The sequence below is a fragment of the Amblyomma maculatum genome, chromosome 11, assembly GCF_055883805.1.
Source record: "Amblyomma maculatum isolate TAMU_Amacu chromosome 11, ASM5588380v1, whole genome shotgun sequence".
Taxonomy (NCBI): domain Eukaryota; kingdom Metazoa; phylum Arthropoda; class Arachnida; order Ixodida; family Ixodidae; genus Amblyomma; species Amblyomma maculatum.
Window position 1 is genome coordinate 96,999,349 of NC_139354.1, and position 144,179 is coordinate 97,143,527.

Genomic DNA, 144,179 nt, shown 5'->3' on the forward strand with positions numbered 1-144,179 from the left:
GCGCTCATGCGTAGTGCAGAACCTGATTTCAAGGGACCACGCCGACGGCGACGTTATGAAAAGCAGGAATGGGCGTCAAAGAGCTGCTTTCTATATAAGAATCGAGTGTGCACTGCTGAATCTACATTGGAAAAATGCTAAAGCCTGAGTTTTGCTGCTGCACAGGGTGTATCGCGCGCCTTTTATAGAGCCTTTGCTAGCAAGGCCGTAGCTTGTGTCGCTAAGAATAAATTTTCTTACCTTGCCGCGCCTTTCTTGTATTGCTGTATATAGTTATAATTGGCGCGCAGTAAATGTAAGGTGCAGTATTTTCACATTTTTATCTCGCAAGTGCGAGTTCGGAAGACATACCATCGCTTCTGTGACGTGGCGCTCATTGGCGTGCGTTCAAGTGTGAAGTTGCAGATGGCATAAACGCTAGGCATGAACAACACGCTCATGCAATCATGCGCATAAATCTCTAGCACGCAACATTGTGAACATTAGCTGAGAAAGGCTTTAGTCTAAAAATATGTAAACAGGACCTGGAATTGGTTAGGTGTAGGTATCGTTTTTTTTCCGATTTATCCACCCAAAAGTACAGGGCACTTTATGTTCCTAAAAACTAACCTAAAACATTTACCTTCTACTGCGAGAAGTACCCTAGAAATTGAAAGAAAGCGTAGCAGGAGGCGATAGGAGGTTAGGTGGACGGTTGAGCTTACGACGTTCGCAGGGGTCAAGTGGATGCAGCTAGCGGCAGGATGTTAAGTGGGCGGATGAGTTCAAGACGTTCGCAGGGGTCAGGTGGATGCAGCTAGCACAGAACCGGGTTAATTAGAGAAGTATGTTAAAGGCCTTCGCCCTGCAGTGGGTATAGTCAGGCTGATAACGATGATCCCAAATGCTGGAGGCACTGTTTCCATTGAGAGAAAATGAAGAGGCGTTCGTGCTCTGTGCGATGTGAGTAGGCGTTAAACGTGCTCAGGGAATAATACTCTGGCCCCGTGTTTCGAGTTAGAGTCGTTATCGAAGTGTCGCTATCTCACTTGACCCCGAGTCATCCGATTTGTAGGCAAACCTGAATCAGGTGTTGCCACTACGGACCCGGAAGAGGAGAAATCACATGTTAATGCATTTCCACCAATCAGGTGACTCGAGGTCGGGGGACAACGGTACTTTTGATAACGACTCAAACTTGAAACACGAGCCCAGGAGTTCTTCACTACGTATACCCTTTTTATTCACACTCCGATCTTCCTCTCTTCCTTTGCTGCTCAGCTGAGGTGTGCACAAAAAAAGTTTGATACGCACCTTTCCTTTCATTTAAACCAACTATCATAAGAAAAAATATTAGGAAAACCACGAATTGAAAACGCATTGTCGATTAGCTGTGTGAAAAACTCAGCTTTCACATTTTCTCTAGGTTTAAGCCATGTCTGAACAGAATTTTTTAGGCCAGTTACATGGGAACGGAGTAGTACCCTCTTCACGTTTTGTCGGATACTAAGACCTCAGTCAAGATGACACCTATCAAGGCACAATCGGAGGCAAAGACTAACTCTAATGCTGAAAATAAAACCATCTCTCAAATAACCAGCAAGAAAGTTTGACCATCACTCAAGAGCTGTAATAGTAACCAATATTCGTGAATACCATATTGCAGAGTATAATTAGGTGCAACGAATGTTTCGAAGTTTGCTGTCATTATAAAAATATACCTAAATGTGGCGCAAACAACTATGTCTAAAATTTAGTTTTCTTCGTCAAATTGCGCTATTATATGAGTCATTATCGAGTTTTCATTGGGACTAAGTTGCTAGGTTGAAATTAGTGTACAATATCTTTGAAAATTTTTTCACAATTATTCAGAGATGGCCTTTTTATAAGAGCTTTAGTAAAGACAACGTTTTCCCGAGTAAGGGGATTACAAAAGGAGCTGCTACAGACTTTTGCAAAGAGGGCCTCCTAGTTATCGCCATATTGCTCTGATGGCTGCTGTTTGAGCCTAGTGTCAGCATGGTGGAAGCGGCAGTTGAACCTGTTTGCAACAGTCCAGAAAGCAGGCGTTTTGCCATCCTCCTCGCTCGATGCAAATGTCTATAGCTCTCTCAATTTAACTCTCAGCGTAATAAAAAGCCGAGTTCAGTCAGTGAGTTAGTGGGTGAGTGAGAGGTGTAAAACTTTACTGGTTTGGTTTATTTTGTGGAATTCAACGTCCCAAAGCGACTCAGGCTATCAGAGATGCCGTAGTGAAGGACTCCGAAAATTTTGACCACCGGGGGTTTTTTAGCGTGGACTGACATCGCACAGCACACGGGAACCTTGGTTTTCGCCCCAATCGAAAAGCGGACGCCGAGGCCGGGATTCGATCCCGCACCCTTAGGCCTAGTAGTCGAGCGCCATAACCGCTGCACCACCCCGGCGGGGCTGCATAAATGTTTATAATTAGCTTGGATAAGGCCCTAAATACAGGACCCCAGGGGCCGTTGCTCTCTTGCGAGTATCAGGTCATCAAGCGTCGAGCAGCAGACGACAGCCTCCCAGTGCTCCAGTTTCGGTATTTTGTTTATTGCGCGACTTTAAGTTTTCTGACAAGGCTATGCAACACGGTAAAGAGTAGGGTATTTATTACTGTAATGTTATGGGTAACAGTTTGGGCTAAGTCTGCAAGTGGAACCATGCAAACCTACTGCTCTCTATTATGTATTAGGGGAGAGGGAGTAGGCTCTTCTGAGCGCTCTTTATTGTTCAAGGACAGCTCCATATCATGTAGTGACTGGGTGAAGATCGCTGTCATCTCTGCCTCCCACTTGTATCCTCGGGCATCAGCAAGTTGGTTGCTTTGTACAATCCCGTTGCCATGGTGATCACCTGATGACGCATTTCGAGAAAGTGATCTTTCTGGCACTTCGTATGCGGAAGTCCACAGTGGATATGTGTGCGCTCCAGTGCACGTTTCTTGCGAGTCCGTAATTATTTGTGCAGCGGTCTCCTTACACTGTGTCGTGACGCGATTAGCGGTTGCCGCTTCCTCAGCCTCGAGAATGTTGCTTTTGATCAAGCCGCATTTCAATTACTTGAGCTGGCGCTCCGTGCTATTCTTTGTATGAGGGCGCATCGACGAAAATAATGTTTTTAAGTCAAAATCTTTTTAACTTGAGCTTTTCGAGCCGTCAGCATCATGGAGATTTTCACCTTGAACAAACTGATTTATTTATAGCAAGAGAAAGGCGCGGTAACTGTCTCACTTATTTTCTGTGGATACCTCAACCGCGTTGTAAGGGAAGGGAGGAATGTGAGAGATAAAGTGGAAGGGGGAGGAAAGGGAGCCATAGTGGAGGGCTACAGAGTAATTTCGCCCACCTGGAAATCTTTAACGTGCGCTGACATCGCATAGCACACGGACACCTCTTCGTTTCGCCTCCATCGAAGCGCAGCCACCGAGGTCGGGTTCGAACCCGGGTACTCCGGCACAGTAGTCAGGTGTCTTACCATTGCACCACCCCGGCGGGTCCCAACTCCACTGATTGATAGATTGACGTATAGGAAGGGAAAGGCGCAGTATTTGTCTCACTTATTTTCTGTGGATATCTCAACCGCGCCGTAAGGGATGGATTGAAAGTGGGAGTGAAAGTGGAAAGAGAGAAAGAGGAGCCGTAGTGGAGGATGTCGGAGTACATTTGACAGCCAGGGGATCTTTACCATGCGCTGCCATCGCAAAGCACACGGACGCCTCTTCGTTTCGCCTCCATCAAAACGCAGCCGTCGAGGTCAGGTTCGTACCTGGGTACTCCGGCACAGTAGTCTGTCGTCTTACCACTGCACCACCCCGACGGAAGAGCAGGACTGATTGATTTATAGAAAGGGAAAGGCGCGGTAACTGTCTCGCTTGTTTTCTGTGGACACCTCAACCGCGCCATAACTGAAGGGAGGAAGGTGGGAGTGAAAGTGGAAAGAGAGAAAGTGGAGCCGTAGTGGAGGGCTATGGAGTAATTTCGACCACCTGGGTATCTTTAACGTGCACTGACATCGCACAGCACACGGACGCCTCTTCGTTTCGCCTCCATGAAAACGTAGCCGCCTCAGTCGGGATCGAACTTGGGTACTCCGGTGCACTAGTCAGACGTCTTATCACTGCACAACACCGGCGAGGCATTAAAGATCCACATTTGGTCGAAATGTGGTTGAAAATATTCCGCTGACCCCCAGTATGGCTCCCATTTCTTTCGACTTTCACTGACACCTACCTCTCTTTCCTTACCGCAAGGGTCAGGTGTGCATAAAAACAAGTGTGACAGATACTGCGCTTTTTCCTTCCTGCGGACCAATTACTATTATCAATTTCAAGCATTCGGGTTTGGTCCTGACCACCGGCGGCTGCATTTCGGCAGAGGCAAACGAACGGGCTTCCGTGTGCAGTGCGATACAAGTGCACAATAAAGATTTCCAGCTGGTCGAAATTATTCCGCAGTCCTGAACATTGACACCGGCACATTCGTTCTCCCTTTTCCCTTTCACTCTCATCTGTATACCATGCATTACTGTACTCTGCGATTATCCACAGAATAAGTATCGCAGATATTGTCCCTTTTCTTTCGATTGAACACAATGTAATAAAATTTCCAAAAGATTGAAAACGCTTGTTTCACAGGCCACTGGTAAGATGCTCACATGTCTCGATCTATTATTCCTATAATCAAGCCATGCTTATAACCCCACAATTTCTTCCTGCGAAACTTCTTTTGTGCGCTTCTGATCTTAACTATGTTCTGGCTTCGTGTACATTTGGATACATGTTTTTGGAATCGTGTTCACCTGAATGATTGCCCTTATCTACTTTGGTATGCTTCACAAGCAGCTGGTGGTGGTGGTAAAATATTTTAATGAAAATATTATGGAGGTTGTAGCGGTGGTTGGAGTCCTCAGTCCGGAACGCCATTGGCTTAGGCAGCTGTCAGCGCTCTTTCGGTTGAGTTCGTTTCGACACCTTGCGTCCGAGCTGGTCAGAGCTGCCTCCCACCCCTCCTGCGTTGGTTGGTTATTAAGCTGCTGGGTTCTCTGCACGCACATTGAATCTTGAGTATGCTTAGTGTTCCTGCCCGTTTGGGCATACATGCATCTTATTTTCTGCGAGAGAACGGGGGCCGTAACGTGGTCTTTCGCCGTGTTTTTTGCGCCTTATTTTAAGACATTTGTCCATCGAGGTTTTGACCGCCACCTAGAGAGCACATTTGTCGGCTTTCTAAGGGTTACCCCACCTTCTTGCTCGAGCGGCCTTTGCTAGGTGGCAGTGTACACAATCATACTCACGACGAGAACCTGTACTAGCCTACATTTGTCATCCTTTATCATAGCTCGCATTCTGTTGGACATACTTGAGGAAATTACAGTGACCTGTGAGGTGCCATTAGCTAGCTGCCTAATTGTTTAATCTGTACAACAGTCACTTTTTATCCCCCTGTCAAGGATCTTGCCTTATGATAGCTCGGGCATCGCCTACTCCTAAGTAGACGTCTATACAATTGTTCATGTATCCTGTGCTTGGTACCCTGAGTACCTCGAATTTATCCGGCAGAGCATTCAAGTGCTCAGTGTCGACCGTATGCTTTGGTAGTATCAGCCACTCACTCACACAGTCTCGTTTTTTTACATAAAGATCCCCTCGTCCACATTGTGAAGTTGTCAGCATAGATGGCATTTCTGGCTCGTTCAATTTCAAGTTTAATTGCCAAGCCGACCATGACAATGTTATATCATAGGGAATATCACTGAACCTTACGCATTATGTTGTGTTTTATGGCTCATAATCAACTCAGGTTCTCAGGCGCTAAGCACAAGGTGTATTAGTTCTCTTGGTAGAGGATTAATGTTAGGATATCATAGCTTGCTTCGGAACAATGCTTCTATGAAACTAAAATTACAGGGCATACCACTGAAAGTCGTGGTCTTCTGATTTGATTAGAATGGTAAGATATCAAAGCTTGTTTAGTCACAGTGTTTTTACTAAAAAAACTAAAATAACAGGTCATATTATTTAACCTTATGGTCTTCCCTTTTTAGGGATATATAATATATCACTCCTGGTGCCTCATATTCCAATGATGCTAGTTAAGGGGGTCAGAAAGGCTTTTGCGTAGTTGCATTCTCTGCCCACGATTTAGGTTGCAGAGCCCCTCTAGCACAGCCCTATGACTAACATTGGCGAATTTTGCTTTAAGGAAATAGGGTAGCCAAAATTACCAAATAAAAACGTTTCTGTTTTTGTGTAATTTATATCCCCTATTCCATCTTTTTGGATGTCCAGCCTTTCAATCACGCCGACGGAAAATATTTAAACCAAAATCGATATATTTCCAAAACTAGACAGCAACCAGCTACCTGCTTTGACGCCTGCTTGAAATTTGTGCCTCTCCAAATGTGAAAAAAAATTTTCAGTGCCTGCTTTGTTCAAGTTTAACGAGATGATTGTCACTCACCTTACAACAGTGAAAAGCTACCTAGCATATTTTTCTTTATCCACACTTGCATTATGACGTAGCCTGATTACTCGGAACTCCCAAAACTCACAAATATGATGTTAGCGAAATGGGCCACAGATTTGCAAGCCTGGAGCTTTTCTGGCTTTTTGAAAAATTTTTCCGCCTGAGTCCAGTCGGTTGGTATGTACCTGCTTGATGTGTTTCTTGGTGCATTCAGTGAATTTTCGATCGATTTCTTGTTCATATTATTAACCAAGGCTTTAGTGATGCTATCTATTGGTGGCGTGGGGTTCTATGTGGTGGATATAACAGCGTGCCTATGTTCATCAAATCAATCGATATTGTCGACCATAAATCCTGACTGCTCATTGGAGGGTCAAATTACAAAGTTAAAACTCAGCTACTTTGGTCATCTGATCAGAAGAGAGGAGTTGCCGGAGAAAGATTTGATGTTGGGAAAGGTTGAGGGTCGCCGGAGAGGGGGTAGGCAGCGAACGCGATGGTTAGATGGCATCCTCGATGCGCTGCAGATGAAGTTATGTGATGTTAGGAAGATTCACCAAGCCGGACCGGAAAGCGTGGCGTGACATGGTCCATAAGGTCGCGAAGAGTCGGACACGACTGAACGACTGAATTGAACTGAACTGATGTTCATCTATGGTAAGAGTTTCGTCCAGAGCGAGATTTGCTTTGCACGTGTATGGCGAGCAGTAGCTGACGTTCATTTTGTGGCCGATATATCGCTGTTTGATATCGTAGTTCCTTGTCTGGTCTTTAGAATTGGTGACTCATTATTTGTACGCAATTATTTTGATATTCTTGAAAATTTCGGACTTGGCATTGTTTTCAACTATGAGATCGCTTAGCAAGGCACAATTAATGTCACGTCTAGGTCCCCTGTAGCTTGTTGAATTACTGGTCCTAGTCCCGCTTTGTGCGCTCTGTCGAACTTTTAGCTTTGTTTGCATGCTTGTCAGTGCGGCACTCCTGACTCTCAGTTCATGTTCTGCTCCAGTTGTTGAATAAATCTCTAACTATGCGCTACAACTTGGATGACTAACTACTCACGCAGTTATGGAATACATTACCACAGGCTGGGAAAACGGCACTCTCCCCTTGTCTTAGTGCCATGCCGAAGTTTCACTTATTCCTAAACCAACCACTCACAATGTCCAGCTCCACGCCAACTCTCTCACATCGTGTATCTGTAAACGTTTCGGCAATGTACTGGAGAGACGCACTGAACACCTAGCTGACAGCAATCTCTCTCCCCATAAAATGACAGCCTTCATCTCCACTTGCAAATGCAAGATCTCGTGCTGCAGGTGACCACCGATGTCTTTGAACCGGTAATTCCAGGCCACATAAAGCTGCTCTGTGTCTGAATTTATTGAGACTTGAATTAGTTCATTAACGCACGTTCATCACAACACCCGCCTGTATTTTATATGCGTATGTATTTTGGCGTTGCTTATCAATCGCATTTCTGAGTTCTACTAGCCGAAACGAATCATTTCTGTACTTCCTTAGAGGGTCGGTACTTCTAATGTCTCAGTGGTCCCCCTTTTCCTTTCGAATATGAACATAATCTGACTCACTAATAACCACCCCAAATTGCAACACTTCTGCACACTCTCTATTCAACCGTCATCACTCTGTGGACCACGCATGGCAGTCATAGCAACATACCGGACATTTCAAAACACCGCCGTATTAAAACGAGGTCCAGAGTACTCTACTACAGTGTCTTTCATACCTGACTTGATTTTACACACCAAACCCTCCTAAGCAAATAGGAACACACTAAAGGAATAGGGCTCTAGTGCTCCGCAGCGAATTCCGAACTCCTCATCCTCTGTACTAACAATCACACCCTTTCCACCACCCCATAATGGTTGCTGTGGAAGATCGTCCCATTCTCGAGGTGGACACTCTACGTGCCATGCAACTTCAAATAAAAAATGTTGGCAGGAACAGCTTCATCAAAAAGAAACCCAATCAGGTAACCGGTAAAAACTAGCACCTAATGAGCAGTTTCGGGCCACCAGAGATGCATAAAGGAGGGCAATTTCTATTGTCTCGTCTATGGATTGTAGCAGGAATAGATTGTGATTTCTTAAACCACAAAACTGTTAGAAAGAGTGAGCCAGGATAGCTAGAACTCCGGTGTGTAAGCGCTGAGACGCACGCATTTGCAGTCTCATTGCTTCGTAGAGCCTGGCTGCTAGAAGTCTAGATGTTTGTCCAGGTGAGGTGGATCAGAAAGGATCGGCATTGGAGTTGATGCTCCAGCTGGTGACACTAAAATTCAGATTAGGCGGGAAATGCACAAGGGCTTGTACATAAAACCTTTGCCCAAGAACATGCATCCAATACATCACGAGGACCGCAGGAAGGCAAGAGCCAAAGCTTTACATGTTAAGTACGGGAAGTACAACGGGGCAGTCTATGTAGATGTCGCCGAGTATAGGGACAAGGACGCATTTGCAATTGCGGTGGTGGACGGGCGGGGACGCTTGATCGCCTCCGGATCAGTCAAAACCCGCTCCCCAGAAACTGCAGAGGAAGCGGCGATAGCACTAGCTATTACTAGTAGTAATGCTGACTTGATCTTCAGCGATTCCAAAACAGCCATCCGAAATTTGGCGAGGGGCAGAATATCTGTCACAGCGGCGCGATTGCTGAATCGGGCCACGGGGCGAGGGACTACGGAGGCGGAAATTGTCTGGGTACCAGGACACTCTGGGAATCCTGGGAACGAGACGGCTCACATGAATGCTCGAGGTTTCGTCAGCCGAGTAGGTGAGCCGGACGTTCCGGGAAGGTCCACGAGAGATGGGCTGGTATCCTTTCATGACATTACTAATCATTTCAAACTTGAGCGGAGGATTTACCCACCCCCGGACAAGCAATTGGTGAAGGCGCAGGAATGCGTCTGGCGACGATTACAGACTAGATGTTTCTTCAACCCATACGTGTTGAGCAAAATCTACCCGGACATTCAGCCGGAGTGCAAATGGTGTCAGGAATTGGCAACCTATGACCACATATTATGGAGCTGTAGCATAGCACCGCCACCGGCGGATATTATGCGTGATCCTTCCCTCGAGCAGTGGGAGGCCGTGTTGGCCAGCTCAGACCCGGTCGTCCAGACCAAGGCCGTGGAGTGGGCCACCCAGGTCGCCGTCAGCCATGGGTTGATGGCCATCTAACACGGAACCATCCATACATGCTCTCTGACGAAAATAAAGTTTTTCCATCCATCCATCCATCGGCATGACGCGAGTGTATCCAAATCAGCAAGGTATGGTCGCGCCACGCTCGCCGCTTGCCCATGTGACAAGCCAAAACTCATCGGGCCAAGCTCGGCCGGCCAATCGGGTGCGAGGTCGGGGATGCACAATTGCCTTAGAACGGATCATCAACGGCAATTGACCTCAGACCAACGAGTGTACCTACCTAAACAGCCTAAAGCCGCAGTCGGGTGATGACTGGGCCATGGTTTACCCATGCGTGTCCTAACCACGGCCGCAGTCTTGCCGAGTCGGTGGTACTCACTGCAATGGGGTTTACCCAAAACAGTACATAGAGGGGGCCGGGCTTTGTCAAGGCGCACTTAAGCGGCTTTTACTCGTCACCTCCAAAAAGATTTTTGATTGATTGATTGATTGAAATATCTGCAGTTCGACTGTGCAAGGAAATTGCTGGTGCATGTTGTATTTTTAGATAGGCAGCTTTTCCTCGAAGTGGGCTCTGACTATGAAATATTGATAATATGTAATGGCGAAGCTCTTCAGATAGGTTAAAAGGAAGGAATAGTATTTAGCCTAAAAAGTCTACATACCGAAAAGGAAGATTAAACAGCACTTTATAAGCTAAATACTATATATACCAAAAAGGAAGATTGAACAGCACTTTTAACTCCACCGGGATGGTGCAGTGGTAAAACGCCCGACAATTGTCCGGCGTTCCCGGATTCGAACCCGACCACGGCGGCTGCGTTTCGATGGAGGCGGAACGAAGTGGCGTCCGTGTGCAGTGCGATGTCAGCGCACGTTGAAGATCCCCAGGCGGTCGAAATTATTCCGTAGCCCTCCACTACGGCTCCCCTCCCTCTCCTTCCACTTTCACTCCCACCCTCATCCCTTCCCTTACGGCGTTGTTCAGGTGTCCACATAGCAAGTGTGACAGATACTGCGCCTTTCCCTTCCTGTGAATCAATTACTATCATTATTAACAGCACTTTTATTGGCTACTGTTCTGAATTACTCGAAATAGGCCAAGCATTCTAATAATATTGAACACCTTTCTCACAAATAAAGGGTAAAGCCTTATTTAGTTACAAAAATGTATCCACAAAATGTGGAAGCGAAACATCGAAGCAAAATATGGAAGCAGGATGTAACGAATGATATAAGATTGGTAGCTGTGAGAGTGTATGTGAGAAGTGATATATAAATTTCATGTCATGCCTAGTATTGCCATGTGGGTCGTTATAGTCTCGTCATGAGTCAGTCACTTGTCATGGCCAGTTAGGACGTATATTCAAACTGCAAGACCATGTGCAACATTGCTGTATAAGGCAAAGTAATGACCATGGCTAGTGTCTATTCAATCCTCTCCAAAGTGCCTAGTCACGATGCAAAAAAATACTGAGACAAGACAGCGAAATGTGCAGAGTCGTGTCCCTCGAGGATGTAATAAAGAGCAGCCAACGACATTATTTCCGATTTCTCCACGGCAGGTCTGTTCAATGCACTGAAGGGTTTTTAGGTTTTGAGCCTTCACAGCATTTTTATTTGGGCTTTGAGCTTCAAGGCTGAGTTCAAGACCTCATTGTTCCTTGTTCGTACCTGCCCTTCTATTCCTTCGCTGTAACTAGCCATCGCTTGACTGCTGTCGTCAGGATATTTATAGAAATGACTTCACTCATGAACACGCTCTCTCTCATCAAGCAATGCTAAAAAATATAGCAAGAAAAATAATATTTCAGTTTATATTCCTTGAAAGATGTCAAAGACTGTTACTCCGACCATTATCATAAAAATTATCAGGATGATCTGTGCTAAGGTTCGGCGTTGTGACCATTGGATATCTGAAGTTGAATGAAACATGGAGTGTACCACAAGTACCCACCTATTAGATGTCGCAGCTAATTTAATCGAAGCGCTCAAAAATAAAATTTTACAGTCAGGAGCAGAAAGCCAGCTATATATTTCGTGTAACCGCATTGAGGGCCAAAAAAAAATTTTTGTTCGCAATATTCAATGCACCTTATTTTCTTGGAGTAATTAAGTGCTCTTCTACGAACCCCTAACTTCGCTATTTATGGCAAAGAATCATCGAGTGCATTTTCTCCGTGTAAAGTACAAACCCCAGAAAAAATAAAACTGTCGTGGCCAGTAAATTCAATTCCGGTCTCAGCTCAACGGTTAAGTGCCGCGGTAAACCTATAAGGGCGAATGGTTTGTTAGCAAGCAACAGCAAAACCACCCAATGTGACTAAGTTTGCTTGTTTTGATAGAACTGACAAATAAAGCGCCCTCCACTTATATATTTTCAAGTATTTATCCTCGTTGAAAAGAGCCGCGCACTCCGTATAACTTGCGTATACACGCCTTAATTGGTTTGCAGGAACAACGACCACCGACATGTCAGCCGAGCTCTTCAAGGGGGACACACATTACAGTTTCAGGTTGTTTCATTCGATGAAGGTGTGTTTAAGAGCAGCCCAGTGGCTACACGCGACTAGAATGGTAATAAATATTTATCTATATTCCACGCGCTTTATTTTTTGCCGAGAAAAAACTTACTTTCCTCAGCATAAATTAGAGGTTGTTTCTGAAGGTGGTATCCGAATCTAGAAATTCCATTTATTGTGGTGTTGATCTATATTTCGCGCACTTCCTTTGTTGCCGAGAAAAAAAACTTGCATGTTAGGTTTCCTCAGCATAAAATATAGAAGTTGTTTCTGAAGGTGGTATCCGAATCTGGAAATTCCATTTATTGTCCAAGCCCCGCCGTGGTGGTGCAGTAGTAAGACGCCCGGCTACTGTGCCGGACTACCCGGGTTCGATCCCAGCCACGGCGGCTGCGTTTCGATGGAGGCAAAATGAAGAGGCGTCCGTGTGCTGTGCGATGCCAACGCATGATAAAGATCTCCAGGTGGTCAAAAATTATTCCGTAACCCTCCACTACGGCTCCTCGTTTTCTCTTTCCACTTTCACTCCCATCTTCCTCCCTTCCTTTCCCTTACGGTGCGGTTTAGTTCACAGAAACAAGTGTGACAGATACGGTGCCTTTCCATAGCTTTGAACCGACTAATAATATTATCATTATTCGTTCTTTAAAGTGAATAGTTAGTACTTGGATCAATTACTACTAACAAAACAAAATATTGCCGGTGCCAGGAAAAGTGCCTGTCAACAGTATGCGACTGGCTAGCAGATTACATTTTAGCCTTGGGTATATTTGGCAAGAAAAGTAAAACTCGTATAAAGTTACAGCTGCAAAAAGAGATAATATATATGGGAAAATTTTTATTGCAAACAGACGTCCCTTATGAATACTATGAGTGTCGCGGCCCTACGGCTTTTCCTTTAAAATCAGCTTTATATAAGTAACAGAGCATATATTCCTGAATGGAATAAGCACTGAACTAAAGATTACAGATTAACAGCTATAGCTACACATATTGAAAGTCGACTTTTTACATGAAATTTCCCATTGACGTGGATCTCAGCCCGCCTCTCCTTGAGAAACTTCACAAGAATGCTGAATTGGGCGAGTTAGTGCATTAAATGTAATCTCATTCAGAAGACGGATGAGATCTGTTAAAGCATCTACATATCCTTTTTTTTTCATTTTTGCACAACTCATTATATATCGAAAATGAAGTTTAGGTCTTATGCACCCCTGTTTTTATTGATGTTACAGATCGAATGAATTTTGGGCCCAATACACCACTGTTTTTTATCTCTTCATGAAACATCACAACCAGCACATTACACCATCTTGAGTACACCGTTCACCTTATGTTTGGTGCTCTTTGGCCTGAGACTCCCTTGCGCCATTAAAATCCATCATCATCATCATCAACTATAGCTACGCAAAAACGAGAAGGCTGGCAACATCTAAGCTGCTTTGTTATCGAACTTTCGTATTTACAGCGTGGCACGCAATATGGAATACCAAACATATTCTCTCGAAATCGTCTCCAGTTTGCTTCGCTTCGCGCGTAATCGTACAATCGCATCTGTCACACTTTTATGCCTCATCGCCGACTATATTATTTTTTTTTTGACGGTATACATTAGCCGGTTTAGGTTATGATGAGGTGCTCACTATCGATGTTTTGTCAATATTCCGAGAAACTGTAGCTCTGTTGCGCACTGACCATTCCTGCTGCTTTGATATTTGTAATATTAAAGACAAAATAGACCTCAGCTGAACGTCAATTTGGATGACTTTCACTTGCGACCTATAATCGCGCCCCGATTAGATGCATGCTTAGCGGGCCGCGCGTGAAAATTCCTAAGCACCGGCAATGTCATTTGCACTCAAGAAGAGATGTTTTGACATGTGAAGGGGTACACCATCTCTAAGGGTGATAAGGATTGCACATGTGATTAATCTCGCACAAAAAAATGAGTGACGAGATAAGTGCAAAATACCAATTTTGTCATCTATACGGAAGCGCCACCAATGGAACACTTACAAAGGCCTCATAGCACAGACGAAAAAGCGCACGCCCATGAGCGTGACAGGCTTCTTTTATGAGCAGATGAAGTCAGCCGGCTTGCCCGTTATAGTTCAGTGCAGGCGCGCCAAAATGGCGCTGAGCTCTGGCGGCCGCCGCGCCACATGCGATGCTTGGCTCCCCTAGTGGAATGCACAGGAATAATTTCAATCAAAAGCAGATCTTTAATCGTGCATTGACATCGCGTAATACACGTAAGTCTTATTTTCGCCTTCGCCGAAACGCAGGTAGTTGTGGTGCTGGTGGAAAACACAATTATTGTACATTTTGGAGGTTTATTTGATGCGGAGCCTTAAGGGCCTCGACCTTACAGTACTGGATGGAGACTCTAGTCAGAAACCCCACTGGCGGTTGCAGCCGAGCAGGGCGCCTCCCAGTCCTCCCTGGAAGGGTTATTGACAAGGGGAAGGGATGGGTTTCGTTCGCAGGTCCATACAATGTGGTAGGTGTCTGACACCTCCCCACAGTAGTGGCACTGGCCAGTGAATTGTGAGTCAAAATGTTGAAGTACTGCCGGGCACAGCACCGCGCTGGTGAAGAGGCGCAGGGGCAGCCTCTCGTTCGCTTTTCCTAATCCTTTGCAGGGGTTAGGGTATTTGCGATGCGAGTTTATAAAACATTACAATATCTTTCAATGTGTAGGCCCGATTGGAACCGATGTACGCCTCCGATTCGAGTCCTTAGGAAACTGCCCGGAGAGAAAGCCAGCGGGCGGCAGTGTCAGCTGCCTCGTTACCCGCAAGACCCTGGTGGCTAGGAGCCCAGACGAAATATCGGCACACGGGGTCCGTGTCTCGACAGCAATTTTGAATTATTCTATAGGCTAAGGGGGTGGTCCACCCTTGCTCGACGCTCCGACAAGCCCCTCGTGAGTCGGTGATACGAAATGTATTTAGAAGTGTGGTCCGTGGCGGCGAGTGCAATGGCTACCTCTTCAGCGTGGGTTATAGATTTTGCCTTGAATGTAAAGCGATAGTCTGTGTTCCCGTTGTGGATGACTGCGCCCGTATGCCAGCCCTCCGGATCACGGTCCGGGGCATCCACGCAGAACACACCTGATTTGTTGCCATAAGTGCAATGGCCACCTCTTCAGCGTGGGTTATAGATTTTGCCTTGAATGTAAAGCGATAGACTGTGTTCCCGTTGTGGATGACTGCGGCCGTATGCCAGCCCTCCGGATCACGGTCCGAGGCATCCACGCAGAGCACACCTGATTTGTTGCCATAATTTCGGGCCAAGGCTTCAGCCCCCGTCAGGCGCCGCCCATTTTGGTTTTCTCGTGTACTCTGAGGGCGGATCTCCAGAGTTCTTGGATGCGGAGCCTCACCTCTGTGAACGCAGAGCCCCGGCCTCTTAACAACTGAACTACAGCAGCATAGAATGACCAACCCTGCCCCAACGCTAAAATTAGACAAGTAAAAGGCACTCTTATAGGAGCTCTCACATATCATCCTACGGTGAAGCTTTAAATGTCTCCAACTGTTTTCGTTCCGTACCTCTGTGCATGGTCCTACATTTCAATTAAACTCTATTAACCTTGAGGTTTCTGAGCCAGAGGTAAGAACTGCTTTTGTACTTGACATTGGCTCAACGACGGTAAGACACTTGTCTGGCTATAGCTTCAATAGAAAGTTTTACGTTAATTCTGAGCCGACATAAGATGCGCCATCGGCCGTGCTCGATTTTTGCCTTAGTGTAGCAGATGTTCTAGAAAACAAAAAGTGGTTCTTTAGCGTTTGACCACGGTGACGTGAGTCTAAGCTCAAGGACACTTTCTGTGGCTATGCCGCCAAAGCTACACAGCCAGCATGCAGAATCCTATTGCGTAACAACATATTCCCGGTGGAAATTTCGCGGATAGTACTGCACTATTAGTACTGCACTATTACACAATTAATCACAGTAATATTACATTTATCCTAGATTTGAACTTACTAGTGCGCAGTTGGTATAGAGTATTTAAGATTACTACAATACGCCGTGTGCATGCTGGCCTCCACGTTCTGCATCGAATGCTGGCTGTGGCTACCGGGATTGCATCCCTCATCCGTGAGCTCAGTTGCTGGACGCCTTAACTACTCAGCCGCTGTAGCGGGGCAGAATTGTCCACCTGAGGGGCGCTTACATTATGAGATGTGTTGGTTTCTGTCAGATTAATCTGAAATGCTAATTTTTACCCACTACTTACTAATTTTCTTAATACTAAATGGGAACTGCATAAATTGGGGCACGAAGGCAATCAGTATAAAGAGCTTAAGAACCAGCGCAACCGATACAGACGGGGCACTTGTATGAACGCAGGCCTCATGATCTGAAAAGCAATTTGTTTACCTATTATCAGTGCATATAATGCAACATAATTTAATTATAAGCTAATTTGAGGCACGCTGCGAAGGATACATAGCAAAAATTTAACTTTTTGCCCTTTTGCACTCTGCAGCGACTCAAGAATATTTAGGGTGGCACTCAACGAAAAGCGTATCTGGGCGGCTGATATAAGTGTAAGAAATCAACGAGTGAATGTCTGACAGTAAGGCGCATGTAACGTTAACACACAACCACACGCCTAATCCGACCGCTCTGGTTAGAGCGCTCTACAACTGTGCCCAAGGACACGACATCGAATCCTGGCATGCGGCGGCCGCGTTTCGACGGGGCGAAGACCAATGGGCGCGTTTGCTGCGCGAAATCAGCGCACTTCAAGACCCCAGGTGGCTGAAATCTGCGGACCTTTTCACTGAGCCATAACTTATAGACTGAGAGGTTCAAATTTGTGCTTACGTGATTAAACAGCTCATAATGGCGTCTTCTGCCGCTCAGCTTCACTTCTGTGCGAGCATAAGTGCTGCATTTCTCCCTGTACAGCTGTGATGAGTCAAAACCATCAGAAATGAGAAATGGCGTTTCATCACTTCGGGTATCGATGTTGTCTCAATCCTTCCACTGCGGTAGAGGCGCAGGGAGGACAATATCCTTATGCTAAACCTGGAAAGCGCATAAAAAACAACGGACAACAGCAAGAGACAGACACACGAGCGCTTACTTCCAAGTGATTTTTATTTTCATGCGAGAAGCAGAATATATGTACACTTCAGATCACATGCGCATGCGAAGAAAAACTGAAACAAGAAAAATTATCTGGCTGCACATATAAAAGATTAAAGATATGCAATCTCTTTCTCAGACAGCAAAATCGACGCACCACTTACACAATCATCGCCAGTTCGTCCTATCTCACTTGCTTCAACAATTTCACGCGTTGTTTTACACTTGCTGTTATACAGAACTTCACATTGATGAAAGAGAAGACGACAATTCTTCTTGCTTTTGCACTTGAGGCAATGAATGCTCATATGCCCACCTTTTCTGTTTTTGACAGCGTAATTATGTTCACCTAATCTCTCATTTAGGCATCTACCAGTTTGGCCTATGTAATATTTACCGCAAGTCAATGGCACCTTGTACACAACCCCTTCTGTGCATTTTACAAATGGTTTTTGGTGCTTGATCATGCATCCGGACTTCAGCCTGTTTTTTGACGTGCTCAGCTTACTTAGCGCACTCAGCTTACTTGGGGAAGAGAACAAAACATTTACATTCACTCGGTTACCGATATTTCTTAGGTTGTGTGACAACCTGTGCTTATAGGGGTCGACTGCAAACGTTCTTTTATTTTTTGCCTTATCCGGCTCTTGCTTTGAGTTAGCTTTCCCTTTGATTGTTTTAACAAGTCCTTCTACAACAGACACCAGCATGTGCAATGGGTAACCAGCATTTTGCAACTTTCTCGACTGTAAAAAGATGCTTTCTTCAACAGAATGTGGGCATGACTTTTTTAAACAGTTTATGAAACCTAAACGAGCTATGTTACGTTTAATGAGTTTTAATGCACGGAGCTGAAAGGTAAAGACAATTTTCCATCTCTGGGATGATAAATCCAGCAAGTATGATCTTCAAAAAATGTTACCATCATGTCAAGGAAGCGTATGCTATTGTTATCAAGGAGGTCATGTGTGACAACAAGTGGAGATAAACAGTTCGAAAAACAATCTAAAACACTTCCAACGGCCTCATCGAGGGTGATTACAGTTGTGTCTAACAAAATTAAAAAGTCGTCAACATAACGAAATACATTTAGCACCCCTACGTCTTTCAGGCGAGCAAAGAGCCTTCTGTCACATTGAGATAAAAACACGTCACTCAAAATGGGAGCCACACTGGACCCTATACAAATTTCTTGCTTCTGTAAAAACAGGTCGTCGCCCCACCTAACAAATGTAGAATTGAGATATGTTCCTAAATGTTCTAGAAAAGCACCGACACTCACACCCACTGAATTCTGAAAATCAATTACACCAGAGTTCTCGATACATCTTTCAACACACTGCAGCAAACCATTTTGGGGCAAAGAGTAGTAGAGGTCTTTTATATCTATAGAGAAAGCACTGAGACTTCTTTCACTTTGATTAAGAAAAGTAGTCACACAATCGGAATTTTTTATTAAGAAGGGGTCGTCAACAACTAGCTGTTTTAGGCTCTTTTGCAGGAAGTCTGAGACTGATTTTTGCCACGTTCCCGCTTCTGAAACGATTATTCTTAAAGGACAATCCAATTTATGGGTCTTAGCAGAAAAAAACATGTCAAGATTTAGACCTCTGAAATCTTCGACGGACTGAGCTAAACGGGTAAGATTATGTGAAGTACACAACTTTTTTGCCTTCAGCCTAATTTTTGAAAGCTTGATGCCTTGCTGCTTGTGAAATACATTCTCAATCGCCTTGTCAACTTTTTCATCAAAAAGGCATCTTGGCATCACAGCAAAACCGCCTTCGTTATCAGATGGAAGAACACATAAGTTGTCTTCCTTGAGGACTTTCAATACGTTTGAAAGGGATACCATTGGCCTTGTCTTCAAACACTTCTTTAAAACGTCGATGCCCTGCGACACACAGCTCCCTTGCTCACTTGTTGGGGCATGCTTCGAAACCGTACGGACCATGGCCAACAGTTCTGGTTTAGATTTCTTTTGTTCCAGGGCGAACTTGAGTCCCAACTGAAGGTGGGACCCAAGTTTGTTAGGTGGGGCGACGACCTGTTTTTACAGAAGCAAGGAATTTGTATAGGGTCCAGTGTGGCTCCCATTTTAAGTGACGTGTTTTTATCTCAATGTGACAGAAGGCTTTTTGCTCGTCTGAAAGACGTAGGGGTGGTAAATGTATTTCCTTATGTTGACGACTTTTTAATTTTGTTAGACACAACTGTAATCACCCTCGATGAGGCCGTTGGAAGTGTTTTAGATTGTTTTTCGAACTGTTTATCTCCACTTGTTGTCACACATGAGCTCCTTGATAACAGTAGCATACGCTTCCTTGACATCATGGTAACATTTTTTGAAGATCATACTTGCTGGATTTATCATCCCAGAGATGGAAAATTGCCTTTACCTTTCAGCTCCGCGCATTCTAAACTCATTAAACGTAACATAGCTCGTTTAGGTTTCATAAACTGTTTAAAAAAGTCATGCCCACATTCTGTTGAAGAAAGCATCTTTTTACAGTCGAGAAAGTTGCAAAATGCTGGTTACCCATTGCACATGCTGGTGTCTGTTGCAGAAGGACTTGTTAAAACAATCAAAGGGAAAGCTAACTCAAAGCAAGAGCCGGATAAGGCAAAAAATAAAAGAACGTTTGCAGTCATCCCCTATAAGCACAGGTTGTCACACAACCTAAGAAAAATTGGTAACCGAGTGAATGTAAATGTTTTGTTCTCTGCCCCAAGTAAGCTGAGTGCGCTAAGTAAGCTGAGCACGTCAAAAAACAGGCTGAAGTCAGGATGCATGATCAAGCACCAAAAACCATTTGTAAAATGCACAGAAGGGATTGTGTACAAGGTGCCATTGACTTGCGGTAAATATTACATAGGCCAAACTGGTAGATGCCTAAATGAGAGTTTAGGTGAACATAATTACGCTGTCGAAAACAGAAAAGGTGGGCATTTGAGCATTCATTGCCTCAAGTGCAAAAGCAAGAAGAATTGTCGTCCTCTCTTTCATCAATGTGAAGTTCTGTATAACAGCAAGTGTAAAACAACGCGTGAAATTGTTGAAGCAAGTGAGATAGGACGAACTGGCGATGATTGTGTAAGTGGTGCGTCGATTTTGCTGTCTGAGAAAGAGATTGCATATCTTTAATCTTTTATATGTGCAGCCAGATAATTTTTCTTGTTTCAGTTTTTCTTCGCATGCGCATGTGATCTGAAGTGTACATATATTCTGCTTCTCGCATGAAAATAAAAATCACTTGGAAGTAAGCGCTCGTGTGTCTGTCTCTTGCTGTTGTCCGTTGTTTTTTATGCGCTTTCCAGGTTTAACATGTCTAACCAACTCGCCCAAACGCTGCCAATATTGATCATTATGCTGCAATATAAGCTAACAATATACAACAAAAGGGTGTACAAATTTCCCCAGCCCTATCCAGATCCGTACCTCATAGTCGGATTCACTTTGCAACATTGTAATCTAGGCACAAAAATAAATTAACAAACGCCCAAAGGAAGAAGTATTTGAGAAAATGTGCATGGGTTCTGCTAAGGAACACATTGAGCTTCATCAACAATGAGTAGCGTTTCTGTTATCTTTTATGCGACGTACGTGCAGTTGTTTCCGATCAGCGTCAGTGTCATGAAATGAGAATAACACAGTTTCGATTTGCTCTTTTGATTGATACAGTAAGAAGCCAGTGTTTCTCGCAATTTTTCTGACGCTGCAGAGTATTGCTTATGTACAGCCTATTGTTGTTGTTGTGTGTTGTGTGTTGTGTTTTATGGCGCATAAGCATCTAAGGCTATCATGCGCCAAACACATACAGCCTATTGTAGCTAACTAGGAGTGCTCATACTCCAGTACGATTTGAGAAATAGCACAGATATTCTGGCACGCCGTGTACAAAGTCTATCGTCACTCGGTTCTGATTCTAAAACCCGTTCAATAAAGGAATTTATATAAGCTTTATAGATGAAAATTCGTGGTTATGAGATATCCCTGTCCATTCTCGGCTTCACAGACACCATAGTCGCGACACTTATTATAAGCTAAAGCATAAACTACATCATAGGAAAACATAGGCAAGCTAAGATCGAGTAACTACACGCAGGTTTTGCTCCTAACCTACCTTAAGGATATTCGCCACTTAAGATTCTACCGTATTGCTGTATCATAGTAGATTCAGAGCGAAGACAGCCAATATATGTTCATAGCAGCGAAGCCCACACAAATAAAATGTGCTCAAGACGTGATGCTGATGCTGAGATCCATAAAATGTTACTCAACGATGAATGAGCTTAACATAGAGCAAGAGACACTCTTAGCGATTCTACGTTGTAGGGGCTGTACGAATGAAATTTTTTTTAATTGTCGCACTTCTTGTTAGCAAAACAAGCTGACAACTGTGGTATTATAGCAATACGAATGCGCACATGGTAGTAGGCTTTCCTGTTTCGTATGAAGCAGATGCGTGCTTGTCGCCTGCCATTGGTAATGTTAGGGTGCTTCCTGCAAAGCCACAAATATTGCTTTAAAGAAACGGAAACGGATAAAACCCGACTGTGCTAACTGTACTGACACTTCGACGAAACACAGCTTTTACTGGGGTAATGCGAGTAGAGAAACAGGGTCAGCATACAGTGCAGTGCAGTCAGAAGCTGTGTGCAGACATGGACTATGGTTGTTACTTAGAGCACTATACTATTGGGAATATGAAACGTAACATTTTTGAACCTCCACCTACAAACACCTCCAGGCAGAGCACAGTGCATACGCAGGGCTTTCGCGACGTCGGAACATGGGTCGTCCACAACCTTGCAATCATCCAGCTCGTGGGACTCAAACCCAGCGATGCTTTTTATGAATAATGGCAGTGTTGAATTAAAGCTTTAATCTTGCTTTTTTCATGCATTTGATGCAGATTATTGATAGTGAATAACGAGAATTAAGACTGCGTGACATTAAATATTGTGCGATACGTTGATAACTTATTGATTCTTCTCTCTGATCCTTTAAATCTCTCTGGCATAGATATTAAGAAGCTTCTCAAGAGTGTAATAAAGGTGTCAACTTCAATTTTTGGCCCCCTATCCATGACTCGGAAAGATGAAGTAACGGGTTAGTTGTAGTTCATGTTGAAACAAAGAGTGTAATCTTGAAACATGGGCAATGCCTCGTAGCCATGTCAAGATTTATTCCTACAATTTGGCTATAAGCATACTTGCTCGGGTTAGCACCTGAGATAAAAAACACTTTCCTTCATTCCAAATCGCCATGACAAAATGTAATCAGAAATTCAATTGCCTCCTCCTGTTAATGCGCTGCTCTCCCGCAGCAGTGCCACGAGTATATTCCTGCAAATTTCATCGGCCAAATCAATAAACTGACTAGCTTTAGGCATGAGCTACAAATGATCAGTACCAGCAAATAATATTTCTAGTTTGGTTTAAAACCAGGGACTTCAAGAGGTCTATGTTCTCCAACGCCAAATCGAGGGCCACGTTTTGCTCTACGTTCACTGTACCTATCTCACAAAAGGTACAAAATGTCGATAATCGTTACGAATTGATAGCAGTGATGACAGCTCCCATAAGCTGTTTTGACGTGAGTGCCGACAGAGTACCCCACCTGCAAGGCAATATTGTCTCATATATAGCCACCATTTATCCGCGCTTGTGTCAGCTGCATCTATTTCCTTTTCGCAAATATCCAACCAAAGTTTCTGCCGAGCCATGGATTCCTTTCGAATCTAGCCTGTCACTTAAGACCACAGGTTATCTTGCATTCTGGATATGTGTGTTACGATATCCATTTATTATAGAATTTTTACAATAACATGAACCTGCGTTAGTTCTCTCACACGTTACACATGCTTTCTATGTCTATCAAGGTGATACTCAACTTATATATAATAGTATCTTCACCTATGCTTTGTTGCCCACTTAGGTGATTACCGGTAAGATAAAGATGTAATATACTCTCATTTTGAGGGTTAATGTTTATTTGCCATTGACGACCTCCGAGTTCTTGCCGTTTGCGCTGCAGCAAACTATGATGCTTCAATTTATTTTGTATTTGGGACCCGGATCTACGCGTATAACCGGCAGTAACTATATATGTTCACCTTTCCCCTTCCAGCTCCTCACTACAAGCTATAAATTGCTTTTTTCCGGCGCTAAGGCTGACTACTTTACCTTCTGCATAATAAATTTGAGGCCTATCGGCCTGTTTTGCTTCTTTCTGTATTTATTCATTCTTTGCAATCATTCACAACAGCTAGTCAATAAAGAGAATTTCTCCTATTAATTTCAAATTATTGAGGAATTAAACTCTATACGCAAACTACCCAATACAACGCTATTATGTCTGAATTGCTGATAGCATGTTTATATCAACTGGTTAAGAGTATTGATAATGTTACGATGCGGCAAGCCGATGATGAAAGATGACAGAACATGATCGATGGCGATAGTGGATGACGCTTAATGAATTGCTAGCGGGCCTAGCGCGAACGCTCCTGCCCGCGCCACTGCCCGCTTCTTTCTCCCTGATGGTCCGCAACAATATGATCAATGGTAGGTCAGTCTTTCCGGAAACCAGCTTGATTTTATTGTTTAATAAAAGTAAGAGAGAGAGAGAGAATAAACTTTATTGATACAAAGTTATTACGTAGGTGGTTCACTAAGAGGCTCCGCAATCGCCGTGGTGGTGCAGAGGATAGGGCGCTCGGCTATTGCGTCCAAGTATGCGGGATCGAATCCCGGCTCCAGCCGCCGCTTTTCGATGGAGGCAAAAAGCAAGGCACCTGTGTGCTGTGCAATGCCAGTGCAATATAAAGAGTTCCAGGTGGTCGAAATTTTCGAAGCTCTCAACTACAGAATTGTCAAAGCGTGATAACTTTGTGGCGTTAAACCCCATAAAAACATAGCTAAAAGTTAAGTGGTCCCTGATTCTATTAGCCGTTACCTTAGCTGGTGCCTAGTACTCAATAAATAGAAGGCTGGCTGGGCACCAAACGAGAAGTCCCTGATGACATTTTTCTTGTTGATTAAGATGATACTAGCTTTCTTCCAATTTTCCAATACAGTCGACGTCAGGAGGCAGTGTGCATAGAGGGCGGCCGCATTTTCCAAGGATATAATCCCCGTCGTTCAACAAATCTGCAGTTTCCTGATCTTTCCCTGTTGATTACCTCCTTTCATAGCTTTGAAAGCATGCTTAGGCTTGTTTTGTACCTGCTAGTCAACCATCCGATTACTCAGCATACAGCTGTATTAATTATCACTCCTACTGATTCGCTTACTTTGTAAATGAGTGTGGAATTTCTCGGCTACTCTAACTATTGTATTCACATTGGTAGTGGCGGTGCCCACTTTTTGTCTCTCAGAGCATACTTCTGATTATTTTCCTAAGTACTACTATTGACTGTCCCTAGCTTGCCGCCGTTCTTTAGAGCCTGCTGGATTCTCTGCTTATGATACAATTTTACATCGGAGAGTTTACACTTGGTAATCATGCTCAACGACTGTAGTAGTTATTCTGTCCGTTGGGTTGGATCATTGCATTCGTTCTGTTTTTTAGTTTTTTACTCTGGTGATTTGCCGTCTTAGTTTGCAAGTGGCATGACAAGAAGACCCACGCACTCCTACCGCACTCTGTAATCACAGTTTTGTGTTGTCGTCCTTCGCTTCTAAACTAAGGCGAACCTTATCGATTGAATATGGATATTTGTTTTGTTGCGATGTCCTTGATTCGTGTACCTTTCTACACTTCACATGCAGCACATGGGGCACTCGTGTTTGAGAGCACCCTTCTGTATCGTCCATGATGACTATAAAATCACCCACCAACCTAAAGACCGTGGCCACACCAAGCTCAGCGCATCTATCCCGCAGCTTTACAGAGGAAGATAGATATCGCTTAAGGTTGGTGCGACACACGAACCTAGACAAATCCCATTTCTTTATATTTGTGGAAGATTTCCTATTAATTATGGATTTACTGATGATTGCTCTTACACACGAGTGTCTCATGTTGTTACCATATACACTGACTGCCTCAACCATTAATGGTCTCTCATAGACGCCCGCTAAATGGCTACATTATATGCTTTGACTAGCGCGTATTTCAGCGCTCAACATCTGTTCTGGGCATGCGAGGGAGTGGGGGACAAGCCAGTTCTACCGATCGCCTCGGCACACTCTAAACTAGTAAAGAGAGCCATAGTAAAGTCTTACTTCACGAACGCCTTTGAGAAATCGTTAGCGTATCGAAAGGAAGATGCTTTTCTGAAGCAAGCGCATCGTCTTCAGAAAGCCGGACACATAGCGCATCTACTAATTGGTGTAGCGGAAAGCATGCTCAGAAATTCAAAGAATTGACCCAGTGCAAATGCATGTCAAAGGTATGTCGTACTTTACCTACACACTATTTCGCGCAACCGGAAAAAGACTGAGAACAGAGCGGTTATTGAAGTTCTCGGTTCGGCGCCTTGTATATTGCTGCATTTGTGCTAGAAGGTTAATTCAGAAACCAACAGAGTGCGCGATTACGTGACGAAACATCCCCGCGACTTGCATGCTGCGAGAAAGAGGTGTACTCTATTACCCTATGATGCGGCAAAATTTACGTCGACGCAACAAGCAGATATCTTAACAACAGGCTATCGGAATACAAAATAAGCTTGAAAGATGTAAACTCGGGGAAGGGGGAGGGGGCTAACTAAAGACTGCAGCCAGTGAAAGGACTGTGTACATGACTTTGAATAAACTGCAGTTATGCGCAAGGGTCGGGACACCACCTCAAGGAATATTGCCGCGAAACCTTCAAAACAGCATTTGTTGTTTTTTGGCGGCCGCCGGCATACAGGCTTATCACTCTGATTCTGGACCGCGTATCGGTTCCGTAATCTTTGTTTGTTAATGCTCGATGTCGCGAGTCACACCTTTATCAGTCTTGTTGTAGCACAAGATGCACCGAGATCTGTCCCGAAGGTTCCGGCCACTCGGGTGTCTTTCCACAATGTTCCAGCCCGTGCTGGTAGCTGTTTGCGACGTTATCTAGATTGTTCTGTGCAGCCTTTAAATTGAGCGTTGCCGAGTGTGACGAGCATTCTTTGTTCGACGATCGACGAGCACGTTTGTTTCTATCGCCGCCGCGGAGTCGCTTAGTTCTTTTGCGGGCGCAAGTCAGCCCAAATAAAGTGTTTCTTTAGTGCAATCATCGACCCTTCATTTGTGTCGTCGGCCTCGTCACCACTACGTGACATCTGGTGGAGGTGCTGCATTTGATCCTTCAAGCGAAGACCCAAGCCGTGTTCCTGTCGCCCTGGAAGACCAGGCTACAGGTCACCGAGCCAGCCGCCGACTTTAAGGCCTACAACCCGAACACGGTCTACTGCCTGACCCCATTCGTTCTCGGAAGGCATCGACGCTGACAATGGCCCAGCCTACAGCACCGGCTGTTTTCGTCCAACCCCGTGAGCCCCCCTGCTTCCATGGACTACCGGATGAAGATGCGGGAGATTGGATGGACCTTTTCGACCGTGTGGCAGATTTCAACGGCTGGAACGACGCCGCGAAACTTAGGCAAGTTTACTTTGTTCTGCAAGGACATGCCCGAGTTTGGTTCGAAAATCATGAAGCAACTATGAATGATTGGGAGACTTTCAAGGAAGCGTTTCTTACTGCCTTTTCAAGCGTCGTCCGAAAGGAAAGAGCCAAGGCCCTCCTTCAGTCAAGACTTCAACTTACTGAGGAGCCTGTCCTGGCATACGTTGAGGAGATGAAGCGCCTCTTTCGCCGCGCCGACCCTAACATGACCGATGGAGAGAGGGTCAAATTTTTAATGCGAGGCGTCAAAGAATCGCTTTTTGCAAGCCTTGTCCGAAATCCGCCAAAAACCGTGGCGGAATTTGAAACGAAGGCGTCTACTATCGAGAAGACATTGGCCACCCGGATGCGCCACTACGAGCGACCGCTTCAGCCGGACTGCTCAAACCACTACCCCAACGCATCCACAAGCGGAGAGAACCTTCTGGACCTCATCCGAGAGATCGTGCGAGAAGAGCTCCGCCGACTGATGCCATCATCGCAACAACCGCAGGTGGCGACGCTCGCGGACGTCATCCGTGAAGAAGTCGAGCAGGCGCTGGGCGTTCCTCAAGCGACGGCTGCGACTGTTCCAGCACACGAGGCAACAGCGATGAACTACGCTGGTGCATTACGTTGCCCTCCGCCCCAACGTGATAACTTTCCGAGCCCTCGCGGCAACCGTCCTGTTCCCGAAAGCCGCCCCTTGGCCCCCGCCCGCCAAGCCTACCAACGACCCCCAAGCCCCAGAAAGTGCGACGCCTGGAGGACAGCAAACAACCGACCGCTCTGCTTCCATTGTGGTGAGGCAGGACACATCCTCCGTCACTGCCCGTACAGGCGGATCAGCCTCCGTGGTTTCGCTGTCGACGCCCCACGACCCCGTCCTGGCGAGCGACCACAGGAAATCAACGACTTCCTGCGCAGCGGAGAGCACTCGTCGCCAAGGCGTCTATCACGATCACCATCGCCGTACAATGCCCGATTTGCGTCGCCGGGCCGCAGTCACGTGCAAGGACGGTCTCCTAGCCCCCGTAGGGGAAACTAAAGGCAGCAACCTTTGGAGGTGAGGTTGCTCAACAGCGAAAAGACGAAGATCCTCCGCCGCCGACGACCACTAACGACGACGCAACCATTTCATCGCCGCTCCACACGACGATATCGACGACAACACGACCAGAGTGCAAGCAGACACCACCGCCCAGCGAAGTAACAACGGTATGCCCCGGCCATGACCTGAAGAAACGACGGAGCCGAGATCGGACACTAATGCCCACGTGCAATGCGAGGGCGCGAATAAGTGACCTTGAAGTTGATATCGACGGTCGCAGAATCACTGCCCTTGTAGACACCGGAGCTGACTATTCAGTCATCAGTGGACCGTTAGGCTCCCATCTCAGGAAAGTTACAACCGCTTGGGATGGCCCGCTGATTCGCACCGCAGGTGGCAACCTGATTACTCAATCGGGACGGTGTACTGCAAGAATAACTGTAAATGGGCGTACTTACCCCACCAGTTTCGTGGTCTTGCAGCAGTGCTCCCGCGACGTGATTTTAGGCATGGACTTCCTAAATGAAAATAGGGCTATCATCGACCTCCGATCCAAGGTCATCAAGCTCTTTGCAGACAAAGCCATACCTGCTACGACGACTTCGACGCAACACGTCGCTCTAAACGTCCTCGACGGAGAATTGACCGTGCCGCCCCGATCAAGCGTGGCCGTCAGTGTAGGTAGCACAGACATCGAAACCGCTGAAGGCATCGTCGAAGGAAATATCCAATTGCTCTTGGAACGAGGTATCGGCATCGCAAGAGGCATTGCGAAATTCCGGAGAGGACAAGCCCAGGTGCTGGTAACAAACTTCACCGAAGAATACCGGCATCTCAACAAGGGCACGACCATCGCTTTTCTCGACGAATTAGCAAACCTCAAAGACGTATTCGCCCTCCACGCCCAACCACTGGAAGACGCACTGGACCAATTCCGTCAGCCCACATTTGACATCAACCCAGTATTGACCCACAGCAGGAAAAACCAGATTCGCAGTCTTCTTCGAAACTACAGGGAGTGCTTCTCGTCATCATCAAAGGTACGACAAACACCACTGGCCAAGCACCGCATTATAACGGACGAACACGACCGACCTCTGCGCCAAAGCCCTTATCGTGTATCGCCTCGAGAACGGCAGGCCATTCGCAATCAAGTTCAGGAAATGCTGCGTGATGACGTAATCCAGCCATCGAACAGCCCCTGGGCGGCACCAGTCGTTTTGGTCAAGAAGAAAGACAGCACACTTCGCTTCTGCGTTGATTACCGCCGCTTGAATAGCATAACGAAGAAGGATGTCTACCCGCTTCCCCGCATCGACGACACTCTCGACCGGCTCTGCAATGCAAGGTACTTCTCATCGATGGACCTGAAGAGCGGATATTGGCAAATTGAGGTCGACGAAAGAGATCGCGAGAAGACCGCATTCATCACATTGGACGGCCTTTATGAGTTCAAGATGATGCCATTTGGCCTCTGCTCCGCACCAGCCATGTTTCAACGAGTAATGGGCACAGTCATGGCAGGTTTGAAGTGCAAATTTGTTTGGCATATTTGGACGACGTTGTTGTCTTCTCGTCAAACTTTGAAGACCACCTCAAACGACTACAGACAGTGTTGGAAGCCATCAAGTCATCGGGACTAACACTAAAAGCAGAGAAGTGTCACTTCGCCTACGAAGAACTCCGGTTCCTAGGTCACATAGTTAGCAAGGACGGTATTCGCCCAGACCCGGCGAAAACAGCTGCAATCGCACAATTCCCACCGCCTGCCGACAAGAAAGCTGTGCGCCGATTTCTTAGGCTGTGCGCTTATTATCGACGATTTGTCAGAAACTTTTCGCGGATCGCCGAACTGTTGACGCAGCTTACAAAGGCTGACGTAACTTTTAAATGGGAAGCGCCGCAAGGAGAAGCCATCGACAAACTCAAGCGCCGCCTGCAATGCCCTCCTGTACTTAGCCACTTTGATGAAAACGCCGAGACCGAAATTCACACCGACGCGAGCAGTGTGGGCCTAGGAGCCGTTCTCGTCCAGAAGAGTGCCGGACAGGAGAAAGTAATCGCCCACGCTAGCAGGTCACTCACAAAAGCCGAAGCCAATTACTCGACGACCGAGAAGGAGTGCCGTGCAATCATCTGGGCCACTTCTAAGTTTCGTCCATACCTATACGGCCGACCATTCAAGGTGGTAAGCGACCATCACGCGCTCTGCTGGCTGGCTAATTTGAAAGATCCCTCCGGCCGCTATGCCAGATGGAGCCTACGACTTCAAGAATTTGACATGACTGTAGTCTATAAGTCGGGCCGAAAGCATTCCGACGCAGACTGCTTATCCCGCGCTCCCGTCGATGCTCCCCCGAAGGACGATGACGACGACGCCTTTTAGGGACCGGTAAGCGCCAGCAGTTTCGCAGAACAACAGCGATCAGACCCTGAGCTGAAAGCGCTAGCCGATTACTTGGAAGGAAAGCCCGCTTCCCCTCCTGGTGTGTTCAGGCGACATTTATCATCCTTCACGTTAAGCAATGGCCTCCTCGTAAAGAACTTCGCACCCAACAATACCGCGCAGCTTCTCGTAGTGCCCAAAACCTCCGGCCAGAGATTCTGCAGGCGTTATACGATGAGCCCACAGCAAGCCACCTGGGATTTGCGCGCACGTTGCATCGAATCCAGGAGAAGTACTACTGGCCGCGACTGCCTGCCGAAGTTGCCCACTACGTGAAGACGTGTCGTGAGTGCCAACGACGCAAGACGCCGCCGATCAGACCAGCAGGACTACTAAACCCGATTCCGCCCCCAATCATGCCATTTCAACAAATTGGGATAGATTTCCTTGGCCCCTTTCCATCTTCGTCTCTGGGTAACAAGTGGATCATCGTGGCCACTGACTACCTAACCCGTTACGCCGAAGCAAAAGCACTGCCCAATGGTACCGCGGCAGAAGTCGCCAAATTTTTTGTCGAACAAATTCTCTTGCGACACGGCGCCCCACAAGTGCTCATCACGGACCGGGGAACGGCGTTTACGGCAGAGTTGACGCAAGCCATCCTGGAATACAGTCGCACAAGCCATCGACGAACAACTGCGTACCATCCCCAGACCAATGGCCTTACGGAGCGCCTGAACAAAACGATCGCGGACATGATCGCTATGTACGTCGACGCTGAACACAAGACCTGGGACGCCATCTTGCCGTACGTGATCTTCGCGTATAACACGGCAATCCAGGAGACGACCAGAGCGACCCCGTTCAAGCTTGTGTACGGTAGGGAGCCCACGACGACGCTCGACGCAATGCTACCGCACGTAACCAACGAGGACAACCTCGACGTCGTCGCCTACCTGCAGCGTGCAGAGGAAGCTCGACGACTCGCACGGCTGCGTATTAAAGACCAACAGCGCACCGACAGCCGACGATACAACTTACGACGACGCCACGCGGAGTACAATCCAGGGGACCAAGTGTGGGTTTGGACACCAATTCGCCGTCGTGGACTTAGTGAAAAGTTGTTGCGTCGATACTTTGGGCCGTACAAAATCATTCGCCACGTCGGACCACTGGACTATGAAGGCATTCCCGACGGAACTTCAGCATCACAAAAGCGACGCGCACGCCCAGAAATTGTACATGTACGACTGAAGCCTTATTACGCACGTTAAACAATCTGTGGTGTTTAAACTTCGCAGTGTTTATGTTTAAGTTGCTTTGTTTTGAAACATCGAGGCGATGTTTTTTTAAGGGGGGAGTAATGTCGCGAAACCTTCAAAACAGTATTTGTTGTTTTTTGGCGTCCGCCGGCATACAGGCTTATCACACTGATTCTTGACCGCGTATTGGTTCCGTAATCTTTGTTTGTTAATGCTCAATGTCGCGAGTCACACCTTTATCAGTTTTGTTGTAGCACAAGATGCACCGAGATCTGTCTCGAAGGTTCCGGCCACTCGGGTGTCTTTCCACAATGTTCCAGCCCGTGCTGGTAGCTGTTTGCGACGTTACCTAGATTGTTCTTTGCAGCCTTTAAATTGAGTGTTGCCGAGTGTGACGAGCATTCTTTGTTCGACGATCGACGAGCACGTTTGTTTCTATCGCCGCCACCGAGTTGCTTAGTTCTTTTGCGGGCGCAAGTCAGCCCAAATAAAGTGTTTCCTTAGTGCAATCATCGACCCTTCATTTGTGTCGTCGGCCTCGTCACCACTACGTGACAATATAGCGGAGGCGCGGGTTATATATATGTTGCCCGAGATGTGTAACGGTGCCATCTGTACGCGTAAGTATGAAGTAAATGCTGTTTCTGAGCTCCCGGGAGCAAGATAACAATTGGAAATAATAGGCAGGAGTGACGGTATAATCATGCCACGGTTTCATCAGTTCGTTTTCTTTTCTCTTTCTTGGTCCCCTAGCGCTGGTATGCAACGGTTGTCTATGTATGCAAGTTGAAGGCAATGAAACTTATGATGTTACCGCCCGTGTTTGCGTTCGTCTCATTTGATTTGTTTGTGCTGCTAATGTGCTGCAGTCATCAGATTGACGACTTCCCCTGCTACTTCTACAGCAAATATCACATTCACCCTCTGCTTTCTCTCTTGCCTAATTCTTGGCTCCCGTAGAACTGAAATCGGCCACCAGCACATGCTGTTTCTTTGCGTAATGGATTGCAGATCCCACGTTTTCATGAAACATTTGTACCAACTGGTCAGTGTTACAACACTAATGCTCGAAGACCTGCATACCGTGATTTTGTACCAATTAAAAGCGTTATTTATGATGCTTGCGAGATTTTCAAGAATAATTTAGGCTCCTTTATGACAGCTGGTGCATACTTGTTTGCTGGAGCCACGACATGGTCGCGAAGTGGTTTCGGTGCTCGACAACTGCCGAACGGCGTGCGATTAAATCTTGGCTGCGGTGGCGGCTTTTCGATGGAGGCTAAAACCAAACCGCCCATGTCTCGTGGTAGTCAGTGAACGTTAGAGTCTCCGTGTAGTCGAAATATCTGGAGCCCTCCAATACAGTGTCTCTCATTTCCTGAGTAACGTTAGATGTTAAACCTCATAAACCAAACCAAATCTTATTTATAGGAACCCCAATACTTCGGTTCTGTCTGTTAAACTCCGGTAGCTGGGTACATTAACGCCCGTTAGAACAGTATATGGGTTATCGGACTTTCTAACCTCACTAATTCCTATATTATCGCTGTTATCCCCTCTAATCCACGAAGAGCTTCGCGAGTATAGTCCCAGTAGATGGTTTCAGCATAAAACGCTGCTAGCTACCATTTTCAATGTCGTCATGTACGGAACAAGATATTCTTAGCACCCTCATCAGATTCACAGGTCTGACCGCCACCGTGGTTGCTTGCTCCACAGCCGCTTGTGCTTGAGGGCTTGGAGGCTTGACAGAGGAAGATACTACGACCGCGATGGCTGCAAGTCCTAAGTTAGTGAGAGAGTGCGTTTTGGCAATGGTGACAGGTGATGACACCAGAGAGGTGAGTTACATCTTCTCGACACGCTGATTTTAATTCCACCCGGGATTCGGCACGTTAATCTTCGACGCACGACGGATGTTCTACAAACACACACTCACACGCGCGCGCACACACACACACACACACACACACACACACACACACACACACACACACACACACACACACACACACACACACACACACACACACACACACACACACACACAGACATATATATATATATATATATATATATATATATATATATATATATATATAGTAAGGAAGAAGATGATACAGCACCGACACTAACGACGATGACGACGCCGATCAGCTGGCGCGCGCACTGAGAGCTCGGACTGTCTCGTTCGGACGAGATTTTGCTTCTCTCTACGATCGTCTTGTGTCATCGGTCGCCGTCTCCAGTCCTTCGAATAACCCCCAATAAAGCCCTCTTCATTTGGTGTAACGTGCCGAGGTACGACCCTTAAACGATCACCGTGGAGCTCCGCAGCCGTACGATACCTATGGCGACAAACGAGGTAGGTCAACAGCCAGTGGCAGCCCCTTCGCAGTCCATCTCATGCTCCGGTACCATTCGGCAGCGAGATCCCGCAGTTTTCAGCGGGCAGGGCGACCAGGAAGTTGAAGATTCGTTGGCCTCCTACAAGCGGGTGAGTCGTCATAACAACTGGGATGACCGCATGAAAATCAACAACGCCATCTTCTACCTGAGTGACGTTGCTACCTTCTGGTGTCGAAATCATGAGGTCGACATGCCAACCTGGGCCAACTTTAAGGCAAAGCTCAGGAACGTTTTCGGTTGTCACACAGTTCAGAAACTACGCGCTGAAGAAGCCCTGCGCGTACGCGTTCAGCATGAAGAGGAAAGCTTCACAAGCTACATTGAAGACGTCGTTAATTTATGCATGTGTGTCGACCCGTCTATGGATGAGGCTGCCAAGATAAAATACATAATGTAGGGCATTGCTGCCGATGCATTTCACATGCTGTGGGCAAAGAGCCCAACCACTGTGGCATCAGTATACAACCTTTGCCAAAGTTTCGATGAAATGCTCAAAAAACGCCTCTGCACTCGTCGCTCTTCCGCACCTGCTGCGTCCATAACTGGCCTGGCTGTGAGCAGCGACCTTTTGGCTGACATCAAAGACTTCGTTCGGGATGAGGTCTCCTGACAGCTTGGGCTTTTGTCTGGCCCACGCCTATCATCTACAGCCCAGCTGCTTAACCCTTCTATCCGACACACCATCACGCAGGAGGTTGGTGATGCCATTCCCAGTTTTGGTCAGCCAGCGCCTGTCACACTTCATGCCGACCCTGTTCCACTGCAGCCCACACCTCTTGCTGCACCATTAGGTTACAGCCCCCCTGTTGTCGTGCCGCCTCTACCTGTGCAAGTACAAATGCTTCCAACGTATGCACAAGGTACCGCCCGCCCAGCGCCTCCACAGTCCATTGCGTACGTGTCGAATATGGCGCCACCATCTGTCGCCCTACGGTTCCGATCTACGACGCCTCGCTACAATCCTTGACGCACGAATGACAACCGGCCTATTTGCTATGCTGCGGTATTCCCGGCCGCATCGCCCGCCTGTGCCGTCGCACTCTGCGCTCTGTCCCTGCACGCACTATGGATGACTGCATGTTTGCTTCTCGCCGTAAACTCCTTCTCCCCTTTGCTATCATCGATATTAACCGCGGCGCTGCTGACATTGTTGCTGCGAATGCCTTAAACGCTGTGGTTCCGCTACTTCGTGACGAATGTCTTGGCCCTATTGAAGTTGCTGACCTGATCTCGCCGTTTGATGTTGACGGGTATTTACCACAGAGCGCCCACATAGCCTCCCTAACGACGATTACTGCGTCTTCCGATATACCGAGTTGGGACCTTTTTCAATCATCTGTGGCCAGTGACCTCAACCCGACTTACGTGAGCAACTGTTTGTTCTCCTCAACCAGTTCCGGTCTTCGTTTGACGTGCAGACGACTTCCTTGGGCCGTGCAACCGAGGTTGTTCACCACATCGACACCGGCAGTCGTGCCCTCTTCGCCAGCGCCCTTACCGTGTTTCGCCTACGGAGCGCCGTGTTATTGCTGAGCAGGTCGACGACATGGGTGTAATTCAGCCTTCATCTAGTCCGTGATCGTCTCCAGTGGTACTGGTGGAAAAGAAGGGTGGCTCCATAAGATTTTGTGTTGACTACCGCCGTCTTAACAAAGTTACAGGTAAAGACGTATACCCACTATCCCGCATTGACGACGCCATAGATTTTTTACAAGGAGCCGAGTTTGTTTCGTCCTTGGACCTGCGTTCTGGCTATTGGCACGTCTCTATGGCTGAGTCTGACCGCCCCAAGACAGCCTTTGTTACCCCTGATCGACTATATGAGTTCACTGTGATGCCGATTGGTCTCTGCAACGCTCCTGCTACGTTTGAACAAATGATGGACAACATCTTACGCGGCCTCAAGTGGAACATTTGCCTTTGTTATTTGGATGATATCGTCGTTTTCTCTCCCGAGTTTCCGACGCTTGTCGTGCGCTTGCACCAAATCCTGAGCTGTCTCACTGGCGCCGGTCTTCAACTTAACCTGAAGAAGTGTCGTTTTGGCGCCCGCAAGCTGACAATACTGGGTCATGTTGTGTCCAAAGATGGTGTGCTGCCCGATCCGGACAAACTACGTGCGGTCACTGAATTTCCGAAGCCGACTTCTGTTAAAGAGCTGCGCCGCTTCGTCGGCCTATGCTCATATTTTCGCCATTTGTCCGCAATTTCGCTACCATCATTGCACCGCTTACAAAGTTCCTTAATGGTCCCTCCGACTTGCCTACATGGACCCCACTCTGCGACGATGCTTTCGCTACGCTCCGACGTCTACTAACCTCGCCGCCCATTCTCCGCTATTACGACCCATCCGCTCCTACAGAGGTGCACACTGACGCCAGCGGCATCGGTCTCGGTGCTGTCCTCACTTGACGCAAACCCGGCTTTTCTGAATATGTAGTTGCTTACGCTAGACGAGCGCTAACGAAAGCTGAATCTAACTACACCGTCAAGGAAAACGAGTGTCTTGCAATCGTGTGGGCCTTAAAAAAGTTTCGCCCCTACTTATATGGCCGCCGCTTCAATGTTATCACCGACCACCATACGCTCTGCTGGTTGGCTTCTCTGAAAGACCCTTCAGGACGCCTAGGCCGCTGGGCTCTTCGCCTTCAAGATTTTTACTTTGACGTGATATATCGATCGGGACGCAAACACTCCGACGCTGACGCCTTGTCGCGCTAGCCGCTGCCTTCTCCGGCACCCTCGGACTCGATATCCGAACCCTCCATTGCAGCCCTTACTTCCGACGATCTTCCTTTTGAACAACGCCAGGATCCCTGGATATCTTCACTCCTAGACGTCCTCACCGCGTCCTCAACATCTTCATTCCCGCAAGCCCTTCGTCACCAAGCTTCCCATTTTATGATCCGGGGTGGTCTGCTGTATCGCATAAGCTATCGCCCGGATGGTCGCAAATGGCTCTTGGTCATTCCTCGCCATATATCATCAGTGTATTTTGCGAGCCCTAAAAGGCTCATATTGAAAGTACGATTTCCTTCATCATTGCCACAGTGGCTCATCCTTGAGGCCCGTCTAATGTGTGCAGCGCAAGTTGAGGAAAAAAGAGCACTCACTTTCGTATTTCCTGTTGTCTGCCTGTCGGCTTTGTCCTGCTGTGGTACTTTTCTGAGGTATAAGGTTACTTGGCCTAAGCACTGCGTTCCGCGCAGACTTTACCATATTGCTTTTTTGGGCTCTTAATCTTTTGTCAAGAATTTTCGACCCTTGTGGAACTCATGCTTGGCTAGATGGCCTCTGTGTTCGTGTGCCTACTGGAGTCTTATTGTGCCACCGTGTATATGAATAGCTTACTGTGACCACTACACATATTTGTGAACAGTGACTCCTGCTGGAGGCACGGCTATTGTGCGCGGCGCACGTTCGTTGAGAAAGGGCGATTGGCAGGCTTCCAGTCATTGTATTGGTGTCTGCCTGACTTATGCTTGACTGTCTGGTCTCTGTGTTTGGGCATGTGTGTGTGCGTGTGTGTCTGTGTGTGTGTGTATATATGCATTCAGGAATCTTATCTTATGCCCACGTGTACGGGTTACTGTGACAACTGAACACCTTTCCGAACCTTGAGTCATCCCGTGCCATGTGCTTTTTTGAAGATTTTAACTCAGGCGCACTGTAGCTGCCTCCTGCAGCTGCATGTGCTTTTTTGAATCATTTGTCTGTTTTCTTTTGACGTCTAACTTCGGCGCACTGTAGCTGCCTTCCTGAAAACCCCATAAAACTGATGCTGATCTGATCTGTAAAATGCCACTCTGATGAAGACTGGTCCCCAGTCGAAAGGTCAGTAAAACCTTCTTATGTTTTTAAGCATGTGTCAGTCTACTTTGTATATATATATATATATATATATATATATATATATATATATATATATATATATATATATATATATATACATACATATATATATGAAGGAGAGAAGCCAACAGTCGGCGAGGCCAAGGGAAAGCGTTGGGGATGGTACTTTATGTTTTTATTAATGTTTACTTTGATAATCATAGAAATTAGTAATGTAATCTGTTTAGGGGAAAGATAATTAAACACAAAGTAGAAGAAAAAACAACGTGCCGATAGTGGGAACCGAACCCACGACCTCCGTATATCGCGTCCGGTGCTCTTCCAACTGAGCTACATCGGCCGCTGTCCCCCCTGCTACTTGCTGGGGTATTTATGTTGTCTGTACACGAACCTTGAGAGTGTTAACCAGCGCCACCCTCAACCATAGCGGCGGACGTGGAACGTTCTTTGTTACCGCCAGCGTCACGTAGAACGTGATCAAGAGCGAGGGCGAAAGCTGTGCTAGAACCCTTTTACGCTACCTATGGCTTCAAGACTGCCAGAACCGATACCCCCGTAGGCTACAAGCAGATCAATTAAGGGGAAATGAGGGTGCTCGTTATAATACATGAAGAAAAAGCCAACATTCGGTGAGGCCAAGGGAAGCGTTGGGGATGATACTTCATATATGTATATATATATATATATATATATATATATATATATATATATATATATATATATATATATATATATATATATATATATATATATATATATATATATATATATATTGTACTCACCTATGGGGCTGAAACGTGGAGGCTAACCAAGAGAGTTCTACTTACGTTGAGGACAACCCAGAGGGCTATGGAACGAAAAATGGTAGGGGTAACATTAAGAGATACAAAAGCGTGCAGAGTGGGTCAGAGAAATAACTCAAGTTACCGACATTCTAGTGGAAATTAAGAAGAAGAAATGGACATGGGCAGGACATGTAGTGCGAAGAGAGGATAACCGATGGTCGCTGAGGGTAACAAACTGGATTCCAAGGGAAGGAAAGCGTAGCAGGGGGCGGCAGAAAGTTAGGTGGGCGGATGAGATTAAGAAGGTCGCGAGGGTCAAGTGGATGCCGCTAGCACAGAACCGGGTTAAGTGGAGAAATATGGGAGAGGCCTTCGCCCTGCAGTCGGCATAATCAGGCTGATGATGGTGATGATGATGATGATGATATATTATACCGATTACTGTACTTCGTTCATTACCGAGTTTCATATTATTCGCCGTTATTCCTGAACGTGGTAGCTTATGCGTTTCAGAAATAGGACCATGTAATTGTATGGTGCGTGTTGAAATCCTTTGAACTGATGAGGCATACCCACACATTGTGTCGGTCAAGAATTAGGGTGCAGGGATATTTATAGATGTATATTTTCACCGTGAAAATTAAAACAATTTTATTGAAGACGAAGGAAACAAAAAGATTAAACATCGAAATGAAAAGAAAAAAAACATAATGCACACAGAGGGCAAGCACTTAGAGATTTGTAGGCAGTGATTACAAAATATACATTAGCAAGGGATACGTTTAGACTTCACTGTGAATCTTTGAATGACAGTCAAAACGGACCTGTGAGTTCACCCAAGTATCGTGGATGAAAACAACGATACTATCTGGCCGCCAAACGTTCTCCACTGTTCTAAACATCGCCTTCTCATCATGGTGAAGGGGCGGCAGAACACAATGAAATGGTATATGATTCCATTCCCCGCAGAATGCAAAGACGGGATGAGGTGGCAAACAAGACCTGTGCGTATAGAAATGTAGGGTAGGGATACAACTCAGCCTTATTAGGGAGACCTGATTCTGCTATCATTGACATGGTTATCTTCTCCAACACTACGTGAGATAGAGATGGCCAATATATGTTAAAAGAGATTCAGTTTTCGTGCCTTATAAAGTGCGGCTACGAAACCGCGCATCTCTTATATACGCTGTAGACTTGAGGATAGGTAACATGCGGCAACTGACAGACTGTTCAGGCCAGTTATCAGCAAACTCAATTATTGCGACATTGCTATGACCTGATACTCGAAAATAACAAAAACATTTGGTGGGATCAATGATAGAAAGGTGATTAGAACAGTACCATCTCTATTCGAATCATGCGACAAGCACAAGGAATAAAATCTGTAATGACTGCCAATGCTGAATAAGGTTCGTTTAGTTCGTGCAGAGAATGCACCACTACCAGGAAGACCACCAGAAACATTGGGGTGCTGTCTTGAAGCCCAACAGAAAACCCCCAGTCTAAAAGCAGAATTATAATCCCATGCCTGCCTTTTCATAGCATTGACAGGTGCCAGTTGCTGTTGTTTTGCTAACTGGAAGGCTTTGCAAATAATTTGGTAATAATCAATTTATAAACGTGAGGTGACAAATGTTTTGTGTTATTGGGGAAAACGTCGTGTAGAAAATTTCAGCCGAACACCAACATAATTTTGAAGGAATGATATTAAACAGGAGCACATTTAAACGTTCAAAACAATGTTGCACATGTGTTACGTGCGGGAAATAAACCTATTTCAGCGGTCGCAAATAAGGAGGTAGACGAAGTACAATCCCCAATGCTTTCCTTAGCCTCGCCGACTGTTCGCTTCTTTTCTTCATGTATTATAACGAGCACCCTCATTTCACCTTCATTTATCTGCGTGTAGCTTACGGGGGCCTCAGTTCTGGTAGTCTTGAAGCCATAGATAGCGTAAGAGGGTCCTAGCAAAGCTTTCGCCCTTACTCTTGATCACGTTGTACGTGACGCTGGCGGTAACACAGGACGTTCCAGGTCCACCGCTATTTGAGGGTGGCGCTGGTGAACACTCTCAAGGTTCGTATACAGACAACATTAATACCCAAAAAAGTAGCAGAGTGGACAGCGGCCGATGTAGCTCAATTGGAAGAGCACCGGACGCAATATTCGGAGGTCGTGGGTTCGGTTCCCACCATCGGCACGTTGTTGTTCCTTCTAAATCGTATTTATCGTTCCCCTAATCAGAATATGTGACTAATTTATGTGACTACCGAAGTAAAAATTAAAAAAAGACAAAGTATAATCCCCAATGCTTACCTTGGCCTCGCCGACTGTTGGCTTCTTTTCTTCTTTTACCGTGAATAGCACGTAACACAAGCAATGATCAAAGAAGCTGAGTTACGAAGGCAAGCCCACATAGACGGATAAAATTAAAGGTAAAGCCGCAGATTACATAGTTTCATCTGCACTGACATACGTGCAGACTTGGTGATGACTGGTATTCAAACTGAGTAGGATGTTAAAGAGCACAGGTGAGAGGACGGCCACTTCAAGAGCCCCTCTGATGTTTTGATAGCTGCCGGAAATAAGACCTTTTAATGCACATAAAGTAGTCGGTTTCGGACGAATGGAGACAATTGCGTGAATAAATAATGTGGAAACCGCATTCTGTAGTACTTTCAATAAGATATTTGGCTCTTCACCGTCATAAGCATCGGCTATTTCTAGTGTCACCAAACCAGCATAAATTTGTGGTGCCAGGAAAGAATTCACTCTCAAGGGCGTTCTATGAATTCGATACGTAACACTTTCCGCGGAAACTGATTTGCCAGGCACCAAGAATATTTGCTTGGTTCACAAACTTTGAAGCACGTGGGAACACGTAGGAGTATGACATTTCTACTAATGTACAAGTAGGATGGTATGACACTGTTTTAATATTATTTAAAGTAAAGCCGCTGCTAATATATTCCAATAAAGAGATTATTTTAGCTAGTGTCCATTAAGGATGTATACAAGAATGCTTTTAGAGAAATTTACCAGCTATAATACAGAATTAAAAGGCGCGTCAAATAGGAGACATAAAACTACGCAGGAGACAGGACACAGAAAAGATGCAGACAGGACGAGCATAGACTAACAACTGATTTATTGAACGAAACGTCCTTCCTTCAAGAGCATAACGCATGCGCGACCAAACTTAACGACAAAAACGAACGTAGCCTACCTTATAAACCCACAAAGACAAGTTTTTTCTGATACAGGTGAATTGATGCATCGCTAACACAATTTTCTACACCGTATCTAGCAATTTGCCAGACTTTAAAAATCTCGCTTGCCTTCCTGTTCTTCGCGCAACCTTTGTGTGCTTGAAAAACGGCGTACAAAATACTTTTTTCTTCTTGTCATTGATCTTGCAAGACTGCCAGTGCCTTGCTAAATGCTGCCCACCGTGCTGGCTCAAAGAGTTATTGTGCTCCTGAAGGCGTTTATTAATGTAGCGACCCGTCTGCCCTACATATACGAAACAACAGCAGAATGGGATCTCGTAGATAACTACCATCTTACAGGCTATAAACTTAGGTCTGTGGTTGACTCCGCACCCTACTTTCTTTTGCAGGTTATCACTTGTTAACCGGCATAAAGGAGACAGTTTACATGGGGTGGAAAAGAACAGGTTGACACCAAATTTCCCTCCCACCTTCTTGAAACCGTGCGAGGTCTTGTGCACATAAGGAAGGACTTCAAACTTCCTCCTCTCGCTTTCAGTGAGTTCTTGTTGGTTTCGTTTCAACCGTAGGGTTTTTAGCAAAGATTCTGCGACAGCTTTCAGAAGAGCAGGAGGAAACCCCGCAGAGTAAAGCCGATCTACTTGACAGATAAAACTACATTTAACCATGTGTGGACATGACTTGACAAACGAGGATCCTAAACATGAGGTTGCGATTCCCCTTTTTACGAGCTTTGAGTGGTAAAAATCTTAAGGTAAAAGAGCCTTCCTAGATCTTGGTAAACAGGCCCAGCCTAGATGGCCCTCAGTAAGAAAAAACAATCTTATCTCTAAAATCTGTAAACAAGAGCTTTCCGGGAGCTCAAAAGTAGAATTCAGATTAGTGGCTTCGGATTTGAAGGATGGCAAACCTTCGTTCGCAATAATTTGCAGACTATCGTCAGGGTTGATATTCAAAAGGATTAGAAAATCGTCAACGTATCTGACCCCACGCGAGATTTTTGAAGCCAGGATATGGCGCGGAAAAATGTGTTAGTGAGGCATCAATTCACCTGTATCAGAAGGAACTTGACTTTTTGGGTTGGTAAGACAGGGTACTTTTGTTTTTGGCGTTAAGGTTGGTTGCGCATGCGTTATGCTCTTAAGTAAAGGACGTGGCGTTCAATAAATCAGTTGTTAGTCCTGTCTGCACCTTTCGGTGTCCTGTCTCCTGCGTAGCTTTACGTCTTTAGAATGCCTTACCAACTAGCCTAGCATCACACACTTCTAGAATTTATCATTTTCGTCATTTCATCATCAGCGCCAGGAGCAGCGTCTGGTAACTTCTCCATTATAAGAAAGAGCTCCAAATGTGTACTTTGTGTCATACTTAACTAACCGAATCTTAACGCTACATAGGGGTTGTTTCATCTTTAGTAAAGCGGAAAATATCATCATCTTCAAGTTCCGACAGCAAAACTTTTGAGGTGTGCATTGAACATCGTTGACTTTACGAAGTTATATCTTCCGCTAGGTGGCGTGCTCTCCTGCTTACACGTCAGGCCGCCACGTGAAATGCATGCTTGGAGCCTCAACTGCGTGCGCGGTGGGGGCGTGTTGCGTTGTTTTTTCGTGCAAATGCTACTTTGAGGATTCACGTTGAGCCGACGACAGAGTCACTGTTTTGTGCCCGGCTGCAAGAGCGGGTACAAATCATGCAAGGAAAAGTGTTCGTTGTTCGGTGTGCTGAAAGAACAGGAGGTATTTCAGCAGTGGCAGCGCAATATACCAAGAGCAGACAAGCCGCTTGAGCGAAACGCTGCCGTGTGCGAGCTCCACTTCGACAAACAGTTCGTGTCGCGCCATTTCGAGCATATTATAGACAACAAAACTCTGCGCCTCGAGAGAACGAGGCCGGTCCTTCTGCCTGGCGTCGTTCCGACCATTTTCCCAAATGGGCCTTCGTACCTGTCAAAGCCCGTTCCTAAGAAGAGAAATCCCAAGGAGAGGTTGTGTTTACCGTCTGCGATGCCAGCTGGCATCGCAGACGGTAAACACAACCTCTCCTTGGGCGTTTACCTTCCATTTGTGATGTTTTAGTCTTTAATGGTGCGAGCGAGCTCGATAACAGGGCTCAGTGCGTCCTCAACAAGAGCGGACGCTTGAAGAAGAAATGCGCGATGAAGAAAGAGTGAAATTGTAACCAGTTAAATTTTTCAAAATATAAACTTATACGTTTTTATCAATGGTTCTTGCAAATTGGTTGTATCAATTGCCTTTTTCCATTTAGTTTTTGAACAGATGTTATTCATAATAAAAACAAAAAAAAACTAATTCAAATATGATTTGCAATGAACAGCATGCACTCGGTCAGTTACTTGGGACTATATACTTTCGATCTGAACATTTTTTCTGACATGCCAAATTGCTTCAATATATATTGCAATAGCTGTGTATGAGTGGTATAACCAGACATAATTGTCGAGGGCGTTATACAGCATCGATAAAAAATTGCAAAAAAGGCCGAAAAAAGGAGTTTAAAAACTTTCGGAAGGTGTTTTGACCTCGAAACAGAGCCCTGGCTACGCCCCTGCTCTATATTGACAGGCGTATATACAGAGAAGTATATTGGCCTAACAACTTGCTATGTACTAACTTTATATGAACTGATCTAAATACACAAAAGTATCAGTGTATGAACTTCGTATTTACACATTTCCATAGAGATTAAAAGTACGTACAATATTGATAGAGTAAATAAGGTGTTAATACAAATTCTAAAGACTGTTGACGACCATTTTTGTAAGGGAGGAAGCGACCACGGATGAGCGAGGAGCTGCAGCTGCTTCCAGGTGAGGAGTCGGATGAGTCAGCGATGGTCACATCCGACTGTCGACTTGCTTTCAACCACATGGACATTGCCCCGCCTTCAGAGAGCTGGGGAAAACACGTGTTCAGTGGTGTGCCACTGAAAGTCGCGTTCAGCGTGTGCATACCCGGACCGGACATGAGTGTTCTGTGCGCCGAGAAGCTTGTGTTGTGTACTATAACTGACGACACGGTGACGCATGAAGTGTTTTTGCGCGGAGTGAAACTCGTGCTAGACGAGCCTGGCGACCTGGCTTCCATTCTCCAGGCCGTTCATAGTATGCATGTATGTTCAGGGGCAGGAGTTCTCGAAGAGTTCCCGTTCGCGTGTTCGAACTCTAACTTGGTAGTGTGGAATGGGAGCCTTTACAACAAGAAGTGCACTGGAACTTCGCTTGAGCGGTGTGTAGCGTGCAAGTATCTCCGGAAGATCTTGATAAATCAAAGATGCCGGAGAAAGAAAACAAACTCAACAACTAATGTTGGAAAAAAGGTGAAACTGAAAACTCAACCTGTGCGGCGCTTGAAGGCCAAAGTGAGTGGCTTGGATCAGATAATTTCGCAAATGAAAGCGGAAAATGAGAAGATTGAGGAAGCGGCACTTCTCAGAAAGATCGACAACCTCCCTCCTAAACAGAAAGCTGCCATCCTTCATTGTTTCGAAGCTGCAAGCCGCAAATCACCAAATGGCATGCGCTACAGCTCCGAATGGGTTTTGGAATGCGTCATTATGCGTATCAAGAGCCCAAGGCTGTATGAGCATGTGCGCAGGGAAAAAATTTTTGCACTTCCCAGCCGCACTTGCCTCAGAAATTTTATGAAAAAGTATGAGAGCAGCTTTGGTTTTAATTCCACTGTCCTCTCAGGAATTGCAAAAAAAACTGAAAAAATGGATGAGTTTCAGTGCCATGGAGGTCTGATAATAGACGAGATGAAACTCGCCGAAAACTTTGCAGTGGCACAAGGTACTGGAAAAATTGATGGCTTTCTGGACCTCGGTGCATTCACTGCTGACCACGAAAAGACAATGCCTTGTGACCGTAGCATGGTTATAATGTTCCAGCGCATTACGGGGTCCTGGCACCAGGTATTAGGCGTTTTAGCGTCGAGAGGGAACGTGAAGGCCCACTTGCTTTCCAAGATTATTTTGGAAGCGGTTGTTTTATCAGAAAAAGCAGGTCTTAAAGTTGATTATATCACTTGCGACGGGGCATCCTGGAATCGCTCGATGTGGCACCAGCTTGGTGTACGCGGTACCACTGCAGCTGTAACGCCATCAGTACAACACCCTACTGAAGATGGCAGGCGCCTCTTTTTTCTGTCAGACTTTCCGTATTTGGTTAAATGCATTAGAAACGGGTTCATAAAAGCGGGGTACAAAACACCACAGGGTCACGTTGACGTGCGACCAATCAAAGTTGCCCATCAATTGGACAAGTGTGCAACAACTCGAAAAGCGATGCCCAAGATAACTAATGTACACTTAAACCCAAATAATTTTGAGAAGATGAAGGTGAATTATGCTTTTCACCTTTTCAGCAGCGAATTCCTGCGCGGGCTTTTTTTGTACAGAGAGGAAATTTCAAATTCCTGCACGTACAGCGAACCAACAGAACAGTTCATTACCTTTATGCAGAAACTGATTTCTGTCATGACCTCAAGAGTGCCTTCAGCAGCACTGAGAAAGAACTCAAAAGAAGAAGCAGTTCTGCAAAATGCCCTGGATTACATCAGTAGGTGGGAAGCCAACACAGGGCCCACAAAGGCAGGCTTTTTGTCTTCCAGCCCTGCAGAAGGCCTTAGAGTGACACTGAAAGGCACACTGGAGCTTCTCACATATCTGACTGAATGTGTCGGATATAAGTATTTACTAACTTCGAGTCTCAGCCAAGATCCACTTGAAAACTTATTTGGAATCATTCGGCAATTCTCTGGCTGCAATGATCATCCTACATCGTCTCAGTTCCTAACAGCAGTTAACTGCTTAAGTTTTTATAACCTCGTGAAAGCACTGAACACAGGAAACTGCGCGGGCGATGCTATCACTTCCTTAGTCGGAGTGAATGAAGCTGCCAACCATGCAGACACTCTAATTGATAAGGGAAAACTTGATGAGGCTTCAAGTGTCCTCGACAAGTCCGAACTCGGTGACCATATCTACCCACAGCAGACCAGCGACGCAAGGTTGACATATTACTTGGCTGGATATGTGGCTCGAGAAAGGGTGATGGGTACAAAGTCTCGGGAATCTTTCGAGCAGCTTTTGACATCTGCTGAAGATGCGGATGAGGGTCTCTCCTCATTTACTACTTTTTGCGATCAAGGAGGCCTTCTGTATCCTTCAGTCCAGTTATTCGCATATGTCGAAGCTTTAGAAGATGTGTTTACTATGTGGTTCAGTTGGAACAAGCTTCATCGAGACAGCATGGTGGAAGTTCTTCACATTATGCAGAATGTGCCCCGTGTAGGATGTCAGGCACACCAGCAGGAACTCACAAACAACATAGTGAAGTTCGTTCTTCTTGCTAGGCTTCATTTTTTTACCAAGTTCCTCAATAAAGATCGACCTTCAGCAAGCGAAAGGAGGAAGCACTGAAGCTTAGAAGAACAACTTGAGTGGCAGCAACTCCTGTTGGACCTACCACATGTTCTCACTTGTTTGATGCAAAAATCCAACATTTTAAAACTAGTGTCCAATAAGTTCGGTCTGTTTGACAAATAACCATAGTGTTGGCTGCAATCTGGGATTTTGTTCGATGCGTTAGTGCCCATCATTTGTGGAATAAAAATGTTTTGTACAGCAGAAATTCGTTTTTGCTGATAGAAGAAAAAGAGCTAAAAAACATCTTAGGCAAATAAACATTCAAACAAATTAACCTCACGGACAAATACACAACTGTCAACAGATCGTATTTCTCGCTTTTGCTCTGTACGATGTGAACTTGCCAGCTTTTCCTTCTTGTGGGTCCGGCAAAGTGCTCGGCAAAGTGCATTACCTTTGATAGCGGCCTCGCATCCCCATTTCGGCCAAATTCCACAAACGTCACCGAGCCTGCGATTGTTGCTTATCTTTCTGGAAAGTGAATTGGGGGCTCCTGGAATGGTTAGTGTATCTGCATGCTAAAGAAGTCGCGGAGTTGATTGAAAGAAACGCGAGACCCGAGAGCGATCCGCAACAACGAAATTCACGGCGAATAAAAGGCAGCTTTGCGAAAGTATTCACTCACATTGGCACGACACACATGGTTGGCAAATAAAGATGCTGTGTACATGCGCAAGTCGCAGTAAGAACAAAGAATACAGCGGAACCCAAAGGCACGTCGCTAAACGCGGCCGATTTACTGCGCGGAGAGCAGACGACTTCGCTGCGAGTGGACGTGTAAGCGGGTGTCAGTGCCACCTGGATCTCCCTCTCCGGAGCTTCGCGGAGTGGCTTCACTGGCGGAGGCGCGGTCAGCACACTTCCCTAGTCTAGCCACTGTACTATTGCCGAGAAGCTGAGCAAAAGCGGAAGCTTGCCACAATCGTAGACACAGCAGTTACTGCAGCTGCAGACGATGCGAACGCTCGAGAAAGTTTTTCACTTGAAGTTATAAACTACGGTTTTAGGGGTCACTTTGGTCCTCCATTGTATGCTTCATTTTTTGCAGCCAATAGCAGGAAGTGACTGTTATTTTTGCCTACGTCCCTCATAGCGATCGAAGTAGGCCATGTGGCGCTGTAGTATGCATAAATGCCAATTAGGTACCAGGAACTACTATAGACCTCTGTCCCTCATACGATCTGCTGTATAACAAAAGCGGGCCTTCTCATGCGTTAATTCCGTCCGTACATATTCATTACGCCATTAAGAACTATCAGAAGGCTGGCCGTATAGAGGTAAAATAACAAACACATTTATTTTTAGGTTTTTGATTACTCACCGAAGTATGATAATTTTGTTCACGGAGAGTACAAGCAGAACCTTCATCCATTAGGCACCATCAAGGCGTGCAGTCTGATCCTTGTTTTACCTACCGGAAATGGAGGCGCCTGACATGCTGATGGACCCAGCAATAAAATGGATGTCCACAACAGTAAACCAGACCAGGCTAACGGCAGCATCTGCAGCAACGCTTTAAGAGGACCCCTCCTTCACAGAACAAAATAAAGATTTTGCAACATAATCAGCCTCTTGACACAATTTTAGAGCGTAGCTCTTCGGCGCCCGTTCCTAGGCTTTGCGGCAGCGGCGTTTCCCGTAGTAATAATATTTATAATTACTAGTTCATAGGAAGGGAATGGCGCAGTATCTGAAGATAATGCCCCTGCGCCTCGTAACAAGCTCCACATTCACTCCCACCTTCCTTCCTTCTCTTGCGATCCGGGTGTCCACAAAAACAAGTGTGACAGTTACAGTGCCTTACCATTGATGTGAACCAATAATGAAAGGCACGCTTCAGACCTCAAGTGGACATTCACTCCTACCTTCCTGCTTTCCCTTATGGCGCGATTCAGGTGGTACACCAAAAGAGGTATGACAAATACAGCGCATTTTCATTCTTGTGAATCAATTATGAAAGACATGCTTTAGAGCCAAAGTGGAAGACATGACCACACATGGTACGCACTGCAATGATTTAGGTGTCGACAGAAACAGGTGACAGATTGTTCGCCTTTCCATTCCTGTGAACCAGTTATGGTGGTGGTAACAACTTTTATTGCCACGAAATGAAAGGAATTATTTCGGGCTGGGGCGAGTCTAGGGTGGCCTCCAGTCGGGAGCGACCTCTTGAGCTCGCGTGACGAGGGCCAGTTGCGTAGTTTTCCTTGGGCTGGCCAACAGCTTGTCCCATTCCTCCGCTGAGGGAGCTGGCAAGAGTGTCTTTGGAGGGGGATTGCTGGCGCATTCCCACAGTATATGGTCTTGAGTGGCCTGCGTCCCGTCACCGCAGTGCCGGCATGCAGGGTTGAATTCTCCGTTTGTAATTAACGATAGTCGGTAGGGGCTAAGAATGGCCTTTGTTTGTAGGCGTCTGAGTGTCGTGGCTTGCGCCCGGTCGAGGTCGGGGTGAGGGGCGGGGTACGTGCATCTTAGCTCGCGATAAAAGTTTGTTACCTCCGCGTATGTGCGCGGTGCCTCCACAGGCGCGTCCGTTCCCGATAGATCTCCCGTCTCCCGGTTGGTTAAGCCTCGGGCTAGACGGTCGACCCCTTCGTTTCCGGAGTTACCCGCGTGAGCCGGAACCCATACGAGATTGATGTTGTGATTGAGAGATCGGTTGCGCAGAATTCGCGCCGCGAGTGCGCTTACAGAATTTTTGGGGAAATTTTGAACGGCGCTTTTTGAGTCGCTTAGAATAGTTTTGGTGTGGGGATCCGCGATGGCCAGTGCGATAGCTACTTCCTCTGCCTCGCATATGGAGCTAGCATGAAATGTTATAGCGTTAATGAAGGTTGACTTTGGAGTGGCCATACATGCCACGTATGCTCCGTTTTTGATGTGCTCAGCTGCATCCACGTACACTGCTTGTGGATCGTCCTCGTACTGTTTCTCAAGGGTCTGTGCCCTTGTCTTCCTGCGGGCATCATGTCTACCTGGTAGCATGTTTTTGGCTATTGGTTTAACAACTAGTCTACTAGTTTTGTCAGCTGATAAATGGGATGTTGCGCACACCTCCTCAGTGGGGTGGATGTGGAGCTTGTCGAGAATTACGCGTCCCGCAAGGCTGCGTGACAGGCGGGTCACTTGTGCTGTCTTATGGGCTTCAATTAGTTCAGATAGTGTGTTAAAAATTCCTAACTGCAGTAGTCGATCTGAGTTAGCGTATACTGGTAAGCTAAGGGCCGCTTTGTATGCTGTTCTAATTATGCTATTAAGTGCATGTTCGTCCCTACGACGCAGATGATAGTACGGGCAAGCGTACATGATTCTGCTTATCATAAAGGCTTGGATAATCCTGCACAGGTCGGCTTCTCTCATACCCCTGCGACGTGTGGCAATGCGTCTCACCAGCCCACCTATCTGGTGCGCCGTGACGCGTAGCCGGCGTATAGCTTCTGTGTTCTGCGTATTATTCTGAATCAACATTCCGAGAACTCTGATCGTGGCTACCGAGGGTATCGGATGGTTGTCAATGTGTAACTGGATAGGTTCTCGAGAATCTGGCTTTACCTGTGCAGCTTGTTTGTTCCTTATAACTAATAGTTCTGATTTAGCCGGTGAACAGGTAAGGCCGTTTTCCTGCACATAAGACTGTACCGTGTCGATAGCTCGTTGTAATGAATCTGTAATATCTCCATCGGAGCCAGAATTGGTCCATATGGTGATGTCGTCGGCGTATATGGAATGATGTATGTGTGGGATATCATCTAACAGACGCGGGAGGCCGCTCATAACGATGTTGAAGAGAAAAGGTGAAAGTACGGCGCCTTGCGGTTTTCCTCTCGTCCCTAGTGTAATTTTGTCGCTAACTTTGTCAACGAAATGGAGCGTAGCCGTACGCGCATTCAGAAAGGCAGCGATGTAGTCGTATGTCCGTTTGCCTACGTGTAACTGTGAGAGGTGATTGAGGATGGAAGCGTGTGACACATTGTCGAAGGCATTACTCACATCGAGTCCCAGGATGGTTCGCGTGGCTCTTATGCGATTTGTATCTAGAATGTCTTGTTGAATTTGCCACATAATGTCCTGAGTCGAAAGACCTGCTCGAAACCCAATCATGGACGGGGGAAACGTGCCTTCCGCATCGGTGTGCATAAGGAGCCTGTTTAAGACAACGTGTTCCATTACCTTCCCGAGACATGACGTTAGCGAGATTGGGCGGAGGTTCCCCATCTCGAGTCTTTTGCCCGGTTTAGGTATGAAAATAATTTTAGCGTGCTTCCATTCCTCAGGGACGCTGCCCTCTGTCCAGTACCTGTTGAAGAGGTCCGTAAGAGCCTCTACTGACTGGTCTTCTAAATTGCGCAACATCTTATTGGTGATGCAATCTTCCCCCGGTGCCGAGGTGGTGTTAATTTTGTTAAGAGCAGCCCTAATCTCTGCTACGGTAAAGACGCTATCCATGCGAGGATTATCCAATCCTGAGTACCCATCTGGCGTGGGTATATCCTGGGAGGTGTTAATGTATTTATCTTTTAAAGTGGTCATGAGCTCTTCGTCGGTGCCTTGGAAAGATTGCGAGATCTTATGTACGTTCTTGTGGGAATCTGCCTTAGTTCTCGTAGGGTCCAGTAAATGTCTAAGTAAAAACCACGTGTTCTTGTTGCCCAGTTGCCCATTAAGGCGGTCGCAAGTCTGATGCCACTGTTCTCGGCTACGTTCCCACGAGTAAGCCTCGATTTCCTTTTCAAGCCGGGTTAGCCGAATTTTTAAACGTCGGTTATGCTTATTTTTACGCCATCGAGCATGGATACTTCCTTGTGCTTCAATCATGTGCACTAGCTTAGCGTCCGGACTGGGGCTGCTGTCCTCAAGGGCAACAGTTTTTGAAGTGTTTGCGGCGTCTTGCAACAGACGCTCCGTCCATTGTCTTCAATCTACTATACTTTCCGCTGGCCTTTGCGAGCGGACATATCTAAAGGCGTCCCAGTTCGTGTGCTTCACTTCCTGGCGACGCATTTTGCAATGCGTAGCTCGGAAAGTGGTACATAGTACATAGTGGTCGCTTCCTATGTTTGTATTTAGGTTTTCCCATCTCGCATCGGGGATATTTCTGGCAAAGGTAAGGTCAGGGCACGTATCCCTGGTTACACTGTTACCAATGCGCGTAGGTTTATCAGGGTCGACGAGTAAGGTATGCCCTAGCGCCTGGGCTGTCTCCCATAATTTAGTTCCCTTTCTACTGTTAACTGAGTAGCCCCATTCTGCATGGGGTGCGTTAAAGTCTCCAACAGTCAGCAACATTCCATTATGAGCGGCTACATGCGCCTTACGGAACAGTGTGGCTATTTTCGTGCTGTTGTCTTTAGGTGGACTAGTTATGAAAGGCACGCATCAGAGCTCAATTGGAAGACGTGACCACACACGGTGCACACTGCTAATTCATGAATAATGCGAGCAGCCACACCGAACAGCAGGGTAACATGTGTAGTAACCGAGAATTCACACACTCACAGAGAAAAGTATCATATTTTGATGTATCTGGAGTATATACGCCTAGTTCACAACGGTAAAAGAAAAAACAGCATTTCAAAAAATGTCTCGAATGGCATCGTTTTAGCATTAGGCTCTCTGGCTGCCGTTCCTGGGTTTCCCGTCGTCGTAGTCGCCGCCTTTGTCCCTCGTAACCAGTTGTCTGTAATTGCCAATACATGTCTTGCTCGAAGTATTTGCCTCAATCTATCGAAAAGCTTCGCATTAGGAAGGACCGTTATTGTCGCCGATGTTTTTCATACGATTCCTTATAAATTTGCTAAACAAGCCTGTTGTAAGAGAAACAATCGTGAGAGGTAAATACTGGTAAAATGCCATTTTCACACCACGTTGGGGGCTCAACGCCATCGCTTATACGCCGTGTGAATCTTTTACATTGCTTTTGATGGTCTTCAGGTCTTATTCTATCACGTCTCTTTATCATATTTTATTTAAAATGACCCTTGTTCTAGGGCAAGGACAGTGGCCTGCAGTGTTATGAAGCAAAATTTGAATGGGTAACATACCACAACGTAATTTAACTCGGCTGAGCCGAAAACTAGAAACAACGTTGCTTGCAGCAGCCTCAAAGCATTGATGTTTAACTAACTTAAGCTAATTAACAATCAGCTATAGTTACAGTGCCGTTTTTAGTACATAGTGGTATTTAGCGCACTCTACAGCAGAAGATGGCTGTTAAACCAACTAGTACGAAAGGCAGGCTTTGGGGTTCTAGCGCAATTGAAGTAATGTTTTACAGCTTATATAGCTACCGTTCGAGTCGGAAAGCCTATTATGATGGAGGAAAAGATCAGCTTTACTTTTTTTAATTTTCATCATAGTTACGGTAAACTAAAAAAAGGTTTTGAACTTTCGAAGTAAAGCTAACCAGCGAGTGTAATACATTTCACAACAGAAATATTTTATACTCGAAATTTTTGAGACAATTTCAAAGCACCAAAGCGGGCATTCTGTACTCTAATGCCTTGACGTTAAGCAATGTGTTTGTCGCGCTAAGCGTTTCGTATAAAGCGAGAGCTGAAGGTCGTCGTCTGATTGCTTTATTTGCGCCATGTACTGCAACATTGTGAAGGAAAATGTGAGCTACTTTTTTTTTAACCCACATTGTTTCAGGAGTTGAGGTAAATGATCACCGCTGCTACTCTCGAATGTTTAGCGCTAGCTCCTCCTAATCAACCGTGGTTGGAAGCCGCAGGCAAACTATTCTGAGTCGATCGCCAAGCAAGTATGCTCATATTGTCGCAGGTTGCTGTGGTTGGAAGTCAGTTCAGAAAATTTCCCTTAATAAGGCTCATGTTTCCTTTCTTCTACGCTACGGTCATGTTAACGTGGTAATACTTCTGGTGTGAAATTATCTATAAATGATTGTCCAACAATGACCAATAAAATAGCTCCTGACTGTTGAGAAGGCACTTGGAATATGATCGCTCGTTGTAAAACTGCACTTGGTATACATTAGAGCGCGTATTTAAAAACGAAATACTGTGTTTTGCGGAAGCTAATGAGCAATTTGCACAGCTGTTAGGAGCGCGACCTGAAGGTTAGAATTGAGTAGTTGTAATACAGAAGGTAGAGATTTCAAATGCAAATAGAGTAACCGCATCTGTGATCGACAAGACATATCCTCGGGACATGTGCGCTCCAATATCTTTACGCTGGCACTTTGAATATCAAACGATTCAGCTTTTTCACAATTCATACCTAATCACCATCTGTGACGCTTTGGCTTTTGTATAAACATTTCCCTGCAAAAATATTCCTTCTTTACAACTACGCCGCATACCTAGATGAATAATTTAAGACACGTCATTGTAGTTAACATAAGCTGCTCTTTCAACAGCAGTAATTCTCCTACTGCAATACTTATCATGCAGAAGTTTAGAAGGTACAGAAGTGCATCAGAAATATTGAATTCTTAAATTCAAGTCTGACTTCAAATAAAAAGCTGCAAGGCTTTTGGAGTGAATTACAGCACTCTAAAAGGAGGACCGTTTAGATTTTAAATTATCGGTAAGAGAATGAAATGGGCCAGCACTGGATGCACTTGGTGCTGCTCTGTACAATATTCGTTTTATCGCAGTAAGTAATTTCATTTATTCACGAAGTGTTAATTTGAGTTCCGAAAGACCATCTGCAGACATGACCGCAGCAATTCGAGGCGCATCAAGCAAGACAGAAATTATAAAGATACTGTACTGCCCTATAATCACGCTACGCGGAAGTTTAATTTTGCAATTAAATGCGTCTTCAGGAAGCAATTTGAAGAAATATATAAATGACACTTAACCTAAATTTATGTTTTTTATCATTTTAGGTTGTTTATCATTACGCCCTTCTACTCTTGCCTTCTCGAATTCTTTTCTTATTTCTGTGTGATTTTATGTAGCAATATTATAGATCGCTTTGCATCTGTTTTCAATAACCACTAACAAGTTCTTGAAAGGCGAGGTCTTTTTAACTGCCATACGGAGAAGAACACCGCGAAACGTTAAAAGTAAACCAAATACGTACTGACCTTTTACTCAAATGTAAACTTAACACTAGTTTTCTTTTTCTATGTTTCCGACGCAGAATACCATTGATCAGCTAACTTTTTCCTGTAATTTAAAAAAAATATTATTTCTCGAGCTATTCTTTAGTATCCGTCGTTCAAACGTCCGAGCTTCAGAATGTCACGTAAGAATGTCATGGAATTATTCCACATATTAATATCTTCTAGTTTGGCATTTCTACGGCTTCGCATCTTCGGAGAACAAAGGCATCTGCATCTTGTCTCTGCCTCATTTTTGCTTCATGGAGTAATCAAGGGCACTTCGAGCAATACTTCGAAAGCCGAGGAAATGAGTCATACTGCGCACTGATGGCAGGGTGACGAAGCAAAAACTAGAATAGACAATGTCCGTAAAGTCGCATCAATGTGTACAGGAAGAGGAGGAGGAAAAAGATGATGAGGAGGAAAGGCAGGGAGGTTAACCCGTAAAAGCAACCGGTTTGCTACCCTGCACTGGGGAAAGGGGGTGAGTGGATATAAAAGTTCTTATAGAGAGATGGTTGAAGTCAGTACATTCACTTCACAGACATGCCACATCACATCACGTCACAGTCATATCGCTTAACATAACAGCAAACCCATAGTCTTTCGTTAGGACTGTGCTTTTCACAAAGCGGAGCAGTGCCTGGGAGGCCTTCACCGCAGACGATCGCCGTGGCCAGGGACCTAAAATCTTAATTTCATTCAATGGGCGTCCATCTAAATGCTCCAGCGTAGGGCACAGACACTGTCTTTCCTCACTGTATATGGGGCATTCACAAAGAATGTGGCCTATAGACTCATCGCGCCCACAGTTTCTACATGTAGGGCTGTCTGCCATGCCTTTCATAAAAGAATACGAGTTTGTGAATGCTACACTGTCACGAAATCGGCGCACATATTCATCAAGTCGGCACGGCGCGAGGCCCGCGCGGCGTCGCGTGGAAAGCATGTAGAGAAAAGCCCCCTTCCCCGCGCGGGAGAGCGCGTAGCTTTGTACGCGTTGCCGTCACCCTCTTTCCCATTGCCCGGGGAGGACGGTGGTTCATCGGACTGGAATCAGCCAGAAAATTCCAGCATCTTCTATGGGACCTAGCCAATGACGACGCGCGGCTCGACGGGAGGAGAAGAGGGAGCTATAACCAGCGAAGCTATGTGTGTGTGTGCGCTAGCTTTGACGCATGTTAACAAACAGACGCGGCGCGCCCTATTTAAAACGACCGCGCCGCTTGACGAGTCAGCCAGTCAGTCAGTCAGTTCGTCGGCGCTTTGCGACGTGTTCGCCTGTGCTTCGGCTGGACTCCCGGGGATCACCCGCTGCTGGCAAGCCCACGGACTTTCAAGGGAGCGGCGCTCGTCTCGTATGGCGGCCACATCGTGACTCTTGAGGCGTCGGACTGCAACAGTGCCCGGTGAACAATTTGGTGGTTGTTTATGTAACTCTCTCGTGTTTGATCGGTTGTAAAGCCTGTGTTATTTAATCATTCTGTAGTTGCATGCTTAGCGTTTGTGTTCTGTGAACCTCTCGTCTGTTGTATTTCAAGTGATCTTGTGTGTTCCTTTGTATCGTCTCTTGCTGTGCATAAATTGCGTTTTGTTTGTTACTTCTGACTCCGATCCTTACTCTGGTTTGAACCGGCGACCGCTGGGCACCAAACGACCACCCCCTTCTGTCACTACAAAGTAGTTGAATTCCGGCTGAGCTTGCCACGCAAGTCGAGGGCATCTCCTTTGCGACCGGAACAGCTACCCCCACTCACTCTAAGGATGTCTGGGAGTGTGCGCACCGTTAAGGGCGCATCGTTAATAATACCCCCTAATTATTTACGGGTGACATACACCAACCCACAGGCGGCACAGCAAAGTTTCTTCGCGTCGGGGTAGTCCAGGTAGAAACCGGAGCTTCAGGTCAGGGTCTAGGGATTTTAGGCGGCTGTTCGCAAACCTGCCAAAAGAGAAAGTTAATTAACGCAACGAGGTCGAACTGCATTGCCCAAAGTACTAGGGAAAATTATTGCATGAAAATAATTGTAATGTTACGCGTCGCAACCGATATGGTTGAGGGCACAAAATATTAAATTCCAGGATATCTTAAACATTTCTTGGCATATGTGCAACAATATGATACGTGTAACGTTCGATACATATCAAACATGTATGGCCAGTTCGTAAGAAGGATACCTGGAGTCTGTAAATGATTGACGAAATCTCGGTCTTCTGCGCTATGTTGAGAGTTACCTTGATAGGCAGGGGAAATAATAAGATTACGTTTATATAGCGGAGGGGCTAATCTATTACGAAATACCTGTCGATGTCTTGGTAAAAATTATTTACTTTTATCTGTATCACTTAGAAACTTAGAACAGAATAATAACAATGGTATCTAGCACGCCCTAAAAGCTACCAAGATTTCATTTGTACAAGTATTGAAACACACCGTTTTGCAGATATATTTGAGTTACGAAAAGATTGCGATTTCAAGGAGCAATTCCCGAATTGTGTAACCTAGTGTTTTGGCAACCTTTCTCCAGCAGTGCTCGCATGCCATCTATTACAGGATTCAACAATTATTTGAATATTGGGTGTATTTTCTTGAAGATTAAAATCTGCCACGATAGGCGTCCTAAAGGCAGGTGCTGTAAAAATCTGGTTCAGCATTTGTATGCCGGCAATTTAGAATATCAGCTTCTTTTTCATTTCTGTCTCCGGCACTAAACGGACATTTTACCATAATAATCGTAATTTTATTTCGACACCCGTGGGACTCATGCCCATTGGCAGAACATTTCGCATTCCGTATAAATTCAGTTCAGAGTATCTTATGTTTTATACATGTCGCATACCGCGGACATCAAAAGCTCAGTTCAGACCCGTCTTTTCTTTCATAAATATCTAAAGCAATCGTCATTTGGCCGCAAATTATGTCCGACAATTGTTTACCAAAAATTAAAAGCTTGTTTTCTTGCGCCTCTTTAAAGATAATTGCGAGTAATTAAGTCACTCTTGAACCTTCTGAGTGTTTTTATCATGCGAATGATTTGAATACTTCTATAGCTCAAAAGTAATAAATAATTCTTTTTGTAATAAATGCCTTGTAGGAAGGAGAAATCAACCCGAAAAGTACATGGTTTAGGCCACACTCTCCGCCTCTAATGATGATGAGAGGCGGAACCTAAATCAGCAATATATGGCGTAATTGATATGTAGGAAAATTACGAAATAATTGTTTTTCGCAAATATTATAAAATCTGTGCAGCAAGGGAAAGCGAAATTATCATTTTTTATTGGCTAGTGTTGCAATAAATTTTATCGCCGTCAAAGCCGCGACATCAATCTAGAAGTTAAAGAAATGGTGTATTGTGGCAGCTGCAAATCGCTGTAAAAAGTTTCAAAAAAGCTTGGCTGGACCATGTTTCTTCAGGGTACGTCTCCCTACCAGTCCCCCATTTGTGCGGTAGCTCCTGAAAAAGGTCAATGCATGCAAAGTTATTCTCAAACATAGTTCGTTCCACATTTATTAACCGTTACTGGCCGCTCTCTTTACTTCTTGATATTGAGCGGGAAGAGAATAGACAGCGAATAAGCATCACTCTCTTCAATGAAATGTTAATGGAGGATTGTGCACGGAGAGAACCAAATGTTACATATATATTCATCTTCATCGTTTTGCTGAAACCTTGCAAATTTTGCTATGCTCTAGGGGAGGATTTAATCTTGTCAACTTACCGCTACAAAGCACACGCTACTGTCCTGCTCATTTAAGTTAGAAATTTTTTGTTATATCACGAATGGGGAAATAGTTCTCTGGAATTCTTTGCCTACAAATAAATTTTTGGATCCATCATCTCTATTAGAGATAAAAATTTTATATGGCTCTCGCTGTTAGTTAAGCAAAGGTATAGACATTTTTAAAATTGATGAAGACGGGGATAAAATGTGCAGTACTTCAGCAGTGTTCCCCTTTATTAAGCGAAAAAGGAACTACATGTTTGTCATCAAGCAATGCAGGTTGGGCGCAACGAGCACAGACACTACGGTTGCCAGGACACAGAACTACTTTGTTCTTCTTTGAATATCGCTGCGTCTGAAAAGCTAGTTTTTGAGGAAAGCGGTCGTATGGTTGGCTGATGCAAGCTTCAGACAATTCTCAATAGATGACCACCAGAACACTTCTATAAGGCGCACACGCTGCATATATTAAGGCAAAATTCTTTAGTAGCTCATCAGTGGCTTGCTTCAGACGAGACCGATCCAAAGCTAATTAGCATAATTTGCATAGCAAGACAAAAAGACAAATACCTTATTCCTTAAATATTTCTTGTAGATAATGAATTTAAAAAATTTGAACAATGAGTAGGCACATCATTCATAACACGAATCTATAACATAAACAAAAATCAAAACCATAGCCTAATGCAATGATGAAAATGCATAATACCTTGCAACTTTATTTCCAGCCCGACTACAAGTCAAAGCCAAGAATCCAATCCAGTCCACACAATGAGCCAATACAAGATCTAGTAGTTATTATTATGCTTTTGTGTCTCAGTGAGAATAGATAATGAATGACAAAGTTAGTCGTAGGCCGAATGTATAAATAGACAAAATCCCATCCACATTCCACAAAACAGGTCTACCAAAGACCCTGAGAAACAGCACAAAGCCAAAGAAAAATCCGAGACACCACTGAGTGCTTTCACATTAGCGCGTGCAATGAGGCAAGTGGTTGTCTTCAGACTTTTAGCCTGCCTTTTGAGCGATGGTTTACACCAGTTCGCTTTAATGAAAAAATATCGGCGTTAAAATAGTAGGTGTAGCTGCCCGCACTACGTGTCGTAAAAAACTGGAGGCTGTGTAAAAACGCTGCACAACAAAATAGGGGGCTGTATTGTTTGGTGGTTAATTGGTGTGTGATAGGCGATAATAAATTTATATAATCATTGGAATGAAATATGTATTCATGAGTTATAAAATTAAAAAAGAAAAAAAAAGAAAACGTGGTTCAAAAATGGAAAATGATCGGAATAGAAAGGCAATGCTTGATGATCCTAAGTGAGAAATTTACTTATGTGTAATTCGGCATTTAGATAAATAGAAATGCTCCAGGACGACATTATCCAGCCGTCGTCGAGCCCGTGGGCTTCGCCTGTTGTCCTTGTCGCGAAGAAGGATGCAACCTTGAAGTTCTGTGTGGATTACAGACGCCTCAACAACGTCACGAAAAAGGATGTGTACCCCCTGCCGCGCATAGACGACACCCTCGATCGGTTTCGCCATGCCATTACATTTCGTCACTTGACCTCCACAGTGGATATTGGCAAATAGAGGTTGAAAAGCGAGACCGTGAGAAGACCGCTTTTATTACACCGGACGGTTTGTATGAGTTTAAAGTGCTTCCGTTTGGCCTGTGCTCGGCCCCTGCCACATTTCAACAAATGATGGACACCGTACTCTCTGGCCTGAAGTGGCAGTCATGCCTCGTATATCTCGACGCCGTAATTTTCTCGGGCACGTTCGACGAGCACCTGAAACATTTGCGCGCTGTTTTCGAGGCCATCCGATATGCTGGTCTCTCTCTAAAACCCGAAAAATGCCACTTTGCTTTTAGTGAGCTGAAATTTCTCGGCCACATTGTCAGCGCTCGAGGTGTTAGCCCAGACCCAGAAAAGACGGCCGCTTTCGCTTCATTCCCCACACCAGAAGATAAACGAAGCTTGCGTCGATTTCTTCGCCTCTGCGCGTACTATCGTCGCTTTGTTCACAATTTCTCCAAGATCGCTGAGCCTCTGACCCGCCTGACAAAAGATGCCTAACCGTTCCTTTGGGGCCCCGACCAGGAACAAGCCTTCACGGAACTCAAGTCCCGTCTCCAATGTACACCTATACTTGGTCACTTCGACGAAGAGGCTGACACGGAACTGCACACGGATGCCAGTAACTTTGGACTCAGTGTGGTCCTTGTTCAGTGGAGGACGGTGCAGAACGCGTCATTGCTAGCGCCAGTCGCACTTTGTCCCGTTCTGAAGTTAACTATTCAAGTACGGAAAAGCAGTGCATCGCTGTTGTGTGGGCAGTCATGAAATTTCGTCCGTACTTGTACGGTCATCCGTTTCGTGTCTTGAGCGACCATCACTCACTGTGTTGGCTGGCAAACCTGAAAGATCCATCGGGTCGGCTTGCTCGATGGAGCCTTCGGTTGCAAGAATTTGACGTTACTATCGTGCACAAGTCCACCAAGTAACACAGTGATGCTCACTGTCTGTCCCGCGACCGTACTCCCTGCCACACGGACGGCTGCGAAGCCGGTACCGCTTTCCTTGGTGTCATCACGTCGTCCACTTTAACACGAAAGCAGCGGGCCGATTCTGAAATTTTGCCCCTCATCAAATACCTCGAAGGAACCGTGTCATCTCCTCCTCAGCTTTTCAGGCGCGGACTGCCGTCATTTTGCTTGCGCGAAGGTGTGCTCTACAAGAAGAACTACGGTCCAACAGAAACTGTTTATCTGCTAGTAGTAACCACCACGCTTCATGACGAAGTTCTTCGTGCGTGCTACGATGACCTTTCTTCCGGTCATCTCGGTTTTTTGCGCACATTGGCACGGATACGCCGAAAATACTACTGGCGCAGGCTAGTTGTCGTTGTGCACCGCTACGTCCGTACCTGCCGTGAGTGCCAGCGGCGGAAGACACCGCCCATTAAACCAGCTGGCCTCCTGCAGCCTATCGATCCCCCGAAATTCCCATTTCAACAGGTCGGCATGGACTTTTTTTTTGTACGCAAACTTGCCATAAGGCATATTATATAAACTCATGTAAATGGTTTTCCGTGAGGAACCGGAGCAGGCTCCCGCTCTTAGCGTTGTCGGTGAGCCATTTAGAAAAGTCCTCTTGCCTTGTTGTGGTTAGACCCACTTCGCGCAGAATCTGTGTCCTTGATTCCCTTGTCCCTGCACAAGTCCATAGCAGGTGGCGAACATCCACTTCTGCAGCTGGTGTGGAACACTTTGGGCATGTGGTTGGCCCGATGTAAGCTTGCGATTCCCATCGGAATTTTACCGACCGGGTAAGGGCCGCCCCAGCTCTTATCCTTCTAAGGGAAACCTCCTCCAATCTCGTTAAGTTACGAGGGAGTGGGAGTGTACACGGGGGAATGAGGGCACGTGTACTTTTCCTTAATGAGGATGCTAAAATGGAAACAGCGGAGCGGGCATCGAAAGGGAGCCTGGTGGGGGGCGCATTAGTGTGTGGAACTTTGTGTGTGAGGTGGTCAACTTTTCTCTGCTCGGCGTTCTCAGCATTGTCTTGTGTCCAATGTATCTGGATGCTTATCATTGTTTTTTTATTGAGTGCGTGGATTTCCTGGCTAACACATAGCGTCTTCGTCACTTTCTTCAGTTGTTTTATGGCAGCTATTGAGTCTGTATAGATGTGGGCTTCTGTTATCGAATCTATTTTATTTATGGCCTCCATAGCATCGCGGATTGCATAGAGTTCCATCACAAGCGGGTCTGTGTATTCTAAAAGATATTCTTTATGTACCTTTAGTTCGCTGTGTGTTGGACTAGTAGCTGCTGTTCTACCGCCATTTTCTATAATTGATGCGTCTGTATATGCAATTAAGGTACCTGGAAGTGCATCAACCAGAGGTCGAGATGCCAGCTTTTCTTTGCGACGAAGCCGAGTGGTCTTGTTTGTCGTGATAGTAGTGAATTCCCACGGAGGGGAGTCAGCCATTGGTGGTGTTCGAACTGCCACTTCGTTCTACAAGGATGCTATGGGCGTAACGTACTTTCGCTTCATGTCCCTTGTTGCCTCTTGTTGTTCAATTAATTCGGTCAACGTATTTATCTGTGCAAACTCTTGGGGAATAGGGACAGGGGTAAGTTTTGGTAAGGCCGTGATAGTGCGCATTGCGTTTCTATTTATTGTTTCCAATTTCGCGCATTGCCGCCTCGTGAGTCTTTGAAATTGGGCCTGGTATGGTATCCTCGGCTGTAACACTGATTGTACAAGACGTCTTGCCATGTCCGCTCGAGCTCCTCCTCCCCTAGACGAAATGCGTCTTATCAAGTTTAAGGAAGTCGCAGCTACTTTTTTCACCTTATGAAGCCACTGTGTTCCTTTGCCGGATTTGTGAATTTCTAGGCCAAGAACTCTCAACTCGTCCACCTCTTCCAACGCCAGATTTCCAATCTTTAGGGAGACTCTTTGCGTTGCCAATTGTTTTCTTCCATTCTAGTTGGCAACATGAATGTAACTGGACTTTTGAGGTGATAATTCCAGGCCTGCACTTTGCACGTACTCATCTATGGTATTTAAAGCCTCTTGCAGATGTCGATTCTGTCTATCAATTTGTTTATGAACAGACCAAATCGTGACATCATCTGCGTATATCATGAACCCCACTTCTGGTATTTTAGCTAATTTCCACGGCATGGGCTTACTGGGCCCATTCCCGAAGTCCTCTATAGATAACAGGTATATAGTGGTTGCTACTGACTACCTAAGCCGCTACTGTGAGACCAAGGCCATTCCCCGTGGTACCGCAGAGGAAGTTGCGCATTTCTTCACTCGTAACATTGTACTCCGTCACGCGGCCCCAATAGTCGTCGTAACTGACAGGGGAACCTCGTTTACATCGGCACTCACGAGCGAGGTCCTTCGACATAATGGCACCATCCACCACAAACCAACTGCATATCATCCTCAAACTAATGGACTAACTGAGCGGCTTGACAAGACAATTACCGACATGATTTCTATGTATGTAGACGACGATCATGGGATCTGGGACCGAATTATGCCGTACATCACGTTGGCATACAAACACTGCGCTCCATGAAACCACACGCTTCCCTCCATTTCATTTGGTCCACGGACGCGAACCTTTAACTATGCTGGATGCCATGCTTCTTCCAAATTCGGGTCCCTCCACTGTCGTGGGGGCTGACCAATTTATTCGTGATGCAGAAGCCGCATGCCAACTTGCCCGACAGCGAATTCGTCACCAACAAGTACACGACGCCTAGCGCTAGAACCTGCGACACCGAGAGGTGACTTACACACCCGATGATCAAGTCTGGGTTTGGAGCCCAATACGGTTGCGGGGGTGCTCTGAAAAGCTTCTGCGCCATTACTTTGGAGCCTACGAGGTGCTCCGTCACCTTAGCGCGGTGAACTACGAGGTGTTACCACAAGGCACTGTCCGCTCCACTCGCCATCCGAAGTCATAAATAGTTCACGTCGCCAGAATGAAGCCTTATTATAATCGTTAAACAATTTTAGGGTCAAAACCAGAGCCAGAGACTCCCGTATAACTTGCCCCGCTTTTCTATTGTTCCTTTAGGTTTGCGGCATCGGGTCGATGCCTCTTGGAAGGGGGGCAATGCCACACCGCTGCCCATCTTCTAGTGCCACCAAGTGGCCGAATGTCTTGGCGCGTGGCTGAGCGTCGTCCTCGTCTGTCTCGAGCTTCGCTTGATTAAAAAAAGGGCAGCTCGGTTGTTCTTCTGTTTGCTACGTGTGTTGGTGACAATATATAAAGTACCATATACATGTTCTACAAACCCTCGCTTGATTCACAAAAGAGAAATTCTTTTGAGTATGCACCATACCTGGCGTGCACGCAACACAAAAGGATGGATTTTCAGATCTTTCATACGAGCGCTATTTCTCCACAGCGACCTCGTAGGTTACTAATACCGCACGCTGTTTTTGTGCAATCTGCATTTGTAGTACATCCAAATCAGCATTAGGCAGCTAAACCTTGGTTTACTGTGAGGGTTTTACGACGAGATAAATATTCACACAGGTAATGTTTTCATATGCCCACAATATACAATTATTACGGCGGGCGAGAGACGTATCAAACACGAGTGCTAGCTCAACCTAATAGGACAATTGTTTTCCCCGGACACGGTATATTGCTAAGCACAGTAAAACGTGGACGCTCGGGATATATGGTGTACCGCCACACCATATATATCTTGTTTAATGCTCATAAGAATGTGTTTAATGACAATTCCCCCATAGTCTGTGCTTGACAGCAAGATGTTTTAACACCCCTGACCAACAAATTCGTAAAGGGTTTAATGCTGTTGAAATTATTTAAAAATATGTTTTAATTTGCTTAACACGTTTAATGTTCTTAAGGCACGCGCTAAATACAGCTCTGTTGTATTGTTCCAGTGTCTACCTGGTCAATGGGGGAAGCACTGTTACAATAACTGCATGTGCCGAAGAATTGGGACGAGGTCTGGTCTTCAACTTTTATGCGTCAATGTCCGTTCACCGCTAACAAGCCATATGCGATAGATGCACATCTGCCCAAATGGGACCTTTAGAAGACCTCAATAAACAGGTTTTCAAAGACATGTATTAGTGTAAGTTAACAAATACCATCACACAAACAGTATTCGTGCAGTTTTGTGCAGTGCAATTTTATAATGCAAATTATGGCTATCAGTCATTCACATTGGTGAAAACATGCGCCTAAACGCGACCATGAGTAGGCTATCTCATGTGTACTTGGTAATCCTAGCTGATGAATTCCTCAGTGATTGCAAGTATGAAGTGATCTTTTTCTAACCATTGCCCTGTTTCGTTGTGAAAAGTCACATGTGGGAGCGGGCTGGTTGGTTGATTCACAGGAAGGGAAAGGCGCAGCAACTGTCACACTTGCTCTGTGGACACCTGAACCGCGCCGTAAAGGAAGAGAGGAAGGTGGGAGTGAAAGTGGAAAGACAGAAAAAGGAGCCATAGTGGAGGGCTACGGAGTAATTTCGACCACCTGGGGATCTTTAACGTGCGCTGACATCGCACAGCACACGGACGCCACTTCGTGAGCCATGATGAGAAATGGAGATAATTTCTGCCTCTTCTAGACCTATTACCAGAACAGTATTAGCGTTATCATGATACCGACAATTTTTTGACAAAACAATGATCCTAGGGGAAGTTTTTTAATGGTATGACTAGCGCGCCAAATGCGAATATTAAAAAGCCCACGAAGTCAACCAGTTGACAAAGACCATATACAAGCCCAATAGTAAACAACATCTTCTTGTTTCTTCCTTTTTATATTGACAACACCTTACTTATTAACCCAGCAATGTCTCCGTCAAACTATGCAATGAACGCCGCTACTAGGACATTCAAATCAAATATGAGTTTCAGAAAGTTCACAAATGACTTTTGCCGCCCCGCCACGGTGGTGCAATGGTTAGGATGCCCAAATACTGTGCCGGTGCACCCGGATTCAAGCCCCACCGCCAGCGGCAGCGTTTCAATGGAGGTTAAACGAAGAGGAATAAGGGGGCTGTGCGCTGTCAGTATACTTTAAATAACCTTACATGGTCGAAATTGCTTAGTAGCCCTTAGCTACGGCTAGCCGAAACAAAGTGGCGTCCGTTTTGTACAGTGCGATGTCAGTGCACGTTAAAGATCTCCAGGTGCTCGAAATTACCCCGGGGCCCTCAACTATATTATCCTTTCTTCTTCTTCCTCATTCAGTACCCTCTTCCTACCTTCCCTTACGGCGTGGTTGAGGTGTTCACAAAAAAAGTGTGACATATACTGTGCCTTTCCTTTCCTGTGAATTATTTACTATTGTACTCGGAATCTGCCAGAAAGAAGACATATTATTTTCCGGACATAGAGTGAGTACATAATATTTTCCTTACTGAAGAGAGAAGTCAACCATGTCACGAAGTTATAGGCACGTACCTTACAACGTTCCAATACGCAATAATCGACTTCAATCTGGAATGATTTGCAAGCCTAATGATTTGTTGAAATGGAAAGTACTCTTGAACACGACCGGAACCTCAATGATTCCAGTACCTACATGATGACTCTTAGTGCTATGGGAAGCCGAATTTATGTAAAAGATACACAGACGAATAAAAAACATGTTACGAAAAATTCGAAGTAAGATTGGAGAAGACAGATGTAAATCTTACCAATTTATAAGAAAGCCTAAAGTACCGAACTTACATAACGGCGGAGAAGTTACATGGGTACGGTGAGAGAAATATTGCAACTTTAGAAGACCAGGGCCAACATATGTAAAAAAAAATGACACCAGCTTACCGGATACGATAGAGGTGGTGCCACAGGCAGGCACGCGCAACAGGCGTTCGGCAAACTACGTTACAATTGTTGCGAAACTTGAAATGTTTTGAAGGTTGTGTAAGAAATATATAACGAGTGCCCCTGCTAACTTGGACTAAGGTTTTAAAAAATATGGTTTGTCGTAGCACAGAGAAAGAAATATTAAGCAAACGTATTTCGCTTATTTTTTAATTATTGCCTTTAGGAGAGAAAAGGTAAAAGGAAAAGTTGATCTCGGACAGAAGCTAGCTACGTTGTTTTCATCAAACTAGCGTTTACGAAACGTTACATTTTTACCAGCCGCAAATGAAGTCTGGCACACAAAAAAACAAACTTCTTCGTGACTGTTGCGTCACTTTTAGGCCCAAGACGCGTCCCAGATAGCAAAACCCGCATTTCAGGGCCATGCTCTCTGGTTGTAGGCAGTTGGCGAAGGATTTTAATTAACAGCTGGTCAAGTGATAGCATTATTTGAAGGCCTATAAAGAGGGCGGCGTAAGTTGTTGCCTGATGAAGACAACATTTATTCGTTTTTAGAGAAGATATAAAACGTTTGTATTAACACTTTTTCTATTAAGGCAATAATTACAAAATTAGCTAATTAGTTTTTACTAATTATTCAACTGTAGTGAACGAACAATGCTGGAGGTTAGCATAGGTGGCTCTGAACATCTTTGAATTTGTTTCACTGTGTTAGCGCGAAAACTCTTGGTCCAAGTTAGCTGGGACTTCCTCCATGGCTGGGACACCCGGTAAGTTTGAGTAGCCTAGGGATTGCCACCGATGCATTAAAAATAGCATAATGCTTTCCAAACCGCCGCTTAACGAAAGCAGTGTAAGTGCTGCTTGATGTGCCCTCCGAAGTGGACTTATGCGACTATGGGCAACCTGCAATGTAGGGCGGCCCCAAAAGCAGGCCCACATCCGCGCTACATATGTAGGTCCATTTAATCACATATGCACTCTGAGTGTCGCGCCTTCGAAATTTTTCTTTACGTATTCGTATATTCCTGATGCTATTTATTTAACTAGTGAGCATCCGGTGAGAGGCACCAATTGAGCTTTAAGATCCCGGAAATGCTCGCTGCTTTAACTTATGACACGCTGCGGCCGCGTCGGTTGTCGCAAATGACGGTGGTGAGTTAGTGTCGAAAAAAAAAAACGTTTTTAAATAACTACAAGCATTACTGGCATGTGTACTGCTCGTATATAAATTTCGCCAGTTATAAAGGGCTCTGCATGCTTCCTGCCATCGATAGAAAGCCTCACCAATTCGACTGTGTCGTCGCCTGCTGTTGGTGCGTCAGTCATATAAATAACCGCTTTGTGCTCATGTGTGGTTCCCTGCTACACCGCCTGATTTTCGTGCCTCATATATATGTATATATATATACATATATATTGCCCATTAGGCTGCCGCGCTTGCATGTCACGCATGTTATGCCTTTTTATATCCTGAAAATATACTTAGTCGTACATGCCAAAGAAAGAAGCAAAAGAATGCTATCTTGAGTATAACTCAGTTTGCATGTGGTAAATGATGTTTGGATTTTCAAAACTGGATCGGCTAATGGACGCCGTATGGAGTGCTTCGGAAATTTAGACCAACTGGGGCTCTTTATTGCGCGCTGACATTAGAAACTGCACAGGCGGCTTCCACTTCGCCTTTATCAAAGCGCGGTGGTCGCTGTTGTGGACGCACCAATGTTTTGGGGCTCAGTAATCAAGAGTCCCCCTTCATGGATCACTGCCTTGTCGTGGCGGAGGGGCTTGCGAAACTCGATGAAGTCGTGAGCTCTGCAGTGTAGGGCCACCCAAGATAGACAGGTCACGGCAGAGAGTTCTGACAAAATGTGATTCACTGGAGAAGGTAATGGCAACCCACTCCAGTATTTCCTGCCAAGAAAACCCTATGGCCAGTCACAATACCATTAATGATATGGCGCCGGACGATGAGCCCCCCAGGTTGGAAAGCGTCCCACATGTTACTGGGGATGAACAAAGGGCGATTCGTAGTAGCTCCAGGACGAATGAAGCGGCTGGGCTAAAGGCAAAAAGACGCTCAGTTGTGGATGTGTTGGGAAGCGACCGGAAAGTCCGATGTTGCAAGGAGATGTATCACATAGCAACATGGAATGTAAGATCTATGACGCAAGGTAAACTCGTAGCGGTAGTTCACCTCAACGCCGCCATAAAGGCCAACGTCGCTTCAGGCCACGCTTCAACGGGACGTCGTCCGTTGCTGCCAACAAGACAAGCTCATTGCAAGCCGAACGCCACCTCGACGCCGACGCCATTGCCTGTACCCACGAAACGCGTCGCCTGCTTCGAACTGTAAGCTCGAACGCTGTCTCTTAGTGTGAAAGTGGAACGCTGGTTTTTAGTGTGAAGCATCGTGTCTATCATTAGTCTTTGTAGGTTGTGTTAGTTTTTTTGTTAATTTTGTTTGCGAGTTAGCATCTGTGTGTGTTTGTGTGTATTAAATGGGCGTCCGTGTAGGTGCGGCTGGCGTTTAGTTCATGCTTTCAGCCTGAGCGTTCTCCGGAGATCCGTGACCATTGGTGGCTTTCCTGTCGTAGTCGCCTTTACAGCGTTCTCGAGCCCTCTCGAGACCTTTGATGGGCCATCCTACATGTCTCCTTCAGCTGGGCTCGCAACTCAAGCACACATGTGTATGTCGCTTTGAGTTCCGCTGCAATCTCTTTATTTGCACACAGCTCCTTGAATATTGTCAAGTGCGTCTAAAGGTTCTCCCATACAACATCTCGAAGGGAGAGAGCCCAAAGCAAATAAAAGAGCTGGAAGGTATCTATCCCAATCGGTTGGTCTTTCCTGGCACATTTTCTTATATCATATTTTTGAGCGTCCCATTGAATCACTCTACTAGACCGTTACTCATGGGATGGTATGGCATTGTTAGTAAATGCCTTATAGACAGAAGGCGGTTAAGCTATTTCATCAGATTCGGCGTGAAATTTGATCCACGATTACTTAAAACCTCGTTGGAAATTCCATAGCTAGCAAACATCTCCTAAAGACCTTCAGCAACTTGGATACTGTCGATGGTTTTCAATGCAACGGCGTCAGGATAACGAGTAGCCATGTCGGCCAAGGTAAGCACATATCTATTGCCTTTAATAGATCTTGTAGAGATTGGTCAATGTCAATAGCCACTCTGAAACAGTAGGCCGATAGTTGGCACCTTGCCCAGTGGTACGGGACTAACTCTTCCCTTTGGGATTGTGCGTTGCAAACGTAGCATGACCTAACAAAGCGTTTAACTTCGCTTTGGACGCCTGGCCAAAAGAACTCCTTGGCGATTCTGAACACCGTCTTCTGAACCCCCTGGTGTCGGGTCACAATGGTTTCACGTCCTAAGCGTAAAAGCATCTCTCGCAAATGTTTTGGTGACACGAGTGGTTGGACCTGCCTTCTTGAGCTAAATATGCATTTCCTGTGAAGAAGGACGTCTACGTATTGAAACTGAAACAAGGTAGGACTCCGTCTCCTTTTCTGCATTTCTCCTATTTTATCGAAGCAGCTTGCAAGCTCGAATCTTCTCTTTGCTTAATTGCCATTTGGCTCGCTGTTACTTTCAGACAAATTGCAACGGGAGTAGAGAGCGGCCGCTGCGTCGCTCTGGCTGTCTCTTTGCGCTCGCGTCTCTACTGCCGACAAAAAACTGACTGCACCATCCCCTTGCTAGCCAGTCGTATTCCTTTCTTGGTTTTGGTGCTTCCGAACATCGATAATTCTCTAAGTGATCAGGGTCATTGACGCTTCTTGCACCCGGAATGTTTCCCAAGATGAAATCGTAGATTGGTTGCTCTACACATTTTGTCAATAGCTCTCCGGTATAATAGGGGGTTGACACTAGAATCCTGGCTTCTGGCAGATACCTAACCGTGCTTTCCACCAGAGTGTCAGCGGTCGCTTCCACTGTTAGGTCTTCATTCCTCACTAGGCTTCTCCGAGCCAAAGCTGTCTCTAAGTACCAATATATGAAGGTCCCCTATTAGTCCAACCATCGCTGGCATTGCTGGTTTCGACTTGGGCGTTCCACTCTCTACCCCATTTTTCTGTGGCGTTTGCTGCTCTTTGGGCTGTGGAACTTTGGCTGGTGTGATAAATTCTATCTTTAAATCAACAACACATGCAGCTCGGTCCTGCATTCTATATTGGCATTCTTCCACAGTATACCCTCTCCTTTTGCAACCTTCACCCACGACCTGCGTCCTCGGGCCGCACTACTAGATCTACAGACAGCTGCACGGTGTCCTACCCTGTTATAGAGGGAAACTCTGGTTGGTGCCTTGAAAGCCCCGCCAGAGGATCTTGGTTTTGCTGAATTAAATTCTGAAACTTTCTGATTTTATGCCTTCCCCTTGCTTATATTCCTGAGATCTTGAGCTTCGAGAAATTGGTTTGCATTCTCGGCAACCTCTTTAATAACCCCAAATTTCTTTCTTTCAGGAATACTGCTAGGTTTGGACTGCAGCATACTAGGAACTGCACTGTCACCAGTTTGTCACGCACGCCTTGAAAACTCTTTTCTGTGTTCGACATCTCAAGCCACTAGCTATCGAAGTAATTGGCTGACCGACATGCGAACTGCTCAGCGGTTTCAGAATCCCCAGGTTTCGTGGTGCGGAAAATCTCGCGGAAACCCTCTGCTGTGAGCCTGAATCTTTGAAGTCCCTTCTTGAATTTATCGTAATCCATGGAATCAGACGCAGGCCTACTACCAAACACATTCAGCGCTTCCCCGACTAAACACGTACTCAACACTGCTGCCCTTTCACAGCACTCCCAACCTTGTCATAATGCTATCCGCTCAAATCGTTGCAGATATGCATCCAAGTCATGTCTTTTGTCATCAAAAGGAGCCAGCAGCTTCCTCGGACAAACTCTCATTGATCTAGGCGCTCCGATTCCTAGTTCAAAGCCCCGATCGTCATCCATGCTCCCCTCGCGTTCTCCAATCAACTGCTGTTGTTTCCACAGCAAAAACGTTCTCTCTCGTTTAATTATTCTTATTTCACGTTCCTCTGCTTCCCTCGCTTCTTCCTTCTCACGCGTTACTCTTCTAACTTCGCGTTACTCCGATTCCTTCGCTTCTTTCGCTGATTTCTGCTCCTCGTTCCGCGCCTTCACGCGCTGCTTCACGCTCTCACTCTGCTCCACGCTCTAGCTCCGCGGCTTCACCACGCGTATCCTTACTTGCCTGTGCTCTTTCATCTCTTAACCTGTTCAATTCTTGCTCACAGGCTGATCGCCTACTCTTTGCTCATAGACTCACCGCCTCCCCCAGCTTAAGAGTCACATGTAATGTCATTGCCAATTCCACACTCTTTGCTGCCGAAAAATCTCAAAGGTCCGAGACAAATAGAATATAATCAAGAAAATATATCCTGGCAGGCTCGACACTTTTCTTTGTGACGAATCTCAGAACACTCAGGCCGAAATCGCGGCAAAAAGCGATAAAAAGGCCACTCGCCGAGAGATCCGTAGGCACGGTCAGATCAAAAATACCGAAGGAGATGTTCCGCGTAGTGCTGCGACCGCACGGTGGCGCCGATCAGCTGACAAGGAAAGCGGGACCGAAGCTACGCCAGGTCCTGGTTACGGCTGCAGGCCTCAACCTGAACGGGGAAGACAGATTCATCGCCAACCCGAAGAATCAGTCCCTACTAATCATGACCCCGGAGCTCGGCAGGGCGAAGCGGTACGAGCAAATTACGACAATAAAAATCGGGTCAGTTGAGATAGACGCAACTGCTCACGCGGCCATGCCGGAGGGCGGCAAGGGCGTCATATACGACGTTCCGCTGGACGTCACGGAGGAGGAAATTCGGCAGGGACTCAGAGATAACCCTGGCTACGTTTGAGCGGGGAGGCTCGGGAAAAAGTCCAAAACCATGCTCATCATTTTCGAAGACCAAGAAGTCCCGCGAGAGGTGTGGTTCAACGGACTGCTATACCGGTGCAACCTCTACAAAAAGAAATTCGATGTGTGCTACGCATGCGGCAACCTGGGCCTTCAGTCGGACGTCTGCCCGGACCCCACCAGCCCTCGATGCCGAGGGTGCAGAATGCTTAATCCACCGGAGGGGCACGAACAAGATTGCGAGCCGCAGTGCCTACTGTGCGGCGGCTGCCACCCCCTGGGGCACAACCGCTGCAGAAGCATGTACCGGACCCCGTACATTCTCAAAGTCCGACAAGCGGACAAAGAAGCCACCCAGGCTCAAAACAAGCAGCAAGAGCCATCGCAAACCCGGGGCAGCTCAAGAGGAAGAGGCGACGCCGCGGGCACACCGGGCCGTGCGAGAGACTCCAGCGCATCCGTCACCAGAGATGAGCCCAGATCCAAGAGCAAGAACAGGGGGCCGCCACAACCACCGCCACCCAAGGACGACAAGAACCACTGGCCGAAGCCCGGGGAGACGCCGGCCGGACAAGCAAAGACGAATGAAGAAGTTAACGCAGGCGGTAAGTCGGTCAGCTTCGCTAGCGGGGTCTCCGAAGAAAAAAACTTGGAACTTTCGGAATTACAGCAGACTCAAGCCGAGCATAGCAAAGAAGTCAGAATCATTAAAGAAGACATCAAAGAGATTAAAGAAACCCTCAAATCCGTAGTCGAGGTAATTAAACAGTTAAAAGAGGCAAAAGCTATACCTCCACCGGCACCTCGGATGTTCAGGCCGCCCGACATACGGGGCCCCGGTGGGGCAAGCGAGAGCAATTGTGGCAGGGACAGTGACGACTCAGATGAAATGAATATCGATCAGGCTAGACCCGCGAAACGTAAATCAGACGACACTAGCGTAATTGCACAAGCCAGAAAGCACGTCGCATTTAGAAAATTAGCCATGGATGAAATCATAGACTTCGAATTGAACCTGAATAAGAAACTCGAGGCGAGATTTGGAGTGCTAGAAGCGATACTTCAAGCCCTTTGCAACGCATCGGGTATACAATATCAAAATCATAATGGATCCAAAAACGTCTAAAATTTGGCAATGGAATTGCCGGTCGTTGTCAATGAAGCGATGGCTCTTGCAACAGTACGTAGCTAGCCAGAACACACAGCCTTTGGCAATGGCTCTGCAGGAAACGCGAGGTGTATGGAAGCTTTCGGGGTACAAAAGCTACGATAGCGGGAAGGGAAGTAAAACACAGGTCGTGACGTACGTCAAAAACAACGTCGCCGTCGTCCAGCACGAAGTAGGCAACAGGGAGACCGAAACGGTCTTTGTGGAAATCCTGACCGGTAAAAAGAACAGAGGCAGCATATTTGTACTCAATGTGTACAGCTCCCCGAAGTGCACGAAGGCGAGGTTTGGCCCGATATTTAAGAGAGCGATTAGCCTGGCAGGTAAGAACCCACTAATAATAGCCGGCGATTTTAATGCCCGACATCGAGAATCTGGTTACAGGACCAGCAGCCCGAAGGATCAAACGCTGTTCGAAGATATCACTGAGTCAAACCTCTACATCGCTAACGACATTAGATGCCCGACGAGGGTGGGCAATAGTGTGTCAGCGGACACAAACCCGGACTTGACTCTCTGCCATAGAACTGGCATAGTCAAGTGGACGAACATGCATCAGGATCTAGGTAGCGACCACTACGTGCTAGAGGTAGAACTAAGTAGGAAAGTGAGTGTTAAGCCCGCTGTGTGTCGGACGGAAACCCAAGTGGATTGGGATAAATTCAGACAGATCCGAAAAACGGGAAGAAATTGGAGATATAGAGTGCATTCAAAATTGGGCCGCCCAATTAATTACCCATCTAAACGAGGCCACCGAAGAAATTAAAGGCGAAGCTCTGCCTGAGGCGATGGATAGCAGGCTATTCGGCATGTTCAAAAAGAAAGACGAGCTAACGAAGAAGCTCAAAAAGCAAAAGTGGAACCGCAATCTCAGGAGAGAGATAGCCAGACACAACGTCGAAATAGAAAAATACGCCCGGAAACTCGAGTCGCAACGTTGGGATAACAAATGCGACGAGATGGAGGGCACCATGAATGGGGCCAAGACCTGGCAACTGCTCAGGTTCCTGATAGAACCCAGTAAGTCCAAAACGGCCGCCAAGATAGAACAGGTCAAGGCGAGGTATAACTTTAAGGGTACGGACAAACAGCTTATTGACAAGCTCAAGTCCACGTACGTAGCTCCCCCCGCCACAGCGCATTACAGAGATTACAACGGAGCAGCGAACAGCGAGCTTGACGCGTCCATAACAGTGGCAGAGGTCAGAGCGGAGCTGCACGGCCTAAAAAAACGCTCGGCCCCCGGGCCGGACCTCGTTAATAACAAGACGCTCGCAAATCTGGACGACGAATCGATCAATGCCCTAACCAAATATTTAAATCAGGTGTGGGAGAGTGGTCAAGTACCCCAAGAGTGGAAGAGGGCTAAGATCACCCTAATCCACAAGCAGGGAAAACCACCGGGCTTGGAGAATCTCCGCCCAATATCACTAACATCCTGCGTAGGCAAACTACTTGAGAAAGTTATTCAGAGGAGGCTAACCAAATACACCGAAGAGAATGATGTGTGGCCGGCTGAATTGGTCGGATTCAGGCCCGGCCTTTGTACGCAAGATACCATGCTCAGACTACATAACGATGTTGTCAGAGACTTCAGGAAAAAAAATACGAAAGCTATTCTAGGCTTAGACCTTAAAAAAGCTTATGACAACGTCAGCCACGACGCCATTCTCGACGGGCTCGCTGAGCTTAGAGTAGGCGAAATAACCTACAACTACATTAGATCATTCCTGCGAGACAGGACGGCGATCATCAGCTTTCAGGGCTTATGTTCGGAGGAGTTCCCGCTGGGTAACAGAGGCACTCCGCAGGGGGCTGTGCTCTCACCTTTCCTTTTTAACATCGTAATGAGAAAGCTGCCCAGTAAGCTTGGCTATCTCGATGACTTAAAACTAAGCATCTACGCGGACGATGTGACCGTCTGGATGTGCGAAGGGAACGACTCGTACATTACATCCAGGCTCCAAGAGGCAGCAGATATAATCAGCAATCACGCAGAGGACGTAGGTCTATGCTGTTCGCCAGAAAAATCGGAGCTCCTGGTAATGACCAGCAGTAATGGGAAGTTAACTCCAGATATCAAAATTAAAGTCAACGGAAACGAAGTCCCGAAAGTAGATGAAATTAGAATATTAGGTATGATTATCAACCGTAGGGGCAGTAACACAAGCCTGATTAAGAAATTAAAAGGTCAGGCGGAGCTCGTAGTCAGAGTATTTAAGAAGACGTCCAACAGAAGGAGTGGTCTCACGGAGGCTAGTAGACTCAGACTCGTGCAAGCTTTTGTCACGAGCAGAATGTGCTACGCGACTCCATTTCTAAATATCATCAAGACCGATGAACACAAATTAAACACCATAATTAAGAGATGCACGAAGTGCGCTCTAGGACTCCCCATAACTACTTCTAACGACATTCTAGAGAAAATGGGGTTGCATAATGAGTGGAAAGCTGGCTGCGGCAGTCAGGCTGTCCCAGAGAGAGCGACTCGCAGGAACGGGGGCGGGTAGGCAAATCCTCGACTGGGTAAACCTACTAGCGCCCGGGGAAGGCGAAAGTGTCAGAGAAAGCATAGATCGAGAAATCAGAAAGCATCTATACGTCTCGCCCATACCGAAGAACATGCACCCCGTACACGACGAGGGGAGGAGGAAAAGAAGAGCTAAGCACCTCGCTAACAAACTGGACAAACTCCCGCCGGGACCGGTCGCCTACACCGATGCAGCGATCGGGAAAGAAGGCGACGTAACCTCGGTCGCCCTATTAGACACTGGGATCGCCATAGGAATAGAAAGAAACCGAGATCTACCGCCGGTAGAGGCGGAGGAGATTGCAATAGCCATTGCCATTGCACGACCAGGCGTGAAACACGTCATCAGCGATAGCAAAGCGGCGGTTAGAAATTTTAGCAAGGGTAGAGTCAGCAATCGTGCTGCAAAACTTCTGAACGAGTCGTCTCTCGCCGAAAGCGTGACCGTAATCTGGACCCCTGCACACGCCGGTCTCGCCGGTAACGGGGCTGCCCACATGCTCCTCGCTACCTCGGGGTGCTGCGGACGCCTCCACAACATCTAACACCAAAGAATGTATTGGTACCTTTAGGAATGTAACCGAAACCTGAAGAAAGACCGGAGGATATATCCGCCACCGGTTAGATCCCTGAGTAAAAAGGAATCGTACGACTGGAGAGGACTCCAAACTCGAAATTTCTTTTCGCCCCTGTGGAGGAGTCGGACGGGTGCCAGAGGGCGGAAGAGGGACGGTGCAGAAACCGAAATTTGTAAATTTTGCGGCCATGTGGCAACATTAGATCATATAATATGGAGATGCGTTCGTGCCCCAGGGCACAATGCGATTAAAACTAGCGATGAATGGGAGACCACGTTAAAAACGCAGCGATTCGCCATCCGCCTGGCGGCCGAGGCTGAAGACCTCTTCTCCTAGACGAGGCCGGGTGTCCTCTGGCCGCGGTGCGACAGACTGCCTCCCCGGACACCTGCGTGCGGACCCGTAGGGGGGCTGCTGCACCATATTCGGCGGAAGTAAATGTTCTTCCTTCTCCTCCTCAGGCCGAAAGCATAAACTAGACGCCAGCCGTATCCACACGGACCAACATTTATTACACCCACACACACATATTCTATCGCAAAAAAATTAACAAAACACTAACACAACCTACAAAGACTAATGATAGGCACGATGCCTCCCACTAAGAGACAGCGTTCGAGCTTACAGTTCGAAGCGGCCGACGCGTTTCGTTGGTCCAGGCTATGGCGTCGGCATCGAGGTGGCGTTTGGCTTGCAATGAGCTGATCTTGTTGCCCGCAATGGACGACCTTCCGTTGAAGCTTGATCTGAAGCAACTTCGGCGTTCGTGACGGCGTTTAGGTCAACCTTCTGAAAGATGAAGGTGGACGGTGGTACGAGCTTTGGCGGTGCCCCATGGATGTAGCAGGTGGCTGAGTAGTCGCTCAATCCCAGGAACCGATTCGAAAATAGCCGGGAGTCTACGGTGCAGTGTCGTACAAAATGAGGGCGCCGGTACAGCTGCCAGCGTTGTTCACTCCCAGCCAAGGCGTCTCTCACCTCCTGGAGCCTCCGCTTCTCTGGATTTCACCCGCTTGCCTCTCGATATCGCGCCTTTTTATAACCTCCGCATTGATACGCGTCAGCCTTATCGCCGTCTTCGTCGTCTTTTGTTCACCAATCAGCGCTTGCTATGTCACTGACTACTCCTTCATCATCATAAAGCTTCGTTGGTCCACGTAATCCTTTTCGCCATCGTCGTCTTCTTTGCTTTCGCAAAAAGTGCACCATCCTATATGTGTCCTTGCGCGCGCACTCGTCCGCCGTCTTGAACAGTGTGATCATAAAATGAGGGAGCCGCCAGCAAAGCAAGTAATAGGAACGGTGCCCTGGGAGGTTTAAGCTGGCACGCAAAATGTAAATTTCATTTGGCTTTCGGAAATAGAAAGTCAATATTCTCTAGGAGCTGAGAAAGTTTAAAAATGCAAATGACGCCGCCTTGTGAGCATACTTGAAGTAACATTCGCTAAATCAACTGCCCGCACTGCCCTACGCATTACTGAGCATTATTGCTGCTGAGATACCAAAATGCGCTCTTTCAATTAGTCCCTGGTGGAACAACATCTTTAGGCTACCTGTCTGAATAAGAGGCTAAATACGTTCCAGTAACTGAAGCACAGAATCGGAGCACCCATCTATCCTAATGCTCCCGTCATGTGTTCGCATTTCTGAAGATGCCATGTATTGAAGAAAATTTTAAGGTCCACCGGAGGAGTAACTGCGGAAGCTTAGAAATGACGTTCTTTCCAGTGGAAAATCAAAATGAATAATTTTTTACTTTTGAAATAATTCGGTATATTCGCAAAGAATATTCGTAGTGCAGCTTTAGACGTTTCTCTAAGGCAAAGAATTTTCGGCGCTGAGTTTTGCTGCGGAACACAAAACAAGACAACCGAAAAAATGTAGGTCACAATCATATTCGGCACATTTTCACAATAATGCTCTCAAACAAATGTCTTTGAAGCACGAAAATGTTTCTTTTACGACAGAGCTTCCAACAATCATCATTATTCAGATAAAAAGTTTGTCTATAGGCAAACCTACAATCAAAGATGTCGGTTTTCATTGCAGAATGATGATGATGTGGTTCTAATGAAGAGTTTGAGGTCCTTAATTTAATACGTGTTTCAGCTTACCCGACCAACGCCCCTGAATTGTTTTTTTTTATTGATTATCACCACAATCATATTTGTAAAGTATCTCGCCTCGAGCCAGTAGTCAGTGTACCACCGAAACGACCAACCTGCGCGCTTCCCCGAGCTAGCATGACTCTCCACACCACTCCTTTGCATCTGTATGACCAATACAACGTGCTTATTACAATATTCAGGAATTTTTTTCTGTTTTCGCGTCTACGCCCAACTTAACCTAAGCAGCGCAATATTGTTTGTGAAGTACATCGAATAAACAGTGTTTGCCCCTGGAACAATAGCCCTGCTCCAACCTCTTCCACTAGCTGCTGCTAAAACCGAGGTTACGTACCAGCTATTATAGCCATGCTAAACTTGCTTCCCTATTTTTGCATGTTCGTTGTTATGCTATTTCGGCCTAACTTAGCATGGTTACACTTTAAGACACATGTAAACCAAATCACTAGATGTTGAGAATTCAATCATGTGAAGAATGGCATCAATAAGTTGACTCAATAAAAATACATTATAAACGCCTTTTCTATTACCCCCTTGAATTTTGACTCCTCAATCTCTGTATTGTGGCGCTAGAACAGTGTTAGATGAAGAAGTACCACTATGTCAGGATTGAGCAGAGAATTGCTGTTACTGGTTTAGCAAGGACAGCTGCTCCGGTCGAAACATATTCCTCCTAAAAAAATCGCGTGTTATGTGCTTCGAGAAGTTTATTAATTTCTTTCGCAATTCCAATCTTAGGCAAAATTTTTATTGGTGCCTGACCAGAGTTATCCTCTTCATATGCGCGTAGTTTAATGGGTCCTGGTCTAATTTTATTATGAAAGAACTACTGGTTGAACGGAAAAGACAATTTTGACGTATCTGCCTCTTGTCTGTCACTGAGCAGAGGACGTATAATGTCGGCCGTGCACCAATCGAAAGTCAAAACTGCCAGTGACTGTTAGAAAGGCGAGTTTTACTTAAAGAAAGCAGCGATAGGTTTAGTAATCACAAATTGAAATTAACGTTAAGGCACTATATATAACCGCATGCCATTGACAGCATTATTTTTCTTGTTTTCAACAGCCAGCAGCACGCAGCCTTTTCACTGCTACTGTAGCACACGGAACAGCGCCTGACTCATATTTGTACTGAAACGCGCCTTTATCAATTTTAGTCCAATATGAGTCGAAAGTTTTCCCGACTGTTCGCAGCGAGGCACAACAGTTTCATTAAGGTTCCAGACTTTTAAAGGTTCGTTCGATCTGTTATCTAGATAGTTCTTTGCCGAATCTTACTTTAGCGCGGCCACATTCTGTGGGCATTCATAGAATTACCACCGACGAGCATGATGACGACTTCCGACGCCGCTATGTTTCCATAATATTTTAAGCAAAGAAATTTTTTTCCATGCAACGCTGGTCTCATTTTCCACTTGAGGCTGCCACTTGCGTAAAAATATTGTTTTATTTTTGTACTGAATCCGCTAATTGCTTATTTTGAACTGATCAGCTATATCAGCCTGGACGCTGCATTCTTGAGGCATTCTTTCTGTCCCATTTTAGGGCTATTGATTCTGTGCTTACATCTTTCACTTGAAGGAGGCCGTGCAGATCGGACCGAACATGTAGTGTAGGATCAATCACTGTCGTAGACACACTCTCGCGTATCTGTGAGTCGTGTGATGAGTTGGGGACGGCCTGTGAAAAACCTCTTACCTCCTCTCGAAGGCTGGCCATCTCCTCGTCACCCAACACTCATAGCCCCCCCAGTGTCCACCTGTACCCCTAAAAGCATACAGTAAACCTTCCACACCTAAATAATAATGTTTCCTACTTCAGAATCAAATAGAGGTTCCCGAATTATCATCCAGAAGAGGTGAGCTGGAGCCATTATGAAATGCAATTGAGCCGGAGGTTCAGTTTGAAGCAAACCATGAGGTAAAGCATTTCGCAAAACGAAAATTTAAAAATTGTGCAATGCAACATCGATACCTTCTCTACTCCTATCCGGTCAAATGCGCACATAGTGATGGTGGAGGCTACCACTCAACTAACCCTAAGATATCGCAAGAAATCACTATAGCGCTCGCGATTTGTGTCCCAACTCAAAAACAGCACTGCTAAATTTTCTTGGGGCAGTGTCCACTCTGCCACCTACAAAATACTGACCCAGAACTCCCTCCTCCGGCAGCACTAAGCTCACCTGGGTACCCGCGCACTGTTGAAAGCTAGGCATGAGACCTCCGATTCGGTAGCCCGAGGGTCTACAAAGTGGGAACAGGCGGACCTTATGCGGGGGGCTCTAAAACAGCGTACGTGTGCCTTCGATGAACTCAGTGTGAATGCTCGTGCCAAAAGAGAAATGTACGCACCCCTGACTTTTGTAAACATTTACCAGGGGCCATACGCGAACCATATCTTCTCCCCAATTTTCTTTGTCAATTTTGACCCATCCCACCTATCTGCCCTCTCTGCAAAGCACAGAAGGCAAACCTGAAGATAATCCACCTAAAATATCCGGCTTCAACTTCACCCGCGGATGCGGTGGCGCTCCCTATTGGGAGGACTGGAGGCCTCACTATGCTTCATGGACCCAGAAAGGCAGAAGATGCGTTACCAGCCATGCTGCTATTGTCACAGACCTTTTAGGTATGAACGTTGTAGTCCGGTGGGGTCCAATAGGGAGCCAGGAAGCATGGGAGGCGCAATTTGATCGGCGCTATAAAGTTTTCACTCTTCCTCTTTTTGATGCTGATGTCAAGCTTTATTCATTGACACGCTCTCGATACGCCCTGCAGCCTCCCTAAAAGAAAACGCTCAAAGGTTTGTTTTCTTTCGCCTGGCTTAAAAGCTATCCTACGTCCTTAAATAAGGCGCAAGTAGGCTGTCATTACAAGGACATATGAAAAGCAGTGGGGCTTGAGGCATAAAATTGTTTAGGCACCTAGCGACTACACACATGGCTAGAGGAAACTACGTGGCGTAAAGGAGCATGAGACGCCTAAATTGAGGTAAAGCAAAGTAGGGGACATATGTGTGCTCCCTCACTGGTCACTGCGTCAAAAAAATATTTCATATCGGCGAATAAAAATGGCGCTCTCTACCCTCTCAACACCATATTTCGAAACAGGAGAAAAAAAGCAAAGAAAACAACTCAGGGACTCCACCACGCCCATCAAGACGCCTTCAGGTGGCGCTCGGTTTGTTGAATTCTAGCTTTCTAGCTTATTCTCCCAGAGGTTGAGTTTTTCCTCCCACACCGCCCCCGCATTAATTGGTCCATCCTTGCGTCCAGCCTTCTCGCGCACGATTGCACAGCTAACACCTTGTGTCGTGTCTTCTTCGGCAGCAGGCTTCTGCGGTTTCTTGACCTATAGTAATCGTGTGCAAACGATAGCCCCGATTATCCGGGTTGTTGGAAGCACATACATATAGGTCAGAAGACTACAGTCAACAGCGGCGCAGCCACAGAGGAGCACTTCTCTTCATATCACTGTCCCATCGATTAAAAATTACCGCACACTACTGCTGAGCACGCCTTTCCATGAGGCTCCTTTTCTTAGACCGTCCGCCAGCCTCCTGTTTCTGTAGCATTGGAACCATCTACTGCAGTTCCTCAGGGAATTGGTGCGATTGCCAGCAATGACTCTGGATGGATACTGGTTGATTATCGTGGGAGTTGCTCACGTACAAACATGCCGTCGTCGTTTTTATAGTCAGAACGAGCCCTTTCCTGTCTCTTTCCTGAATATTTTCTTTCCATCCATACAGCTCCTTGAAAGAAAACCTTCTACATATTCTTCTTGTATTTGTTCTTGTCTAAAAGCTCTTCTACCTCATTAAGTGTGATAGAGGTAACCCGCAATTACTAACAGATACCCAAAACTTGTGGGTTGAGGTATAGCAATAAAATGATAGGGATGCGTGAGCAGAATTTCGAGACTACGCTGAGGGCTATAGGGAACGTCGCAACTGCCTCCTAGCAATGATGCAATTAGGAAATTGATCTTCTATGCCTTCCGTAACAAACTTTCATTGTGGATTTCGGTATTTGTGCTAGCTCTTCAAAACCGAGCTGCTAGCACTATTGTTGTTCAGATCATCGTAATGGGTCTTCAGCCAACAAGTCATGTAGCCTTAGCGATATGCCTTAAAAACTCAGACAATTTGAACGTATGTGCGGAAGGGCAAATATCTTTGCCAAATAAAATTTCCTTCTAAAGGAATGTGCACCTCACGAGAAAAACAGGGTAGGTATAAGTATACAATACTAGATTAATAAACTCATTTGCTGCATTGCGGCTGAGGTACGAACCAACAAAAAAAAATTGGTGAAAAGAGCGTCAATATTTAAACGGAAACTTAAATTCTGTAAGTTGCTTATTATGAAGATTGTAACCAAAAAGTCAGATTCCAAATTTTTGGCCGACGTCACTTTTTGCTTGTGGTAAGGCCAATTTTGCAATGTAAAATTCTGTCGAAATCCAAACGTTTTCGTGTCCTTATGCTTCCTACTATATGATGGTTGTTTCGACATTTCAGTGATATAACGTATCAAATGTATGTGTAAGATTTATGTGCAGATATTTCACAATATTTGAAGTAACGCTCAGTTTCGCGGTAGCAACAAAATTGTCTAGAAAGTCCAGGAAGCAGTGAAATTTATTTAACGTCGCTAGTGTCACCATTAAACTCATAGCTGCGCCGGTTACACTCAAATGAAGTACATTGCGCTATTCCCCCGCCTGGTGCTGTTTTTTGCCGCAGTTGTCGAGTGAGTATTTTCAGATAGGATAGCTTAATACAAACTTTTGAAACAAGAAATGCTTCACATATTTGATGTATATAACTGACTCTTAGCTGGAGAGGCACTATCGAATGAACTGTAATGTCATGATTGATGTCATGTTACACATGAACATTGGTTATTCTGTACGCTCTTCCTGCTTCCTGCCAACTGCGCGTTTGGCTGCAAACAAAACAGGCATGGTTATGACCTCGTGTTGTAATTACAAATCACATTCTCACTACCATTTCTTGCGCGCAGTGTGTTAAGTATTTGATTGCCGAAAACAGGAATCTTAAGTGTACTTACCCTAACACCGGTGACTAAAACAAATGCTGTTTTACGTTAAGGTATTTATGGCTGCATCCCGGCCTCGGCGGCAGCTTTTCGATGGAGGCGAAAAGCAAGGCGCCCGTGTGCTGTGCGATGTCAGTGCACGTTAAAGAACCCCCGGTGGTCGAAATTTCCGGAGTCCTCCACTACGGCGTCTCTCATAGCCTGAGTTGCTTTGGGACGTTAAACCCCACCAACCAACTAACCATTAATGGCTGCCACTCGTGTTGCGTTGGTTAAATTCTAAGACGAGTTACCAGCTCCGATTGACATACTTAACATCGGCAGTTTGATTGTGTTCTGGACAAATACTGCATTTCATTGTTTGCAGAAATGCACTGTACAGAAGGTGCAAGCTTGGACTCCGGTGTATGAGATGCCTTCTTTCTGTGCGCAGTTCTTAAAGTGTTCGTCGGCATGAGAAACTCCAAAGACATTTCTTCAGGAAGCATTGTTTATGGCCGACAGACAAACGCGAAAAAGTGAGATAGCAGTAGACGTAAAGCATGAAATAGGCAAAAAGCATAAAGCATGTTGCGTCGTCAACTATTTTAAAGGTTTCTAATGCGTCAGTTAGGGCGGCAGCTTTAAAGGGAACGGTTTCCCGCCAGGTGTGGGTAAGGATTTATCTGCTTTTCAGTGTCTTCTGATAATGCTAAATCTTACCGTAATATAATTGTGATCAATTTCAGTGAAGCGATCTAAATGACATAGAAGCTTGATTTGATAAGAAGTTAAAAACAAACAACAATCAACATTGGGCTCATACAGTTGCAACTAAATTTTGTTATTATGTTTACTGCTGCATCAACTAAAAGGTTTAAACTTTCTCGCGTTTTACGGTAAAAACAGAACAATTATATACAGTTTTAACTACAATCGGCAGTCACACTATATTTACTCTAAAAGAAATATTGCTTCGTATTGCATCTTATCCTTTTTTTGGATGCCGTAGGTTCCCATTCACATGCTCAGATAGCTTTGTTTGAATTTTTTCATGGTCGATAAGAATGGTTTCATAGTACTCTGTAGAGCAGCCACTTGTGGAAATTTCGTTGAAATTTTCTGCTTTTTAAGAGCGCTGAGGTAAGTCTGGTACTCATTGTTTTCCCACGTTTTCGGGACTTCTTTTTGCAAAGCAATTACATTTGCTTCCCGTATTTTCTACTTTATACAGCAATTCTGCTGATGCACAAAAATCAGTATTGGCTTTACTAAAGTGACGTATCTGGTCATGGCCGCATGTACCCTAGCGAAAACACCGTATGAGTCACAATAACCTCATAGAGATTTCTCATACTAAACTCATACAAATATCATAAACCTCATATATTTCTCATACGTTGAACGATATTTGTACGAGATGATATGAGATTTGTACGAGTTTAGTATGAGAACTCTGTATGAGGTTATTGTGGCTCATAGGTATTCTTCACTAGGGTATGAGCACTGCTGTTACCAGGCATAGTTATTAGTCTTACTCAAAATTTCTCCATGAGCCAATTATATGAAATTATAGACGCATGCAGACCATATTATGCTGAAATGTATATTGTGAGCGCAACGCGTGAACTTTCACCTCTTTCATCTGTATAGATCCATCATCATCATCATGATTATCATCGCTGACTGCTGCTCGGAGTGTCGCGCGGTGTGTGCCAGCTGGTTCTGGAATAGAACAGACGTTTTGTGCAAGTGCTGTCCCACAAGTGGCGGAGGTGCGATTCGTATTCCCCACCTCTCGCTTTAGACCCACCTACCGTTCTCCCTGGAGCTCCGTTCAGGTCTTCGCTTGCGTCAACGGCCCTGTGCTATGGATGAGGGCAACGGTGCTCGCTCACCCCCGGCGTCTCCTGCTCCTACTGCGGCTGCCCCTGCCTGGACTGTCACCAGCCGCCAGCGCGATCCTCAAATGTTTGCTGGCCTTCGCGGTGAAGATGTCGACGACTGGCTCGATAACTACAACAGGGTCAGTATATTTAACCGCTGGGATGACGCTCATAAACTGCTCAATCGCGTCTTCTACTTGGCTGACGTAGCCACAACCTTGTTCCCCAATCACGAGGATGACATCGCTGATTGGCCTACATTCACGGACCAGCTAAAGAAAATTTTCGGCACTCCGGCTGGTCGCTCAGAGCAGGCAAAGAAAAAAACTTGAGGCTCGTCTCCAGCAGCCCGACGAGCCCTATACATCGTATATCGAGGACGTTCTGGCCCTTTGTCGCCGTGTGGACGCTGCTATGACTGAATCTGAGCGCGTTCGCCACTTAATTAAGGGCATCAACACTGCGGCTTTCAATGCTTTCGTGGTTAAAAATCCGTCGTCCGTGTCTGACATCACATCCACATGCCAACGACTGGACCAGCTACAGTCGTGCCGCCTCGTGCAAGACCCCAGTGATGGTGGCTCCCTCATAGATGGAAATGTGCGGCCCCGTTACACAAGCTCGTGTCTTCCCAAGTGTTTTACACCTGGTTCACTGAATGTGAAGACGCCTTCAAAGCTCTCAAGCAGGCACTCACTTCCACTCCTGTGCTTCGCCATTTTGACGCTAACGCGCCCACCATGCTTCACACAGACGCCAGTGGCCACGGTATTGGCGCGGTTCTCTTGCAACGCAACACAGTGTCTGAAGAGCAAGTCGTCTCATACGCCAGTCGTACGCTTACTGCAGCTGAGCGTAACTATACTATTACCGAGCAAGAGTGCCTCGCCGTTGTTTGGTCGGTTCAAAAATTTTGACCTTATTTGTATAGCCGCCACTTCACCATGGTCACAGACCATCACGCACTCTGTTGGCTGTCATCGCTGAAGAACTTATCGGGTCGACTGGGTCGCTGGGTACTACGTCTTCAAGAATACACCTTCACCATCACTTATAAATCTGGGCGAAAACACCTCGACGCTGACGCCCTCTCTCGCTGCCCATTGCTACCTACTGACGCGGCCCCACATATGGTATCCTCTCCCTCCTGCCATCCGAGTCAGCCTTCTGCTGGCCACCTGAATGTTGCACCCATCGCTATAGCTCCACTCGAGAACAATGCTGATTTCTCGTCCCTGCAGCTGACTGACCCTTACTGCCGCACAATCATCGCTCGCCTCCGTGGACAATCAGTTGTCCCAAACAGTCGCTGGCGCCGTCAGCTTCGTCGCTTTCGATTTCACAATGGAACACTTTACCGCGACGTTTATCACCCTACGGGCGAACACTGGGTGCCCGTTGCCCCCGCTCCCTTCGTTTTAAAATTATGGAGGCTTACCCCGACGACCCCACTGCTAGACATTTAGGCCACTTTAAAACTTACGACCGTATCAAGAGCCGCTACTTCTGGCTTGGGCTTTCTGCCAGCGTCGCCAAATACATTTCATCATGTCCGTCTTGCCAGCATCGAAAGCGTTCAACATCCCCTCCTGCTGGCCTACTGCAACCTGTACCTTACCCACCTGTGCCTTTTGACACGGTCGCCATTGACTTGTTTGGTCCTCTATCTTTTACGTCAGACGGCAACCGTTTTGTTGTCACTGCCATCGACCATCTAACGCGGTACGCTGAAACCGCACCTCTTCGCTCCGGTGCCGCCACTGAAGTCGCCGATTTTTTCCTGCGTGCGATAATTTTGCGTCATGGTGCTCCTCATATTCTCATTAGCGACCGTGGAAAGACATTTCTTTCTCAAGTCCTTGAGGAAGTACTGCGCGAAGCCAACACCGTCCATAACACTTCTTCTAGCTACCACCCTCAAACCAACGGACTCATCGAGCGGTTTCATCGCACTTTGTCCGACATGATATCCATGTATATCGCTCCTGATCACCGGAACTGGGACAACGTTTTACCTTTCGTCACCTACGCCTACAATTCCGCTGTTCAGCGCACTACTTGTTATAGCCCTTTCTTCTTAGTTTATGGCCGTCAACCATCGACAGTATTCGACACTACTTTCTTCTCTGCTCCCTCTACGTCTGAATCTCTGGGCGAAGCGTTTGCCACACGTATGGCCCAGTGTCGCCAACTTGCCCGTTTGAACACTGAAGATGCTCAACAAGAGAGCAAATCCCTGTATGATCAACGCCATCGAACTCCCTCCTTTTACCCCGGTGATGAAGTTCTGTGGACACCAATCCGCATTCCTGGCCTGTGTGAGAGTTCCTCCATCGTTACATTGGCCCCTATACGGTACTCCAACAAGCGTCTCCGGTGAACTATCGCGTCATTCCCTCGCACACCATCGCAGATCGACGTCGTCGCCCCGAAGAGATCGTCCACGTCTCGCGCATGAAGCCTTATGCCCATCGTCCCTCATCCCTGTAATCAGCGACCAGGGTGGCCGCTCTATTGTCGGGGGGAATATTTGTGTGAGTGCAACGCGTGAACTTTCACCTCTTTCATCTGTATAGATCCATCATCATCATCGCTGACTGCTGCTCGGAGCGTCGCGCGCTGTGTGCCAGCTGGTTCTGTAATAGAACAGACGTTTTGTGCAAGTGCTGTCCCGCAATATGAATAGTACGACTACTTCCTCGGTAAGTTGCTGCATATTGTGCATCAACTTACCCACCAAAATGTGGCATGCAGACCTGGCGTGGCTGTCCTTTTCTTGGCTCTCAACAAACTGGCAAAGCTGTGTCCACGCATCTGTGATGGCAAAAAACGTGGATGTAACAAAAATCACGAAACGCCGTTTGTGAAGTGTTCCTCTGAAATGATTACCTGTATTCCCTTCCCATGTCATGTGGAAATTTTGTGTCGGGAAAACCTGCCGTTGCGTCAATGACCAATTAGAGGAACAAGCTCAAAAGCTAAATAAACTTGACAGGTATGCACATTTAGTTGCTCATGTAAGTAATTGCAATGATGCGTGGCAGGGTTTGATCGAACAAAGATTCTCAGCACAAGTTCAGACCAGGCTGCCCGTGTTTGTTTAGAAGCCTATCACAGTAAGGAAGCCTGGCTGTGAGGGTATCAGCATCCCGTCCGTAATTCTTTTTTACTCTGAATTTCACAATCTGGAATGTGCTCACTACTGATGAGAAAAAGAAAACATTGAAAGAAAAAATTAAATTTTGCTTATTTTTACCTGCACCTGCCTACTCTATGTCAATTCAGTTATCAATATTGGTTCTCATTTCCCCCCTCCTCTTTTTATGCTTTTCTCGCTGTATATAAAGTGTTACATTCTGGCAATAAAGCAATTGGTCGTGAGCGCTTGTCCTGTGTCGTTAGTCTCTATCTGAGTGTGTGTGTTTTGCTGAAATATTCCGCGGCTCACTATATCCGCTGCTTAAAAAGTGACCTTATAGCAAAATAAACACTTGTTGTATGCATTAGATAAAATAATGCTTTATCAGTTTTGTTACCAGTAATAATGCAAACAAACAGAATGTAATTACTATTAACTGGCAGAGATTTGTCATGTAAGGCGTTCTTTAAATATATCGGGTGCTCAGTCAAGCTGATATTTGAAATCTGATACCAAAAGAGCTAAACATTTCTTGCAACATTTGTTACCATCTCCACATGAACATGATACTGAATATTTTCTATAACTGGGCAATAAGGAGATTTACGATGATCGTGCTGGGCGATGTATGGCTGCTTAATAATACGCCTAATTATTGCACTGTAGAATAAGAATATTTGCAAAGAACTGCATGCATTTTGGAATTATTTAGTAACGACTATCCACCATATAAATCGACAGCTATGGTGTCCACCACTTTTAAATTATTTGTTCAGGTAGGAACAGTCGCAGTAAAATATATTAGAACAAATGACTGGCAGCTAGAGCTGCGACATCTCGCCATGGGGCACTGCGGTTCGCAGGTATGCCTATCGGGGCGTTCTCACTTTCGCAGCACAAGGGAGGACGGCAGGAAGAAACTTTCTCATACGTGTCACCACCCGAGCGTAAACGTTCCTCGTTTATGCGACATTTGCGTGTGACAGTTCTTTTTATCGCAGTTCTTTGACCAGCAATTGTTTGTTTTAGTTTATTTTATGTCAGCAAAAATAAATTTCGCTTAACCTCCCTAATACTGAGGAATGCGAACTGCCCGTTACTCTGGTTATCAGCTTCTTCGTAAAACGCAGCGACACGCGTTATGATTTCGGTGATCTGGTGATCTGCGATGAGCGCTAGTATCTTTTACTCGCGACGTTACTGTTCCACTACATTGCTGGAACTTCAAAGCTGAAATATATTAAAATTCTCAACATTTCCTAAGTCAAGTTGTGTTATGGGAGGCCCTACGAAAATAGTTCACGAGCAGGGCTATAGATGTAACATCTGCCTATAATAAGTTTTTAGACTCATTATCGAAACATCATATGCTGGGCATCAATAATTTATGTTAGTTGCCTCCTGTAATTTCAGTAATATTGGCTTGGTATACTTTATGCACAACCATACTCGATGACCTTAAAGAACACTTCAAATTGCTTATATATACGCAGTAAATGACGTCTAGCAATGCTGCCTGCTGCTACACCACTTCTTGCTATACTGAGTGCCATCGCCGGCAAGCAGTTGGTATCGCTCAAAATATACGTAAGGTATAACGCAGATTCATTTTAAGGCGTTATTCCAAAATCAGCACTTTGACATCTGCATTTGATAGAGCATTTAAATTTATCGTTAGATTTCGCGGGTATCTCCAAGCATAGACCGTATTTGTTTGTTAAAAAATGTTGCGAAATGGTCTTTGTCGACTAACCTTGCCCTCTTTTTCCTAAAATAATGTGTGAAAAAAAAAACAGTGCTATCCAATTCGCCGAGAACATTTATCAGACGCCAATTTAGAGACACGCGATTATATTGTAGACTGCCCCCGTAGGCTTTTCTAGGCATCGTTTGCCTCAAAGGTTTGCACTCCAAGATGGGATTATGACTACCTCAGCAAACAACACTTGATGACGATATTCATGGATGCTCTCGGGTGAATCATATATTTTTTTAATAACTTAGCCCAACCGATGCCATTGCATTTTTCTAGAATGAATCTATTTACAGTATTGACAGAGCATTAAGATGGCGTTTAAAAATGGTTGCATGCTTTGATTTAGCGAAGATTGAAGGAATGCTAGTATTATATTGTAATTAGGTGGTGGCTGCGGCTAACTAAATATTTGAGGAAGGGTCTGTAGAATCTGGCTACCGACCGATTGGTACGGTACGACAAAAATTTTCGGGGTCCACAATGCGGCACTTCTGAACTTCGCCCCGGGTTTTATTTGGCCTTCGGTTCCATGAAGTCACACTTCTGATTACCTACAGTAATTTTAAAGTTTTTAGTTCTTATCTCCTGTAAATTTGTAAATTTTTCCTGTAAATTTGCAATATACCTGCCGCCTCAAATCATGTGCTTCATAATATTTCAATAATTTTCTGTGTGCCACTACAGGACGAAACTTTTGTGATAGAAGTTTTCACCGCTGTTTTTTATCTTGATTTCCCGCATGGTTTTTGTTCACTGGGCTGCAATAGAGATCACCTGCTGATGATCATTACATTTATCTTGTGGTTAAGCTGTAAATTCGCAATATATCTGCCATCTCAAGTCATGTGCTTTATAATATTTCAATATTTTTCTGTGTACCACTACAGGACGGAAATTGTGTATGATCATTACATTTACCTCGTGGTTAAGCTGTAAATTTGCAATATATCTGCCGTCTCAAATGATGTGCTTCATAATATTTCAATTTTTTTCTGTGTGCCACTACAGGACGAAAATTTTGTAATAGAAGTTATTCTTTATCTTGATTTCACGCATGGTTCTTGTTCACTAGGCTGCAATAGATATCACCTACTCATGATCATTATATTTCCCAGTTTTTCTCTCATAATTCATAAGGGCTGCCCTTATGCCCATAAGAGCAGCAAGCTATAAAAATGTTGGTCTCTTCCCTTACAGGGCTGGAAATGCGCCGATTAGGGCAAGGAACCATTGGCGTTGCCTAAAAGTCGTAAGATGGATATTTACACCCATATCATTTTAAAATGGTGCAAACTGCTCTGGAGACAGCTTTACACTACATATATATTTCCTTCTAGAGGTTGCCTTTGATGCCCTAAGACACACGGGAAAAAATTTGCCCACTTTCCGCTGTATTTAATGTACTTGTGGAAAGTAATCGACTAACAGTTTAGACATACGTTATATCACATCGTAGCTTTTTAAGAAAACTGTGTGGGTGGAGTGATAAATGTAACTGCACAGTTCTAGAAAGTAATCCTCATATATGCAACAGTATGAAGACCCAACGTTAAATGCATCATTTAGTTTTTTTGTGATAAAATATCAGCGTCCTCTATGAAAAAGCGTTCTGCTTTCGAGAAGTGACCAGCGCAGGCACTCAATAATTTATTACTTGGTCATAAGGGGTGATATTACATGCTGAAATAAATTATTTCAGTGCTGAATAGACAGCGGGGATGATGATGTAGTGAGCGTGCAGGACCTGGGTGAGCTAGCTGGTGCGCTGGAAGGAGGCTGTTGGCATGGACAATGGACAAACATGACAGGCCGCCTGGCGGCGTAGCGTCATAAGGCAATGTAGTGTGACATATTTTGGTGTTGTCAGGATTCCTGATCACATGACGGGACGAAAAGAGCTGGAGTGTGAACGGCAGTTCACAGCGCGCTGCCTTACTAGAGGGCATTTGCAGAAAACTGTATACAAAAGGAGGAATGGGGCTTGAATCAGCTTCTTGTATGTCTGCCTTAGGAGGCAGTCCACACAAGAGAAAATAGCTAGCACTGACGGATGTCCTCAAGATGTAGTTTGTCGACGACTAAAGCACAGAATGTTCATGTGGTCGTACCCCTCAACGCTTAATAAATTTAAATTTCCTCTAATTTTAATGCGATTGCGTTAATAGAGATCTGCTCTTAACAAAACCTACCATCGCCATTGCCAGCTCCAGAGTTGTGATTGAAAGATCGCTAGAATGGATTTGGCAGGCAGCAGATGGCAGCGTATATCAGCGAGCTTGTGGTGCTCCATGTGTATTTGATTTTACGAGACAGCAAGACAGAGCAGCACTTGCGGGCGTTTCCAACTCAAGCGCCGTCATACAGATGGGAGTATTGGACTGAATCCGTTCCCTAAATTCTTAGACCCGAGAGAGACACGCCGCCCTTAAGCTAAAAATGTATTTTCGTAAAGCTTGGCTAAAACAATCTTTCTCCATCCCAATTTCCCAAGGTAGTAAGCAACCTTAACCTCCAATTTTTTGACCTCTCCTTAAACGCGGACTGAGCATTTAATGTTGCTTCACACATCAACTACTAGCCACGGCAGGCAGCCTGCCTTTTACGCTGACTACGCGGCCTCCGAGGATGGCTATAGCGCACAGTCGATTAGCGGACGCCTAAATGTAGCGCTTATAGAGGCACACAATAAAGATTTCTGTTTTTAAGGGTTTAAGGAAGTGCGGAAAGCCGAACCTAGTGATGGTAGCCACTAACACTCTCGTGTCATACTCACAACCCCAGAGCTTAAGGGTTCGCCTCATATTCACCATTCACGTCTTCAGTGTTCAGATTTCACAGTGCGTGTCTGAATTTTTATGAGGTTTAATAGATGCTATTTTCAGGGAAGAATTTATGGCACTAATAAGAAACATTGGTTATAAAAAACATGATAAACTTTGCACCTTTTGTAACAAGAGATCCCCTCTTAAGGGGCTCAAATTTCGCTATCCAACCTCTCCCGCGTTCGTTACAGCTGATGTCGGTTGGAACATTAAACTACAAAAACCAAAAAATGATGGGATCAGGCTTGCAATTGCTTTTGGTCAGCTTCAAGGAAGGGTTAATGTTGCCCTCTTGCTGATCTGCAGTGATCTTTGAAGAGCTACCAAACGAGGTACCCTCCGAGTGTGTCATTTACCCTTCTTAAGAACAGCCTTGCTGTTTGATTGTACGATTCGGAATTTGGCGCTCCCCAGAGAAGACATTGCGTGAATGTTTTTTGCAGTTCAAAAAGACAAGATTGCTCACTACTTCCATTCATTGAGTATCGCACTCTGTTATTCTTGCCTCCGGTGTTGCTAATTTGCTTTTGCCAACATTACTTAATTCACAGCTATTCTGGCATCTTTGAAGGCATATGGAATGGAATGCCATCTCACCTGTAATATAGTAAGAATGGTTTTAATTTTACACTGTGAGGTTGACCCTAAAACGCAAGAGTTTTCCAAACAATATGCCGGGCGGTTACATTTTATTGAGCTACCCAGGAAATATATCTTCACCGCTTTCAAAATTGAAACAGCCATTTCTGAAACCGCATTTAAATTTTGTATGTCTAAGTTCTGCATAAAGCCTATTTTTTACATAGCGATATTGTAGCGCAAAACAGACAAGACACACGAGAAGACCGAACAACACGAGCGCTACTTCCAACAAAACTGTATTACACACATGCACCACATTTATTCGCCAAAGCTACATTTATACATTTATTATACATTATACGGAAGCCAAATGCTACCGGAGAGACATGTGTTAGCACTCCGTCGATTTGTTTATGTGATAAGAAAATGTCTTTTCTATGGCAATGATACTGTTAGCACATGTGATATCTTGTCTTTGGCGCATAAATGCACTGCATGTGTGTAATAAAATTTTGTTGGAAGTAGCGCTCGCGTTGTTCGGTCTTCTCGTGTGTCTTGTCTGTTTTCCGCTACACTATCGCTATGTTCAAGCACCAACAAGCCGAAAAAGCTACGCTTTTGATCTGTTTACAATAATTTGAATATGGGAGCGCCTGAAGCATCAATTATGAATTAAGTTTTCCGTCCTCTGCAGTAAACAGCCGATTAATATTATGACATACATGGAAAGCTCTTCTTCACATTTCTTTTCTTTTAATAGCCATATATAAAAAATTTATTTATGAAAAATGTGGAGAATTGACGCCATAATTACTAAAGGATTAGAAACAATATGAACGCTGCTAGTTCATGTTTGGAGCCCGACGTACTTGTTGTCGGGTGTTTTGCTCAATTCAATTGTTACCATTCGTTGGAAGTTGTGGATTCAATCATCTCCCAGTCCTCCCAGCCCGATAAGGTGATCTGAACCTTCTGCAATAGTGGACTGCCAGCGCACCTACACACTGCGGAAGGTACTGAGGCCTCGTCATGAAATACACTCCGGCCTCAATTCAGCACCCAGAAAAGAAAGCTGAAAATGATTAGACATTTAATGGCCCTGGTGCATTTACCTGGTCCTGTGGCATCTAGATGTACGCATATCACAAAGCACTCAATAATCGGAACTGTCGCAAAGTTTGGCAATTAGCACGCACTGGTAATCAACAAGTACTCGGACGTGTCTGCAGGCAATAGGAACTGCCTCCAGCAGCAGGTCTCCTCACCTCAATCATGTCACGGGGTTCCAGGACGTGCTCTCACGATAAATCAGCTTTCGACATTGTCGCCTACCCAGTGACATACTCAGACCACGGCCGCTCAATGGAGGTGCACTTGGGTGCGGCCCGTCGCGTCGCCCAAGAGAGCCGTATTGCGCCTAGTTCTCATCGCCAAAGCTGCGGCGCCACCGCTCCGGGACGAGTCCAGTTGACAGTTGACAGCCGTGTGGTGAGGAAGCGGGTTCCATCGCTCCTCCGATTGCACGTAGCTACCGGAAACGGACGGACTGGCGACAGCGGAAACTTCCGAAGCGTCAAATAGAGGAGAGATGAGTTCTTTCTTTTATTAACTTTATTTTGTTTTCAGCTAGTTAGGTTAGGTGCAGCCTAAAGAATAGATTTAACTCTTTGTCCTAGCGGCCTGGTTTTTCGTGCCGGCAGCTAGGTTTTCTTGGCGTTCATTATTTAGTCATCTTGTTTAGATAAATATCTTTTTTCTAGGCTATTGGCATTCGCAGAATTGGTTTTTAACGCGTGTTTGCTAGTCGTTTCTTGTGTCTTCTTTTGGCAATTTGTATATTCTGAGATTTCGTAATAGATATAGTTCAGTCGATGAGCGCTAAGATGTGCAATCAAAAGAAGGTAAAGTGTACTCAGTGTGAGGCGCAGGTTAATTTCAAGGAAACGCGTTTTGACTCTGTAGGTGAAGCGGAAGGCAGCGACTTTTTGTGTCGGTGTTGCGTACTGAGTGCGCGTCTAGATAGATTTGATCAAGAAAGGGGCAGTTTAGTGTCTCGTGTGGATGATTTAGAAAATGAAGTACGTTTGTTAAGAGCGGAAAATCAGAAACTGCTTGGACAGCTTACTCAAATTGAAAAAAAAGGGGCCGACTTTATCCTTGGAACCAACGAAGACGAACATTTCAATGCGGGCCACGTGGCTGGGGCCAGCACTGGCATGGAAGGCATAAGCAAAGTAGGTCGGGCGGATCCGAACCGTCAGAGTTATTTAGAAGCAGCAAAGACGCCAGAAAAAAATGAAGTAAGGAAGAATGAAAATCCCAGAGACAAGGACACAGATAACGAAAGCAGGAGCCAACAGTTGGGAGAGGGAGAGAGAAGGCCCAGGTGCTTATCGCCGGAAATTTTAACATGAACAGGTGCAAGCGAGATATCTTGGAACGTGTAAGGGGTGATAAGAGAGTGTTGGTTGAAGCCTTCCCAGGGAGAAAAATGAGGGCAGTGCTAAAAGAGAGTAAAAATAGGCTGTTGAAGAATTCTGGAGAGCGCAGTATGGTAATAGTAGCCGCGGGGCTAAACGATCTCCTAAATGGTGACGCTGCAGGAGTGGTGGAAAGTTTAGCTAAGGGAGTTGAGATCAGGGAGATAGCACAGCAGACGCAGATAGTTGTATGCACAGTACCACAGGCGCTAGAATTGAACGGAAAGATGAAAAAGGACGTGGTGACAGTTAATCAGGACATAAGAAAGTTAAGCCTGGAGAAGCGTTTAGAAGTGGTTGAGGTAAACAGGGAGGTACATAAAGCAGGTTTTGGTAGGGCTTTTCAGCGAGATGGCATTCATTTTAACAGAAGGGTGGGAGCAGAGATCGGCTGGCGCCTGGCAGGCAGGGCTGTAGCTTTTTTAGGGGGTCCGCGAGGACTCCGTGTACAGAGGTAGTTAGAAGTGAAGCAGAAGAAAGTGTAAAAATGGAGGCTGAGCCCCAAAAATGGCAAAGAGTAGGTCGAGAAAGGAAAGTACAAAAAGAAATTTAACACTAGGATCAGCTACATAAACATGCAAGGAGGTAGAAAAATGGCTAGAGATAGAACAGCAGTTGAAGGATGACAAAATAGGTGTGTACGCTCTTTGCGAGACTCATATCAGGGATCTATAAGATCCGCCGTTTATAGAAGGCTACGTCTGGGAAGGGTGAACAGAACGAGAACGCAAAAAAAAGGGTGGAGGTATGTTGATACACCAGATAACAAATTGGCAAAGAATTAAATCATCTTGTAAAGAACATATCTGGGTTTCAGGAACAATGGGCGGCATAAGGACAAGGCTAGGGGTAATTTATTTAGGAACAGGTCATCAATGCAGGCAAGAAAACAGGGATCTTGTTGAATGTGTAAGTGAAGATATAAGCCAGTTTGGAAACGGGGCCAATATTATTGTACTGAGGGACATGAACGGCCACATCGACGATCTGGATGGATACACGGATTGTAACGGCAAGCTAATGCTAGATTTCTGTGAGCAACACGATCTAGTTATAGTAAATAGAGAAACAAAATGTGAAGCCCAAATCACGTGGGAATTCCGCAACAGGCAGACGACCATTGACTATTGTCTAATGTCGCATGAAATTTATAGCAAGGTCACAAAAATGGAAATAGACGAAGAAGGGGAGTATAGTGTGAGAAGGGATCATAAACGTATTAGTCTGCAGATGGGGCCCTTCATGAAAAGAGAAATGGAACTTAGACAAAACGTAAACGCAAAATTAAACGACAATCAAATAGCGCAGATAGCAGCAGACATAGAGGAAGCAATAGAAAAAAGCCCCATGGAAGACTGGGATTATTAACAGGTAGAACTAGTCATAAGGAGGAAAATTCAGGAGGTTAAAGTAGCAAACCACTGGAATGGAAAGAGGAAGCCACGGAGCTGGGGGAATAAGGAAATCAGGGAAGCTATTGAACAACGACGGGCTGCTTCAAGGGAACACCGAATGGCAGAAAGCACAGGCTTCTCAGGAGGAAATCGACCAAAAATGGGAATCATATCAACAAAAGAAACTTCAAGTGCAGGCCCTCGTCCAAAGTAAAATAAGTCAGTCCACCGATCGCTGGATGGCTGATATACACGATGCCTCTAGAGGCGCATCAAGAAAATTCTGGAACCATATAAGCTGGCTAGGGAAGAAGAATCAAAGAAAGCAAGATCGGATTCAAGATAACGAGGCAAATTGTTTAAAGGAAGATAACGCAGTGAACTACATTACATCTGTTATAGCCGAGTCATTTAAGAGCGACGATAGGGTAACCTCCGCAAATCAGGAAGCAACACAAGGTAGCAGAATACAAAGCAGCTTAGAACTAACCAATCTAAACCGAAAAAAGGCAGAAAAAAATATTCCTAAAAACACATCTAAAGGAATAGATGGAATTCCGATCACGTTGATTAATGAACTCAGTCCAAAAAGTAAGGAAACGTTGTTAAAAGCTCTGGAAACAGTCATAACGAATAAGCAAATTCCGGACAGCTGGCGGCAGAGTAAAATGAATTTGGTTTATAAAGGGAAAGGAGACAGGATGCACATAAAATCCTACAGGCCGATTACCATAACATCTGTTATGTACAGGTTAGCCATGCAGGTGGTGAAATTAAAGGTGCAAGCATGGGTTGAAAGTAACAAGATATTCGGAGAACTTCAGAACGGCTTTAGAAATGGTAGGCGCTTAGATGATAGCCTGTTCATTCTTACCTAATGCATCGAAATATATATAGTGGAAAATAGACCTTTGTATTTGGCCTTCCAGGACATAAACGGGGCGTATACGACAACGTAAGCAGGGAACTCCTGTGGAACATATTAAAAGAAGAAGGTATCGGCTATGAGATAATAGAGTTCCTACAGGAAATATACCTGGATAACAAAGTAGAAATTACGTGAGAAGGGATAAGAAGTACGGAGGATGTCAAAGTATGCAAAGGATTAAGACAAGGCTGTCCTCTATCACCGGTGCTGTTCAGGCTTTATATGATAAACTTGGAACGGAGGATACAAGACAGTAACCTAGGTTTTAACCTGTCATATAGATTAGGTGGAAAGACGGTAGAGCAGCGCCTCCCCGGTTTGATGTATGCAGACGATATTGTGCTGCTAGCTGCGAGTCTGGAAGACTTGCAAACTATAGTTAGGTATTGCGGAGACGAAGGGGACGCTCTGGGCTTCAGTTTCAGAGGAGTTAAGTCGGGTCTGATGATTTTCAACGGCTCAACTGATCAGGGTCTTAAAATACAAGGCCTTGAAATACCTAGAGTAGCAGAATATAAATATCTGGGGGTATGGCTGAATGAATGATTGGCATACATTGGAAAGCATGAGCAATCACTTAAGGCCAAAGGGCAAAGGAATGCCGGGATAATGAAGCATAAGGCATTTTGGGGATACAATAGGTATGAGGTTTTGAGAGGTATTTGGAAAGGAATTATGGTGCCCGGACTTACTTTCGGAAATGCGGTTTTGTGCCTAAAATCAGAGGTACAGTCGACATTAGAAACAAATCAGAGATCCGTTGGACGATTAGCACTAGGTCCTCACGGCAAAACTACAAACGAGGCGGTACAGAGAGGTATGGGCTGGGCATCTTTCGAAGTACGGTAAGCTCAGAGTAAAATATTATATCAGGAACGCCTGAGGAAATTGGGCAGTTACAGATGGGCATCTAAAGTATTTAAATACCTGTACCTAAAAAGCGTTGACTCACAATAGAGGAAAAGAACTAAGAAAATAACCAGTAAGTATGCTAATAATAAGGACGGAGAAATAAAGAGCATTAAGCAACAGGTGAAAAACACAGAAGGTAAAAATTGCATAAATTCGATGGAAAAGAAACAGAGTGTGGTATTGTACCGAAAGTGGAAAATGCAGATCAAAAAGGAAGATTTGTTTGATAACTCAAGAGGCAGTGCCCTACGTTTTGAAGCTATATCAGGGTGCCTTAAAACACGCAGCTACAAAAAGAAATTTAACAATGGAGATGACGCATGTGCTGGATGTGGAATCTCCAGTGAAACAATTGACCATATTATACTCGAATGTAATGGTATCCATCCGGAAGTTGGTGCAGGCGCAATCACTGTTCCTGAAGCGCTGGGGTTTAGAGATAACAGTGGCCAGGTGAATAAACCGGCGGTGGAAACTAGCAAAAAACGACTGGAAGATTGGCGGCTTAAAAGCAGAGAAGTGACATAACGTTAGTAATGTAGGAACAAAATTTAATAAATAGCATGATGGTTTAGTTAACCATTCTGAATCAATAATTAAGATATAGGGAGAAAAATGAGCATGGCAGCTACTGCTACCACCCCGTTTCAAAGGGGACGCTCCTATATTCCATCCATCCATCCGAGTCCGGGCGGAGAGCTGCGCGCAGCGGCCGTGGTTGTGCTTTCGTTTCGGCGTCTGCGTGGTCGGCGCTTGCTCAATTTGGGATTATGAGCGGCGTTTCACACATTATGTGATGCTATGTGCAAGTTTGCTATTGATAAGGTGATAGAGGCAAGTCATCATCAAAGGCTTTTTCAAGTCATTCGTGGTCTTCCGTTTACAACGAGAACGAAGCAGTCGTGTGCTTCGCTGAGTGCGCACCCATTTAGTTGCGTTTCAACCACTGTAATAACGTATTAGATATTGCAATCATGAAATCGGGACATGGACTGGGGCCATTTATTCAGCGTGCACTTTTCTGGAAACTTACAATTCAGGACGTAGCGTTCAACATTATTATTGTTCAGCCTGTTCCTCACTTTTCACTGGAAATAATATTCAAGTGGGTACCACCACCTAAACATACTAGCTAACACAAACTGTTGCAAAAGAAACAACACAAGATAGCCAGTTCAACGACACGCCCGCAGGCTCAGGCAATTTTTTTCTCGTTTGATATTATGAAGCCGCGTGATGCACAGAAGACACGCAAGCTTATTTTACAAGCGAAGAACTTTTCTCTAAAAAGGTTAACGTGCAAGCGTGATTTTTTCCACTGTCTAATTGATGTTGCCTGTCCAGTTGGTCAGAAGTGGTCGCGTTAGTTTGGTTAGGTCCTTAGTGTGACTGCGGTCTTCTCTTACGCAAATCAACTCCGGAAATTGCACAAAATAGGGAAGAATGGATGAAACTAACATGTGGCATAGCTTGCTGCTTCTTATGACCTGCAGTCACTTCATCACCTTGCTAACAAAGGTGCATGGTGATTTTCAGATACCTTAGGCGTCCATCATCAAGAATTTTGATAAGTCAAGGGTTTTGCATGAATCACAAGGCACAAAGTTAATGAATGGATGGGAGCTAATAAAATAAAATTATTGACACTCTAAAGTAAGCACTAGAAGTTTTTAAACTTTGGTAATATATAAATAATGAAAGCACGGGCAGGCACTGAAAACAGAATAAATAAAAATGTTTCATGAGATTCTCTAAAACTATTCGTATAATTTTTCTTCAAATGGACGTGCAAGATAACTAGCCAAGAATGCATTCGGTGCTAACTCTATGTCAGCTGCTGGTTCACACCACACATGAATGAATCCAAACTGACTCGAAAACTCCCTCGCAGCAGACGTGATATGGCAGTTGACAAGGTACTTTCATAATCACGAATGCCAAGTTTTATAGCTGCCTATTGTTGATAGATGCATTTGCAGACTGATGCTTGCAAGATGCCAACCTGCACAAAGCATGGCAAAATGTGTATAATCTCAGTCGATATATTCTTTTTTTTTTTGCTAGTGGTACCTTCAGTATTTTCTCCGAGATGAACACTGCAGCCCTTGCGTCAACTTTGTCGTTCCCGCCTTTGAATTGCCTTAGGCTGCTAAAAAGCGATACTATAGACCCCCTTTCAGAGCCTGCTTTAGGGCGTATCGGAAGCTGAAAATAAGATTCGGGTAAATGCAATGCACTAGTAAGGCACACAGAAGTCATTGTTGTAAGATACTTGATGTGATCAAGAAGGTCCTTAATTTGCGCCACTGTGGATCTGGTTGTCATGATTGTCACTTCGTACGTTTGTTTGGTTAGCCTTTGCTTCGACGTGCCTCCTTGGACCTGAATGTCTTCGATATGGCAAAGTCCAGCTCAAACCAAGAGAGTCGCTCGTCATCTGACAAACAGAGCGGCTTCTCTTGGTGTCTCCATGGCTTCACTTATGCGATGTTGGACAAGGCATACCATTTTGATATCATCGTCATAAATGTGATCGTGGCGCAGCTATCTTGAAACACACATGCTTCAGAATGACACGGGGGGTTGTCCAGGGGGAAATGAAGTGTAGCTATAACAAGTGGGGAAAATAAAGCTATTGACCTGCGCACATTAATTTTTTCAAGATTGTTTGGCTCAACATGAGCCCGCGTGAGTAACTTAACTTGTAATGTGGGCAGTTTGGGAACACGGAGGGGACAGCTTAAGGATGCAGGATCTTCAGTTTTATGTTCTTCCTGTAATCGTCATCTGCGAAGTGCAGTGAGTACACCAGTGACTTGTCACTCGGCTCCCACCGGCTTCCTTTTCCATCCTAGCCCTCCCGAGATATGTTTTGCAGCCATGCAGCTCGACGTTGTGAATCGCACGGGAACTCATGGTAACCGATCTTTTCTTGCTTTCGTGGTGCACAGCGGCACACAGCAGTTGCCTGCCATGGTGCTGCATACGCTTAGGACGCTGTTGACACAGGCACCAATGACGCGCATGCAGAACTATCGAACCACGCGGTTATGCTGAGTAGTCAAAACGATAACACGCGCAAACCCAGCCAGCGCGCTCCTTCCGCGTCGTCTGCTCGTCCGTGCCCGGCGTGCCGGCGGCGCTTTATCCTGGAGTGGTGGCGCCCCCGCGGAGAGTGACGGCGGAAACTGTAACTTCTTCCAATACGCGCTTCCCCAGCATTGAGGCGCGACGCGACGGGCCGCACCAAGTGCGCCTCCATTGAGCGGCCGTACTCAGACTCTCCGACTCACAAAGGATTGCGCCGATGGGTATGTGCCGTCGGTCAACCATAAGCCCGCCTAGTGTGGCAGGAGCTCATATGTGGCTTTTCTTTGATCCATAACTCCTTTCCCAGGGAGTTCAGCACAGAAAGTCGCAGGATCAGGTCGGTGGAATTCTTGCACTCATTGAAAACTGGTTTTTACCATGCGATATTCACATCGAATGCATCCAAGACAACCACACAAGGCAACCACAATAAATTGCGTTAGACCCTTCAGATAATTAGTTTTCATGGGGACACTAATCTTAATATATTCTCGTCAATGCAGCTAACAATTTCGGATTTGGTGATGAAACAAAAGGCATACGCGAATATTTGCAAGAGTTGCTCAAAATAGTGTTTGCCGTTATGCATTACCGTGATAGCCTTAACCAGAAGTGCCAAAATTACATACCAATATTTATAAGAAGAAAACGTTTTGGCTGATTATTAAAGAGTAATAGCGCTGCCTGAATCCTTGTTACATTTAAATTTTAGGAACTTGTGGACAACACAGATTCTGCTCGGATATTCCTGTATTTGTATTTATATATAAAAGCACACTGGTCGTAAAATATTGCAAAAAGTTTCCTCAAAATTCATACCTTTCAAATTCAGTTATAGCTCTCACAGTTCTGCATGGTTAAGTATTATGAAAAGGAAAATACATAGCTTTTCCCTTTCGGCCTCATATATGATTTAAAAGTGATACCCCATGATCATATAAAGGAAAACCAGGCTGTAGATCATCTTACGTGAATGCTATTAAGAGTACAATTAGTAATATTGATTTTTTATTCCCTTTTCTTGCTCCCACTTATATTGTATTGCCTACTTCAACAACTTAAATAAACAACATATTGAATTGGATGTAAATATACATGTTTACATATTTTTCTATTTCAATCTCCTGAGTGCAACCCATTCTCAAGGCAGAATAAATGCCCGGTTGGATGCGAGTGCTTTGCGGAAACAAGTCAGTCAAAGATGGGAGCGTGTCTCGACCCGTCCCTTCCGCTGCCTGCTGGATACAGCTCTGTGCCCAAGTTAAACAGGGGAGTGTGACTTGGGTGGAATAACTGATTTAAGCAGAGTTGAACGATAAATTTGTGGAAGCGCTGGAATAACGTATGCTACGAAACGTCTTTCTTATGGAGAAATATATTTGCCGCAGCAATCAATTCCAATAATAGTCAATATAATCTCGAATCGTGTGACGACCACTTGAAGACAACAGCCCTAGTTAGAAACCTAGAAGTGTGATGCCATTCACTGTTTACCCAAATCAATACAGCAAAGGTTGTTTCGGCTGCCAACTGCCGCTATGCTTTGCTGATGTTGATAATTGTTTAGATATATTTATTTTTCTTTAAGAAGCAAATGTGGTTCTTTTATATATTATGTTGTGATCTTTATTTACCCTTGAATGTCGCTGTTTATAGCTGATTTTGTCCCTTCTACAGCCTTTCCGTCTTTTTGCTTTGCCATAATTTGATTTTTTTTTCGAACATTCCAAAATTACATCAATTTTTCTACATTCGTTTTCCTAAACCTTTCATTTTCACACGCCCACACCATCACAGATAGGAGTGTGAGCCATTGCTTCATATACAGATTTTGAATGCATTCTGCAAAACCGGCGTTCAAGAGCTGTCGATCGAACTGTCTGTGGCATTCGCGAGTAGTAAGAAAGGATGTGGTGTCGCCTACGCATTGGGTGTTTCCTTCCAGGCGCAATGCAATGTGTGCACATTTACTGAACTTTGCCAGTGTAAAGGATAAATCGTGGTTCCTTTGATGTATTTACATTTTTAAATTTCGGCGTCCATAGTAGCCCGTATTCATGTGCGTGGCCCCTAAACCTTGCATTTCACATGCCTGGTTTCAGAGTTCTGCTTATTTATTCCCTCTGCAAAGTATTCGGTATACAATATAATGCGAGTGCATGCTTTGTGTGTGTTTAAAAAGGAATTCAGGTTACTATTACTTTTTGCATTTACTCATTTCACTGTTTCTACTGTAGGGCATTAAGCTGGCCTGTTCACGCAATAAATCATCTACGGTGCCTGAAAGTCGTAAGGCAAAACGTTTTTATGGCGCTTCCTTATAAGTGGTACAGTTGCCTTTTACCACAGTGAAGCCGTTGGGAGGACGTAAAATGTTCCCTCCCTTGTTCTTAGCGATATGAAATATTTATGACAAAAACTGTTTCCAAATGTTTCTCTATGGGACCGATGCGCGAAGCCTATAATCAAGCATTTTAGAAATGTCCACCATAATACTCGTCTTTATGTTTACATGAACGTTTGAACAGGCCAGAGTAGAAGTTAGAGATTTAAACCCAAATAAAAGTTAAAGGGCGCCTAAAATTAAAATAATTCGTGACCATCATAATCACATTCATAAAATTATAAGTCTACCCTCTCACGAAACCCACCCGCAACTCCCCTTTGGAGTACTGGTTTGATTAAATACACTTCGCCACTCATCCAGTCATTGCTCTCTAAATACTTGCCTTTATTATTTATGTGTAATCTAGAAACTAGACATTGCATGATTTAAAGCCAAAACTTTTAGTTTAATATATGGGGATTGCCATTCCAAATAAACTCAGGTTATGAGAGAGGCCGTAGTGGAGGCTTCAAAAATATCGATCACATGGAATTCTTAAAGGTGCATAAAATCGCACAGCATGCATGCTTTGATTTTCGCCTACCTTTAAAACTGGCCGCCTCACGGCATTTTTATTTTCTGGAGAATTCTAACAATACTTCGAAACTTCTCTCCTAGGATGATGAGGTTCCATGGTTGACATCGCCACAATGTGTGACGATGAATTTCAATGGAAGGTTTTCAAACAAAGCTGCGATTCTAGTTACAAAGAACACACAGCCGATGTGCTTACTTAAACAAAAGAAACTATGCAGTGATGCAGTTTTCCGTTTCATATCAGGGCCACCCACTTAGGTATTAAAAACGTGCATATGTATTCACACAGAAGAAAAGTATGAACGGGGGAAATAGCCCTACTGTGGCCACATTCCCCATAGTCATATTGGACGCAGGCAAACCAGCCACATTGCTGGAAGCTACGTTGTTATGGAGAACTTATAGTGCTTTTGTTTGAAAGAGAACATCAAGAAACCGCAGAGGCTGTGAGGAAAGACCAGTCGAAGGCTCCAGGATTGACTTCACCTATCTGGCAATCCTGAACATGCAATGGCACGTAAACACAGGGTGGCGTTTTGGTTTCGTTTAATCCCCTTTAGTCCACTTAAAACTCCGGCCGCATCTCAGCAGGCCACTAATCGGCTTGAAATGCGAGAACCTAAGACCATGTAAAGACTGCCACAGAGCAGACAGCAGCTTGGACACTGATCCACAGTTGCCGATGATCACAAAAAGACGGAAACATGCATTCGGCAAGCAGCCAACGTTATTCCTATCTCTATATAATTTTCATACCATCGCTCCAGGAGAGATCAGGTTACAACATAACACAATAAATTTATTATCTGATAGTGTAGTTTGTTCCCTTATGTTGCATCAGCTATAAAAAGCTCACTCTGACAACCATTAGTTAGCAAATATATTTGTTTTATAAGTTTGCATCTTAAGCCAGTGTTTTCAAATATGACGGAATGCGTTTTTCTTTTCAAGTGTTTTGCAGTGTGTTTTCCCGAGTCGCTCAAGCGGCTCCCAAAGAAACTATGTGTGCAAGACCTTCAAATAAGCACGATGTTTTGTCGTTTCCTGTCTTCTTAGTGTGATCCACGTCTCCAACAACACCGCTGCCCACCGGGATGTCAGTGTTTCCGGGAGACGAGTAATCCAACCATCGGGATGTGCCTTGATTCTGTTCTCCCACCTCCTCCAGCGTACGAAGCAGCGTTCACAAAAAACAGAGGATTGCCAAGCGGAATAGTCCGTAATAGAGTGTACAGCCGCTGAATAAAAATATTCGGAAAACATTCTTAAGCTAACTAGTAGCCGGCGGCAGATGTTACAACGTTATTTTCCTACTCGCTATAAGTTGTTACGCCCGCAATTTAATTGCAAACAGGCAGTCCTGCACGCGAGCTGTGACTACCCACACCTGCGCATAGATTTTTACAGTATCCATTCAGCGCAATTCTTGCCCTGCAATGGTTTTTTCTTCCGCGACTGGTTTTCTAACGCCTAACATATCAGTGGGCGTATTATAAGCCGAAATATTTACATAATACATTCCAGTGAACATGATTCATGTCTAGTATTGCGAACATGCTGCCTGGCTTGGACTAAAATTTATAGCGGGTGAGTGGAGATCCCATGCTTCGCATTTAAATATTATAGGTCGTTTCAGACTCGATAACAATGAGTATAGATTCTCTGTGTGCTGCCTACTAACGCGATCAATGCTTTGATGAAGTGTTGAGTCACTGAATGCTTAGTCATTAGCTCCAACATATGGCTTAGCCGAGTGACTGCTGCTGTGGTGCTGTTCTGGCGCTGCGACGTCCTGCATCCATGAAGAGTTCCTCGCCCTTGGGCAGTCTGTTCATCTTATAGTGTCGAGGCCTGCGTGGCGCCTCATGGATTGCTCTTGTGTTGCGTGTTCCTTGGGAGGGGAATGGCACGGAATTTCCCTTTCCGTTCCTGGGGTACGTCCTGTGATTTCTGAGTGGGTTGGGTCACGCAGCTTGCGCATGCCAAGCGCATACAGCGCAGCCCGGGAATTCTTCTGCCTGGACCCCACGCAGAGATGAAGGGGAAATGAGGGTGCTCGTTATAATACATGAAGGAAAGAAGCCAACAGTCGGCGAGGACAAAGAAAGCATTGGGGATTGTACTTTGTCTTTTGTTCTTTAATTTTTACTTGATAATTACATTAATTAGTAATGTAATGTGTTCCCCTAAACACATTACATTACTAATTCATGTGATTATCAAGTAAAAATTAAAAAAAAGACAAAGTACAATCCCCAATGCTTTCCTTGGCTTCGCCGACTGTTGGCTTCTTTCGTTCATGTATTATACCGAGCACCCTCATTTCCCCTTCATTTATCTGCTTGTAGCTTACGGGGGTCTCGGTTGTGGCAGTCTTAAAGCCGTAGGTAGCGTTAGAGGGTTCTAGCACAGCTTTCGCCCTCGCTCTTGATCACGTTCTACGTGTCGCTGGCGATAACACAGGGCGTTCCACGTCCATCGCTATACTTGAGGATGGCGCTGGGAACACTCTCAAGGTTCGTATACAGACAACATTAATACCCAAGAAAGTAGCAGGGGGGACAGCGGCCGATGTAGCTCAGTTAGAAGAGCTTCGGACGCAATATTCGGAGGTCGTGGGTTCGGTTCCCACCATCGGCGCATTGTTTTTCCTTCTACTTTGTTCTTTTTTTATCTTTCCCCTAACATTACTAATTTATGTCATTATCAATTAAAAATATAAAAAAGACAAAGTAGAATTCTCAGTGCTTTCCTTGGCCTCGCCGACTGTTGGCTTCTTTCCTTCATGGATCCCTCAGATTCTCCTATCAAGACCACACGCGTATTTTAACAATACAACGTGAGCTTCTGATTGTGTAACGCTTAGTTGCAAGTAATAAGACTTTTCCAAGACTTGTAAGAAAAATTCGAGATATACAAAGCACAAATAGAAGATTAGAGAGCTGCCTTTTATTAAATCTCATGGGATTGTCAAGGCACCTATGCAATTATCAGTAAAGCCCACTTAACGTCGTTCGATTGACAGACTGCCCTTTCGAACCTTGCCTTAGAGGTCAGAAGTTACCTGGTAAAGTAACGCCTTCAGCCAACAGCATATTACATTAGTAGAAAACGTAAAACGGCAAATTTTATTTATGCTGGCATATCTAAGAAACTCGCTAGCATGCGTGAGGTGACAGTGAGCAGCAAGATATTCATGAATGCAGAAAAGGTGCACAGAGAAATGTTAGAGCATGAAGAGGCTAAGGGTAGAAGATTGCTAAGTTTATGTCCTCGTAATTATGTAATATAAATTGTGGAGGAATTTTCAATGCAGCAATCAATTTTTTTTAGGCTCGTGCGTAGTTCTACGCAGTTTTGTGATCTTTTGGCTTGAAGAAAGAAATAAAATAGCTTAATAATACGCGCGCCTAATAGCTACCATGACAAAACTTCGTCTTAAACGCCTTTTATAGAGGGCAGATTTGTGATGAAATCGCATATTTATATTTTATTCTTAACTCAATGATTGTCTAATGAGTGGCATGGCATGAGCAGATAACGTCATATGATTTGGGCGGCAGGATGTGACCGCATAATGTTCATTTTGGAAGACATAAAATCGTGTCACCGGCTGATGTCAATCCGCCGTCCATTTGATCCCCATCCGAGAGCTATTACTACTACTTCACACCGACTACCGAATAATAGTCTGTAATTCTCTTTATTTTGCATAATAACGTCGGGGGAGTTTTCAAACGTGATAGGGAAGAAAACCGTGGAAAAACAATCTCCAAAGAAAAATACGATTGTCATAAAATATAAATTGGCAAAAGTGATGGCAGTGCTGCGACCTACGGAACAAGGATTTAAGCCTCGTGCTTGAAAAATTGGCATTGCTGTGGGAGCCCATCCACGGACGTAGCTTTTGCAAAACGCTGCCGTCCAAAGCATGTCAGCTCGCTCATAGAGCTCCTGACCAGAGTGATGAACTGCGCTATATCTCAACAAAATAAAGAGTCGTCGTTATAGACAACAGTATGTAGGGCACCTTTCTCAGCTTAAGGTATTCATCTCTGAGAGCCTCGCTTGGCTTGTTCAGAGGACTTTGCGAACCTGTTAGGTTCGCGAACTGCCACATACTTTAAAGAAAGGTGTGGGGAATACATAATCTGTTTCTCCGCTTTAATGCGCCGCCGCGAAGTGGACCGTCATTTATTAAAAAAACCTTACATGTTTTATCACTGTCTAGTGCGCTGGGTTAGTGAGCCGTAAGACACAGGTTTGGCCGCATTGATAAAGGAAAGCAAAATGCAGGGTGCTCATGTAATGAGTGAGGAGAAGGCACAATACTGCAACTTCTCGGTCTGCCCGTTTGAAAAATAGCGTACCGCGCCTGACCGATTTTTACCTGACCTGTGACATAAAGCACAAATTTGTAACTGTTGTGACACGACCGGTGTAATGCTTAAGCAGGTGGATACCGGACCGGTATAAAGCAAAAATCAGACAGGCTAGTCCGGAATGAAGTTCATACTGAACGAACTACGACCAGTATGTAGGTCTAATGAGGCGGTCATTGTGTGGTGGATCTGAAATCAGAAATACCGGTCCACGTTGGAGCTCATAACTGATGAACCATGTTCAGCATGCTTGTAAAAGCGGAGAGCATGTCTGGTTTTGAGCTCAAACGGGACGGACCATTTCAGCATGAAGCTCACACACCGGACACACCCTGTCCGGTTCAAACCTTCCGGGAAGAGTATATCCTCTTCGGAGCAGAATCAGGACGTATCGATGCAGCTCAATCAAAATGGATAGCAAAACATTTCAAGGAAGCGCCCATTTCCAAGCTGATAGAAATTACCTGCAAAGTGAGAGGAATCGCTACCGTGGAATGGCCCGTAATATGGAAGTGGTGCAGACCAAATTTTATTTTTATGGGATCGGGACAAGAAGTGTGCGCCAGACGTCTGCTCCGCGGCCGTCGTTGACGTACGCAGATCGACGCAACATCTTAATTTTGCTGTGGTTATTTTGAATCAATTTCAGGGCAAGCTCCCACAGTCACAGCGGCAACTTACTCCATAACACACCCGCATCGGGTGGGTAGCTCACTGTGGTCATCGGACACAATTTGTCAGCTTCAGTTTAGGCGGAGTGTATGAAAGAACAATTGCTACCACGCCATCAACACTCCGAACTGTCATACCAGGCACCTGTGACTACACTTAATCTAATCAATGCTGCAATACAACTGCAAAGCAGGATTCCATTCGAATGGATGGAGACTTAAACTCGAAGGGGCTTGCACATGGTGCCTGGGCGCGGTGCACATTAAATAGTGCGGAGAAGGCGCTTCTCTTGAACGGTGTAGAAATGGGAAATTAGCAGTGAAGTCAGTGGGGTCCTTGCATGTGTGGAGGCGCCTGGTTGGTAGTTAGGGGTAAGCAACATATTGACAGTGAATTAGTAATCGCGAAAACATTAGCAGTGTAGATTAAATTTCTGCACATGTGAGATAGTTTTTCCCGATATACCTTAAAGATATGAGTCAATCGAAGTTTACCCTAGCTGACAAGAATATGCGTGCATTGCATGGCTTCTTTCTCGTTCTTAACAGCGAGTGTAAGCCTTCATTACATGCAACAATCGCTGCTAGTCATATCTTTGGTGTACTTGTATATCTGCGACTGAATAAGGGCCTACAACGCAACATTGAGAGGAAGAACGTATCATTTCGCTAGCGACGAGGAAAAACATGCTCGAGCATACCAGAAGCACATCGCTGAACACCGAAATGAGCACTATCCAAAGACATCTCTCTCTCTCTGTATATATATACCCTATCGAAAATCCCACCGTAGATTACCATAAAACCACCATCGTTTTGTGGTGGGTTTATGGTATTTAGAGTGGAAAAACGGTGGCCATGGTGTTTTTTTCGTGTCCATGAAGGGCATGCTTTATGGTGGTCAATCTCGACCACCATACTGCCCACATCATGACCACCGAAAAATAACCTTGGCCACCATTTTCCACCCTAACCACCAAAAACCCGACTGAATTCGTGGCGCCATGCTGGCGATGGTAGCAAACGGTGTGCATGGTGTGTGATCTTGCTTCTGTGGTGGATACGGTGGTTATGGTTCCCTACGGTGGGGCCATCGTGGGGCAGTCTTGGTGTCAAGGTGGTCAAGGTGGGCGGTAATGAATGGCGACCAACTTGGCTGGCTCATCTCGTGCATAGCGCACCATATGGCGGTGTGGTAGAACGAAGTATAAGATATGTCCGACGTATCGAGTCGATTCTTGAGCATTAAAGTGCACGTAGTAGAATGTCCTAAAGCCACGTACATTCGACAAATATACCAGTTATGCTGCTCGCCTTATTCCCCGCAAGCGAGCGTGCAGGCTATATTCGAATGTACATCGGATGCTACATCGGAAGCCGCGATCGCGACGAGGACCTCACTGGTTTTTCACGCCTCATCTGCCTTCCCACAAACTAAGCAGGTTGATGTCTGCATTGGCCGGTTGTGCGTGGCGGGTGTGCAGCCACGCAAACGACAGCGGCAGTGCCTACGATTCGCACATCGCCGTGTACAGCGTGCTTGTATAATCGCGCGCCGCCCGCATTCAACGACCGTTCATCCGCGAGGACTGGCCTCGGAAGACGTTTTTATCTTCAAAGAGAACAAATAGCTTCATTTATAAAAGATTATACGTCATAGCTAAGTCAACAGGTATGCCGCCGCCGCCGCCGCGATGTCTATGCACGCTGTGAGCGAAGCCCCAGCACACAGCTTTGTTTTCTCGCAAAATCTCTTATATAGAGTTTAATACAGCGCGGGTGAAAGTAAGCCGAAGAGCCTTCGCTCACGCAGCCGTTGCCGCAGGTTTCATGTGTACGCGTTGCACGAATTCCACGCAATTTCGCATCTCCAAGCTACGCTGCAGCACCGCGATGTGGTGGTGCTTATGCGCATTTGACACAAATCAAGGGGTCGGCGCTCGATTGTGCTAGGAAATGATAGCAGCGCCGCGACGAGAAAACTGGGGCATCGCGATCGAAAGAAAAATGAAAGCCCAGCTACTCAGCTTGCGCCTTGCTCATGTATACAGACATGACATTCGCTTCCAGGGAGAACAGTAGTCAGCCTCTGCTATGAAAATGAATGCAATGCAAATTTTGTCAGAGGTACCTATTACGGCTGGAAAAGCAATTTTCTAGCACATGTGCAGTAGCAGTAGTATGTAATTAGTTTATTATATATCCAAAAGGAAGGAAAAGGTGTTTGTCAGCCCCGGTATCTGCTATCTGATATCTGAAGCACCTGAATTGGGACGGCAGAAATAAATGGGTAGTGAGGAAGCAGAAGAGGAAATCAAAGAGGTGAGCGATAGGGAGAAAAGAGGAAAAATAAAGATATATACACTATGGCACAATGTGCAGAATTGCGGGCCTTAGCAATAGCTCCAAGTGCAGAGGATCAAAGGTATGTGCTGTAGTGGCGTTTCCACATCGTGAAACAAGCTCCATATGCTTGAGCTAGCTGCATATAAGTGGAAGTGGCACATAATATGGAATTAGGGAAAACAACACTGCATGTACTGCCGTTCTCTTTCTCCTTGTGAATGTTATGCTGACCCTCATCAGAAGTCTCAAAAACAGTACAATTCATACAGAGGCTCTCTGAGAGTGCACTTAATTTGAGCACTACATTCCAGCAAAACCCTCTAACACTTTCCATAGGGACATTTTAAATGATGCAACAGCCACATAAAATCTTTTGTAGCCATAGGATTCATTTTGGGATTAGCTGCAACGAGATTGCTGATGCATGTGCCATATGAGCTGATAAAAGAAAAAGTAAGGAAATAAGCCTGTCCCAAGAAACTTCGTAACTCCCAGTGTAATATCCCAAAGATAAATAATGGTTGGCATATGGAATATGAAAGCAAAAAAATCCACCAAGCCATATGCCGAGTATGTAAACAGTAACAGCATTGTTCAAAGCAGCTTTATGCTGTCTTCAAACAAGGCAATGACACTGTAGCATGTAGTTCTACTTACCCGCTTTAAAAGAGGTATGTATACGAGTATAGTTAAAAAGAAAAATATGTTTCGGGTTTTCAGAACAGGAATAATTATCATGGTTATCAGCCTGACTATACCCACTGCAGGGCGAAGGTCTCTTCCATATTTCTCTAATTAACCCGGTTCTGTGCTAGCTGTATCCACTTGAGCCCTCGCCCACCTAACTTTCTGCTGCCCCCTGCTACACTTTCCTTCCCTTGGAATCTAGTTTGTTACCCTGAGTGACCATCGGTTATCCTCTCTTCGCACTGCATGTCCTGCCTATGCCCATTTCTTCTTCTTAATTTCTACTAGAATGTCAGTAACTTGAGTTATTTTTCTGACCCACTCTGCGCGCTTCCTGTTTCTTAATGTTACCCCTACCATTTTTCGTTCCATAGCCCTCTGAGTTGTCCTCAACTTAAGTAGAACCCTCTTGGTTAGCCTCCACGTTTCAGCCCCTTAGGTGAGTACAGGTACGATGCAATACTACTGGACAGGCCGCCATTGGAAACTGACCCTGGCAACGTTTAACGCTAGAACCCTAGCTAGTGATGCTAGTTTAGCAGTGCTGTTAGAGGAACTAGAGGGTATGAAATGGGATGTCATAGGGCTTAGTGAGGATGGTTGTTGTCAGAAACAAGTATTTCTCAAAGAATGCTAGGCCGCTGAAAATATGTAAGCCAGAATCACTTTTGAAAGGTTGTTTTCTTGTAGCGTTGGCAATGAGCATTAGAGGTCGAAATATGGTTTATTCAGTAAGCTTTATGGCAGGCAGCATAAAATGCTGAACGCTATTTTCATGTTCACAAGGTATATATGAAGACATTGAGGAAAACAAATGCGTTTTCAATCTTATACTATTCAGACTACAATAAATGCTGATGCTCATGGTGAGAAGCTTACCACAACAATTTATCCTTGGGGCACACTGTATAGTTTTCGCCAGTTTTTAATTATACAAGTTGTTCAATAATTTTGAAAAGTGAGAGATGCACACATCTAATTTTGCTTTGTCTGCAATTTAACACTTGACAGATACAAAACAAATAGAAAGTACTGTTTGTAAGCTAACTCAAAACTGTCTGATTAAGTATAACTGGTGAAAAGTGGATGCATCATGGCCACTACACTAATGAAAATCATGCCAAAGAAATTCTTGGAGGTACTGAAGAACTCATCCCATACAAAATTTTATTGCTGGAACATCTTTGCTTACCCATATATAAGTGTCCTAAGCAATGTTATCAGAACAAGTATGATAAGCGACCATGTCACAGTTTCCTGAACATCAAAAATAAACGCAGCTATAAGGAGGAGGTGGAAAAACACAAGGAGTTGCTTCAGCCTATGAGTGGGGTCTTCATTCCAGAGCTCCACTGACATTACCTAATGAAATGATGTCAATTTAAGGAAATAGCAGAACTCATTTCTGCTCCTTCAGTGATGTTTTACGACTACTGTCAGCTCTCTAAGAGTAACTGAAAGAATAAAATGTCTACAAGAAAAAGACTAACTATGAAGGCAAAATGCAACTTGGAAAGGAGGAACCTGAAATACTTTCACACTTGTAAAGCTTTCATATACATCGATGTCATATGTGCTATGCATTATACTAACAATCAGCCAGATGTGTTCTGGCTGTTTGGATCAAAGCTTTCATCATGGCTGCAGCTAAAATTTAAAATATTGATTCAACAAATCTGTAATGCATTACCTAAGCCCTCTAAACTGCATAGAACCCAAGTGCTTTTTGCAAAATATGACAATTAGCAGATCAACATCAGGTCAATAAATATATTAAAAAATGCGATAATTCTAAGTATAATGAAATAACTATGCACCATCATAATAAGCAGAGCTAAAATACAGGACACAGAAAAGAACACAAAGACAAAGTGAGCACAGCCAAGCTCAAAAATTGTGCTATGGCCTGTTTTTTTTTTTTTTTGCTTCACAAGATGATGACCAACTATCGAGAAAATACCGTCTCAAGAATTTCATCAGAAATAACTAATAGTGCTTTGTAACTTGTGGTGAATTACATTTCCTGCATTTCACCGTACCAAGATAAGGCACAGGACAAAAGGCAGATGCATGCGGTTGTACTCGACGTTTGTTGAAAGCATTACAGCACCCATATAGCCCTCCGCCACCGACTCGTTCTCATCTATAATCTAAACAGAATAAGAGTGAGAATGCAGCCATATGCTGAATTAAAATATGTGCCTAAAAGCTAATCAAACAATCTCGCTGGATAACTTGAATTGCAATCAATAGTGCCTCTGTCGAAAAGACAACAAACAATGCAGTCAAGTTATTTTCTGAATACAGAGAGAGCTAAGCGCAGCAAAGAGGCACTCTCAATTCTGTTCGAAACCCTGCAATCATGCCTGGTATCTGGGAATTGTACAAACTTCCACTTTATACTGCGCACATCACTGACCATAGTAATCATATAGAGCAAAGGAGGTTAAAAAACAAAGGTGAGCTTGGCAACCTGTGTTCATTATATTTTTGTTGTCCTGTCCTTTACATTAAGGTTAGCATAATTGCAGCCCCACAGTTCACTTCTATGAAGTAGACTTTCTGCTCTTGCCTCGGTAGTGCGAACAGAACGACTATGCAAATAATATAGCGTCCTAATAATATAGTAATAATAATTATATAGTGACTGTGAAGCAAAGAAAAGGGTCAGCCAGCATGTGAAATGATTGAGTTTGATCAGGCCATATTTCAAGTTAGGGGCACAGATTTGTGATTTCAACACCCTAGAGGCATCATCTACCAGCATAGCAGAATTACGAGGTAATTTAAAAGCAGACAAATGTGTTATTATGAAGGTCAAGCCAACCTAATGACATACTTGCGGTAACAAGCTGACAATTTTTTTCTAAACTGAACTTCAAGGAATAGGAGAAACAGTGCAAGTGGGAATTGTGTAAGAAAGCATAACAGTAATATGCGTTGTGGGGCTAGTTGGTTCATACTCAGATAGGTTTTATGCGCACAAAAAGACGACACAAAAAGACAAGGGGGACAGGACGGAGCACAGCGAAACACTCAAAAAAGGGCCCACTGTCGAAGAAAGGTATTCCAGTAATATGCGTTGTGGGGCTAGTTGGTTCATACTCAGATAGGTTTTATGCGCACAAAAAGACGACACAAAAAGACAAGGGGGACAGGACGGAGCGCAGCGAAACACTCAAAAAAGGGCCCACTGTCGAAGAAAGGTATTCCAGTAATATGCGTTGTGGGGCTAGTTGGTTCATACTCAGATAGGTTTTATGCACACAAAAAGACGATACAAAAAGACAAGGGGCCTTGTCTTTTTGTGTCGTCTTTTTGTGCGCATAAAACCTATCTAAGAAAGCATAAGATCAATGAATGAACTAATGGCACACTACAGTTTCGAAATTTCTTCTTGCATTCATAACAAAGTGCTTGCTTGTTCATTCTGCATCGCAAGTTAATGGATAGCTCCACTTTTGCAAACATCGTGAAATCAGTAAGCTTGGGTAACTACAAGTGGTTAATACTATTAGCAGCTGTCAGTTGTTTGGCATAACTTAGTTTTCCAATGATACTCTCACGATGCACTGCAGTTTTTTTTTTTTTTTCCCCAAAGCTGCCAGCAGGCAGGTAGTGGATTGCCAGACTTGTCAAGTATGATTGCAACCATGCAAAACAGCTTTCACAATGTTTCAGATTTTAGTAAGCGCTTAAGGCTCAATTTCCAACTTGGATCCACACAAGTGTGGCCTAAACGGTCAGCAGTTTTGATCTTCATTGCCCACCATGCACACTTGCTGCTGTTGCCCTGGGCACAGAGAATACACGAACATTACAAACCAATGAAGCTACAAAGGAATCGTTCTGATGCTGAACTCTTTTTTTTTTCCGCCTTCAAGTAAACACTTCCGTGAAGTAATTCTACTTCAATAAGATATATAGCTATAAATAATTACGTACACTGCCTCCCGGCAGCGAATACAAAATTTCAAACGTACCAATGGTTTTTTTTTTAATTTTTTTCTAAACAGTAGGTGCGATCTTCGCCGCTCCAAGCCCTAATTCCGAACACAGCTTCATGCACTTTCTTCCAGACGAGACAGCCACTCGAGGAAAGCTTCGAAATGGCTGCTTCCGCTTCACTGTGCCCTCCTCACATAAATTGCTGCGTGCCAATCTACAAACACAGGCGTTTCTCGCTTCGTTTTATGGATGAATGACGCACTTGGCCCATCGTACACGATACGCACACAGGCACGTAGAAACACGGCTTATTTATTTACAAACACGGGGGTTCCTCGCATCGGCTTATTAATGAATGGCACGCTTGTGGCCGATCGTACGAAACGTGCGCTCGCGCGCTGAAACACGGATTATCTACAAACACAGATGCTTCTCGCGTGGCATGCTTGAGGCTGATCGTACACGACCATAGCCTCATTTGACACGACATGCACACGCGCACGTACACAGCTTGTCACACGCCATGAAGCTTCTTGGTGTTCCGACGGCAAGACAGGTTGCTTCAGTTGTCACTTGCGACGTTGCACTCAGAGTATCACAAACGTTTACACATTTTATACGGGTGCGATCAAAAATCAGCTGACCGGGGATTGCCAAACCCACCGTAACAAGATTATCCCTCTCAATGCGCGCCGTCTGTAGCTTGCAGTTTAGTTCATAATTTTACCGCTGTCGGTTAGCGCTGCATACCATATACTAAAATAAAAGAAACAGAGTGAGAAATAGTAATTGTTTCTAATTTTGAACCCATTAGCTTTTAAATAATGTTAAAATATTGAGTAGTGTTAAAAAGGCGTAATATTATAAATAGTAAGCCATTGGAGAAGTTAATAAATAAAAAAAAAGAAGAGTGAGTAAGAGACACTTAACGGCCACTTGGCGAACCGGTCACGAAAAATGTGGTCAAAAAATGGGCTTGCGACGTAGGTGGGCGCAACGGCCGCGGCAGCCGCGATACTCTCTGTGTACGCAGCTTTGCTGTTTGCAAATACACTGCTCGTAAGCTTGTATGCTTGTATGATGTACTTATACGGTTGAATCTGAAGATGGCCACTTTTCCCGGGCGCACGTCCAGCGTCTTCGGAGCAAAGTAACGACGTAAGGACGAGCGCGGTGCTGTCATCACTAGCAAAGCCGGTGAGTATTTTGCCCGTTGGTTTGATTTTCCGCTCGCATTCCATTCTTGCTGGGCTCTAAGGTACTGGACGCAAAAATGAAAAAGCGAATCTGACACAGCGCATTGTACAAATGTGGAAATTACAGACTTTGGATCGCGCGTCGCGGAGTGAAATGCACGTGCAATTTCTCGAGCGACCGTTGTGGGCTACATTGAATGAGCAGGGATTGATTTTGACAGCGTATGAAGAATAAAAACGGAGAGGGCCACAGCTAGTTTACAGCGCGTATCTATTTATGCAGGAACATGAGTTGTTGCTTCGCGCTTCTTGAGAGACCCCCAGTGAGCGATTCTGAACACCGCGTTGACGATAGCCACATATAAACCGCAAACGCGTACAACTCGGCGGCTTGTGAGGGCTCGTACTGAGAAGCAGCGTGCTAAATTCGACTCGATATAAGGTGAGGACGAAATATTTTGTCAGGACGTGAACTCATTTTCTTTATTTTGAAAGAATTTTGAGTCGGCTACCTCCGCAATGATTTTATGGAAGCAGTAGGTTTTCAATACAACTGCAGCTGGCACCAGCTGGCACTTGGTAACCGCGGTTACCAGAACTTTGTGTTTTATTTACTGCTAACATATTTCAGAATTCGTATGTTTATAATTGGAAAAATTATCCTAATAATCGTAGTAATTTCATTCATAGTATGCACCTTAGCATTGGCACGTGGCTGTGTACTATAAACTGACGGGTGCACCCTCGTGGTAATGATTTGTTGCTACACTACGTATATATTTATTTGCAAACACTGAAACATGGAATTCTGGACTATGGGCAGGTTTACACGAGGCATTATACGTAGAAAATAACGGTAGGTGAGAAAAAGGATTATGACAAAAGCCTGAACCAAATAGCACAAAATTTAATTATGCGTTCACCTTTGGAGATTAATTTATTTTAAGACTGTGCCAAACTAACATTAGTGTAGTGTGCTGGTTCCAGTTAACAAACTATTAGATTTTGCTAATCTCAAGAAAGTGGCGTTTAGAGCGTAGAAAACTACTTAAGCAACTGCGGTAAGGTCTCGACAAATGCCATGCACATACAGGGTGGCTGCACAGTTTAAAAGATGACTGAACAGGGGTAGAAGGGGACCCTCAGATCTTAACCCAAGCCAACGTTTCGACAAGTGGATTTGTCTTCGTCTAGCTGCCCAAATGAAGACAAGTCCTCTTTATAGAACTGTGGCTCGACTTGCAAACTAAGGCTTCCTCTCAACCTTCGTTCGGTGCTCTGGCACATACAGGGATACAAAAGAAAAAATTCACAGTTCAGAGTTTAATGCGGGGAAACAAGTTTAAGGCCATGCGGCACATTAGTAGTACGCCACGCAGCAGCCTGAAAATGTCTTGTAATAACCTCTGTGTGAATGTGAAATTTGAATTTCCTTGTAGGGAGCCAGTACTAATGCTTTTAACTATCTTGCTTGAGGTTAATTTTCTTTATCGACCCAGCATGTTGTCTCTCTGCCATACTGATATTGCTGCAGGACTAGAAAAACTTTATTGCCATATGAAATATACCTTTAGGTGCAGCTATTGCCTTGTTTAGTTTTATTTCATCTGACATAAAGGCAAAAAAATGCACCAATTTTACCATACATCTTCATGCAGGTGTTAAAACTTGGCATCTGATGGAGTCCGTCTCCCAAGCTTCATAGCTGGATCTTTGTGCAACAAAGACTGCAGGCATGGTTCAAGCTGGAAGCTGCACCTTCCAGCCATTCAAGGTCTGCACTGCATGGATGCTACTTTCATTTCTGGGCACATCGCTACTCCAGTCTGTAACATGGTACAGTGCCAGCTGACCTGACAGTGCTGTTTTGCTGGGTCATTGTTATTTGTACAGGTGTGTTATTGTGAGCCTCAATTGCATCATGCATGTTTACTGGATTAATATAGACATACTCATGTTACTTTTGTTAGGGCCATCAGCATGCTTAACCCGAATGCTCAACAGCGTGCCCTAAACTGACGTAGGCATTGCAAAGTGTTGGCCACTGGAGCTGAGACAAGGCCTCAGCATATTTGTGGTGGCTGACGACAGCTGGAGTGCAGTTTGATACAAGTTGTTTTCGACTTTCTGAGGGAGTGCACTCTTGACAAGGCTGTAACGCTGCAACTGCATTTTGCTCATGTCTGCAGCCGAACATGTTACAGTTTGCTTATCTAGTCAACCTTACATGCTGTGTGTGACTGCTCGTGCTCCCTTTTTTTTCCTGCTTGAAACAAAGTTTAGGAAAGGAGGAGCGAATGTGGATTCATGATGTTTATAAAGTTGAATGACAAATACATATGCTGGCTACAGTTCAGCTTTTTGAGGCCAAACTTCTTTATTCTCAGGTTCATGACTTCATGAGCTTTGATTCTAAACCTGAAATGTGCATGAGCAGTCACACATCATGTCAAATTGCTAAGCAAACTTCGTGTTTTCTGTGTGCGCATGTAATTTTCTTAGTGTGTAATTTTCATCTGAATACTCAGTACACTACAGAATGCTTGCACGTTTGGTGTTTTTCATGTAAGTTATTTATTGAAACTAAGGGGAAATAGTCTCTTCCCGAATAGTACATATCAAAGGTGAAACTATAGCCTAACAGAAAAACACACTCACATGGAAGGCAACAAGACACAAGGTTGACCAACAACTCATCCTTATTCCAGGGCGCAGACGAATATAAACGTGAAAGGGAGAGGGAATGTGGGGCATTATTAACACAAAAAAATGACGTGCGTGAGATTAAAAGCTAAAACCAATGTGAGGAAATGCGGCTGAAACACCAGCGCCGCAATAACAAAAGGAGGGGCGGTGGGTGGAACGGTGATGGCTGGAGACACCAATGAGAGCCAACTTAGTCAAGCACTAGGGTGCTAAAAACTTGTACAACTGTCCGAGGTATTTCTTCTTTTCGACGAGTGCCACAAGACAGTGCTGATGAAGATCCCCGTAGTCATTAATTGCCACCGCTTCCAGCGCTGCCTGCATTCACTGCACATTCTTGTTGTGGGCTCCCAATGCTTGCAGTGTTGAGACAAATGCCCCCCTCCCGAGAAGCATTGTTGGAATACCTTGCGTGCTTCTTTGCTCGTTCATTATAGCACCTACCAATCTGTTTTATGTACACTTTACCACACTAGATGGGAAACCTGAAGCCAACACCACTTCACAACCACGCATATCGCACTTTGGCACCTTTTCAATATTATTAACCTTTGAGCACATTAAAACGCTTAGGGGGGCATACATCTCAGCACTGCAAGCATTGCAAGCCCACAGGATCTGCCCACTGGTGCACGAGCTGACCTGCTTGGCTAGGAAGAGCACCCAGGTAACTCAAAACGTGCTGGAAGCAGTGGCAATTAATGACTATTAGCATGGCCTCTGTGGCACCTACTGAAGAAGAGCAGAAATGTCTTGGACAGTCCTACAAGCTTTTAGTGCCCTAGTGTTTGACTAAGTTGGTTTTCTTGTTTGTGCTTCTAGCCGCCCCAACCTCTCCCCCCCCCCTTTTTTTTGTTGTCGTCGATTGTGTTTAGCCACATTTCTTCACGCATTGGTTTTAGATTTAATCTCTTCCAGGTTGGCCTTTTACAGCACCCATGTTCATACATTTTCTTCTTTATATTCTGCTCTTATCCTGCGGCATTGACTTCATTTATTTCATTGTAACAACTGAGTGCATTTTTCGTGTTAACGCCCTTCACTTCTTTACCCTCTTCCTTTTGCTTTCATATTCTTCTGCATCCTTGAACAAAGATTAGTTGTTAGTCAGCCTCATGTACTTTCGTATTCCTTGTGTCTTTTTCTGTTAGGCTATAGCTTCAACTTTGACATGAAACAACTAGCTCAGATCTAGATCATCCTGAAGTAGTAAATGTTCTGGCTAAAGATTTCATAATACTCAGATATTTCGAGCTTAGTTTTTAAAAGCTTAAAGATGACACCTTGAACTGAAAAAAAAAGAACTAAATCGATAATGAATGATTTTTTAGTGACAAGTTCTTCATGCATAATATAGAAATACAGCTCATATACATTTTTTTTTTCAGAAATTTTAAAGGTTTTTATTATTTTTATGGACACTTAACTCCCTGACAACTTTCTTGTGTTTGACAGCGAAGGCTACACAAGAAAGGGAATGAGTCCAGCCTTTGTCTCCATGCCACTGACAGTGGGTTGTTCAGGGGAGGGGTGATGAGGGGAGGTTGAAAGGATGGTGCGGGTTTTTTGCTGTCCCGACAGTATGGGGGCAAAAGCCTATTTCTTTCCCTTTCTTGTGTAGCCTTCACTGCATAGCCACTGAGTTTTCCATGAATACAGTCGTACAGTGGTCAGAAAAATTCAAAAGGCTATCACATGATAGGATCTTTAACCCTTAGATAGGGAAATGGCTTTAGACTGTAGTAAATGCTGCAAATTATAAAAAAAAAACATTGAGAGGGTCAAGCATCCAGATGCATTCACCATGGAATGGCCATAAAGAAAGGATGTGTTATTATTGTGGTTACTGCACTGTTCTGTCAGAATAATCTCGGGTTCTTCCTGTATGCATTGTAAGTGCACATTATTAGCTATGCCTATAGAAAAGCTGCTACATTATGAACCCACTGTGCATGGCATTTTCAAGCTATTAAGTTTTCTGTATCATTCTTGCAATGTGCCTGAGAGCCACCTTTATAACTGCAGGTGTGGTTATGGCTGGGCTGCTTGTGCCACTCAACACCGATTTGGTCCTGGAAATTGCTGGAACACCTTGGATGCGTGAAAGAGCTGCTGTCCAGAGCCTAACTGCGGAAGCCTGTTGCTACATTGCAGGCTCAACTACCATGGAGCACACCATGCCATTTTAGTCGACATATTCAAAAGTAAGTGAACTTTCCCAGTAGAAATTCTATTATACTGAATATATTTTCAGTATTTTAGGATATGTACTTAGTACTTAGATCATCTTAGCATGAGCCACTTTGGTGCTTTAAACCCCATGAACCAAGCAAGGCTGAATTTGAGAAAGATGGCTTCAGAGTATGAAAGAGCACTGAAGAAGGGTAGAGGAGAAGCCTCAGTTTGCAAGCTGAGCCAGTGTTGTGACAAGGGGACTTGTCCTTGTCTGGGTAGCACCATCATAACTAGCAGGGTTTAAATGCACTTTTGCCTCAGAAGAACGAAAGCTAGGGAGGGAGAAGAAAGAAGCAGGGCAAGGAGTGAAAGAATGTTTCCTCGGGGTATGAATTTGAGCCTGGAACCGGTGAACCCTGTGACCTGGAAACGAAAATAAAAAGTGGCAGTAGCAGAAAAAGGTGTAATTTAAGGTAGATAATGACTCAGCATTTAAAGCAGGTTTAAGGGGTACTCAACTTCTGACTTTTTTTTTTGGGGGGGGAGGTTGTTTTCGTAGTCCGGTTTGAGCGAAGGACCTGCAAATGCTCCCTTCGTCTGATGCGTGCATTTGAGTGCATTGAGACAATTCAGTAAAAGCTTGGTAGGGTAGTCAAGGAAACAAAAAGATAGTGTGGCTAGATATTGTTAATTTTCGAAAGGAGCAAGAGAAAGTCACTGCTTGCAATGGAAGTCGGCATCGCAGTCCCGAGTCCCATCGTTCCGTGCGGTGTGCGCCACCAGCAACGACAGGCATTGGCATTGCCATTGCATGACACCTCCAGAGATTGTTGCCTCATGCTGTTGCGCCTGTATGCACAAAAGCATCGCTGCCGCTCGGCGATGCCTCCGCTCGCCACTTCGCTGTAAGCGGGTCAAGCTCTTCGTGCACTTCGAGTAATGCGGCTTAAAATGAATGCGTTTGGGTCGGGACCGAAAGATATTTCGAATAAAACGATATCGTTATAATGAGGGATTACTGTAGTGCAAATGTCTCGAAAGGAAAATTACAATTCCTTACATACATTCCCTCTGCACTATAGCTAGTAGGGACAACACTCCCATAAAGCATTAAATGTACAGTTTATTCTCAGCATGTGTAAAATCCACTACCCCCCCCCAGACAACAGCAAAGCTGCAAGTGTTTTTCTAAACACGTTTCCTTGTCACCACTGCTTTGGCTCCACAATCCTTTTCTTCAGATAATGTCTCGCTAGGCAGGTGTAGTCTACTCTGATTCGCTTTTTTTCTATTGTCCTCTTCTGGAAAGCTCAGTATTCCCCTGTGGCCATATATCTTGTTAGATCTCTTTACGATGCCTGTCTGTACCCTTTCAAGAAACAGGTGTCATAATCCAACCTGCTTCAGGTGGTTATCTTGTAGCTTATCCTGCTGCTGCCAATCTTTATTTTCGTTTTAGGTCACCTTGTCACAGGTTGCAGGCTCATAGAAATTGATACCCAAGGAAATATTCTTTCACTCCTAGCCCTGCTTCAAGCTTGCATCTGTACAAGACATGGCAGAACAGAATTTGTCAAGGTACATGGGTGCCTTCAAACGTTATTAGCACTGACTTGGTCTTTCTCATCATTCAAGTGGAAAGGATCGTCGCATGCCGCAGTTGAAGAGTTTATAAATGTTCGGTTTCCGAAAGACCTTTTCCAGTTTCGTGAATTACGTCCCGGTACGAATTCACGGGGGCTATCATGCAAGATTGGATGATATGAGTTTTGGCTTGAATGAATAACGAGGTAACTGCTGCTACCTTTTGCGCAGTGAATTCATTGGTGGTCTTCAGAAGGATGACATTCTGGTGGTACTTGATTTTCAAAGTTCTTTCTAGCCCTCCCTCTTCCCTACCTGGCTTTTGTACAGAAGCAAGGGTGCATTTAAACCCTGCAATAATGATTGAACTGCCCAGATGAGAAGTTCTCTTGTCAAAATATTGGCTCAGCTTGCAAACTCCAACTTGCCCTAGACCCTTCTTCACAGCTCTTTTATAAACCAACCAGCCTACTTACTTTAGCTTGCGTAGCCATATACTATAAAAAAAGATGTTCACTCTGTCAAGCAACAATAAATTGTGGATTGAGGTGAAGATGTTTCTGACATAGAGTGCTGCACCACTGTCAGGCTAAGTTAATGTACACCTTCTTTTGACCCTATGCAGCATTTTTGAACATCAGCTTCTGCTTAGTGCATGATATGGAATTTTGTAGGCTGTGCACCAGCCTTAACTTTGCATAACTTTGAGTGTCTGCTGCAATAGTCTAATGTGACTAGTGGTGGTGATCCACTTGGTCTGCAGCAGCCTCAGTTGTAATGCCCCACCTTGCATTGACCAAGGGGCGGCACCTAATGTCTGCTGGCTGTCTTGCCCGTGTGTGCAAACTGTTCAGCTATGGTATACAAAAGCACATAGAAAGTTCTGTTGAATTAAAACAAACATGGAATGCATGTTTGAAATGAACAATACCAAATAAAGAGGCAGAAGTGAACTGTTTTGTGACTATTTCAGCAACCCTTTGGCCTTCAGTTATGACCAATACAATAGTTAAGCAATTAAACATACTTATGCAAAAAATATGGTACACTGCATTTTCTACCTGTTATATCACGAGATGTAAGTTTGGTTTGGCTCTTTAGGTTTAATGTCCCAAAGTGGCTAAGGCTATGAGAGACACCATAGTGGCGGGTTCAGGAAATTTCGACCACCTGGGGCTCTTTAATGTGCACTGATATCGGACAGCACAGGGGCACCTTGCTTTTTCCATCCATCAAGAAGTGGCTGCTATGGCCCAGATATAAATATAAAGTGCTAACCGCATGAGTCACACTTCACGGCGCGACTTTGGGGAAAGGCCACGGCGCTGCTCTAGATCAGCCGTCGTCAAACTGTTCTCTCTCATTCCTTCCGCGCGTGGCTCGAAAAACGTCGCGCATCAAAATGCCGAGGGTGGTGCGATAGTCTTTGGGGAAGGACCAGTGAAATTGGAGTTCGATGTACGACGCAGCTTCCCTATACTTTTGCATGGAGTTTTCAAGGGGATATTCCACGAGTTTGATGGAACCATAATTCGAATTATCCTGGTTCAGCTCTAGTCATTATCTGCGAGTACTTGCCAAATCTACCCTATCCCATCATATTTTTCGTTATTCTCCTTTCGTTGTCTAGATCTGTTCTTACTGCCTGTCCTAAGTATATATATTCTTGCTAATTTTAGTACTTCGCTACCTATTGGTAAACTGCTATTCCTTTCCGAGGCTGTTAAACATTACTTCTGTCTCCTGCGTGTTGATCTTTAGACCTACCTTTCTGTTTCTCCTGCCTAAGTCATCAATAATTTTTTGCAGTGGGTTAAAATGTTAAGCATGGAGGTTGAAAGCAATGTGCAGTTTCTCAAAGCGAAATAAACTCAGGACTACAGAAATTGAGAGCTTGTTCGAGAGGTAGAAAGCGAGAGAGTGTTTACAGTTTACTAGGTTCGTTGACGCCGGCATCTTTGAAACTCGAAACTTGGGCTGGGCATCTATGCAAAGCATCTACCAAGCGAGCTGCGCAGTGCTGCGAGGAGCCAAATTCTTTCAGCAGCATGCACACCGGTGCCAGCATGTTGCCTCTCCCCCATCTCCTCTGCAGGCCATGGTGTGGCTTATCAAGTGCATGCCTTTTAGAGGCTAAGTTATAGCCTTGACTCAAATTTGTGTGACCTGCTATCAAACGTCTCCCCCCATCTCAAGGGGTCCAATGGCTGAAAACCACTGTTCTAACATGCACAGTGCTACAGGGCTGTGTCAAAATGGAACTGCCATGTTTCATTTTGCTATTTTTGTGTAGTACCACTTGCATAGCCATATGCAAGATCTATTTGTGTATGGCATGGGCTGATGAAGGAGAATTGAAAAGATACATGTGCTTTCTTTTTTTCAGATTGTCTGATGCAGTACATAGCAAAACATCCGAAAACAGATGTGCCTGATGAAGTACAAATTTAGTCATGCCGCCAACATCTGTGGCGCTTCTTCATTGAGGCCAGCCGGCAAGGACATCGCAGGAAAATCTCAGTTGCCGATGATTCCAATAAAGCTGGAATCTGAGTTCGACTTTCTATATGCTGCTTATTCAGGGCGTGCTTCAGTAGGTGAGCCATTTTTGCTGCTACCTGGATGCACAGAAGCTGTAAGCTTGCATGCTCAGTATATCACTTAGCAGATTAGCAAATACAGCATCGACTCCTTAGCCATCAGGGAAAATAGGGGCACTACCAGTATTCTGTATTTTCTTCACCAATGAACTGTAACTATATGTGGTACACAAGATGACACACAATTCAGTGTGCTGTACCACGGCCGGTCTCGAGGGAGAGCGCGCTTCTCTTTCCTTACGGCCTCACCTAGTGGGGTCTGTTTTGACCTCCCGCCGCACCTCGGTGGGGTCGCCACCGCCCCACAGCTGTGCCTCTGCTACCGCCGTTCATGCGCAAAGGAAACGCACTCGCTCTTTGTCCAGCCCGCGTCAGATGCAACCAGCAGGCCCTGACATTTCACTCCTTTGGTTTATAAAAAGATGCCATAATCAGCATCTAAGATTTATCATGTACGAGGAATAAAATATAGTCAACACCCCTTGTCCTTCAACGAAGGACAAGCGGTGTTGACTATAATTCTTGTCCTCGTAGAAGAGTGTACATGAGGCTGCTTCTTTAGCTAGTTTCAAGATAGTGCAAGCGTCACACCCGAAGTCACCGATTGACTTATCAATGTATTCATCGACGTAAGCTAAACCTGAATATGTGACAGTGGGTAATGGGATGACAGGAGGTGCCACCACAATTCGTTCATTTCTTCGGTTACTGATTGCGGCCAAGCAGAAATGATTTCTTCGGCATCGACGAAAGCTGCCTTGATTTTGCTCCAAGATGAAACTTCCGTCTTGACAACGTGGTCAAGTGCCGCTGTTACGGCCCTTGCGTCTAGCATCTCGTTCTTTCCGCACATTAGCCTTACTTTCCCTAAGAGAGCCTCAATGGGGTCGCTATCGAGTTTCCTGGTGAGGGCGGAGCCAACACCATTCCCCAGGAGGTATTCTAAATCTTGTACAGTAGACTCGTGATGAACAGAATTCCTAGAAACATTTCCTCAGTGAAAGTTCCCTTCTTTAATGCTTTAGAAGTTTCTTGGGTGCTTTATAAGCAAGTGAACTCGTTTGTCAGCCACTGCAATTGAGTATCACCAGCTGCGTCATTTATTAGCCTCTTTTTACCGCTTACAGCACAAGTGGTGTAATGAATATCAAACCATTCCTTTGTTTTTATAAGCATAATATGTAAAATTTCTTTAAAACAGCATTTTAAAATGATGTTTAAATACAACACATTTCCTAATATATAAATTATAGTAACATAAAAAACTCAACCTTAGAGTCTACTTTGACTGTTATGCTAATACTTTATATCATGCTAGCATTATGCAACTCACATTACATTTTTATGAAATTATTTCCATCTTCGGTGCTATATATGGATGGTTTCGCATCTAGCGCTGAAAGACTGTTTTGCTGTTGCAGAGGAGTTGCTGTAATGTTAGCCTTGAAGAAGCTTCAATGTGATCACTACTGATTTTTTTTTTGCATTTTTGTGCAGGCTTGGAAAAAATTCGGATTGAAATGGGCAAAAGTAGCTAACATGCCGCAATGTATGTCGTATATGCTTCCGTGCGTCCGCTGAGCGACAATGTTTTTTTATATAAAGACTGTTCACGTGTATAGTACACTGACGATAGTACACTGACGACATGCCGCTGCAGCATCTATTCCGTGTTCTTTCATTTTGGGGCTGCACTCATCATGAAACCTGCGAGCGACAACATGAAACCAGGCAGAAGCCACCCGGCGCCGCTGAAGCAGATGCGGAGCGAACAGTGAGCAGGTCACGTGCCTTGCAGCGGTGGAGAGCGTAACTCGAGGAAAAACGTTCCCATTGCTCCCGCGGCTATTGAGGATGCCGGAAGAAAGAGCGCACTCTCTCCCTCGAGACCGGCCGTGGCTGTACATACCTACCTTGCTATCCACCATGCACACCATAACGACCATGTGCACCATAACGACCATGCGCACCATAATGACCATGCACACCATAACGACCATGCCCACCATAATGACCATGCCCACCATAACGACCATGCCCACCATAACGACCATGCGCACCATAACGACCATGCGCACCATAATGACCATGCACACCATAACGACCATGCCCCCCATAATGACCATGCCCACCATAACGACCATGCCCACCATAACGACCATGCACACCATAACCATGCCCACCATAACGACCATATGCCCACTACCATAATCCACCTTTATCATGGTTCCATCATAACCACCATGAGAAAAATTTCCGACAGGGTATATATATATATATATATATATATATATATATATATATATATATATATATATATACGGGAGGTCCTGAAACATCAGCACTATTCGCCCCCTATTGTAGGTGATGCCATCCGAAAAGCGGGAATAATTGATCGCCTTGAAACATTTGAGGAAGGCCGGCCGGCAGCACAAAATGAACACCGCTCAACTCTGATCTTAACTTTCGCAAACAACCTTCTGAACATCAACTGAATACTAAAAAAAGTTTAACATCATCAAACAAAGTGATCGCATCTCAAAAATTTTTCCTGTGGTTCCGCGGGTTATGAATACTGCATGTATTGATACCTTTTATACATTGTATGTAAGTGTTGCATAATGTTTTTTTTTATTTTATATACACCAGAGGTGTGTGCTGTTGTCAGCTGTTGTCTGTTTTGGGAGCCAAGGCCCACTTAGGCTTGTCGCCTTTTTCCTTGGCTTCCCCTTTCTTGTAAAAAAACAAAATAAACTCCAGCTCCACCTCCAACATACAGGCGACCAAAAAAAATTACAAAATTATGCAGTACACTTTACTGTCGATAAACCAGATCCTGTGGGTTTTATGCCGTGCAAAAAGAATAGATGTCATGTTTTCAAACACATGCAAACGACCACGGCATTGGATTGTTTGATTTTAAACAATCCACTCGCGGAAATTTGAATTGTGACTCCAGGAACGTGGTATACATGCTGGAGCGTGGCGAGTGTCAAATGCAATACATAGCACAGACCGAAAACCCCTTCTGAATTCGATTCAACAACCATTGCGCGCAGAATAAATCTCTCCCCCACCTTCCCCTGTTCAAACACCTGCGACAAAAAAGTCACGTATTCAGCAAACTTAAAGTTATCCTGCTCCAGAGCGGCTTACATAGCAACCGCGAACGGGAACAACGAGAATCGCACTTTATATTTAAACTTAATGCCCTGCAGTTCAGTTCAGTTCAGTTGTTCAGTCGTGTCCGACTCTTCGTGACCCTATGGACCATTTCACGCCACGCTTTCCGGTCTCTCACTATCTTCCTAACATCACATAACTTCATCTGCAGTGCCTCGAGGATGCCATCTAATCATCGCGTTCACTGCCTAGAATTTCCCCGGTGATCCTCAACCTTTCCCAACATCAAATCTTTCTCCAGCGACTCCCTCTTCTCATCAGATGACCAAAGTAGCTGAGTTTTAACTTTAGAATTTGACCCTCCAATGAGCAGTCAGGGTTTATGGTCGACAATATCGACTGATTTGATCTTCTGGCAGTCCAAGGAACTCTCAAGAGTCTTCGCCAGCACCACAATTCAAACGCATCAATTCTTCGGCGGTCAGCCTTTTCACAGTCCAACTCTCGCATCCATACATCACAACTGGAAAAACCATAGCACGAGTTATACGGATCTTGGTTGGCAGACTAATGTCTCTGCTCTTTACTAGGCGGTCAAGGCTTACCATTGCTCCCTTTCCCAGAAGCAGGCGTCTCCTAATTTCATGGCTGCAGTCTCTTTCCGAGGTAATATTGGAGCTCAATAAGAGAAAATCTGTCACAGCTTCCACTTCTTGTCCATTGATGCTCCAGGACTTGACAGGGCAAGACGCCATGATCTTTGTCTTTTTGATGTTCAGTTTAAGCCCAAACTTCTCACTCTCTTCTTGTACGCGCATCAAAAGTCTCTTGAGTTCCACTTCACTTTCTGCCATATAAGTGGTATCATCCGCATATCTAAGGTTGTTGATACGTTTTCCAGCAATCTTCACTCCATATGAAGACTCGTCCAGACCGGCCTTCCTCATGATGCACTCTGCATATAGGTTAGATAGGCAGGGCGACAGTATGCAGCCTTGCCTCACTCCTTTCTCAATCGGAAACCAATCGGTAAGACCATGCCCAGTTCTGACTGTGGCCTCTTGTCCTTTATACAGGTTCCTGAGGAGACAGATGAGGTGAATTAGAACTCCCATCTCTTGGAGAGCTTGCCACAATCTGCTGTGATCTACGCAGTCAAACGCTTTCGCATAATCAATAAAGCAGAAGTAGATGGATTTCTGGAACTCTCTTGCTTTTTCCATGATCCAGCGGAGGTTGGCAATTTGGTCTCTAGTTCGTCTGCCCTTGCGAAACCCAGCTTGCATGTCCGGAAGCTCCCGATCCACATACTGCTGCAGCCTACCTTGGAGGATTTTCAACATCACCTTGCTAGCATGCGAAATAAGTGCGATCGTGCGGTAGTTGGAACAATCTTTGGCACTGCCTTTCTTGGAATGGGAATGTAAACTGACCTCCTCCAATCCTGTGGCCACTGCAGGGTTGTCCAAATCTTCTGACATAATGTATGCAGAATGCTAACAGCGTCATGGTTGAGGTTTTGAAGCAACTCAGCTGGAATGCCATCACTTCCGCTGGCTTTCTTCTTAGCAAGACTGGCTAAGGCCCATTCAACTTCACTCTTCCGGATGCCCGGCTCGAGATCAGTAATCACAACAGTCTTATGTTGGGTTTGCACATTCGGGTCCTTCTTGTACAGTTCTTCTGTGTGTTCCTGCCACCTCTTCTTTATCTCTGAGGCTTCAGTGAGGTCCTTGCCTCGTTTGTCCTTTATCACGCCCAGCTTAGCACAGAAGCTTCCTTTGATATCTTTGATTGTCTTATACAGAGCTCTCGTGTTCCTTATTTGGCTGTTGTCCTCAACTGCTTGGCACTGTATGTTCAGGAAGGCATTCTTATCTCTCCTTGCTATTTTCTGAAAATCCGCATTGAGAACCTTGTATCTTTCTCTTTCCCCTATAACTTTTGCCGTCCTCCTTTCATCAGCTATTTGCAAAGCCTCTTCAGATAACCAGTTTGCTTTCTTGCATTTCTTTTGCTTTGGAACTACCTTAGTACCAACTTCTTGTGTTATATCACGAACATCAGTCCACATCTCTTCGGGCTCTCTGTCTTCTAGATCTAATTCTTGAAATCGATTGCTCACTTCCACAGCATATTCTAATGGAATTTGATCCAGATCATACCTGAAAGGCCTTCTAGTTTTCTGAGTTTTCCTCAATCGAAGCTTAATTTTGGCAACAAGAAGCTGATGATCGGTGCCACAATCGGCCCCAGGCCTTGTTTTTACTGCTTGTATAGCGCTTCTCCATCTCTGCCGGCAAAGAATATAATCGATCTGATTCCTGTACAGACCGTCCGGTGAAGTCCATGTGTACAGGCGCCTCTTGTGCTGTTGAAAATGAGTATTCGCTATGGTCAGGTTGTTTTCTTGACAAAACTCTACTAGCGTCTGTCCAGCTTCATTTGACTTGCCAAGACCGAACTTGCCTACAATTCCGCATATTTCTTCACTCCCTACCTTAGCATTCCAGTCTCCTATGAGAAAAACGACGTCTGATGATGGGGTGCGGTCTAAAAGGCATTATAGGTCCGCATAAAATCTCTCAACGTCAGCTTCTTCAGCAGTAGTGGTCGGTGCATAGACTTGGATAACTGTTATGTTGAGAGGGTGACCTCGGATCCGAAGTGAAATCATTCGGTCGTTTTTGGGGTTGTACCCTAGCACTGCTTTACCCATTCTCCTGTTTACTATGAGAGCGACCTCATTCCTTCTCTTGGATTCGTGCCCACAATAAAAGACATAATGGTCGCCGGAGTTAAATTCTCCCATTCCGGTCCACTTGAGCTCGCTGATACCCAAGATATCAATGTTCAATCTGTTCATTTCTTGCTTGACGACATCCAGTTTACCTTGCGTCATAGATCTTATATTCCATGTTGCTATGTGATATATCTCCTTGCAACATCGGACTTTCCGGTCGCTTCCCGACACATCCACAACTGAGCGTCCTTTTGGCTTTAGCCCAGCCGCTTCATTCGTCCTGGAGCTACTAGGAATCGCCCTTTGTTCATTCCCAGTAACATGTGGGACGCCTTCCAACCTGGGGGGCTCATCTTCCGGCGCCATATCATTAATGGTATTGTGACTGGCCATAGGGTTTTCTTGGCAGGAAATAATGGAGTGGGTTGCCATTACCTTCTCCAGTGAATCACATTTTGTCAGAACTCTCTGCCGTGACCTGTCTATCTTGGGTGGCCCTACACAGCAGAACTCACGACTTCATCGAGTTTCGCAAGCCCCTCCGCCACGACAAGGCAGTGATCCATGCCCTGCAGGCCGGTATAAATCAAAGCCCTGGTGATATTTCTCAACTTCAAAGTTCAATTACCTCCTAAATTCCCCCACAAACTCACCCAAACTGCCAAATCAAGCTTAATGCCAGTAGACCGAACGAATGTCAGCCTCCCCTACCATACACACAATGAAGGTCACACAATTCCTGCTTTCGTCGCCTGTGGTCATACCTATTACGGTGCTTCCTTCCATGTGCACTCTTTTTCTTCTAGCATTACCCACCTGTCCTTTTTTTTTTCACTCCCCGCCTGCACCTGCTTTTTACCCCACCCACCACTACAATACCATCGTATGCCTCTCCACCACCTGTTTCTTTTCCGCTCTTCTCCTATAGAACCTGCCCGAATCTTTTGCATTCGCACTCCTGAAAAGGCCAGCTTCTGGACGAAACGTTATGTCCAATAAAATATTTGTTTAAATGAAGCGCACACTTAAATTTTCTCGCGTATATATATGTATATATATATATATATATATATATATATATATATATATATATTGAAGGCCTCCGCCTTATCTCAGGGGGCTCGGGAGCCGCACACCGAGCGACGAATGACCACAAATGAAGGCTGCTACAGGAACAAAAACATTTTAATTACGTTAGAAAAGAATAAACAGAAGAAAACTGGGTTAGTGTGTATCAAGGTACAGCTGCAGAAGACGAGCCTACGGGTACGGCGAACGTTGCACTGGCGAGTCGACCAAATATCAGTGTTCTCTAAAATAAAAACAAACACCGCTGGCGGATACACATGCGGCACGTTACAGCACGCGCGAGCGAAAATAAATGCCCCCCAGGCGACTTCACTCACGCAGGTTGTTCCTCCGGCGGGGAGTGGCCGCACCCTTGACGCCGACCGACAGACACTGCCGCGACGCTCGCGACCCAGTCCAAAAAAGGGCTCGGCGCCGATCGCTCCCCGCTTATCTAGTCCCGATTAAGGGTCATGTGCACACACACCTGTGCACATGACCGGCTGGCGTGACATGCGCAGAAGGTCGCCGCCGGTTCTGTCCCACCAAGCGCTCGCTCGAGGTTACGTGGCCCACATTCCCCCCCTCACAAGACCAAACCCCTCCCAGGGGTTGGAAAAAAAAGGAGAAAAACAACAAAAGAAAAAAAAATGGCACGGAGAATCGGCAGGGTCCAATAACACACCATGGAAGAACGAAAAAAAAAAAGGAAACAACAACGAGAAAAAAAAAACACCACCGACAAAAGTTTTACACATCATCAATGTCAATGAGGTTGCCGTCGGCCGAGGTGTCCCGGGCTGAAGGGCCATGTGGCGCCTGCTGGCCCTGGTGGAGAGCCGTGGCAAACTGTATCAGCATACGTTGCCTGGCGCTGTTCGGAGCTCCCGGTTCCAACGCTTCTCGAAGGGTGTTGTGCAGCCGCCGCTGCTCCCGGTGTTGTGTGCTACGGTTGTGTGCGTCCTCCGATATCACACACGAGTCGCACAGTGCACACCACCCCACGTTTGCTTCTTCGGGGAGGGGCGGGATGGGGTCCGAACTGCGCAAGTCATCCAAAGTACGGCCGGAAAAGGGCGCTGGCACCGGCAGGGAGCCCCTCTCCGGGCGGAGCTGGGTCTCCCAGGCGGCGGCAGAGGAGAAAGAGGCCTCCGTACCACCCCCTATGTGGCACCAGGTTGCGACGTGTCGCTGTCCTCTTTGGCCCGGGGGCGCCCCACCTTTGTGCCGAGGGAGATCTCGGTAATAGGGTTGCCGATACGAACTGGAGTGGCGTGGCATCCTGCGTAAAGCCGCAAAGGCGACAAGGATTCGCATGCATAGCCGCGTATAGCAGTGTACGATAGTCGGCATGACAAAATGTGAAACACTTCTGTGGTTACAATTCGTTTTGACGCTCGTGGTATGTCCTGAGGTCAGCGACATTGACTGGACCAGTATTTCGGCCACTGTGCGTTTCACGAAGGAGGTAGGAAAGCCTAGACACCTGCTTTGTTACCACGTAAGGACCAATCCATCGCGGAGCGAGAGAAGCCGCAAAGGCCTTTGACGCGTCGCTAAGGAAATGTGCGCGCCGCAGCACTTTGTCACCTACCGCAAACTCCAGTTGTCGCCTGCCTTTGTTGTATTGGTTACAGTGTTCTAGGCGGGCGAGATCCAGGCTCTCTCTTGCTTCTTTCAGGGTTCCGGTCAGGCGTTTAGCCAGATCTTGAGTGTACCTAGAATAATTGTGATCTGGTAAATCAGAACTGTACGCGAAATGATTCTCAATGGGAAAGTGAAGTTCACGACCGAGGAGGATTGATGCCGGCGTAAACCCAGTGGACCGGTTTACCGTGGTTCTCGTAGCGAAGGCCATTTCCTGTAGCCGTGCGTCCCAATCCTTATGGCACTCTGTGAATGCCACCAGCATAGTCTTTAGATTTCTGTTCACACGCTCTGTGATGTTAGCTTGAGGGTGGTAGGGTGTAGTCTTCTTTTGCTGCACGCCAAGAGCTTTGCAAGTGTCACCAAATATCTTGCCTGTGAAGTATGTGGCATTATCTGTGATAAGTTGCGCTGGGAAACCGAAGCGAGTGAACGTTTCTAAGAGCTTATCCCAGATCCCTTTCGCGTCTAGCTTGCGCAATGGGTACAAGTCTACCCATTTCGAAAAGTGGTCTGTGATAACAAGCAAGTAGCGGTTCCCCTTAGTCGATCTGGGGTAAGGGCCCATCACGTCACAGGCCACAATTTCCCATGGGTAGCTGCTCTCTACCGGTTGCATAAGGCCCGGTGGTTTACCTCCCCTCGGTTTGGCAGTCTGGCATGTAGTACAAGTTTGAACATACTTCAGAACATCCCTTCTCATCCGCGGCCATGTCACAATGCGGCACAACTTTTCGTACGTCTTCTTCCCATCGCTATGGCCCGCCAGGTGTGTGTCATGAAAGTACTCTAGAAAGTGCTTGCGAAGGCTTTTGGGAACGAGCACACGAAATGCTGACTCACCACTGTCTGTGTCGGCAGCAGGAATATACCTTAGGATCAAGCCATCTTCTGCTTCAACGTAGCAGTCATAGTTTCGGTTAGGCGCCTGGCTCCCTGCCGGGTCGGCGCTGGTCAGACTCTGGCGTATCTGGCTGCACTGGTCGTCCGAGAGTTGAGCGTCAAGGAGCTCTTGACGGGACACCAGTGTGCCCCAGGAGTCTGCAGGCACTGTCACAGCGTGGACTGCGGGTGCTCGCTCGCCCTCACCCGGAATTGGAGCTCGAGACAGGGCATCGGCCACTTTGTTGAATGTGCCTCTTCTGTATTCTACCCTGTAATTATATTTTTGGAGAGCGAGTGACCACCGGGCAAGACGGCCAGCTGGATTTTGCAGCCTTGAAAGCCACGATAGGGCCTGGTGGTCGGTCTGAATAGTGAATTCGGCGCCATCTAGATACATGTCGAATTTCTTTAGTGCAAACACAATCGCGAGACACTCTTTCTCTGTCACACTATAGTTCCTTTCCGGTCCCGTCAGTGTATGACTGGCAAACGCCAATGGGCAAAGCTTTCCTTGATGTTCTTGAAGCAATACCGCACCAATTCCATACTCACTCGCATCCGTTTGTACTGTGAATGGCCGGTTAAGATCTGGAAGCCGCAGGCGTGCAGTATCCGCGATGGCTGCCGACAGTGAACGGAACGATCCCTGTTCTGCTTCTGTCCATGACCAGCGGGCACCTTTCCGGAGGAGTTGATGGAGGGGTCGCGCTAGGTCGGCGCAGTTCGGGATGAAGTGGCGGTAGAATCACACCATGCCCAAGAACCGCTGGAGACTCCTTATGTTTGTTGGTGGTGGGAGCTGTAGAATGGCCTGGAGTTTCTCTTCATCTGGGCGGACTGTGCCCTGTTCCACAATGAAACCCAGAAGGTTGATTGTGCTTGTGACTAACTGAACTTTGCTGGGGTTAATGGTGATGCCCGCATTTTGCATTCGTTTAAGGACACTGGTTAGATGAAGGAGATGCTCTTCCAGGCTTTCTGAGAACACTACCACATCATCCATGTAGGCCATGGCATAGTTAAATTTAGCGTCTCCGAGCACAATGTCCATTACACGCTGAAAAGTAGCAGGTGAATTGCACAAACCGAAAGGCAATCGCAGAAATTCAAACAGTCCCCGATGGCACGTGAAAGCAGTTTTCTCGATGTCACAGTGGGCAATCGGGATCTGCAGAAAACCCCTGCTACAGTCAAGAGTTGTAAAAACCCTAGCTGACCCCAGTGAGTACATGACAGAGTCAACTGACGGGAAAGGGTAAGAATCTCGTACTGTCACAGCGTTCAGACGTCGATAATCGACACACAACCGGGCTGTGCCATCTTTCTTAGGCGCAAGAACAACAGGGAACGCCCAGGGACTTTTTGATGGTCTCACCGCACCGGTAGCCACCATTTCGTCGAGGGCCCCATCCAGCAGCGCTCGCTTGTGGACACTTAAGGGCCTTGGATTGAATCTGATAGGACGAGCATCGCCGGTGTCGATCCTGTGGGTTAGTACGCTGGCCTTCCCCGGAGCCTCCGTGAACATTGCTGCATAGGGCCTGAGCACTGTCTCGATTCTGCATTTTACCGCTGGTGGCCCAGTGAAGGAATTCAAAACAGTTAGAATACCACTTCCTGTGATACTGACCGAATGGCCGTCCGTAGCAAGCAACTGTGACTGTGGCTCAGCGGCCTTGGTCTTGAACTGAAATGCTTCTGTACCGGTGCCGTACTGGTAGGTGCCCTTACTGAGATCGATCACGATTCCTGCCTTCACTATGAAGTTTCGACCTAGTATAACTGGCCAGGATAGTCCGGGGAGGTGTAAGAAACGCTGTCTAATCTTATGACCATTTATATTAACTGTTAGGCGGGCTGCTGAGGTTGTGGGTACTATGTGAGTCGATGCCATACGAAGTTTAGTGTTCACCCTCCGCAACCGGACATGTTTTTTCTCACAGGAATTCTTTACCTGATCACCGAAGACTGACACCGTAGACCCTGTGTCAAAAAGGGCTGGAAGTTCCAGTCCTGCGATTTTTATCAAGACTAGCGGGGTCTTGTCTGGTTGGCCTTCCTCACAAGAAGTTGACGGAACTGCACTCACCGAGTGTTTGTAGGGTTTCTCGGGGCCTGCCTCATGCATAGCAGGTGGTGACAATGGTACCTGTGTCGATGGCACCTGGGTTGAAGGCACCTGGGTTGGTGGCACCTGGTTCGATTCAGGCAGGAAAGGTAGCGACTGGATCAGCTCTCCCGGTGGTTGGCCACGTCTGTGCGGCCTGGCCGCTGGATGGTGCGATGACCAAACCACCCTCCCCTGTGTTGCCCTGGATCTGCGAATAGGAGGACAAGTTGTGCCCGGGGGCGACGCCCACTTCTCACTTGATGGCGACACCGTTGCACCCGGTGGTGACACCCACGTTGCACCCGGTGGTGACGTCCACGTTGCACCCGGTGGTGACGTCCACGTTGCACCCGGTGGTGACGTCCACGTTGCACCCGGTGGTGACGTCCACGTTGCACCCGGTGGTGACGTCCACGTTGCACCCGTAGGTGACGTCCACGCTGCACCCGGTGGTGACGTCCACGCTGCACCCGGTGGTGACACCCACGCTGCACCCGGTGGTGACACCCACGTTGCACCCGGTGGTGACACCCGCGTTGCACCCGGTGGTGACACCCACGCTGCACCCGTAGGTGACGTCCACGTTGCACCCGGTGGTGACACCCACGTTGCACCCGTAGGTGACGTCCACGTTGCACCCGATGGTGACACCCATGTTGCACCCGTAGGTGACGTCCACGTTGCACCCGATGGTGACACCCACGTTGCACCCGTAGGTGAATGGTAGCCGGCAGCCGCTGTAGGTGATGTCCGGGAATCGCGCGGTCCGACGCGGGGTGTCCCCACTGCTGCCACACAAGGAGGCTCAGGACCTGCGTTTTGCAAAAAGGCATGCGACCCCGAAAAACCGTGGGCCGGCGAATGGTTTTTTCTGCTTACCACCGCCGGCCGTCTTCGTTTCCCTGCTGCCGACAGCCTCGGGGGCTAGGGCACTGGCTCCTGTAATGGCCCTGACCGCCGCACTTGAAACACACTGGGCTGTTTGTGTTGTCCCTATCCTGATGTGCCGTTGCACCGGAACGTCTAGTACGGCCCTCGGTAAGCCGTGATGGAGACCGCATGCTCCGATTGCGGGTTTGGGAATGGCTCAGTATTTCAGCAGGGTGGTGACTGAACGGATCTACCGAGCGAGGCAGCTGGGGTGGCAGTTCAGAGTTCCTGGTTACCGCGGATGGGCCGGACCACGCACAAGACGGTTCCAGGGAGGTTTCAGGCGGAGGTGGTGGCCGATAGGTAAGCTCAGCTAGCATTGCGGCCTGAATATCAGAAGCAGCTTTGGCAAGGTGATCCAGTGTCGCGAAGGTACGTCCCCGCAAGTATGCCTGAAAGCGTGGGTGTGCTTGACTTATCGCGCGCCTAACTTTTTCGGTTTCCGGCGCGGCAGGGTCGGCACGCTCATATAGTTCCTGAAAGGAGCGGATGTATTCTAAGAGGCTTTCCTCCTCGGCCTGTGTGCGGGTGTGCAGTTCGTCCTTTATACGGATGTCATAGTCGGGGGGTAAGAATTCCGCCCTTAAGAGCTCCTCAAAGTGCGTCCAGCTTTGAAAGGTTTGTCGACGGCGCCAGCGCGCGGCGGAAGCGGTCAGAGCTACTGGCAAGACGCGTTGTAGCATAATATCATCGGGCAGTGCTTCTGCTTTGCGGTAGTCCTCCATTTCTTGTAAGAAGTCTGCTACTGACCTCTTATCGGTATGCCCCTCGTATTTAGGCACTGCGAGCTGTGGGCGGAAGGTAGGTGTTGTTTGTGCCTGACGCTCCAGCATCACGGTTAAATGACTGAAAACCGCAGCCAAATCTGGTAAAGCCTTCCCCTTGTCAGAAGTTTCTGCTGCTGCCGCCCCCTTCTCTTCATGATTAGACATTGTGTTAGCTGTGTGGTCCTCTGACACGTTAGGCGAAGTTGTCTTACCAGAACGTAACCGCATTGAAAAGTGAGTGATTCATGTGGAAATATTGAGCACGAGGATTGGAAACTTACGTTGCAGCGTAGGTGGGCGTAGTCCTAGCAGGCTCTGAAGGGGCGGATCTTCGCTCGCCGTCAACAGGGCACCCTGTTCACCATCCAACAACCGGACGGCACCAAGTGGTCTTCGCGGCACGGATGCGCACTCCGAAATACCGGTGACAAGTTCCTGAAAGTTTTGAACAAGGAAAACAAAACCCGTTGGGCGCCAAATGAAGGCCTCCGCCTTATCTCAGGGGGCTCGGGAGCCGCACACCGAGCGACGAATGACCACAAATGAAGGCTGCTACAGGAACAAAAACATTTTAATTACGTTAGAAAAGAATAAACAGAAGAAAACTGGGTTAGTGTGTATCAAGGTACAGCTGCAGAAGACGAGCCTACGGGTACGGCGAACGTTGCACTGGCGAGTCGACCAAATATCAGTGTTCTCTAAAATAAAAACAAACACCGCTGGCGGATACACATGCGGCACGTTACAGCACGCGCGAGCGAAAATAAACGCCCCCCAGGCGAGTTCACTCACGCAGGTTGTTCCTCCGGCGGGGAGTGGCCGCACCCTTGACGCCGACCGACAGACACTGCCGCGACGCTCGCGACCCAGTCCAAAAAAGGGCTCGGCGCCGATCGCTCCCCGCTTATCTAGTCCCGATTAAGGGTCATGTGCACACACACCTGTGCACATGACCGGCTGGCGTGACATGCGCAGAAGGTCGCCGCCGGTTCTGTCCCACCAAGCGCTCGCTCGAGGTTACGTGGCCCACAATATATATATATATATATATATATATATATATATATATATATATATATATATATATATATATATATATATATATATATATATATATATATATATAGGTTGCGAGAACATAACGTACTGCACTGCTAAAAGAGTATAAGCGAAGTATACGCTTCATTAAGGGAAACATTTTTTATTTCACTCGACGTTTCGATCGGAGACCGATCTTTCTCAAGAGTGAATCTTCTTGGATAGTGTTGCGGCTTTTTAAGCATTTGGACATAGACCACACCTGGGTAGGAAAACAAAACGTGGGAGACAGACGAAAGAGACAGATACAGTAGGGAAGGATGATGTCCAGGTGTGCCATCGCAGGTGCATCGCAGGTGCTCGACAGGCCTGTCGAACTGCGCTGACACAGGTGCCTGGATGCATAGTCTCTGCTGCGAAAGAATGCGGGCTATTTTCACTCTTCCTGGCCACGACGGCCGAAGAGTGGGAGTAGGGGCTGAAGCAATACTGACAGGCCGACCAGGCTCACGCGCCCACCAATTCTCCTTCTGGCGATGACATAGTTAAGTTTGCGGGCTTCGCACAGAAGCGAGATTCCGAAGGGGCGACCAAGGCCAAGGGGCAGCTGGACTCGGGCAGATTTATGACGGTCGCGCGGGCGACCGCTTCTCGGAAGTGAGCCCAGAACACATGGCAGCGGGCGACGCCGCCGGCTCTCTCCGTCCCGTGCCGCGAGGGAGGCAGAACAGTGCAGTTAGAGCGAACAGCATAAGCGCGTGGTTGTGGGTTCGGCGCTAACCGCGGTGTCTCCCGGTTCGAGTGGAGAGGGCGCGGAGGCCATAAATCCCGAAACGCGGCGTAACACAGGCCTGGGGAGAACGCGCTGTTGACAT

At 45.6% G+C, this 144,179-nt stretch overlaps 2 protein-coding genes, 2 long non-coding RNA genes, 1 other non-coding gene and 1 pseudogene across 8 annotated transcripts; 3 read left to right on the forward strand and 3 right to left on the reverse strand.

Moving 5' to 3' along the window:
• The first annotated feature begins 40,725 nt into the window (after positions 1 to 40,725).
• TRNAL-CAA (transfer RNA leucine (anticodon CAA)) lies at positions 40,726 to 40,798 on the forward strand. Its single transcript has one exon. It is a non-coding gene; the product is annotated as a tRNA-Leu (tRNA).
• A 13,863-nt stretch (positions 40,799 to 54,661) lies between these two features.
• LOC146174453 (uncharacterized) lies at positions 54,662 to 107,972 on the forward strand. Of its 2 annotated transcripts, none has more exons than XR_014701764.1 (3): positions 54,662 to 54,890; positions 92,765 to 92,816; positions 107,755 to 107,972. It is a non-coding gene; the product is annotated as an uncharacterized LOC146174453 (long non-coding RNA). The 2 variants fall into 2 exon arrangements; XR_014701763.1 differs by lacking the exon at positions 107,755 to 107,972 and adding an exon at positions 104,905 to 105,041.
• Positions 71,022 to 81,461, reverse strand: LOC146174454 (uncharacterized; annotated as a pseudogene).
• An 11,708-nt stretch (positions 107,973 to 119,680) lies between the features above and the next one.
• On the forward strand, positions 119,681 to 128,952 carry LOC146174455 (uncharacterized). 3 transcript variants are annotated; one of them, XR_014701765.1, is made up of 4 exons: positions 119,681 to 119,929; positions 121,587 to 121,821; positions 124,660 to 124,838; positions 128,780 to 128,952. It is a non-coding gene; the product is annotated as an uncharacterized LOC146174455 (long non-coding RNA). The 3 variants fall into 3 exon arrangements; XR_014701767.1 differs by having other exon boundaries at positions 119,686 to 119,929; positions 121,587 to 121,764; XR_014701766.1 differs by having other exon boundaries at positions 119,699 to 119,929; positions 121,587 to 121,702.
• A 7,543-nt stretch (positions 128,953 to 136,495) lies between these two features.
• LOC146174456 (uncharacterized) lies at positions 136,496 to 142,698 on the reverse strand. Its single transcript, XM_084584777.1, has 2 exons — positions 142,548 to 142,698; positions 136,496 to 137,209 (listed from the first exon to the last, which is right to left on the reverse strand). Exon 2 carries the CDS (start codon positions 137,206 to 137,208, stop codon positions 136,678 to 136,680), a length of 531 nt encoding a protein of 176 aa, XP_084440903.1. The 5' UTR covers position 137,209; positions 142,548 to 142,698; the 3' UTR covers positions 136,496 to 136,677.
• Positions 141,265 to 142,431, reverse strand: LOC146174457 (uncharacterized). The gene has a single exon (XM_084585398.1). The coding sequence runs from the start codon at positions 142,429 to 142,431 to the stop codon at positions 141,445 to 141,447; it is 987 nt and encodes a 328-aa protein (XP_084441524.1). The 3' UTR covers positions 141,265 to 141,444.
• Positions 142,699 to 144,179: the final 1,481 nt, after the last annotated feature.

Coding starts and splice junctions, on each gene's coding strand:
- LOC146174457 (XM_084585398.1), bottom strand. CDS start 142,431: ATGTCTAATCATGAAGAGAAGGGGGCGGCAGCAGCAGAAACTTCTGAC.
- LOC146174456 (XM_084584777.1), bottom strand. CDS start 137,208: ATGCCACGCCACTCCAGTTCGTATCGGCAACCCTATTACCGAGATCTC.